Source organism: Parasteatoda tepidariorum, chromosome 7 (assembly GCF_043381705.1).
Source record: "Parasteatoda tepidariorum isolate YZ-2023 chromosome 7, CAS_Ptep_4.0, whole genome shotgun sequence".
In the NCBI taxonomy this organism is placed as follows: domain Eukaryota; kingdom Metazoa; phylum Arthropoda; class Arachnida; order Araneae; family Theridiidae; genus Parasteatoda; species Parasteatoda tepidariorum.
Genome location: NC_092210.1, coordinates 24,929,499 through 25,054,219, shown reverse-complemented (window position 1 = coordinate 25,054,219; position 124,721 = coordinate 24,929,499). Strand labels below are relative to the sequence as shown.

Below are 124,721 nucleotides of genomic sequence, written 5' to 3'. Positions count from 1 at the left end.
ACTTAATTTTTTTAAAACTTGAATAATAATTGCCAAATTTGACTATTTTGAAATTGTATAATTATTTGTAAGATTTATCATATGTTTTTATTATGGATTAAAGTTGCAAGGTAATTTAGTTATATGTCAAAGAAAGTACCACATTTTATAAAATTTCTATGGTTGGCCTAAAAACAAATTTTACATGTTAATTAATAAATTAGGTAATACTAGTAAATAAATTAGGAATAATAAATAATCTGTGTTAATCTTTTTTAAAAATGTTCTTGTTTTTCTAGAAATTTATTAAAATTTGAGTGAGAAGAATAAAAACATTACAATAACTAAAATTGGCATTTTAATTGTAATTAGGCAAACGAAATTTGTGTCAGAAAAATATCTTATTTGTGCCATTTCTAGCTGTTTCCAAATAAACAGGTTCAGAGACTTAAATTAAATTATGTTGATATGAGCAACCTAGTAGGGAAAGGTAAGATGATCAAAATGTTTAAAACATTCTCAAAAATCGTAAAAAACATCTGAAAAATGTTTAAAACATATGCCTAAGGCTCAAGAGGGAGAAATAACCCTTTGCTTTTTCTGGAAAGTGAGTAGAGGAGCCACTTGGACTATTAAACAGAAAAGTTTGACAAACCCTGTTCAGGCTTGGCTTACACCATTTTAAATTGAATAGATTTTCCTTTCTTTCAAATATAATTTACCTTGTAACCATTCTTATGAACACAAAAAACTCTTTACCTAATATTTATTAATAAATTTCCTACTATAATAACCTTTTCCTAATATTATTAATAAAGCTTAATTTTCCTTTATAGCATTAACCTAATATAAGGTCAGTAATATCAATACTGGTTGAAAGCAAGCACCACAAATTTTATCTCTTAGAATTTTTATGTGCAATGCATTTTAATATAACATATTTGTACATTCAAATGATCTTTATAGTTCAATTTTTTTAAATGTTAATTTTTCGATATTAAAAAGTAGCAAGCATCTAAGGAAAATAAACAATCTTGATTTGATAATTGTATAAGAGGCATGCATGCAAACACACATACAAATATTCTGCTTTATTTATATCAAATATGATAATCGAATATAATTTATAAAAGAAAAAAGATTCAAACATAAATATTTAAAAAAAATATATGATTATTTTAAATGATTATCTCAAACTAAAAGATAAATGGAAAAGTTAATTTTCATATTCATATAAATTTGTGTAACAAACCTAGCTGATTTTTAGAGTATTTGGTCTAAAACTGACAATAAAATGGAAGATCAAAATGAAAATATTTGATCTTAAGAAAATTAAAGAATATAAAATGAATAAAGAAATTTTATTTATAAACAATAAATACAAAGTTAACTTTAAGACTTCATGGGCTCACCAGTACCATTTACTTTATGGCCACACTTTTCTAACTCTGACCTAAAACAAATAAAGAGAAATTATTAATTTTCAATTTCATTAACTAAAATAGTTACATGAAGAAATTAAATAATTCTTACGTCTAAAGTAGAAGAATTTAAAAAAAATTGAAAGAAAAAAAAACATTTTATTTTCTGTATACTATAAAGAAACACTTTTTTCATAAACATTAATTCTTTATCTACTTGTAAATACAAATTCTAAGTTTAGAAAGATTCAGTATCCTTATTTATGACAGTATTTGGTGTCTTCGAAGTTTAAGAGACAACCTGGAAAAAAATATAAAGAAAAAAAAGATATTTTAGAGTCTGACGTATTTGAGAGGTAAAACAAGAAGTCAATTCCAACATGCATATATTATATATAATTTAATTTATTGCAAAAATAATATGCAAGAGCATTTAGTGGTTTCAGTTTTCACAAACAAATATGACAAAAATAACCTAAATCAATGTTTTTTAAACAACTTAGTTTTTAAAACCTTAATTCTTATCAAATAGAAAACAGGAAACCTATTTAAATATGTTGTAAGATTCAAATAATCCATCAATTATGTTCTTTAATTATTTTATTAAAACAACAAAATAGTGATTACAAAAATATAGTTTTGAAGAGCTCTGTACTCCAAGTTCTTTTTTTAGTCTTGTTTAATTTAAACTGTTATTTCGATTGATGCTCAACTGTATAGATTAGAATGTTAAACTATTATAGCATAGTAAAATAACATGTAATTAGGAAATTTATTCTAATATCGGTACTAAATATTGATAGTAACTTAATTAAACCCTTGAATTGATTGATTTAAAAAATTATTAACCGATTTAAACAAACATTTAAGTTTTTTGTAAATTATAATTAGTTTACTTATCAGTGAATATATTATATTGATGATTTATTGAAAATATTTATGTACAAAGCAGTAGTGCAGAAAATTTTCTGTCCTTAATATTTGCTCAGAACAAAGTTTTTTCTTATTGAAATTTCTCAAAAGTGTTAACATTTTCCTTTAGTACAATAACTTTTAAAATATATGTGAGAAGTAAAATTTCCAGAACAAAAGAAATTTGTTTGATTTTACACAATTCTTGAATAAATGAGCATATGTTAAAAAATATTAGAAATCAAAATATATTGAAAGAGTAATAATTTATTGAATTAAAGGTCCCACTCATAAACTTAAGGAATTTAAACCAATACATACACAAATTGACATTTAATGTTTTTTAACAAGGTAGAATTTGTAAAATGATTCATTTTTTAACAATAAAAATTCTTGTAGGAATTTTTTACGACTGAAAATCTGCCTTCGCCTTCCTGAATTTCCCTCAAAACGCATGATTAGATATATTCTGCTAATCTGCATATAAGTATTAATAACAAACATTAAAAATGAAAAAAAATTTTTTACAAGGTTGAGATCAAACAATTATTGGTGACCACTTTAGTTTTCCTTAATCTAAAAAATTTGTCTAAATAGTGGCATTAAAATCAATATTTAGATTGATAATAATGAACAACTTATAGTTATTACGATACTTATAGTTATTTCCCACTCTTTTAACAAAGCTAAAATTAAGAACTTAAAAAATAAAGGACTTTCAAAAGAGTATGATTGTTTATCATCGAATATACGTATACCACCAGTAACAGTGCCAATTATTTATCTTTCTTAAAAAAGAAAATCAATTAATGAAAAAAATAATTTAATTATTAAGTAAGTACTGATATATAATTGTATTAATTAATAGGGCTCACCAAGGTAGGATCAGGAAACTTTTGCAAACCCAGGTCAAGTTTTTTTTAAATATTTTCATTAGGGCTAACGGCAACTATGAAACTAATCTGCATTCTATTTTTAATGATTTCATTGAAATTGAACTGTAAAATTACATGCAAAAATAAAGTTTTGCAATTCTTTTCCATATATTTTAAAAAAAAGGAAGAAATAAAGAAATTTGGGAAAAACATCGATTAATTACATGCTTTTATGTTTCGCTACTGGGCGAAAATAGCTCCCCCCCCCTATATATATAATAATAGTATATAATAATAATAATAAAATATATTTTAACTTGCAGACACAAATTTCATTTCCTATAGAAAATAACTAAATTTAAGTTATAAGTTTAAAGAAGTACAAATAAAAAGTAGCTAAATGTTAAAAAAATTGTATTCAAATCAGAATTTTTTCAATACACTGAAGTTATTTGAGACATGAATTTAATCGTAAGTTAAATCTTGATTTAAATCGGCAAACCCTGCTTAGTCTTAACAGAAAGTTTTAACAAATTTTTAATTCAAAGGTCAAGGCACATTAAAATAGCGAAAGCTGACTATGACAATATACTATTGTTTGTCTAGGGATATATTTCCATATCGTGATATGTTGTGCAACTACAATCGTCAAATAGAAACTTGGCTTTTTTAAAAATAAAAACATGCCGAGGTGTACCAGTGAAAAGACTATAAGTTAGCATTTCCAGTTGGCCCCTCTCTGTGATGTCTTTTTTTAGTTTCTTGCAGGAGACTGGCGCGGAAGTTGCTAAGAATTAGCGACTATTCTGCCGCAAAATCACGATACAAATATCTTTCCTAAAGTTTCTTCTTTTAAAGTTATTGCTGGCTCTTGAAAAATAGAAACAGTAATTTAATAACTTAAAATATTAATTAGAGATAATACCAAAGAGGTATGTTTTCCAAAATGAATAAAATATTACTTTAATTGATTGCTGAACTCATCTTCAACATTGTCATCATCCCAGTTATCTTCCCAGACATTAATATCTTGTTCATCTTCTTCTTTTGCTGTCCAATCTATAATTTAAACACCATGGTATCAAACATTTTGAGTAATAAATAAGGTGATACAATTCTTGTAAACAATTACACGTGCGACTAAATAAGCAATCTGAAATACAAACTAAGAAAAATAGTACAGCTTATTTTAATTTGAAAGTTAATACCTTCGGTTGGGAATTCTTCAAATTCGTCATCTTCTTCTAACAAACCAAGATCAATTTTTTTTGGTGCTTCAGTCATTTCACTAGGTGGCTTAACAACCATGACCATAGAAAAAACCAAATTTTAAATTCAGCTTTTTTTGCCGAATTAGTAATAAAACAGAAATGAGAAAATCTTAATGTAATTAAATAACAACTTGAATCAAATTCTTTATGAAATCCACACAGTAAACAAAACAATGAACATGAATATTCACTAAGAGTGAAGAAAGTTACAGTTAAAAAGATTAATACCTTAAAAAAATAAATTAATGAATATTATCTTAAATAACTACTTTAACTTCTACTTATATATACTACATTACAATCACATGGGTTCATGTCTAAGGGAAAAAAATTCTAATTCAGCNTTTTTTTTTTACATTTACATTCGCGATTGCAACGCTCGAATGCGCCCTCTGTCGAGAAGACCGGTTTCATGGCTTCCCTCTCTTCCTCTTTTCAGTTGTATAGGAATGCACTACGATATTTTCCCCTTTCTTGGTATTTTTCGTATTTAATATTCACAAATGTTATTTTAAAATTTCCATGGCGCTTTCTTTCGAAACTTTGTTCAATGTAGTTTTCAGTTTCATATAGTTTCCTAATTTAAAAGTTTTTAAGCAATTTGAAAATCAAGACAAAAAACTTGTGTACTTCCTTCTCCTATGGCTCTTGTCATAGGTGCCCTGCTCTACGCTACCTGCAGTTCATTTCGATCGCTATTTATGAGTCTTTTTCGGGAGAAAGGAAATGTTTAACAATTTTTTCGTTATTCAAATGGTTGTAATAATATTCGAATCTTTACTTAAAAAAGAAAATAACAACTCCGTATATAATTATTTATTATGTTCATTAATTCCTTATCATCTAATGTATGATTTAAATTATCCATAGAACTGCAAGAACTGCCCAAATTCCCAAAACATATCATGCGAATGTCTTAAGGCTGGGTATGCTGCCACTTCAGGTGATCCGTTATAGCTCCGAAGCACTAGAGCTGGCTGCTCCATGGACACGACAGCAAGAATATCTAGTGTGTGTATTTTTTTATATCCAGTATAATAATCAAATTACAGTTCTATGCAAAAAAATAAATAAAATAACGATAACTTTTCTGTTACGATTTTTAAATAGATATTAAATAATGTAAAAAAATTTGTTTCTTTAAACATGAATGAATTAACAGAAAAAATTCTGACTTCAAATTTATGTCTTTTAATTAAAAATAATTCTGTTTACTAATTTTGATAATAGTGAGAAAGTCCTGATCGTTTCTAGATCTGTATTTTTAGTAAAAAATTTATTTTTTCATAAATGTATTTTAATAAAAAAATTGTTTGAGAGTTACATTCGCAGGCACTAATTATAAATTATCTTATTCCATTTTCTATCATTATTTATTTATTTTATTTTTTTTATTTATTTTAATGTATCTAGCCACCAGTTCTTATAAAATATCTTATCAGAACTTTAGAAAAAAATATGAAAAATTAATTTGTTTATCTATTTATAAAATGGATAAGAGCAAGGTTTTTTATAATTCCATTTATTTAATTATTAACTCTTCTTTGCATGATGATGGAAATTACCATCACAACACTTGGTGAACAAAAAATTGTATACAAAACAGGTTTACTGTAAATTGGTTGTTGCTAGCAACTTTTTTCACGATTGTTGCGTAATAAGCAACATAACTGTAAAAAGAAAATATCGACTGTCATAATCATAGCAGTAGGTTTTAACATGGCAGGTTGGAAGAAACATGCGATTTATTAAAAGATTTAAAAAAAAAAAATTTTTTTTAACTCAAATAAATATAACTCGAATACCTCAAATAAACTACCTAAAAACATTTGTGTCAAAAATTTACATCACTATATACAGTTGTTTCACTTCGAATGTATGACGATAACGTTTTTTACTGTACATGTTTATTTTATGTTATCTTTTTAAAGAAATTTAAAAGAGAGGGACTTTGAAGATTACTTGGATCAGTTAGAAGGAATTTGGATATTAGAAGGTGACTTTGTTGATGTCAAAAATTCAGACGACTAGTACCGCGATGCAGATGAAATTATAAGAGTGTGGCAGAAAGAGAATAATAATTGTTTTTTTTTTAATTATCTTCAGGAATAAAAATTATACAAAGATACACTATTTTTTTAACTTTCTTGTACTGTGTGTAGATGTAAATTTGGTAAAGATGTAAGATGTGTACAGATGTAAATCTGGTAAAAAATGGTATGATGGATATTTCCATCATGCCATTTTTTAATTATTTTATATTTTTTTAATCTATTTTCCTTTAATCTAGAGCATGAATTATGTCATCCTGATACATTTTACGAAAAAAAAGGAAAAAATGCATGCAAGGAAGGGTCAAAATTGAATAAAATGAGAAATTTTTCTCACAAATTAATAATTGCTGGTTACTGCGACAAAATTTTTATTTTAATTACTTAATGTTATTAATAAAATCTCTAACAAGAAATTTTTCTAGCATGCATTATAATTTGTCATTTTATTATCGATTGATATTATAATAAATAAATAAAATAAAATAATAACATGAAAATAAAATTTTGGCATGGTGTGACCGTGACTCTTGGTACATTTTCTAACAATGGGAGACAAAAAGAAATTTGCAAATAAATTTTTTATTATTTAATTCGAGTAACTTAGTACGCTAGGTATGTAAACTCCCTGTTTAACGAGAATCCTCGACCTGAAAAATTTGATAAAGATTTTAAAAAATCATTATTCAAATTTGTTTTTGTTTTTTATTTCCCCTTCATGGCCAAATCACTTGATCTTCAAAGGATTTACCATAAATTTATGAACCAATTAGGAGAAAAGAATAACAAATGAGTAATTTTCAAAAGTTAATGTTATTGAAAAAAAATGGAGAAATAAAACAAAACTAAATTTTAAGTAAAATAAGTGGAAGCACATACAGGAATTTCGTCTGGGTACATTTATATCAATTAATTAACGAATGGGACGTCAATGAAAACTATGCTCCTCTTTTTTAGGTAAAAAGAACTTAAAAATGTAAATATTGTAATTCTTAGTTCCTCTCTAACATTTACCACAAGACCACAAGAGTAAGATTTTGTTTCCATTGAAATTGCACTTTGTATACGCTGCTCATGCAAAATATTAAGCAAATATTATTTTTGGATTTGTAATATATATATATATTGCGGATTTTCTGATGCGTTTTAAGTATTAGTTTATATTTTTCATAACTTGTACTATGTTTTTTTTTTATTATTATTATCATGTTTCTGTGTCTCTGTATGCATAATATGTATTTGCAAGTTTAATTCTGAAAATGTGGAACTAAAAGTGTGATTGTGTCTCGAATTTTCAATATTATTATTTAATTATTAAATTGAGGAATTTCTTAACGTGATAACGAACAGTTAAGAAATTAGAAATTATTTTTTTTATTCAGAAGACGTAACCTATTATAATTTGTAGAATTCAAAAATATTTTCAACTTTTTATATAAAAATGTGATGACAACTTTAATCAGTTCAGGAATGGTTTAAAAATTAATTTTACAAATTTATTCGCAGAATCTATTGTTTTTCCTTTGACATAAATATTTCTCATAAAAATTATTCTTTAAATTGTTTGATAAAGTTATACATTCGAATGCCTTTTTTTTTCTTTTTTTTTTAAGAAATAGTTTTTTGATAAAAAATATAGCTTAATTTGGAAGATCACAAAGGATGAAGTTAAATAAATTTACACCAAGAAGCTTACACTTTCTTTTCAATGAAATGTTTTAGACTATAGAGTCTTGTTTACAAGTTTGTTATACACTTCGAATTCCAGGCTAAGTTAATTAATCTGAAAATTCGCTTAAGATCCTATAACATAATCATTATGGAACAAGTATACAGAATAAGTTCATTTTTTTACCGGTACCAAATAGTTTTTAAGTCAGTGCATAACTTTCACATGCGACATAAGGATGGTTAACTGAATGTAAATAATAACCGGAAGAAATTAAGAAAACTTCCGGTGTATCTATCAGTTTATGTTATGCTTACGAGGCGATATGCAAACAGACTTAATATTCAAGGAAGTTTTATTATTGTGGTTTGTATTAAAATTTGCACGTAAATTTACCATTCTTAAGAATTTTCTGCAATTTATAAATAACAAGTGGTGAGCTGAAAACAAATTTTACGAAATTAATATTACACCATAAATAAAGCGTAAGGTTAGCTAAGTTTTGAGCCTTATCCCGTATTTGTCTCTATTTTGTGTAAAATAGCAGCGTTTGTTACTTTCTTGGGAAGCATTATAGCAAGCTTGCGGACTCTTCCGAGTTTATTTGTTGTTTGCTTCGTTGAAAATTAGATTAAAGAACGCATTATATTGAAAATACTACAAGCATGATAATATTTGATTGTGCGCTTTGTCAAGCTTAGGCATAAAAATCAGTCGAAAGTGGTAACCCGGAAGTCTTACGACAAATTCTAACCATTTAGCGTCATCTGCGCTTAACTTTACACAGTAAACCATCCATTACATACAGCTATTATGTGAAAATTTGATGTGCAACGGGATGATGTGAAAATTTGATGTGCAATAGGGTGTCACGTGATCAGTATGTATTTTTTAATTCTTGTCAAAAAATTATTTAAAAAAAAATAGCACAACACATTAGGGGTCACAAATTAATATTGATGTGAGAAATAAATAAAATGGTTATTGGAATTTAGCAACTCACTAGTCAAGAAAGCGAAATTGGAAACAGTTTGATTTCTTGAGGACAATTGGGGAGCTTTCAATAAGAATTTTTCGAGCCCTTGTGTCATTGGGCAATTTAACAGATTTATAAGTTTTCCATCCCTCCTTCCTCGGCTGTGACTTGGGAGACTTCCAAAGCGTTTCCACCTATTTCAAACTTGAACCAGTATATTTTTGGTAAAATTAATTATTTTGTATTCAACTTACACAAATATACAGAGTACAAATTGTCAAATTATTTAATACATCAAATATAGTGTGAAGGACTTGTCGATTCTGCTGTTTTCTGGAGTTTTCAAAAAAGATACCTATTAATAGGGTACTTTCAACTCGGAAAGAAGTGAATGGACTATACCTAACTACGTGATATAAATCAGATTTAATTGAATACTTGTAAGCGACACCACGAGCTTCTAAATCGACAAATGCCACGATTTAATTACACTGACGTACTTGCAATTATCCAATGAACTGTAGTGCACAGACAATTTTTCATATGTTAGTTTTAAAGTTAAATGCTATCGAAAAATATGAAGTACATAGGCATATACTTACCGAACGTATAATTGAATTTATATAAACATTGAAGTTTGTTTTATGTGCGTTTTTTTACCCCAAAACAAAAGAGGTACAAAACAAAGCTACTACCACTACACGGCGAACTAGATTTTTTAATTTTGGAGATAATAAATCAGCGCATTTCATAAATCATAAAAATATGTTTTCTGTGCTTATTTCCATTTGTTGTTATTACTATTTTAATATCACTTTTAACATACTGAGGCACAAAAATGATACCTAACTAAAAACGGCTACATGTGTTTTTATTTATTATGTAATTAATGTAATTACTTAGAAAAACATACTTTTTTGAAAAAATATATAAATAAAAGGACTGTTTTTATGAATATTATACTAAATTACTAAAAGTATTGAAGGTTGTGCTACAAGAGGATTTGATTAGTCGCAGAATTGATTACTTTTTTTGATAATAAAAAGAGATCGGTATAATTGGCATTCCTGGAAGAATTTTTTGAGGAGATTATTAGTTAATTCTAAATTTCTCCAAAATTTATAAAAATTATGAAATAACTGACACTTAAAGAAATTATTTTTTTCTTTAATGTAAAATCTAAATTAATGTATGCATAAAAACATAAAAGTTGAATTAAAAGTTAAAGTCATTTTAAGTAACGCAATAAATGATAAGAAGAATCGATTGAACAGTTTCTGAGCATCATGAACAGTTATGACAAGAAAAAATAAATAAAAGATGTTTTAGAAATCTAAAAGCATTTGTTTCTATACGAACTTTTAATATATGTTTAGATTCGATTGAACAAAAAAATAGTATTAGAAATTTATAAATTTATCTCAGTAATTAAAATGAATGAATAATTCTAATAAATAATAAATGAATAAATTTACACATACGCCTATTTGTGTAGATTAGAGATTTTAAGACTTTTCATTTATTTAAAATAAATAAATAAATATACATATTTTAGAACAAATTCACTTTTCCAAAATGTTATTATATTTCACAATTACTGAATTTTCTATTTTTTTCCTCCTCCATTTTCCTGAAAAAACTATAGATTCACAGGTCTGAATCTGAATTTAGTACTAAGGCTGCTTGATTTGATTCGTTTACTACTCCAAACTCCCTGGAATTAAATATTCCAAAAGTCCCATCACCGCCTGCCACATGGAAAATTTTTGTAATTTTCCTTTCCCTGCAATACAAACTACTGACAATTTTACCATGAATTGACTCAAGAGTTTCTCTTCTTCTGAGTTGGGTTCAAGGTTATGCTGTTACGAAATATACAACACACGCACACAGAGCCGGATTATACCTTTCGTAGGCCCTAGGCATAGCCATTTTTGGGCCCTCCCCTCCTTCCCCCACTCCTTCCCTCTTTTCAAAATATATGCTAAAATTTTCTTGCATATTTTTTTTTACATTTTTATTAATATGGATTTTAATTTACAAATTTGTTTATCGAACTTTATCTACCAAAAATCGCAAAAAAGTAATATATGAGATCATAAGATTCTGCAAAATAATTTATTACCGAAAAATATTATTTTTTATTTGTATCTTCATAATTTTGTGCAAAATACACTTGTTGTTTTTAAAGGTAAATTATTTTTGTCAACAAATTTTTTTTCTCCCAAGTTTTTTTGTAGGCCCCTGAATTTCATAGGCCCTTGGCACGTGCCTAGTGTGCCTATAGGTTAATCCGGCCCTGCACGCACACGATCAGCAGTTCAAGCCAATCAAAAAATTAATTAAAAATTAATTAATTGATTTATAAATATAGATACAAGCTTTTTAAAATCAATCCATTAATTTCATTGTTTTGTTTTTAAAGAAAATAAAAAAAATTTTCAATGAAATATATTTAAGATGATTAGGAAATCATTTCAACCTTAAAAGGATATTGTATCTATGCTAGAGATAAAGCTTGAAATCCGACTAGGCATTTTATATTATACCAAAAACTGGCCGGCAAAGTAGGACACTGTTACTTTTTCTTACAACGCCAAAGGTATTCTATAAAGGTGTATGGCAATGTATTTGGCATTCTATATAAAATGCTAAACGACATACTGGAAAAGTATAAAAGTTCCTTTAATGACCCAGCTCTATTTAAAAAAAAAAAAAAAAATGACGTGAAATTCACAACAAAATAACTTCCTTCCTATCGCAAACTATTAATAAATATTTTGTTTTCTTTAAGAAGAAAGGCATTCATTTAATTTTGTACAACACAATTTGCAATAAAATTTTTTATTAGCGGTTTATTATTATCTTTCTAAAATTAATCTGCAATATTAAGAAGTGAACTTTTTTTAAAAGATAGATTTATCACGACCTTTTTTAACATTTCACCGAAAAAAAAAAGAATTATTTATCTAGACTACCTAGATAAAGATCACAAGATCTTCATTTTTGTTCTAAAAACATCAGACATTCTATAAGATGTCAAAGCTATTCTATAAAATACCGGCATTTCCTACATTAGCACATAATTATTTAAAAACAAATACTATAAGGAGAATGAAAGTGAAACTGCTTTTTAGAAAGTGAAAAATAATTAAAATTTATTTTTTATCATCACAGGTATTTCGCCCCTTTAAAGACCACCACCTTTAAAATTATTCCTTTCTCCTCTCCCGGGCTAGGTTCCGGATAATAGTTGCTAGGCAACTGAATAGTCCTGATTGACCTCTTATGAGAATATCCTAGCAACGGGAGAGACGGGAGTAGATTCCGGATAAACACTCCGGCGGGAAGCCATTAAGAAAAACTGTTTGGTGGCGTGCAAATTGATCTTAGTTGGTAAACCACAGGATATTGGCACTACAACTAATTGATTGGCGGCAACGGGCAGTAAAAGTTTGATTTACGTACTCAGTGTTTATAAATAGCTGTGACTTTAAATGTCAGTTTAAAAATTAAGAATGCTTACTGTTTAATTTGGAGTCCCAGATATCGCATTGATTGATTTTTGTAATGTGATTTAAACGGCGACAGTTCCATTTCGGTCAAAGAGAAGTCTCAACAATTGGAAGAAAAGTTATTTTAAGGTATTTGTGCCGAAACGTTAGCTCGTAGGAAAACACACAAAAGGTTTCTGCAAGGTTTATGATTCCAAAGGAAATTAAACTTTGGTTCTAGAAGTTCTGTTTGTGGAAAAGTTGTAGAATTGCAGTTGACCGGTTTTAGAGCATTTAGATTTTAATTCTAAATCTTTCAGCACTTCATAGCTAAGCAATGTGTCTTCATAGCTAAGCAATGTGTCTTCATAGCTAAGCAATTGTCTATAGTCTTTATTCGGCTGCAAATATAAAGAAAAATCAAAAGGAAATTAATAACTGATGTTGCACGTCAAATGTATTATGTGATGCTATATTGCATGATCAATTGCATCACGCATAAATTTTAATTCAAGCAATGTGAGAAGAGAATGCCAGTTAGGCTGTCAAAATGATTGGAACTAACCAAAAATAATTCAGTGATAGCTGTTTCACAGTTTTATATCATTGAGCAAAATAAAACAGTGATAATTGTTCAATCGTATTTTTATTATTTCAAAGAAATTGAATTATTTAAGAGTGTTGGAAAAATTGCATTTTAAAGAAATCTATCATGGGTTGCATAACGTCCACAACGGTGAAGACACCACCTGATACATATATTCCACCCCAAATTCAAATTAACAGTAAGTATAAATGTTTCTTTTCAACAGACTATTCTTAAAATATTATAATAAAATCACTTTTACTTAGAGATCACTCTCACAAAGAACTTTTAAGAAATTAAATATTATAATAAACAATATTTGCCTAGTAAAGAAATGCACACCTTTTTTCGAAAAAGGGTCGCTAAAATAATAGTTTTTCAGAAGCAACAATGAATTCTGCTTTTATAACTAATAGTAATTTAATTCTTTCTTATTGTAGTTAGAACATTATAGATTTATCTCAATAAATAAAAGACGAAGTACTACCGTCATGTGGGGCTACTTTGTGCAGGATTTGTTATTAATTTTCAAATTTTTTTAACGCTAACATGATATAATTGTTTATTAATATATAAAAAAAAATTTTGCACTTACGACAATTGTTTTATCAACGTCTTTGCATCTCACAGCTAAAGTTTCCACGCACATTTTTCGACGTCCGACGTTCTCGGAAAGTTGTTGACATTGGATAAACAAAACACACTCTGAGATTGTTTTAAAATTCGAAAAAATGTATGTAATAATAGAGGAGACTTCTATCTTCAAATTCCACTCATTTTTAACTTGAAAAAAACATAATACTGGATAGCAGCACTTGAAAAGTGGTAGCCCCCGCTGCACAAAGTAGCCCCACATGACGGTACGTATAATATTTTTTAATTGTTGTTGACGTATGCCTGTTAAGGCAGAGGGGTGCGATTGCTTTTGTTTTTCAGTGACGCCATCTATGGCCAAGAATTCGACTTCTGCCACACCCATACGTCACACCCGTTTATAGGGTGGACCCATTCATTCATCCACAGATCGTAATTTTGACCTGAATCAGAGAAGTATCAATCTCCAATCCAGTACCCCCAGAGCTATTGATTTGTTATGGGAACATGGAGGACTTTGCGACTCGACAAATTTAACGTGTATCTGTCACCATTTACTACACGGGGAGTCTTCGGCCGGCGGGGTTCGAACCCACGAACTCTTGGACATGGGCCCGGCGCTCTACCGACCAGGTTATCCCGGCCTATATTTCTTTTAATTAAAAAGTACTTTTGAAATTTTGCACATTTTGTTTAAAATAAAAGTAAATTGAAGCAAAATTTTGAACAAAAAGAATGAATTTTGATATTATTTACGTTTTTACTTCATAATGTCACTCAAGTTCTACTTAAATAGTAAATAGTTTTTTTATTTTATTCTATAAAACAGCTTTCTTTAAAAACTATTTACTATATCAAAAAAAAAAAAAAAAAAAAAACCCAAGTAAAATGCCTGTTATCAAAGACAAATTCATTTATATACAATCAATCTAACTAAAAATATTTTTTTTATTAACGATTTGTTTTATGTATATTTATATACAGTGGAGCATCGTTTATACGACGATCACTTATACGACGTTTACATTTATACGACGTTTTAGTGTGGTCCCAAATCATTCCTATTCATTTTAATGTAAAANGAACTTTGCGACTCGACAGATTTAACGTGCATCAGTCACCATTTACTACACGGGGAGTCTTCGGCCGGTGGGGTTCGAACCCACGAACTCTTGGATATGGACCCAGCGCCGTACCGACACTAAATTAAAGCAAACTTTTCAACGAAAAAAAATTAATTTTGATATTATTTACGTTTTTACTTCATGATCTCACTCAAGTTCTACTTAAAAAGTAAATAGTTTTTTATCTTATTTTATAAAACAGCTTTCTTTAAAGATCTATTTACTATATCAAAAAAAGTCAAATAGCTGCTATCAAAGACAAATTCATTTATATACAATCAATCTAACTAAAAATTATTTTTTTCCAAACGTTTTGTTTTATGTATATTTATATATTTTATAGGCATTGTAACGTAATAATATAAATGCGTTTTACGCAAAATTATATTTTGCATCTGTGTTAGCGATGTCATAAAAAATAATTTTTGTCTACTTATTTGAAATTTCGACCAAATCTTAACTGAAAAATACCGTAAAATTGTTACTACGTTTATAGGTTTTACTATGATTAAACTTTGAACAAAATTAGAAGATAACTGAATTTCAATCTAAGAAGTGATGGAAAAATAGCATTTAAGAGAAATCTGCAATGAGGGTATAACATACAGTGCGCAAAATTAAAAACGGAATGTTTAAGTAATTTTTTTAATTTAATAATCGGATTTTTACCTACTAATTTACAATCTCAACCCTTTCCGGTGAAATACAAGTACAGATATTTTTACCTACACTTAAGTTACGTTCTTCAACAGATTAGAATTATATTCATATCAATATTATAATTTTAATTAACAATATTATGAAATGAAACAATTTTCCTTTAAATAAACAAGGAATCTCCACCATTTAATCGCTCCGCTCATCAACTTAATTGCTTCTCATTCATAATTTTTTTTTCCGGGAAATTCAATTTTTTTCCAATTAATTTTTTGTTTAACAAAATTTATATTTATTGCAGTTTAACGTAAGTACATTTTGTCAAAATGTAAATTGTTACGATATTAGCGATTACTTAGATTTGAAAAAGAATCTTTTTCCCCTGGAAAATAAACCTAAAGAGTTAATACAAATTTTACGTTACTCAATCCAAAAAAATAAATGAGAAATAATTTCAATCGTTAACGAGACTTAAAACAGTTCCAGTAGTTAATTGGGCATTTTTCTTCTTTTCGTTTTCAGTTTCTTTAATATTTATTTTCATTTATTTATTTTCCATTTGAATATAAATGTTATTATTTATACAGACAATATCTAATCCTATCTCTGCTTTCTTTTTTTGTTACTTCTGACATCTACCTAAGTACGAGCTTATAAAATAAAGATCTCGAGAGAAAAATATATTTTTCCATAACAATGGTAATTAAATGGCTATTTATTGCACAATCTTTTATTATTAAATTTTACAGATAGAGGTTAATGGTTTGAGGAATTGTACTGAATTAGGATAATTAATTGGCGAAGTATCTTAACTTCCGAAATCAAGTATAAAAACATACTTCTTCCGGATAAATATGAATTTTTTCGATGGATTTGGATTCTTTACCTTCAAAATAGGGTGGGAATAGTCATAATATGGAAAACATAATCCCAATAGTTTAGTCAGGAGCAAGGGCGCCGGCAGAATAATATATAAGGGGGTGCAACCCTCTAACAAACTACCCTCCCCTCCCCCCGAAAAAAAATTAAAATATTCTGCTATTACATTTTGTTATTACATATACTTTCATCTGTTCATTTTTTCAAGATACATTTCTTCATTGCTAGCAAGATATTTAAGAAAAAGTACGAATTTCTTGTACTTGCAAATTTTGCCCAGAGGCGATCGCGCTGGCGCTGGCATAGCTACTGACTTTGAAACGCAAATAACTACAAACAGTAGTTTCGTATACTAACGTGTTTGTGCAAGCTTAACATTGGTATTTATTGTGTTGATGAAGTTTTACAGTTGCGAGAAGTCAGTTTGTGTAATACACCTTTGTTAAACTGAATAACTAATAGAAAATAATTTACATTTTATTAAAGGAAATTTAAAAATATAGCTTGGATATCTGCCAAGTTTGTGAATGCTCAGTGTGCATAAGAAAAGAATCAAAGATGACTCAGAATTCATTGAAAAAGTTATAAACAGATTTGGACAGCAAACAGGACGATTACAATTGTTGTTTGATTAAGCAATTTTTTAATTGTTATGTATCAATAAGTACTTAATTATTTGCTTTTCCATAGAAATATGTTTAATAAAAAAATTTCATAACAAAATTTTTCTGTATCTCTTTAATTGTTTAAAAAAAAGCCAGGGGGGTGCAAGTGCACCCCCTTGCACCCCACTGCCGGCGCCCTTGGTCAGGAGTAATCCTAAAATTTCTGAAGCGTAATCCTAACAATAAAAATAATCTGTTGAACTGCATGATTCAAGAGAAACATTCTAAACACTTTTGAAAGCAGACAGTTGAAGATTATTTTTCTAAGATAAAGTTTACGCATCTAAATATTTAAGCAAAATATAAAGTGGTGTGTGAAAATAGAAAAAAGGTTAGTGGCCACAAACAAGTAAAATCAGTGATTTTTGCTAAAAGTCACTGATTAGTTGAATTATTTTAAAGATTGTAGCCTTCAATCTACAGCTTTACATATTTGTTAAGAATAAGCTTTTAGTTCTAGACACTAATCATTTATAAGAGACTTTGCGAATATACATTCTCGTTGCATTTAAAGCCGTTGGAGTAAAAATTGCACCAATTAAAATTCAGCTGTACTTTCGAATTTGATAAGTGTGCTGTTTACATGAGTTTGGTTTATCTCAATATAAAGAAAATTTGAAATAAAAAAATGAGTTTTTGAGAAAAACTGCCTCTTTCAGTATTTTTAAAAAAAGTGATATTGTGGACTTTTTATTAATTTTTGAGCCCCCCCCCCCCACCAGAAAGTGTGGGCCCTAGGCCCGTGTCTAGTGGGCCTAGGCGATAATCTGGCCCTGCCAGGAATATGGATGGTGTTTTCTACACTAGGGAACGCTGCAAGATCGGTGCCGCCTAAATTTCCGGGTTACTGTTTCCGTTGTATTTTAAAGCCATTTGGCATCATTGTGTTTTGAGATTCTTGCAAACAATGTATTTGATTACTTATTACCTGTGTTTACAATGCTAACAATAGTTGTGTTTACAATGCTAAAAGTGTTAACACTGACATAAGATGGTGCACAGCTTGCAACAAGAACAAACAGTAATAAACTTATGGAAAGAAGCCAAATCAAGACTGCCACAAAAGCGAGTTATTCAAAATCTAGCAACCATGTCACCTTTTTTAACAATATATCTCTAAATAACTAAGACAAATTTTCACTTCAAACTCTCCAGAATTACATAATAACATTAATATCTTATAAAATACGGCAGATATGAGCTCAGAAATTGTCTAATTTATTTCTTTTATTGAAAACATAATTATCCGTTTGAAAATATCGCCTCGCAGAATAACATGTAGTAAGCAGCTGCAAACTTTCTAACCGGAACTAGAGCAGGCATACAGCTCGACATTGTTATTGTTTACATTTCTACTGAAATCACCATCCATACATACCATATATATTCTTTGGTATAGCGTTCTCTTGATGTTAATTTCCCTTTTTTCACCATGGCTTTGAAATTTTTAAATGAATTAAAAAAAAAATTTACGCACAATTATAAAATTTGTTCATCTGAAGATAATTTCGCTAAAAAAATTATTTTTATAATAATTTATTGCTTGTTATTTTTTTTATTTACTTCAAAAATAAGCACAAAAAAATGCTGAAAAATTTCTATACCATTTTATTTTACGTCAAATGACAAAATCCTAAATTTGATTGGAATCGGTCCTCTATTCTCCACCTCTAGATAAATAAAAATTTAAAAATATGACTTATGTGAAATGGCGAATTAAGCAAAAAAGGAATAAATTAACATTAAATGTCTCGTACTTTCGACCACCATTTTGAAGCAGAGAACCCAAGTCTGTCACAAAATTCTATATTAATTCAGAGAAAATAAGTTTTTAAGCATTTGTTCAAACTTTTGATACTATAATATTCTCTTCTTCACTCTTTATGGAATAATACTCTGTATGCTATAAACATCACTCTTAATACTATAACATTTTAAATAAATAAGAAATAAAAGATTTTTATAATTCTCAGCCTCCCCCCGCAAAAATATTTTCTTTCCAAGGCCGATTCATTTCGAAATTTCCCTATTTTTAGCCCTTAGCACAATATAGGGATCAACTGCTGGGTTTAAGTACTTATAAAATAATATTTAAAAAAAAAAATAAATAACGTAATAAAATAATAAACGTAAATAAAAATTTTTATGAGAAAAAATGTTCCAAAATTTTTAATCAAAGGAGCGTAAAATACGAGCCGATATTTGTCGATTGTAATTTATGAAAATCATCATTGATTAAAAATTATGGTCCTAAATTCGACTTAAAAAAAAAAAAAAAAACGCCAGTCTTAAATAAATTTTTTCTCTATCTTTTTACTTTAATAAAAAATGCAAATTTATATTAAACTTATATAAAACGTGCTGTTTTAATGACATTCTTGAAATTGACATTATGATTATATGTAAAAATAAAATAGTTATTATAAACTGCACTAAGAATATACACAATGCATTTTTTTTAAAATTCATTTGTATAAATTTTCATGAAGCAAACTTTCATTTTTTATTAAATATTTAATAGTAACATTTCATTCCTGAGAAATTTTTCTGAATTTATCCAAGAATTATGGATTTAATATTTCCATCTATTTACAGGATCTATCACTGCAATTAATGGTCAAAATTTTTCAATTTTATTTCCAGCTACGAAAAGGTCAACAGGAAATTATTATTTATATTTTAAACAGAAATTTCTCATCATTGCATGAATACGTTTATAAATTACACTTTAAAGCAATATTTAATTTAATAATTTTTATGAATGATGCGAGAAGTTAAGCAATATAATTAAAGAAAGATTGCACATGATTGCTCGAAACAATAGCGATGTAATGTCATACAAATTGTTTTCTTCATTTTTACATTTTGGTAAAAGTATTTATGATTCTCAAGTCACTATTTCATATTTTCCAAAAGTTTGTAATAAAAAATATCTTGATTGCTTGACATTTTTACATTATCTTCCTGAAATCGTAGAATGATTAATGACATACAACACGTTGCTCGCTATTTAAAAAGATGGGGGGGGGGGAATATGATTTTGCGTACACAATCCTAAAATGATTTTTAAAAAAATCTATTTACGAAACAGTTTTGTAAATGTTTTTGGTTAGTGTTAAAGTATTTGCTATTATATGTTTTTTCAGTTTGTTTAGCAGTGTCTTTTCTTTTACGATTAAAGGACGATTGAGTCTTTTTCCCTGAATGTGTCACAATTTTAAAATGTCTAGTTTTTTGTGTAAAAAAAAACACACTCAAAAATTTTAAAAAAAAATCTGAATTTTTTTTAGCTGAAAATATGTAACAATAGATTTGATATAAATGTCATCTCTGCGAATTAAATTATGACCATTTACAACAATAAACCTTTTTCAACTATGGGTTTCTTTCTAGGGGTATGGTCTGAAATTAATCATAAGTAAATTTATATATATATATNTAATAAAACATATTTTTTCGAGGTTTAGGTTTTACTAGGTTTTACACATTAGGTTTTTTTATATAACTATTTAAATATTGCTTTGATGTTTTAATAATAAATTCAGCGTAAGAGGAAATGAAACATTATATTAAATTTTAATTTAAACTATGTTAATCTAGGGGAATAAATATACAGTAAATTTTCTTCGTAACATTACATTATATTATAATAAGAAAATAATTTCTATAGCAGTCTAAAATTCTTTTGAGCAAATATATATATATATATATATATATATATGAAAAGCTAAATACTATAGCTGAATTGCAAGTCATAAAAATTGCATAAATTTGAAACATCACGATAATAATATTTTAAAAGTTACTCACACGATACATATCGTGAATACTGTGATATTATCATAATAGTAGTTAAATTTAATTTCGGTAACGAAAATATTGTGACCAACGTAAAAATAATTTAACTTAGACTAGAGAAATATCGCAATATATTGTGAAATATTGATATTTCCCGATGATATATCACGATATTAAAATTTGATATACTCAGAAGCATCTTTTGACGCCCGGTGGCTGAGCGGTAGCGCTGTCGTGCCACAGGTCCCTGGTTCGATCCTCAGGGCCGGGCAAGGTTGACTCAGCCTTTCATCCCTTCAGTGGGTCGATAAATGAGTACCAAGCATGCTTGGGAACTAAACACTGGGGGTTCTGCGTTCGGCTGACCACCTGACTTTTTTCTTTTCTTTTCTCCAAGCTTTGGACATGTACCTAGGTCATTATGGACCCGTCATTATGGACCCTTTACCATATAGCCCAAAGCTTGACTACTGGTCCGGCTCCACTCCAGCCTAGGAACGAGCCCAGTTAGCAAGAATTTATTAAGAATTTAGATCTGTACAAAGTCACAATATTTTTAAAGAATACAAAGATTAAATATGATACAAGTTAATAACACATAATAACAAAATAAAGAAAGAAGTATAAAAGGAAAAAAAAATACTGACCACCTGACTGGAACATCTGCTCCTGCACCCCAGAGCCCATGGTCAAGAAAACTGAGATGGGCACAGTAGGCCTTGGCCCTCTATGGGCTGTCGCGCCGCTGAGTTTAGTTCAGAAGCATCTTTTAATTTGCTGAACGACAGGCAGCTCATTCCTGTTAAATTATTCCTATGCAAAGATTATATACAGTGTTCAACTACAAATTGTCTAACAACAAAAAGATTTGATTATTTATAACAAGAGTTGTTCGCAGTGACTCCCACTCATGTTTTTGCACAATTTAACAAAGTAAAATCGATTCCCGGATGAGCTCAAAGATGCCATTGATGTTTACTGAAGATATGAGATCCTTCGGTATGTATTCAGAGCGTTGCATCAACTATTGATCTAAAAGTCACCGTGAACTAAAAATTGGCGAACGACAGAGGCCATGCAAAGAGACTCGCGCGTTTAATCCATTTTCGTGTTACATCGAAAGATTACACACCAGAAGGGCATCATGTGCTGGGGCACCATTATTCATGAACCAAATGCACTTAAGCAGCAATTCAAGGAGGACCTGTTGGGTTGCAGATAAACAAGATACGTTGCTGAATTCCGCTAAGCGCGATTTTTACCCCCTCAACGTGATTTGCAATCTTATCGTTAATTGAAATTTTATATTTTTCTATCATTTTTTATTGCAATTTTATCTTTTTTTTTATCCCTTCTGAATTTTGGAATACACTGCATATCGCTAATTGTAAAATCTTCCTCTACTCAAAAATCTTGTTCTTGCAGTTCATTTACGTTGCAATAGAGCTGCACAATGGGCAATTGGTGACGGTCTGGGAAACATCCCTGAGGATGATCCGAAGACATGCCATCACAATTTTGATCCCCGCTTCGGTAGCCCGACTACCTGCTCTCGAAGTCGAGCACGTTACGGTAGAACAGTTTAACGTGGACCAATAACGCACACCCTCGGTCCCAACGCAGACTGATCCGAGTGGTCATCTGCTAAGAATCGTGCTTTAACGATCAGTCCACTGCGGGACTCCTCTACTCAAATGTCGCCGGCGTTCTGAAAAGTTTTCAGATTATTTGAAAGGGATAGGTAGGATAGTTCGAAGAGTTTTTAGAACTACCTAACCAGCTTGAATCTTTCAGGCTAATTACAACCACATAACTGCCAACACGGATAGGGAAAAATCCAGTAGATATTACGAAATATAAATTTCTTAATAATTGTTACAAAATATACTAATTATTTTACACTATTTATGTTTACTCTTAATTTTGAATAGCAGTAAGCATTTAATTCATGAAAGATAGTTAACTGATTGTTATAAATGAGTCACGCTTCTTTGTAACATTTATTTAAATATTCAAGCAAGCAATAATCTGCGCAAAAATTCTATTCCAATACGGATTTTTTAAGGAAACTAACTCAATTTTAGGGAATTTTCTAAAATTTACAAAGACCCGGAGAAACTGCCAAAATCCAGTAGATGTGGTTGCTATGCAATCAGCTCTTGTCTGTTGACTATATGAACTAGCCTTTCTCAAACGAATAAAATGGCCACAGGATAAGTTCTTAAATAAGTCTAGTTCCTTGTCCATGAACTCAAAAAAAGTGTTCCAGCAACCTTAGGTTTCATGGAACTAGAGGTTTTACTCTAATAGTTTTAAGTCCGACAGGGTTTAATTAAAGTTGCCGAAAATCATAAACATTGCGTTCTGTAATCAACAAGTGGAAATGCTATAAATTTTGTTTTCTCCTCGCAAAAATTAAATATGCAAGGAAATAAAAACACTCACAAATTCTAATGAATCACTACTGAGGAAGGCATGACATAAAATATCGACCTTGCAACCTTCGGTTTAATAGAATTAGAAGTCTTTCAGTAGCCTTAAGTCTAAAAGGGTTTAATTAAAGTTGCCTAAAACCATAAATAGCACATTCCGTAATAAACAAGTCGAAATGCTTTAGATTTTATTTTTTCCTCGCAAAATATCAAATCTTCAAATTGATTTCGATGTTTCTCGTACGACATTCGTCACTAAATGGACGTGATCCTTTGGTTGAATAAATTTAATAATATAGTGTCACCAAAACCCTTAAACAAAGGAATTGAAAACCACAAGCTTTAATTTGCTTTTGACAATATGGATAATAGGTATTTTAACTATGGGAGGTTTTTCTTGACAATATAATTGATAATCTTGATATACTTGACAATCCCCACATGTAAAAGCATCAGTGTTTTACTCAGAAGATATGTTATGTTATGAAAACAAGTCAGCACTGAGCTTTGAATCTAAAGCTCCCTTGGTTTGTAATTTAAGTTTAAATTTCCAGTTATTTTGACAACAACATAAAGATTCATTGTGTATATTAATTGTTCTTTTATCAAGGACAAATTAATTTCATACACATAAATTAATGGTTTATCAGGAAAAAAATAATTTACAGCAAATTATACCTTGATTTTTGTGGAAAAAATTGGACCAATTATTTTTTTTGGAAAAGTATTTTATCCTAAATTTTTTGTTTCATCCCAATTTTAAAGCAATACTATCATCAAAAAAAGTATCACTAGCAGTAGCATTTGACATGATGGCAATACTAGATTGTGTAAATTATAAAATTATCAAAACTTTAGATCTGCTAAGATAAATTTAGTTGGTTTTGCAAAGTATTAGAATAAGTGGCAAAGAAGAAAAAAATATTTATACGAACAATGGTAGTTATTTTATTCTCCAATTCAAACTTCATAAGAAAAACTTTCCTCTATATTTTGGTTTTGGCCTTACTAAACATAAATTATTATAATGTATATATAGTTGATACATATATTTTTGGAGAATAATTAATTATTTAGAATTTTTGAAATGAGTTCAGATTTTGGGAGCATTCAACATTGTGTAATTGTTTTTAACTTTAGTATAAATTCCGACTTTATGGTACTTGCTTCGGAAACTGGGTTTAGCAGCTGGCTAATATCCTTAAATCTTTCTCAATTCTAAAGGGTTTGTTCAATAATAAGAGTTAAAATAGGACTCTTGCACATGAAATCTTTTCCCCCCTTCATTAATCTTATGAAATGCCTAAATGTCTAAAGAAGGCTAAGGTTATCAATGTAAAATATCTAAGTGGAATATTTATTTATGTATATATATATAAATGGATTCTTACCCAATAAGTCACCGCTTCTGATGAAATATTTTATTTTACAAATGCATACATAAATTGTAACGATTTAAATGAGATATACAAGTCCAAGTATGAAACAACTTTTACACAAAAAATTTTTCAGAAGCATCAAGTTTCATCAACACATTAGTTCAGTCAAAGAATTCTACAAATGATGAAGACATTTNCACCAAGTGAATTTTTGTTCATACAATTTACTTTAATCGTAGTTACAGTATTGATATTAATTGCGTTTTGTTTATTTCTTGATAAAATGAATTGTTGAATATTTGGATCAATTCGAACTTTCAAATTAAGAAAACTATTTTATGTAATAAAAACATTTTTAAGCAAATGTATGGGAGAACTTTAGTTTAATTGTACAACTTAAATGTAATTAGTTTATTTATTTTTTATTTTTTAATGAAATTGTCATAATTTACTACATTATTGATCTAATGTGCATTAATTTACTCATTATTCACACATGTTATGGTTAATGTTCGAAAAATTGTGATGATTAAAAAAAAAACCCATCAATAACGTATAAGTTGCATAGTTGAATTACGTAAAACTTTTTTTCACATTTTTGTATTTGATTGCATTTTAATTTTTATAACAACCTTTATCTGTTAATTGACAAGATAGTTTGATACATTTACATGGAAATACATGGGGAAAAATCATTTTAAATTTAGTTTAATGTTGTCATTTATACACTTTACTTTAATAGTGTTTATAGTATTCATATTAATTGCGTGTTGCTCATTTCCTGATAAAATGAATTGTTGAGCATTGGATCGAATCGAACTTTCGAATTAACAAAGCTATTTTATATAATAAAAAACATTTTTTAAGCGAATGTAAGGCATAATTTTAGTTTAATTTTACAACTTAAATGTAATTGGTTCAATTTTTTTTTATCTTTTAATGAAATTGTCTTAATTTACTAGGTTATTGATCTAATATGCATTAATTTACTCACTGTCTATACGTATTATGGTTAATGTTCGAAAAATTGTGGTGATTTAAAAAATGGTATAAACATAGTAAAATAACGTCACTTTTAAATAATAACTAGCACACGTGTTTGAAAGAACTGCACCTGATGTGAATATTCGACGAACAATTTTTCTGTTACGATACGTTATATGTTTCGATTGATGTTTGAAAAACTGTGATAATTATATTGATCTATGCTATTGAAAAGTAAGTAAGTTTAAAAACCACGAGTAACAAGTGTGTTTTAATCCGGGACCGATCAAGACAAATTCAGGCCCAAGGCCCTCAAAATTTACCGGGCCCCTAACAAAATATTTTGAAATTAAATTTCTGAAGAGTAGTCCTAACGATGAAAAGAATCTATTGAACTGCATGATTCAACGTTCTAAATAATTTTGAAAGCAGACAATTGAAGATTATTTTTCTAAGATAAAGTTTACGCATCTAAATATTAAAGCAAAATATAAGATATTGTGTGAAAAGAAAAATAGTTTAGTAGCCACAAACAAGTGAAATCAGTGATTTTTACTAAAAGTCACTGATTAGCTGAATTATTTTAAAGATTGTAGCCTTCCATCTACAGCTTTACACATTTGTTAAGAATAAGCTTTTAGTTCTTGTTGACACTAATCATTTATAAGAGACTTTGCGAATACATTCTCGTTGCATTTACTTAATACGTTGGAGTAAAAATTGCACCAATAAAAATTCAGCTGTACTTTCGAATTTGATAAGTGTATTGTTTACACGAGTTTGGTTTATCTCAAAATAAAGAAAATTTGAAATAAAAAAATGACTTTTTTGAGAAAAACTGATTCTTTCGGTATTTTTTAAAAAAAGTAATATTGCGGACTTTTTACTAATTTTTGAGGCCCCCCCAGAAAGTGTGGGCCCTAGGCCCGTGTCTATTGGGGCCTAGGCGATAATCGGGCCTTGCCAGGAATATACATACCATATATATTCTTTGGTATAGCGGTCCTCTTGATGTTAATTTCCATTTTTTCACCAGGGCTTTGATATTTTTAAATGAATAAAAAAATTTATTTACGCACAATTATAAAATTCGTTACTCTAAAGATAATTCCTCTAAAAAAATATTTTTGTGATTATTTATTGCTTGTTATTTTTTTTTTTTACTTTAATAATAAACAGGAAAAAAAAAATGCTGCAAAATTTCTACACCATTTTATTCTACGTTATCTCAAACGACAAAATCCTAAATTTGATTGGAATCGGCCCTCTATTCTCCACCTCTGTAGAATTAAAAATATGACTTCTATGAAATGGTGAATTAAGCAAAAAGGGAATAAATTAACATTAAATGTCCCGTACTTTCGACCACCATTTTGAAGCACAGAACCCAAATCTGTCATAAAATTCTATATTAATTCAGAGAAAATATGTTTTTCAAACATTTGTTCAAACTTTTGATACAATAATATTCACTCTTTATGGAAATTTCTCTGTATGCTATAAACATCATTCTTATTACTATAACATTTTAAATAAATAAGAAATAAAAGATTTCTATAATTCTCTCCCCCCCCCCCCCNCTCCCCCCCCCCCCTCAAATATTTTCTTTCCAAGGCCGATTTATTTCGAAATTTTCCTATTTTTAGCCCTTAGCATAATATAGGGATCAACTGCTTGGTTTAGGTATTTATAAAATAATATTAAAAAAAAAAAAAAAACTCGTAAATAAAGATTTTTTATGAATTTTTTTTCTTTCCAAAATTTTTATTCAAAGGAGCATAAAATACGTGTCGATTATATGTTTATATTTGGAGGTTGAAATTTATGAAAATCATCATTGGTTAAAAATTTGTCCTACATTCTACTAAAAAAAAAAAAAAAAAAAAAAAAAAAAAAANAAACGCCAATCTTGTATAAATCTTTTCTCTATCTTTTTATTTTAATAAAAAATGCAAATTTATATTAAACTTATATAAAACGTGCTGGTTTAATGACATTCTTGAAATTGATATTATGATTATATGTAAAAATAAAATAGTTATTATAAACTGCTCTAAGAATATACACAATGTATTTTTATTATTTTTTTAAAATTCATTTGTATACTTTTTCATTAAGCAAATGTTAATTTCTTATTAAATATTTAACAGCAACATTTCATACGCGAGAATTTTTTCTGAATTCATCCAAGAATTATGGATTTAATATTTCCATCTGTTTACAAGATCTATCACTGCAATTAAAGGTCAAAATTTTTAAATGATTTTATTTCCAGCTACTAAAAGGTCAACAGGAAATTATTATTTATATATTTTAAACAGAAATTTCTCACCGCAAAGATAGAAACGCACATCATTGCATGAATATGTTCATAAATTACACTTTAAAGCAATATTTAATTTAATAATTTTTATGAATGATGCGAGAAGTTAAGCAACATTATGATTGTAATTAAAGGAAGATTTCACATGATTGCTCGAAACAATAGCAATGCAATGTCTTACAAATTGTTTTCTTCATTTTTACATTTTGGTAAAAGTATTTATGATTCTCAAGTCACTATTTCATATTTTGCAAAAATTTATAATAAAAAATATCTTGGTTGCTTGACATTTTTACATTCTACGATTTCTTCCTGAAATCGTAGAATGATTAATGACATACAATCAAAAATTCTATTCCAATAAGGATTTTTTAAGGAAACTTACTCAATTTTAGGGAATTTTTTAAGATGTACAAAGACCAGGAGAATTTTTATTAAACCAGTAGACCAGGAGAAACTGGCAAAATCTAACAGTCTACAGGAAAATCCAGTACAGTTAGTTGCTATGCAATCAGCGCATATGTCTTTTGACTATATGAACTAGCCTTTCTCAAACAAATGAAATTGCCCAGAGGATATGTCCTTAGATACTAGCAATCTTCAGTTTCATGAAACTAGAGAGAGGTCTTACTCTATTAGTTTTAAGTCCGACAGGGTTTAATTAAAGTTGCCGAAAATCATAAACATGGCGTTGTTCCGTAATCAACAAGTGGAAATGCTATAAATTTTGTTTTTTTTCCCGCAAAAATTAAATATGCAAGGAAATAAAAACACTCACGAATTCTAATGAATCACTACTGAGGAAGGCAGGACATAAAATATCCAAACACGAAGTGTTCTAGCAACTTTCGAGTTAATAGAATTAGAAGTCTAACAGTGTTTAATTAAAATTGCCTAAAGTCATGAACAGGGCATTCCGTAATTAACAAGTCGAAATGCTTTTGATTTTATTTTTTCGTAGCAAAAAACCAATATGCAAGGAAATAACAAAAATATTTACGAATTCTAATGAATCACTACTGAGGAAGGCATGACAAAAAATATCGAAACCTGTTTGTTTATAGGATGATAAAGAGAGAAGTTGCAAGATTCTAAGAAACCCTTCCAAGTTTCATTTGACAATCAAATTGATTTCGATGTTTCTCGTACGACATTCGTCACTAAATTGACTTGATCCTTTGGTTGAATAAATTTAATAATATAGTGTCACCAAAACACTTAAACAAAGGAATTGAAAAGCACAAGCTTTAATTTGCTTTTGACAATATAGATAATTGGTATTTTAACTATGGGAGGTTTTTCTTGACATGGTAATCCCCACATGTAAAAGCATCAGTGTTTTACTCAGAAGATATGTTATGAAAACAAGTCAGCACTGAGCCTTGAATCTAAAGCTCCCTTGGTTTGCTAATTAAGTTCAAATTTCAAGTTATTTTGACAACAACATAAAGATCATTGTGTATATTAATTGTTCTTTTATCAAGGAAAAATTAATTTCATACACATAAATTAATGGTTTATCAGGAAAAAAATAATTCATAGCAAATTTTACCTTGATTTTTGTGGAAAAAATTGGACCAATTACTTTTTTTGGAAAGGTATTTTATCCTAAAATTTTTGTTTCATCCCAATTTTAAATCAATACTATCGTCAAAAAAATTATCACTAGCAGTAGCATTTGACATGATGGCAACACTAGATTGTGTAAATTATAAAATTATCACAACTTTAGATTTGCTAAGATAAATTTAGTTGGATTTGCAAAGTATTAGAATAAGTGGCAAAAAAGAAAAAAATATTTATACGAACAATGGTAGTTATTTTATTCTCCAATTCAAACTTCATAAGAAAAACTTTCCTCTATATTTTGGTTTTGGCCTTACTAAACATAAGGTATTATAATGTATATACAGTTGATACATATATTTTTGGAGAATAATTAATTATTTAGAATTTTTGAAATTAGTTAAATCAGATTTTGGGAGCATTCAACATCGTGTAATTGTTTTTAACTTTAGTATAAATTCCGACTTTATGGTACTTGCTTCGGAAACTGGGTTTAGCAGCTGGCTAATATCCTTAAATCTTTCTCAATTCTAAAGGGTTTGTTCAATAATAAGAGTTAAAATAGGACTCTTGCACATGAAATCTTTTCCCCCCTTCATTAATCTTATGAAATGCCTAAATGTCTAAAGAAGGCTAAGGTTATCAATGTAAAATATCTAAGTGGAATATTTATTTATGTATATATATATAAATGGATTCTTACCCAATAAGTCACCGCTTCTGATGAAATATTTTATTTTACAAATGCATACATAAATTGTAACGATTTAAATGAGATATACAAGTCCAAGTATGAAACAACTTTTACACAAATTTTTTTTCAGAAGCATCAAGTTTTTACAATCCAATATTTGTAATCAACACATTAGTTCAGTCAAAGAATTCAACATATGATGAAGACATTTTCTTGATATAAATAATGACCCATTTGAATTTCTTTTCCTTTTTGGTATTCACAATAAATCACAAAAATAATCACTAAAAAAAAAAGAAAAAAAGAAACGTTTATATAATAATAACAACCAAGTTTTAATTATTTAAAAACTGTGACACAAAAATAAATTTTTTTCTCACTTGATTCAAATCAATAGGAAGAAGAATTTAAAATGTGTGCAGTTGTATGAAAATAACTGGCCTCAGAATATTATTACCCATCTTATTTTCCAAAATCAATCAATAATTTTTCCAATCTTTCTACTTTTTCAGAAATTGAGTATTTAAATGAATACTCAAAGCAATATATGTATAAAATATGAGGCTGTTTAATAAGTAGTTTTTGGACATCAGATGTTTAATTATCAATTTATAAAAAATATTTCCTACTTTGCATGTTCATTGCTTAATTTTTTTTCTACTATGTTAATTTCCTCTTAATTCATATTGCTGAATATAAATTATATGAAGTACAAAATATTACTTGGTAGCAGAAACCCTCCAGCATAGCAGCGAAAACTGTCAATTATTTTTGATCTCAGATTTTTCTTTCTTTGAAAAAAGGATGAAAAATTATTGAGAGAAGAAGCAGAAAAATAATTTTTTAAACTTACACAATCACTACCTATTACACCTCAATAATAAGTGTAATTCTGAAAAGTTGTATGTTTGTCAATCTGAAAATAGATAATCTAAAGAAATCAACAAATTAATTTTCTTTAATTTTGGGGAATAAAGAAAATAAATATTAATTAAAAAAAAAACTGCTTACTTAGTTATAGGCTTCATAGGGATTTATTCAATTCTTTAAAAATATTATCATGTAAAAAATATAAATTAAAATGAATTTTTAACTGCATATTTTTAGTGCATAATTTTTATCTACATTATCTGTACAAATTTTTGTATACATACAATTTTGACAATAATAGTTTCTCTGATTATGTGTCACAGACAAATTTAAAGTTATGAAGTATTTTAGAATAGATTGACTTTCTAAATTCTGCTACCAGGCTTACTAATGTATAAGCCCATATGTCTAAAAATAATCAGATTTCTTTTTTATCCTAATATCTTATTTAATAAGAAACTTAATACAAAATTTTGAAGATCAATGTTAGTTAAATGATTTCTTTGAACCACATTTTAAAGCTAATGTTTTTTTCCCCATTTAGTCATTGCTGCTAGTAAAACACCATCTTTTGCCAGTTCCATTGGTGGAGAAAAGCAGATAAGCCAAACAACCAGCAATTGTGCTAGTCCTTCTGTAGTAGACGGTTTAACTAGTGTGGCAATGGCACGATCAGTATCATGCACAACAGAATTTGCAGAGAAAGATACTGCAGCTGCTCACAAGCCTTCCCGGAAACAGACAGTGTAGCTCTGCACAAAACAGCATTGTATTTACTTTCATCTTTTCTCAGTAGCACACCATTCTTCTGTACAGAAAATTTAGAGTCAAGCAGTTTGCTCATGCCACATCAATTAAATTGTTCTTACTATTCCATTCTTTAAGAAAAATGATGTAGAATATTTAGAATTATCACAATCAATGTAAAAAAAGAAGAAAAAAAGAGCTGATATATTTCTTTTGCATGCAGATTTGGTAATAAATATGTTATAAAAAATTGTCTATTTTCATAATAGAACACCAAGAAGATAATTTCTGGAAAAAACTTAAAATTTTTAAATGAAAAAAAGTATAAATTTCATACCAACTATTGCATAGCATTTAATTAGACACATTGAATTATATGGATTTTTCTTTTTTTAGTCACTGTAACATCAAAACTATATTACACTAAAAACCACGAATTTAAACTGACTGCAATATATTCTGTCTATAATTTAGACTAAACAGACTTGAATCTTTTTATGTCTATGATAATTTTGAATTTAGAGTAATAGATATTCATTTCATTTTAGACACTTAAGTCACGACATATTTTTAAATTTAAAAACGGAGAGTTCTAAAAATTTTAGAATATTTAAAAAATGTTTTAAGCAGATTACTATAACTAAGGTTAACTTAATTATTTAGCAACAATACAATAAACTGAGCAAAAAACTATTTTGATGGGAAATTGTTCTCAGATAAACTTAGAATTTTAAGGAATTTTCGATTAAACCAGGAGAAAAGGGAAAACTTTAAGAATCTACGGGAAACTCCAGCAGAGTTTGCAGGTATATAAAGTTTACTTTCATCTCACAAAATTGATATCTTTACAATATTTAAATAAAATAATTTAATTCTAAACTAAACAGGATTTGTTACCCAAATTTAAATTTGTCTGATGGAAATAATAATGTACAAAAAAGTAATATTGAAGAAAAAGAAATTGATTTAAAATTTTCTTTGGGGCAGATGAAAATTAAAATACATGAAATAGAAACAATTAAAAACGGACAAAAATTCTGACTCTTTACCATTCCTACTAATCCTTCTATTCTTCAACTTTACTCTTAATACCAACTCTTAAATGAACTTAAAAAAATTACCTTCTCTAACTTGAGTCTTTAGTATCAGAGACTTCGTCACTTTTTGGATTAACTAATGAATTTTCATCTTGCTCCAAATCTTGTTCATTTGAGCTTTCCTCGCTCTCACTATCAGAGCTAGTTTCTTTTTTCTCACTTTGAAGATTTTTAGTACCTTTAAAATATATTCAACATTTTATAGTTAGTTTATACATTTTTCTCAGTTAAACGAATTTAAGAAAAAATATACTAACCTTTTTTCAGCTTTTTCCTTTCTTTTCGTTTCAGCCTAAAAAAATTTAAAAACTCAGAAACTATTAATCAATGAATAAAAAAAAAGCAATAGTATTATGTGAAATAACAGAATTTAGTTACCAAACACCATTATCAAATATAATGTAAATTGATCAAATAGTGTAGCAAAGCAAACTTGGTAATATTTAGAAACAAATGTTATGTTCTGCATGTTATGTGCTAAAGAAACTGAATACCATATAAAAACAGAATATGCCTAAATTATTAGCAACTAGAATAAACATTCACAGATTTTCAATTAGAATGCATGTTCTTATAATACCCAGAGTAAAAAGATTAGGAATTGTTCAGACATAGTCATTTTCAAGGATATTTGTGAAACATTAAAAATGATAAAACATCAAGTAAATATGAAACTCATAAATAAAAAGCTTTTAAAAATAAGACCTAAAATTATGGAGAATAAATAAAATGATTATGGAGTATAAATAACTAAAAAAAAATCAAAACCATTCCTAAATTTTAACATTTCTCTGGAAAGGAACATTATTTATTAATTTCTCTAAATAGCCTTATCAATATTGAACTAAAAAAAAGTAGGAAGCTGAACAATTTTAGTAAGAGATAGAAATGAAAATTTCAATATGGAAATTTTTGAAAAATCTATGGAAATTTGAGCATGCAAAAGTTTTTACATTGATGGTTTTCAGAAATTTTGACACTTAAATACTAGAATTGGCATACACTCCTTGTAATTAAAATTGGCAGCACAAGGTCAAATAATGTTTTTTTTTTTTTTTTAACTTTCATTGCTTTGGTAACAATGTAACAGTGATGTAACAGGCAGCAACACTATTTTTATTCACACAGCAGTTAAAAAGTGTCGATAACTCATAACTGTACATTATAATAATGCAGTAGAAGGGGAAAAAAGCAAGATTTGTAAATATCATGGTAACGGAGAGGGGAAATTGAGTAACCTTTAAGCACTGATTCTATTTACAAAGATAATTCATATGATTGCTTAAATGTTTCTGCTTAAAAGACACAATGTTTCTAAATATACAATATGAAAATTGCCTTTTTCTAACAGATACAATAAATCACTTCCAGCATCTTCTAACATGTTTCTAAAATTCAGCACAGAAGAATTAGACTAGCTGAGAATTTGAAAAGCTATACAAGTTTTAAAAAAAAATTATGTGCTAGGTTAACATTGGTATAAAAATTATTGTTTCAGTCTTTATTGTAACTTTACATTCATTCATGAACCAAGGATAATTTCGATCCACTGAAATTTGTTTTTAACCAATATAACATAATTATCAGTAGTAAACTGGACAAGCAATAGAGGTAAAGGGATGGTATGCTGCTTTGGTATAGTGGATTATTGATTTCCTGTTTTAACTTGCATTTTTGTTACAATGTAATATATTTCATTATAACTAAGACATTACACATTATCTGTATAGTAGTTTTTTTATATAAATTTACTTTATTAACTTTTTTTTAAAAACCTAATGGCAACATGCAAATGGACAAGAAAAAATGCGAACAGACTAGTTATATCTTTTACTTACTGATCCTTTGAAATGGTGACTAAATATAATAATTAATGACAAAGCATTAATTTTCGTTTGCATACTAGCAAAATAAGATAACATTTCTTGTAGCACAAAAAATGGCTATAATACTCACATAAAATTTAAAAACTATGTAATTAATTTTAAAATTTAAGTGAAATTATGAATGCTTAAAGTTATTTATCTATAAAAATAATTAGAGACATAGTACAAAGCAATGGTAACATTGCATTTTGCAGAAGTCAATGAAAAGTATAAACCTTTTGGCACGATTTTTAGATGTCTTTTCTTCCATTTTTCTTTTATTTTCTTCTATTTTTCTTTGAAATTCTTCATCTAATTTTTCCTAAAAATAATGTTAAATAAAAATGAAATTCGAGTATACAGTACTTAATTTAATAATTATAAGACTGCTGTGAAACTCTTAAAACTTAAATAGTTAATGGAAAATTAGAACATTTTGGTTTGAATAGAGAGCATGACAAAAAATATTCGTTAATAAATTATTCTCAATGCCTTATTAAAAGTACAATTGCTTTGGTATCATGATATTTTTTTTAATACACTGAAATTTGCACCACACTTTGTAATGCCAAAATAAGATATTTGCAATTTAAAAAAATAATTAAAAAAACAAAGAAATTGTTGTTAAGTTATGGTTACTTTCTTGTAACAAATGAGTTTTTCATACCACAGTCAAACTAAGACTAAAAATAGTTTAAACTTCAGCATTAAAACTAAGTTCCGCTACACTACAAACTAATTTCAGTTACACGATGGATTTGTCGATGTTTGGGATGACGATAAGTTTACAATTAGTAGTTGTAGATTTGGTGCGCTATTGCTTTTTAGCTATTTTGGAATTTATGGCATGATATTGCAGTTGAGCTGGAAATTTGAAAATTTATGAGCTTAAAGATGGATTTTTATGCTTTTTATGATAGGAAGTTATGCACCTGCCATTTTCAGGTTACAATTTTCAATGTTTTTGTCTACTCTGATTTTTTCCTGAAATGGTAAAAAGTCATTGTGTCCTTAGCAACAGTTGGGCGATTAACATCAACACTGTTATTTTTTCTTCTAACTCTTGCAATTTAATTTTTTTTTCCTTTAAAGTTTTTCTTAAACTATTAGATTTTGATATATCATTTAGTTTCCCTGTTTGAACAGCAAATTCATCAGCGTACTTAGTAAGTTCATCTATGCAACACAATAATCTAAAGAGTTTCTAAGGACTAATTTAGAAATCTAAGTAGTTCCAAGTACTCCTTGGAGACTCTTTTATTTCCAAGGAGTTTCTAAGGAGTATAAGAAGTCTGTACGCACCCTGTATATATATTAGCAAAAAATATAATTATCATACAATTAGATTCTGTTATTTATTCCTCACACTTTTTATTTATCTTTGAAATTGACTTTTGTCATAATATCAAAACAGTGAAAAAATTGTATTTGGAATAAAATACAAAGGCAATAATAAGAAGAAGAAAAAATAAGAAAAACAGATAAAATGATGCGGACAACAATTTATTTATTTATTTTAAAAAAAAAGAAGACAGATTCACTTTTTGCTTTGACATTCTAAAAAAATCACTCATAATTCTTTTTAATTAACAATTAATGAAATAAAATAATCTTGTAAAGTTTTAAAATAAATATTATACAGAATTCAGTACTTGCAACTTCAGAAAAACTGAAGTTGATCATGCTCAACCATGTGATTTAATTCAGATTTAACTGGATAAACTGGTAGGCGACATCATGTCAAACCTGATTGGTTCTGAATCGACAAATGCCACAATTTACCTATGATAATGTCACTTACAGGTATCCAATGCTTACATGTTACTGCTTGCTCTCTATAAAATGAATTTCATGGAACCATAAAAAATTGACCAAAGTAGACAAAATTTAAGGAAAATTACCATTTTAAGGAAATTCTCTTTCACATATGACAGCTTTGGACTACTCATATTTTTATAGCAAATAAATACTCAAATAATCAATAGTTTTAAACCTCAAGGATGAGATTTGCAATGACCAATTAAAAGTAGAAGATAAAATTTGTTTATTTTCTTTTTAACATTTATCATTAGAAATTTCAGTATGAACAAGCGAAGACTGTTATAAAGTATTTTAAGATCAAAACTAGAAAAACTGAATCAACATTATGAAAAATCTGATTTAAACATCAACTTGTTGAAAGCATTTCCATTTACGCATGGTTTGAATCAATTATAACTACAAAAAGGTTTTTATTAATATTTTTTATTTAATTTTTTGTAAGTAGGCAGGGGTCTGTCCAGGTCGAATTTACTACCGTTTAGCGGTACCTTCACAAATTCAACTTTTGGAAAAACGGTAGTTTCACAAATTCAATTTTAGGAAAATCGGTAGTTTCACAAAATAATTTTTCTTGAAACTTTATTTTTGTATCCCTTAAGAAACGATAAATCCATATTTTTACCATATTTTTGTGTTGATTTTTAAATATAATTTTTAATTTTTCACAAATTATGTCTAAATTTTCACAAAATAGGTACCTCTCAGAAAAACCTAGACAGACCCCTGGTAGGTAGTACTTACAAAAAATTAAATAAAAAATATTTAGGAGTTATTTGGTTCAAGTTTTTTGTTAGGCAATTTTTTTCCCCCGTTTATTTTTTGTTTTCATCAGAACTTTGTGCCTAATTTGCTGCAAGTAATAATTCAGAAATCATTCTAAGTTATCGAATCGTTAAACTAAATACTTACAAAATGTTTGTCCCTCACTTTCTTTATCTATTTTCTGAATACGAAAAATGTAAGTAAATACTTTTCTAAAGCATTGATTTTAGGGTTCTCATTAAAAATAATTGCTTGAAAATTAGCAATTTAATCCAGATTGAAAAGCATTAAGAAACAATCTATTTTATTGTTACATGATTTAAAGTTAATTTATTTCGTAATTTACATTAAGTTTTTAAATTTAATAATTTTATATGTAATGGAAAAAAAGTTCCAATATAGGATAATTCATTTATTAAAACATCACATTAACTCTCAAAACGATATATTCAATAATAAAAAGCAAAACAAAATAACTAACTTTTTCAGCCTTTCCTTCAATCATTTTTTGTCTTGTATATTCTTTTCTTCTCAGATGTCTATAAACATGAAATTCACCACTACCAGCTCCAGCACTTGATCCTATATTACAAACATTTCATTAACATCAAATTGGCTTATAGTATTATCACTATCTAAGAAAAATATTTATATGAACTAAAAATAATTAAAAAATTTTGTTAGACAAAAACCTTGAATCACCGAAAAAATGTAACTCAATTGTGTTTCATTAATTTGCAAAATGTGAAGGAAATAAAATAAAGTGCCATAAATATATAAAAACAATTAAAACCTTACTAAAGAGGTAAAACTTTAAGATCAAGAAAATTGAAAATTCTAAGCAAGAAGACTTATGCTAAATCGAATAAAATGCTATAATGAATGTATACTTTATATTATATCATGAGGTATACCTATTGAAGATGGAAATTCTTACCTGGATTTGCATAGTTACAATTTTATTTATTTTTCTTTTCAATATTAATAATTATTTTTTTCTTTTCACGAAGTTATATACTCATAATAAAAAATACATACTGAATGCAAAATCTGAGCTAAGTAACAGCTGGACATGCACTTTCAAACGAGATTTAATATTTAAGTTTCTTATACCTATTAAGTCCATATAACACTTGCTTGTATATAATGACGAAATTAGGCGTGATTAGAGTTGTATGGTATAATTGGCTAATTGAAGATTGTGATGAAAACAGGATAATGAAAATGACAGTTGAAGATGAAAACTGAATCATAATTATAATAAAACTTTTATTTAGTATTTGTAAAGCTCGAGATATTTTATCCATAATAAGACTTTCTAAGTAATATAATAAATTTTGCATAATAATATTAATAAGGATAAGCCATGGGAGATAAATCTCCCATGAACAGCCTAATCAAAAACCAAATTAAAAAGTGATTGAATTGTTTTCAACAGACAGTTGGGAGCATGGGTAGAGATCTATGGTTGGCAATTTATCAAAAGATAACAAAGCCAAAAATAAAGCCAATCCCCCGCCCCCATAATCAATTTAAAAGTTTTATGCCAATCTTAACCTTTTTTCTTTTGAGTCTTTTTTTGAACTATGGTAATATACATACCTCTCTCCTTTATTATTTCTTTGTAAAAAAAAAAAAAAAAACTTCATTATCGATGAAATCAAACTTTTAAAAAGAAAAATTACACCATACAGAATTTATTTAATAATCATAAAATGTAAAAAAATATTTTAGTCTTAATTAAGTGATTGAAATAATGCCGAACCTGATACAGAATGATGGATTTATTTTTGCCTCAAGAAAATTAAGTATTTGTCACAGATAAAAAATAACTGTCATAAAGTTCATTTATGTTGAAAGAATCAGAAATATGAAGTGTATGCACTGGAGCATTTATGAATAATTAATTAATAAAATGCATTTTATGAATAATTGGTAAAAATTAATATCTTTCATACCCATGACATTTCGAACAAATTCTGGAACAGAAAAGCCTTTTCTTTCTCTAGGACCATCAGGTATAATGACTGGCTTATCCTAGATATAGAAAACATAAAACAATTAATTGGTTATAAAAGAGAAAGATGTTTGAAAAATAACAAACAAAACAAAGCACGAAAAGAGCATTATCCAGTAATTATTTCTTATGATTTGAAATTTGAAGGTGTAACACTCATAAATCTAAAACTTAAATTTTTTTTTTTTTTTTAAATATAGAATACTGTTGAAACTAATATTTTCAATCTTAATAATGAGATAAATTTTCCTGTGCAAAATAAAGAACTAAAAATTATGTATTTTGAGTAACAAATTGTAGTCTGATATGACATTACAAATATAAAACAAATGTTTCCTCTTTTATCATGTCTACAGCAAACAATAGCTTAACTTTGTAAATACAATTCTGTCTGGCAATCACATGATAAACCTCCTGTCTTTCTCACTGAGATCGCAAGTCATACTTGCCAAACTAAATGTGTAAGCTGAAATAACTATTTAATTCTAAAATTATTAAAATAAAATGGCATCAGGCAAGAGTTTCAGATCAGTATCTATGCCATAATGTAGGTAAAGTTTTGGCAACTTGGGACGGTAACGCAGAAGTATAACCAACAAAAAAAAAATTCCTGAAGGAATTTAACATGAAATGTATGACACAACATAGACAACTGCCGGTAAACTTCAATATTGCATATTTTTTTAACATTTTGAACAAGTTTAAAATCTATACGGAACCTTGAAGTTTCTGTGAACAGATATCAATATAAAAATATGTGATGGTACCAAATGCAAGTGCCTAATCTTTGTACTTACAACGAAGTTAACAAAAACACAGACTGGTGTGCGTAGATATGGCTAATTTGCCTATTTTATAAAGCTTTTTGAAGCTTCTTGCATTCACTAATGGTTGTTGCTAAAACTAGACAACTAAATTGCTTAGTTGGCAAAGCAAAAATCTTTCCAAAAGTGGCCATCACATTTACTTTTCTAAAACTAATTTACAAAATTACATTTTGTAAAATTTTTTCCAGATCAAGTAATTGTGATGAGGAATTTGAAGAAGAAATAAAATCAAAATTGTAAACAAATTTTGAAATTCAAAATATGACAACCAAAACATTGTAATTACTTTTTCCATAAGTATGTTGAATAATAAGTCATCTAGAAATAAATATATTTTGCATAATAATTTAACTTGAATATTATTCAATACTTAATAAAAAAAAATAAATAAAAACTAGGCCCAAAGAAGTTTTAAATTTGAAACACGGGACAGTTGTATTCTACTTTTTTTAAAATATCAATTCATATTTTCAATAAATAAATAAAATTGCTTTACATATTTTTCACGACTTAACATACAATTGCAGAATAAGTTGTTTAAACTTGTATTATGTGACGAATTATTATTTCCAACATAAGGTACAAATTGAAAATGATTAAGGAAATGAACAATTAATCGTTTGTTTTTTAAAAAAAAGTTTTTCTCGCTTTCAAGGGAAACAACAATTTTCAAAGAGAATTATATCAATATGCAAGAAAACCTACGTGCATAGGTCTATCGAATATTTATTATATACTTACTGGATTTGCCATCAATCTGTCAAGTTTTAACTTTTGAAAGTCAATTGGAGTTTTAGGAACAAAAGGTCGCGAATTTTCACTCATTGTGATACAGTTTTATTCCAAATATATATTTCTAGATAAATGAATAGCAGATCGTAAGAAACAAAAGATGCACTCTTTCAACAATTGTATCTTTAAACTTATTTCATAGTATAGTGTAGAAGATGAATCTTTCCATTTAAAAAGGGAGAAAACTCCATCATAGCCCATAACAATACAAAAATACACAAATGTCTGAAGGTAGTTTATACTTCCTTCTTTCAAACCGGTGATAATTGAATGGAGGAATAAAATACGTTGTATCAATTATTCGAAGCCCTAGCAAATAAAAATAAACATTGCTATCGCTTTGTAATTTTTTCAAAACAATAGTCAATCATTTGCATTAATTGTCATGATTAAAACAAATTTAGAACGTGTTTAACAAATTTATACAACTTTATTTATTTATCTTCATTGAAAACACGTTCCCAAGGTTCCCAGCTTTTCCAGAAAATCTCGATCTCAAAACTCAAAAATGAATTTGCAGTTTTCGGTGGCCCAGATACAACAACCTCGTAGGAATATATGCAAGTTCCAAGCTCACATAAAGTTCTATAAAATCTCCGAGCAATTTTAAATTAATATTTATTAAATATTTCAATATTTTTTAAAGCATGTCTTAAGGTTCAGTAATAAGATATTTTTCACATCACGAATATTGTTAAATTTCTTTTGTATTTTTTAATAATGGCTACATAAACTTACTGCCCTGGTAACATTTGTAAACAAACAATTAGTTGCATCAAGTTTCTATGCTTCAAACTGCAAATTTTTATTTAAACTGCCAAAATTCTGGTAATTTGTCAGAAAAGTTTATTGATTGTTTTATTTTCTGTAAAAGAAATCCTTCATATAATATGCCTGTTTAAATCACAGATAGAGCTATAAAAACATTATCTCAATCCTGGGATGGAGATTTTTCGTCCCTTTTACTTTAAAATTCAGATTTGTATTTCAAAATATTTATTATTACTTTTTATTGTGTTCAAGGTACCATTGAACACAAAATCAAATACTTATAGTGTATAATTTGAGATACATTCGATAGTCAGGTCCTGAATATGCTAAACGTAAATATTTTTATACTCAATCAAATTATCTTCAGTACTAAATATTATAGAAATTAATATGCACTATACAATTATGATCTTCTGGTGATTTTTCTCTGCCTTTTATTGGCGTTTTGTTTGTTGCACAAAAGTTTCGATTTTATTTCTTTGTATAAGGTGTGTAGGTAATTATTAATAACAATATTGACCCAAAAAATTTGTTTGAGGTAATCTTGACCTCTAAGCAGTACCGGTACCATATGTAAATTATTTAGTATTGGTAGAGTTCGCGGTAACACTGTATTAGAATAAGTAGCAGGAAGTTTCCATATTGATCAAATATTTGTCATACAAGTGAGTTTGTGTGTGCTGTCTGGTTTTTTTGCTTGTATAACTGTATTGTAGATCATTATTTTTATACAACAACTAATTTATTTTCTAATGAACTCATTTATATTTCATTATGTATTCTTAATAAGTTTATTATTTTTGAACTCTTTATCCTCTGGTGCCATTTAGTTTAAAATTCTAAAAAGGAAAAAAGTGTTTTGTGCTTTTCTAAAATGGACAAATTGCAAGGATTCTACAAAACTAAAAAGAAAATTGGAAAAATATTTTTATTATTTAATGTCTTTTCATTTCAAGGTATTTATTTGTTTTTATTTTGAATTTTGCTATATTTTGATGTCTATTTTATTTCAGGTTTATGTTCATTCTAGTTTCAAATTGTAAAAAAATATATTATGTTTTTCTAAAATGGACAGTCTTGGAAAGGATTGTATAGAGCTGAAAAAAGAATATGAAAAATGTTTTAATTATTGGTATTCGGAAAGGTTTTTGAAAAACAAGGAAGGAGATTTAAGTATTTGTGAGCCTTTGTTTCAAGAGTACCAGAAATGTTTAAAGGTAAGAGTGTATATCTATATGATTAAAATTTCTTAAAATAAAACTCTCAAAGATTTTAGGAATCTTGATGAAATTTTTTTTATACATTCTTTGTGTAACTAAAGAAATGAAATGATTATTTTAAATGTCAGTTGATAGTGTGTGTCTTTATATTACTCAGTAGAAGTTAGTTTCAATTGTGCAGGAACAATACCTTCAGGTGTTTCCTTTTCAAATTAAAATTTGTTTTGCAAGTGTCAATTTCGAAAAATTAGCTTATTACTATATGCTATTATGAATTTTTTACTTTATAAGTTTTTTTTTTATGGAAATCTATTAATGTATTTTCTTTTTGATCTTAGGTTGCCATAAAGAAAAACAATATACCCCTATGGGAATTAGATAAAGTACAAAATGAAAATATCAAGAAAAGTCATGAATCAGGCACTTCTGCATAACTGATTTTGTAGTAATTTGTTTTTATACAATTATTTATTGTTTGTAACATTTATTTGTCGTTCATCTGCATTGTTATCCTAAAACTAGAATGTTTATGATATGAGAGTCATAATAAATGTCAATTGAATTTTTTTCTATATTTCGTGGTTTACTTCTCTTTTTTTTTATATTACTTTCATTCTATTTTCTTTTCATGCTTTTGCTTATCAACATACTGTCCCACTTGTTTGAAAATAATATTTTAAATAAATTACTGACAAAAATTTATGCATGACAAAAAGTGTAATGTTTCTGTTTTGAGGAGGTTTGATCTCATTGAGATGCAAATTGCAGCCTCTTCCTTGTTCACTAGTATCTAAGTATGTGTATCTTTCTGGCAGAAATAATGCAACATAGCAATTCAGAACGGTTTCTGCAGTAATAAAGCATAAATATTTCAAATATTTTATATTTAAACTAAATAATGTGCACTGTAAGAAATCATTATTTTGGTCAAATAATGGAACAAAAATACTCAATTTTAGCTTTTAACAAGAGTAGTTAACTTCTTTTTATTCATTTTCTCCGGTTAACTTATGTACTAAATTACAGAGTTGAAATAAGAATGTTCGAAAGGGATCATTCCACAAATTAATATTTTTTTATTATGGATCCAACTCATCTCTCTCATCATCATACTCGGGTAAATGTAACAATTAAATTTCAAATTTTCGAATAAAAAATTTGTAAATTTTTCTTTTTAAAGACATTAAAATTGAAGATTTTCATTTGAGCTTTATTTTATTTATTTATTACATTTATTAAATACAGATTAAGTAATATTTTATGCTATTTCTCATTCTCTAAATAGTTTACATCCTAGTTTATCATATTCTGTGGTTCTTGTTTAATTTTGCAGTACTTTAGTTTCGAGTAGCTTTTCTTACGTGAAGTTTTTGTTTCTTATGGTGTTATGTTTCAAACAGAATTTATTAGGAAATACACATTTTGGGCATATTTATATGAATAAGTAAACAATATTGCAATACATTAAACTTTCCCCCCCACATATAATAGTATAGGCATTATATCAATATAAACCTGAAAAACTAGACTTTTTTCTTTTGCAATTTAAAAGCATTATTTAATTTTCAATGTTATAGTTGTCACAAATATGTGATATAGTGTTTTACTTGTATTAAAAAATCTGATCATCATGTTTAAGTTTTTTTTTTTTTTATTGAATTTTTTTTAGCATTAGAACTACAGTTTTTATGTACTTAGTGTTCCCCCATCCACGTAGAAATTGTTTTTTTATGTCAAATAACAAACTCACTCAGAAGGTTAAATTTAGGGACCAATTTATTAATAAAATGCACGCATTTTAAAGTAAATAGAGAGTCACATCAGAGATATCCCTTATGATATTAATTATATCTAAAGACAAAGATATAATTAATATCATAAAGTCTAAAAGTGGTTGGGTCACTTAATAAAAATGTATGAGAATCAAAGTTTAAAAAAGGTCTTTTGGGGGAGAATAACAGGAAATAGAAGTGTTGGTAGACTCAGAAAGCGAGACCTAAAATCTTGAAAGTTAACAGCTATAAAAAGAAAGCTGAAGATTGAAAAGTTAAAAGATGTGTGGTGAGGGAAGCTAAGATTCTTCATGGGCTGTAGTGCCAAAGAATGAAAGAGTTTGATAATTAAGTTCAAGGCTGTGGTTAGATTGTTAATTTTTATACAATTAAAAATATTAAAATTTAGTGTTTTCTGGAAAAGTGTAATCTAAAATAATATTGATAAAATGGTTTTTTTTTTAAAAATATTTTATTATTACTCCCTGATCTACAACAAAGAAAAAAACAATAATTGCTCTATGCCTGAAAAGATATGTTGCTATTGTTTGGCATCAGTGTGCCTATTCATTTTATGTGATAAACTAGGAAACTCTGCTCCCTGTTTGCTTCTGTTGCCAATCCCCATGATTCCTTAGCAATCTGCTTTGTTTCTTGATGGAAAACATATACATTTCTTTTAATAATTTTTGTTTGCTCACCAAGCCCAGTTTCTATCTAGTCAATCTAAATTGAATAGCCAATCTAAATTGAATGTCAATCTAAATTACAAGTTTTGAAATCAATTCCTTGCTGTTCATAGTACAATTTCAATGAATTCAAATACAATTTTGTAAATGTAATTTTGTTTACTAAATAAGCTGATCACAAGGTTGCAGTTTCTATTATATAGCAACTTCATGAGCACATGAATTCATACTTATTTTTCATTTACTGTAAAAATGCGTTTTCATTTTTTTAAGGTATTGTTTGATAATTGAGTGAAAAGTAAATTATCAATATTGGTCTCCAAATTTAAATATTTTTTTTTTGTAAATTTGTTATTTGTATTCCATAATAAGTTGATTGTCCAATCACATTTTTATGCAAAATTTATTAAAACGTTATTAATGTAATAAAATAAGATAAATATTATAATTTGTGAAATTATATTTTAATGTTAACTTATGTAAAGATGTTAATTTACTTGTAAGTTTACATCTTTGGTTTAAGTTTATAAAATGGTGCCAACTTGATTTTTAAATAAACAATAAATGTGTAATGTAAGTAAGGAACAAAACCACAAGGTTGATAAAAATGAAAAACTTGTAGCTAAATATTGTTGCTTATTTTTATGTATATTTTTTTAAAGTTCTTTAAAATAATAAACTTGATATTCAAAAGTTTTTGCCCGTTTAATTAAAATTTGGTTGAATTTTCGTTTAACACAATAACTGCAGAACATAGTGATAAAACTTATTAAGTGTGATTTTGGTAAGTAATAAGAAAAAATTCAGTTATTCAGTTTAATTTAAGTATCTTTCTTTAAACAATTTCCTGATGTGTAGAAACATCTGGAAATAGTTTTTATAATCATATTACTTTAAATTTTATATGTTCGTCCAACCATAATATTTTTGTAAATCCGGAAATATGACAGTTTTGAAATTTTACTTGATATGGTCTTCTTTTAAATTTTTTATCGCATTAGAGATTAACTCATCATCTATAGCATATCTTAAGAGGAATTGATAGTATTGATGTAACGTATCTATGGAATGGAATTCCTGTTGAATGAATTTTCACTGTGGCTCTTCTTATTTCCTTTCATCTCCTCAAAAAACTGAGATTTCTTGTGGAAGAATTCTTATTTTATTTTATTTTAGCAAAGTTTTAAGTAGGGTATTTTTATAAATACTGGAACTAATGTAGTTAAATTTGTAATTTGTTTCATTGAAAATCAATGAACAATTGAATTTTGATTTATAATTATCTTTTGATGAAAAACTAAATGATTGCTGTTTAATAAATTTTAATGCTTAATAGACTTATTCTGAAAGAGTTAAGAAAAAATATTATTATTTTTTATACATATATGGTTTCCTTATTTTCAGTGTGGGGAAAAAAATCACTGCAAATATTTTTTTAGTTATTCACATACTTAGATAGATGCAAGTTTTTTACTCAAAGGATTCATCTTGGTTGTTCAAATTAGATGGTGCTAAATATGGTGTTATCAAAATATAAAGTAAATTAACAAGAATAGTTTAATTAAGGGAAGGTAAAAACTTTTGAGTCCCTTTATCATGTTGACCAAGTGTGACATATATGTCACATAAATTTCGAGAATTCTTCTTATCTGAAGCAGGACTGTTTTCACATCAAGCTAATGTGTTTTATTCTTTTCAAAAGTCAAGTAGTAGCAAACGAAAGAAAATATTCATTTAGTTGAAAGAATTCCCTTTTTTTATTAGCTTTTTATTTATTTATTTAAAAAAAATTTTTGAATCACAGGCTATAAAACAGTCAGGTGTTAATGGGTTAATGATGATTTTATTCTTTGCATTTTTCATCAATTGTTCAAAATCAAAATTTTTGCTTGCAAATAAAACTCCTTAGTCCAAAGGTGACAACACAAAGATTAATTTTTAAAAATTAGTTTCTTATCTTTATTAATAAGGATGAATAAATTTTACATTGTAGAGTTATAGTTTATAAATTATTCGCAAAACTTTTTTGCTAGACAAAATTAAAGACTTTTACTGAATCACATGAATCTTGATAAATCTGAATGTAACTAATATGTATTATTTCTAATATAAAGTCGTTATTTTTTTAATTTTTCTTTGTTTGAGAATTGTTCTAGCCACCTTAAACATAATACTAAATTTTTTTGTAGCTTGCAATTGAAAATGTATTTTATCATTATTAAACTATTATAAAACTTTAGAATATTTTATAAGAATGAATGCTAAAACTTTAATTGTTCTCATTTTAACCATATTTGAATACGTGTTAAGATTCATAAAAAATATTCAAAGATTGTTTCCACAATTACACTGCGATTCATACTATCACATTACCAGTTATTTGCCAACACTGCAAATCAATGATTAGTTCTTTCATACTTGGTGTTAGTGTTACTTCTAAGAAACATATTTTTAAGGATTCTCCAAATTTTTTTGTTTTAGTGTTTTAGTGAGATGGGAAATTTCCTGTCTTTAGTTAAATTGGCAAGTCTTCCTAGCTGCAAACAATGGAAAAATCATTATTGTCAAATATGGAATTTGTTCCGTAATGTGAAAAAATGAAAACAAATGGAAATTCAAAAGGAAAACAAAACTTGTTTTAATTGATCCAAACAAAATAGAAAAAGGTAGAAAAGTATCTTTCATATCAACGAAAATTTAGTTCCAAATAAAATTTAGAAAAATAGAGCAGATTGTGAGTGGCATTCCAAGCTTATATATTTGGGTAGGGGAAATTCCCATTTTACCTTATGAAATTTCTAATTTGACCGAATAATCGCCTGTTATTAACCTTACATATAATAAGGAGCAAAATGATAAGATTTATACTTTTATATTTTATTTTATTTTTAGAACTTACTAGAAAAATTTCATAAATTTATTTTTCAAAAAAAAAGAACTTTGTCATATTTAATTCAGCAAATGTGGCCGAATATTGAATAGATTTAATGACATCTTTTAAAATACATTTATTTGTTAAATTTGAAAACATCAAGTAAAAAATATGATTTAAGTGGAAAAATGTATATAAGGATATAGTTTATTTATTCCAATAAAACAATTGAAAATTTTTGTTGCTAATATTTTTGCAACCTGTTAATTTTTTCCACCAATATATTGCTGATTTAATGATTTTATTCTTAATTATTCTAGTCAATAAATGAAATAATTAATGAACCATTTTATAAATAAATATAAAAAAAGAAAGAAATTAATTAGCAGTTAAGATTAAAAAAATATTTTTCACTATCCCACGCGATAAATAATATTTACAGTCACTGCTATAAAAATTATTGCACCAAGTAAAAGTTATCAGAATGAAATGAAATTTCCCGTACGCAAGTACTAAACACGGAGGCTGCCCAACTTACCGTTCTAAGTGGTCCCAGATGTGCTCCTTTGGCGACAAATCTGGGGATTGAGCAGGCCGGAGAAGAGTGATCATGTGATGGAGGCATTCCTGTCAGTGTTGCCAGATTGGGCTACAAGTAGCGAATTGGGCTACTTTTAAAAGTACCCGCTACTGAAAATCGAATTTGGGCCACCCGCTACTTTTTGGGCTACTCATTATTTTTAAAACGCTGCAAATCGTAAAAATGCGCTACTTTTTTTTTCTTACAAAAAAATTTTTTTTTAATTTTTTCCCTTCCCATTATAAAATGATCCGAAAAGTGTGCAGTTTCTTTACCTTTTTTAAAAATAAAACTTTTTATTGGTGAAAACGCATATGCTTCAGTTGTGGATTCATGATTTGTTTTGCTGCTGGGAGTCTATTATCTTTCCATATCTATGTTTCAAATCGTAAGCTCGTGAAAGCGAAAGGATATATGGGTGATTCTTTGGAAACATGAAAATTCGGAGAAAAATTTTTTTTTCAAATTTAAAGTCTTCAAAATAATTTTTTTTTGTATATTTATTTAGTTACATTTATTAATATCTTACAGACAGCAGTGTGGTTTATTGACATTTTCTCAAGAAAAAAAAGAAATAGAAGCTCACCAAATTTTGAATGCCAGGAAAATGACTAAAAGGTCAGTAAAATGACATTAGCTTAGAAGTTAAGAAAGCAGTCATTTTAAGCTAATAGTAAGTAACACAACTTAAAAAACTCAAAAAAGACAAATTTAAGAAGTTAATTTTAGCTTTTTTATGTAAATAAAATCCAAAAATAATTATTGTGAAAAATTTTAATAAATGCTTTAAATACAATGAAAGCGAGAGAGTAACACACACAATGAGTTAGTTTTTAATTTTTCTACACTTTAATTTGCAAAGAAACAGTTAAAACAAAGAAAATTAAAAAAAACTTTGTAAAATTTCATTAATCTTGAAGCTTTCAGAGGAGGCAAAATGCCTGGAAGATATTGGGTAAGAAGCAGACATTTTTGAATTTGTGATATTCTAAGAAATTTTGACACAGACTTTTTTCCCGGGCCACTTAAAGAAATAAGCGGTCTGTTTGCCAGCACGATTAATAAAGCTAACTTTAATATATTTATGAACGACTTCAAAACTCTATAGCATTCCATACTATTGAAGTATGGAATGCCAGAGTATACTATCTTCGTATCCATACTATACACCAGCTGTAGAAGTTATGCGCTGTTGTACAATGTAGACAGAATTGAGACGTTCACAACTCGGCCTCCGCACTCGTATACAATGGTTATCACTGCCCAAATTAAATTTGGATTCATCACTGAAGACGACCTGGTTCCATTTGGTAGCAGCCCAATCCAATTCGAAAGTCGAATTCTAACGGAGGCAACGCTGGATGGGTGTCAGTCCTGCATACGTTATGCAAGCACACAACTTCTACAGTTTATATGATAGTATGGGTTGCACTCGCATACAACAGCGGATCACCCTTCATATTGATCCATGGGGCCATAAAAGCCTGGCGGTCCGTTCCCCTGACAGCCCTTAGTCACATGTGTTCGACTTGTGGCAGGACTCCAAGGAGCCATTTTTCAACAATATTCAGTCATGTACAACAAGAGTATCTCAGGAATGCCTCTGTCTCATTACCACCCTTTCCTGTCCTGCTCGATCCCCAGAATTGTCATTGAACGAGCATATCTGAAACAACTTGGGATGCCAAGTTGGACAGCCTCCACGTTTAGTTGATTTAACTGTGTGTTTTTACAACAATTGTAGAACGAGATGCTGTTGTACGTCATAAGAGATTAGTGTGCCTCAAATCCAGATCGTATGCCATCCTGCATTCACACTAGTGAAGGCCCAAGAGGGCATTAAAATCTCTATTCATTTGCATTTTTTCTGCAATAAATGATTATTTTGCTTTGATTTTTTTTAATCACTTACTTATATCAACATTTCACTTGTATATGTAAATTCGTTTCATTCTTATTCCTTTTTCTAATTGCGCTAGTTTTTGTTTCAATGAGGGTTATTTAGTGATTGTTGAACCTAATACAAATGAAATATTCTGGGAATCAAGTTCCTAATATAATTAAACAATTTTTTTGTTGAAGGAAAAGGAAAATATATGGCGTCGTTGTCTCCAAACGTTGTGAAAAATACGTATTTTTTTGTTAACCTTATAAGATTTAATGAAAAACATCAAAATTTTAAATATATAATTACTAATTTAGAACTTAATATATAAATTTCAACTGCTTAAACTAGTCTTTTTTTTTGTAAAAGTCAACTGCTTTTTATTATTATTTTGTTTTAAATCTTTAGTTAAAACAGTGCCAAGTTTATAATTTTGTTGTGATTTATTTTTCTATAAGTTCGCAAAACCGTACATATAAATTATTTCTTTCTTTCAAAACTAATTCGAATTTTAAACAAAGTGGGACTAGTTACCCATTTACAGACATTAGAGTACTTGGCCTTAAAAAGAAAAATACAATTTCCTTGCTAATAGGTTACACTAAACTGACTAATGCTGCGCAAAAAAGAAGCCTTTAAATAAGACGTAAAATAATAGCATCAATAACATTTTGATACAAGAATGTTCATTTAAGTTTTGATAACACAGGCCTGCGATGAAAAAAATACAAGGGGTCTGATAAGTGAACTTAATGTATTTTTTGGTGCTGAAATGGAAAATAAAAATGAAAAATGTCCATCACGTCACGATTTTTAGAAAAATTCTATTTTACTGAAATTTTTATGAACATTTACCATAAGAAAATTTTCATTTTTGAATTTCTTCCCTTTTTGATGGACCAGCATTCTACTTTGGTCAAATCTATAAAAGTACCCCTCCATCACTACTTCCTGTCACCGTCCCTCTCTCTGTAGCAATTTTTTTCTACCAATAGCGTCACGAGAATCCTTATCTAGGTCCGCTGACCTCTCAGAAACACTAGCAAGCGTTATAGGGAGTCATTTAAAAGTTTGCTTTTTTTCTGTGCGTTTCGTGAAACATGGCTTTGAGTTCAAGACATTGTGTAAATTTCCCAGATGACTTTTGTTACACATGCGGCGAATATAGTGCAGTTAAAAATCGCACGAGGAGCATTACAGACTATGTAAAACAACTTTATCTCGCATATTTTGACATGAAACTCGGAGATCAGGACAAATCTTGGTCACCTCATAAAGTTTGTGTGCAGTGTCTCAANTTAAAATTTTTTTTCCCCAAGTTAAACATTTAACTTTGCATCGTTGACACTGTCTTTTAGTTGGCAAAATTTTATGCATTTAAAAATTAAGATAAATTTCTGCAGTAGTAATTTTTTTACAACTTCATGCAACATTCGCCTATATTTTTGAACTAACTATCTTTGCACGCCCACCGTTACATTTTTTTGAATTTTTCATTTCCGTAAAAGAAAGCGAAGGAGTTTATTGAAGTCAAGCTAATCGGCGTCTTATTTTTCAATTTCTGAGGAAACAGGCTTTTTTGTATTGGGAAATAGAAAATTGCAAGGGAGGGATTAGTTGAGAAAGATTTAAAAATGATGAAATGATACTTCTGCATATTTTTTTCATCGGTATTTAAAATAAAATTAAATAAAGGTGTAATATTGACTAATTTTACTTGTGTTCTAAAAAAAAAGAGAGCAAATGAAATTTCATAAATTTACCGAATAGCTAGACAAAATTTGCCGAATACTGAGAATTTTTGGGAAGTGAGACAACGATTTCCGGTGACCCCTGCAGATTGTCGTTGTTTGATTAAGTATAGGTTAAATATTATCCAATGTATTATTTTTTATTTCTACTAATTATTTCAAAGCTTTGTTCAAGAACACAGTTATCAATGACTTTGGATTATTTTTGTGCTGAGTATGAAAGTAGAAATTAAAGAAATATGTTAGGAAAAAAAATTCAACCGGAATAGTTTTTGCCTTAATATTCGGATGTTTATTAAATAAGTGTCAATCTCAAGGGTCCAAAGAGTCATCCTCGAGTATGCTAATTATATACTGTTATATAGTTAATTATGAGTTACAGAATCAGAAAAAAGTACTTTTTCTGGATAAACATTTCCTTTATTTCGACTAATTTGAATTTTATGTAAATTTTTGCACATTTCGCCATATTTCAGGAATTTTTTACGCGAATCGAAAAGTTTTTGCATATAATCATAAAATTTATTTATCCAAGAATAATCGCATCTGTATAATTTAAAAAATTCCTATTTTCCTCTCTTATCCGAACCTGCCTATTATCAGCAGATGGCAGCGCAAAAAGAGGCTTTTATAACTCATCATCATCATAGTTGGCCAGACAGCACAATGTGAGCCAATGCCTTCCTCTGAAAATTTCTCCATGATGACTTTTGATTCACCTTTGATCTCCAATTCTTTTCATTAATTGCGAAAAGATCAGACTCCACTGAGTCAGCCCATCTCAACCACGCCCTTGCCCGCTTTCTTGTTCCAATGGGTCTAAAAAGCAGTATCTTTTTTATTGTATTGTCATCACTCATTCGAATCACGAGGGCCATCCAATTTATTCTATTTATTTTCATGTATTTAATAATATCAGGTTGTTTAAAAATCTTGTACAGTTCAAAGTTAAATCTCCTTCTCCAGTTATTGTTTTCATTTACACCACCAAGTATACTCCACAAAATCTTTCTCTCAAATGTTGCGATACAATTTTCTACCCGTGTGGTGACCGGGTATGAAAGAATAGTCCCAATGCAGCGCATGCATGTCGTAAAACGTGACTAAATGGGTACCCAGTGTCTGGGGGTATAACCGGGCACCCTGCCTCTGGGGATTATATCAGGGGACTGGTCCTCCAGGCTGGGGTTGGGCATAGGGTTGACACCTCTATCCAAGGGCGCCGGCAGCGGGGTGCAAGGGGGTGCACTTGCACCCCCCTGGCTTATTTTTTTAAAAAACAATTAAAGCTATACAGAAAAATAATTTTGTTACAAAAAATTTTTATTAAAAATTTTTTATTCAAAAACAAATAATTAAATAATTGATACATAACAATTAAAAAATTGCTTAATCGAACAAGAATTGTAATCGTCTTGTTTGCTGTCCAAATCTGTTTATAACTTTTTCAATGAATTCTGAGTCATCTTTGATTCTTTTCTTATGCACACTGAGCATGCACTAACTTAGCATATATCTAAGCTATATTTCTAAATTTCATTTAAAAAAATATAAATTCTCAACTCAGACTCAGTGGCACGACAGCCCAAAGAGAGCCAACGCCTACTGTGCCCATCTCAGTTTTCTAGACCTTGGGCTCCAGGGTGCAGGAGCAGATGTTCCGTTTAGGTGGTCAGCCGAACGCGAAACTCCCAGTGTTTAGTTCCTAANTTGGAAAACGAAATTTGGATATGAGAATTGGAAACTGGAATGTTCTGTTTCTCTATAGAGCCAAAACTTTGCATTTGCTGTTGGAGCAGATAGAACAATACAATATTGATATGATTGCCATTCAGGAGGTTAGATGGATTGGCAATGGAACATTGAATAAAAGGCGTTTATAACTGGATGATACGAAAGTATTGATCTACACAAATCTGACACGTGAAGTTTAATTTATAAATTTTTATTTAAATTTTGTAAGAAATTTATTTTTGTAAATGATTTAAGTTATGCATAATTTGTTATGAAGTAAAAAAAAGTGATAAAAATATGAATAAAGATGAGAGTGATGTTAACATAATCCCCTTGGTAGTTGAGTTAGAAAATAAAAGTATTTCTAAATAAACATCAGTAAAATATTTATACCTCTGGAGGGTTCCTCCTCCGCATAGTTGGTATTTCAGAAAACGACCTGGAAGTGCCTTGCTTTTTGAGGGACCTAGAAGCCAGCAGACTTGTTTATCTCGCTTTGCAAGTGGTCACTTGAGGTGTCTTCTCGTATGTTCAGGGGCAAAAGACTTTTGGACTTTGCACTAAATGTAGGACTGCTCAGGCTTCGCCCGAGCATATTCTAAACTGTATCGATTTTAAGATCGACGAGGTTTTTTCAAAACCTCATCTGTTTTTAGACTTCCTGGACATTTTTGGACTTATGGAATTGGTCTAATTGGGATGGACCTCTTGGGGATTAGAAACAACAACAACAAAATATTTATTTTTATGTTGCGTTGAAATATTAATTTATGAGTTATTACTATAAATACCTAATGAGGAAACTCTGATCCTTTTGTTTAATAATACAATTCAGTTTAAGAGCGAAATTCTACATATTTTTTACTTTTCCAGTGAGAAAATGATGCAAATTTTATCCCGTAACAAAGCTAATCATTCAAAATTTATTCCTATAATTGTTCATAAATAATTTTATTCAAATAATTGTGGCAATTAAATAAAAGATATTACAAAAAACTCTCCTAATAGCTTATCTAATGTAGGTCACAGTTTCGCGCCGAAACGACATATTTTCTTTTTTTTTCTTTTCTTACATTGTTCACTTTTTAGGAATACAAATAAAGTGAATAACTGTTTAAAAATATTCAATACTACTACGATTCTGTCGTTTCAACTATATTGCAAACTATATCTTAGGGAAACTGACGCCCAGAGACTGAGTGGTAGCGCTTCGCTCTCCCGTGGCACAGGTCCTGGGTTCAATCCTCGGTCAGGCAAGGTTCACTAAGCCTTTCATCCATTCAGTGGGTCGATAAATGAGTACCAAGCATACTTGGGAATTAGACACTGGGGGTTCCGCGTTCGGCTGACCACTTAAACCGGAACTTCTGCTCCTGCACCTCAGAGCCATAGGTCAAGAAAACTGATATGGGCACAGTAGGCCTTGGCCCTCTATGGTCTTTTGTGCCACTGAGTTTTCTTCTTTTAGGGAAACTAACTCGCGAAACTCAGATATTTGCGAAATTAAACGGGAACTTGATTGGCGAAATTTATCAGAAAGAACTATCTTCCACCAACAGCTTTAGTCAAATTCGCATTTGTGAATTGCATGCGTGCAGTGATAACAAAAAGGAAAGTACATGCTTTCTGTGACGTCATACCGAAAGCATCAGTTGAAGTTTAAATTTGAATCTCAAAGATATGTTTTTGTTAGTTGGCAATGCAGAGCCATACCAAAACAAAACAAGAAAAAGAAAAAATTGCGTTGAAAATTTTATTCTCGAATATAACTGAAATTTTACATATTCATTACATTTTAATATTTTTTGGGGAATATCTCTATATTTTCTTTTCATTGTATAGCAAATGATTTTGATTTAAATGTTTAGCGTTTTTTGAGGCTTACATATATGCTGCGTAAAAGGTTAGTACTGACAATTTTCATATTTCAAGTGAAAATTAATTGAGAAGTTTACATATATGTTGTTCCGTTGTAAAAAAATTTCTCATAAATAACTGTATCTCTGTTTGCCTATTTACATTTGATTGTTTAAGATTATTTTTTGTTCTTTTTCGTTCCTAAGATATCTGAACATTGTACTCCATCATACGTTTGTTTTTCTTGGTTGGTGATAAGTGTGATGAGAGAGTTTAGGAATCTTTTTATTTTTTTCCCCATCAATTTTGTTTTAAAATTTTTTATGAATAATCATTTCATAGGATTTAAGAAATTGTAATTTTAGCTTGATGCTTTGGTTCAGTTAGTAAGTAAGAAATTACTTTTAAGGTATGAAAATTTAATTTATAACGATGACACTCTTAATAATAGTGGGGAGATTTCCGTAGCGTGATCTATGGTAGAATAATGGCCAAGTCTTGGAAACTTCCGGGCATTCGCCCGCGAGAAACTAAAAAAAACATCACAGAAAGGGACTTGAAATGTATAACTTGTAGTCACCCCTGGGCAAACATCTGCATGTTTTTTATTTTAAAAAATTTGCAAGTTTTAAATTTATTTGGCACCTTGGCGATTGTAGTTGACTCGACAGATCAAGATAAGGAAATATAATATATCTCACATTTATAAATTATCTACTTTACTTTTTATTTATCTTTAGTTTAATAAAATATTGAGTCTTTCACAGATTTAGTTCATTTAAGACACATTTAATGTGTGGTTGATTGAAGGTAATTGTTGTTTCATAAATGTTTTATTCTTTGATATTTTTCTGAACTAATTTTTTGCAGTGTATTCCTTTTATTTTAGATCCTTTTAGACTTTTTTTTTTAAACATATGAGTATTTTATAACTAACTGTTAGGTTTTAGTTTTTTAACTCAGAAAGATTCCTTTAATTGGTACCTACATGTTAGAACCATTTTTAATCACATTGTTGTGTTCTGATGTTCTTCCTGCATAATTGAAAATTTTATTATTATGGCTCTATATTCATTTTCTGAATCAGATTATCTATTTATTCAATCAGTCTGCAAACTTAATATTGTAGAGCTTTCCTATATTGTGTCACTGATTGAGATTTTTCAGATTGTGGAATCCTTTAATTATATGGATAAAAGCTCTAGCCATCATCCATTAAAGGAGTAAAAAGAGAGCTTTGCTTAAATGTTATTAATATAAATAGATTATTTTTTTCATCCAAGGCCAATTTATGATCTAAGTAATAAATCTGCTACTGAACTTAGAGTAAATGAAAAAATAAAATGACAACTAGTTATTCGTAGTAAGTTAAAGGAAATTAGATTTACTAAATCTTGATAAACACATTTCACTTACACATTTTTACTGTAAATTTATGAGTAATATGTATCTTCCTAAAGTACTCATCTACTATTCTTATAAGGTGTTATAATATTTATAATACTTAATAATATTTATAATTTTTACTTATTGTAAGTTTTCTGGTTAAAATAATATATTTTAATGATATATCTTGATTATTTTATATATAGATTTATCATTTATTCTTGTAAATAAACTTGTTTTATTTTTAAAGTTTTATCATTTTATTAATAATTTATTTAGTTTTAAAGTATAGTCTTTTTCTTAAACCATTCTTATTTATTAAATGAAATAAATATTAATCAAAATAATAATTTCTAACATTGATGCTTAGTAAAATTATAATCCAAATAGTAAATTGCTAAATTTTCTCTTAAAGCTTGTTTCTAAAATCATTAAAATATCACTTCTAATTAAAACAATTCATATTTTTCCATTAAATTCTTCAATTAAAAAAAATTATTCCACTGATGAAAAATTTACTTTTAATGTTATTAGTTAGAAATAAATATGTAATTTAAAAATTCTTTTTTTATCTCTATTTATAACTAAATCATAGGTAACAGTTTATGCAAATGAAAAAACCTTTAGATTATATGTGTCCTCCTTGATTTATTCTTATCAATCATAGGAAATGTATGGTTCTATTATTTAAAATATTTTTATTTTGCAATTTATATTTCTTTAATAAAATTTTTTTTGTATGTTGAATATTTTTAGCTATTTATTTAGAATAGCTTTAATTTTTTGAATTATATTACAGGTATTTGCATCTCTACTTACAATAATGAATACTTGAATAAAGTGTAAGCTTTTTTATTTTCCAAAATGAGTGCTAAGTCGCTTGAAAGGTTGTCTGTTCGGGAGCGTGAGAAGTTAGAAAAGTATATTAAGTCTTTCATAGCAAAAGTCCCACAAGCCATTGTTCAATCCAGATTTGGGAAAATGAGGGATCGTTCTTCGAATTGCAGTTCTTTAGACAATGATGTGGTAAGTGTATTCCATATCTAATAAAATAACATTTAAACTGTGAGATTTACAAAGAAGTTAGTGATAGCCATTTTCAATTTTTTTCATAGTCTTTTATGTCAAAAAGTGTCAAGTTACTTCAGACTTATATAAAATAAAGTTTTAAGTAATTGGAATAAAACTTTTTGTATTGACAACATGAGGGAAAACTTGTGATACCTGAATTGATTTTCTACACTAGTGCTATGGGAATGTTTGATGCGTGTGCTATAGCATAACTAGTAATGTACCCTAGTACTATGGAATAGGAAGGTTTGAATATCGTTAAAATTTATTAAATGAATTAAGTGTTATTTTTTTATGTATATGTATTCTCATAAATGCACAGTGCACAAAAAAAGAGAAAATCTTGAATAACTTTTGATCTAGTGATCAGATCTTCATGTACCAGGATTCAATCTAAATGTCCTAATAATGGACCTCAAATATGCTAATTAATTACAGCAGATGATATTTTAAGTTATGAAAACAGACACAAACGCTTTTTTTCTCCAAATAAAAGTACCTTTTGGCAGATTTGGATTTCTGACTCAAAATGTTGGAGATAGCAGCAATCTGAGAAATATGGAGTTAGGTCAGAGCAGGTGAGGGGATGAAAGTTTGGACTCCTTAATGTTAGTTTTACTTATTGCATATTTTTCCAGATCTTGAGAAATTTTTAAGTGAATTGAAAATGTTTTGAACACAATTATAAAATTATCTTATTTAACGAGAATTCTGTGCAAAAATAGTTTTTAATAGTTTTTTTTTATTTGGTTTAGATATTTTTGTATTATTTTATTTAATAAAAGTCAAAAAAATTTTGAATTATAATTTATACAAATGTTTATATTTATTTGAAGAATGGAAGTTTTTTTGGCAAAATTCAAAATATACAAAATGAACACAATTGGCTAAATAGTTAATAAAATATCAGATTTTAAAATAATCGTTTTTTTAGAATTTGATTTTTCAGGAACTATTTGATTGTCAGGAACTATTCAAAATGTTAGGACCATATTTTCTAGGTTGTGGCTTGTTCCCATATTTTAAAGGTCATGATTCTGGATCTGTGGAAAAAAAAGTCTTTTCTGAGAAAATATGTTTTTGTGTTTGATTTCATAACTTAAAATATTGTATGCATTAATTAATTATTTGAGGTCACCCTTTTAGATCAAAGGTTGAATGCTGCTATATGAAGCTCCAATCGCTTGATCATAAGTTATTCTGGTATTTTTTTTTTTTTTTTNCACACTATACATAAAAGTATAATTTATATGTTTTTTTTTAACCCTAACGTTCTGCTTTGTTATTTTACATTAATACTTTTTTATTTATTATAAACTTTTAGTCAGATATATAAAATATAAAAGCCTCATCAAAAGCTTTATGGCAGTAGCATTTTGAAATATGTCTCAGAAATTTGCATTTTTAAAGATTGCATTAGAACAATAACAGTTGGAACTATAATAAAACTTTTTTTTCTTATAATAAGTAATAATTATTCAGAGAAATTTTTTTTTTAACATAATATTTCTTGCTTTTGAATAATATGTATATTATTTTGAATTCCTTAAAAATTATATTTTGTTCATTTCAGTATGAAATTGCCATTGAAGATGATTTAGAAGTTCAAGAAAAAGTGAAAGAAGCTTGTAGAAATGTTAATCCACTGCATGAATTCTCTGTGAACGTTGAAATTCTTTTGCATACTATAGATCAAGAGACATTAGCATTAGAAGAATGGAACATACGTCAAGTATATTCCCAAACATTTTGGGATCCTAGGTATAAAGTTTCTGCCGAAATCGAAGTGATTTTTCGTAAATTGTATATGCTGTTGAAGTCAGTTATTCCTGTAACACGTGCTAATCCAGCATTCAAAATGTCACTGCAGCACAAGAAATACAATTATGTTATGATGTATAGAATCTATTCTGGTGAACCAAGGGTAATTTATTTTCTTTAATTAGTTGAAGAATTTTTTTTTACACAGATCTATTTATTTACAGGAGCTTTCAAAAATGGTTTAAAACCATCAAAGGTGGAATGTTGAATTTGGTTTTAAATTATCTTTATTTAATTTTCATACATGAACTAATGACATGTGCTTTACTTGAATCATTTAAAGCATAAAATATGTGATTAATATTAGAGATAAATTATTTTAATAGTCCTCATTAAAGTTTGTACTGTTTGTTTGACTTGCTTGAAGTTCTTAGTATATTTTAAATTTGACTAGTATGAAATAATAAACTTTAAAAAATTCACATGAAATGAAGTTTAATCACTAATTCATTATAATTAAAAAATCTATTTCATGATAATTCTTTCATTATAATTGATATTTTTAAGGCTGATTGATTAGGTGAGTTAAATATTTTAAAAAAGTTAGAAGTATTTTAAAAAAGTAATGATTAGCAGAAGTTCTTGGAAGTTGTAAAATTTGGCCAATGAATTTTTGTGACTAACTATGAATTTTTGAAAATTCACTTGACACAAAGTTTATTCTAATCACTTTTTTTTAAACTACTTATTAGAAATCTGTCTGGTGTATTTGATTTTAAGGCTGATTTACATGGAGGATTAATAATTCTACATAGCAAGTAATTATTCTACATATTTAATTCATATGGGGACATAACAAGAACAATATAGTTTACTATTAGAAAGAAGATAAACTATTTTTAAGACGGAACGAGTACATAGTGCATGTGAAAATGACCTGCTAATTAAAATAATTTCCAAATATTTCTTGTGGTCTTATGCTAAAGCAATGTCTGGAAGTAAAATTAAGTATGTTGTCATTTAAGTGAAAAGGAGAAGAATTTAACTCACAAAAGTTTAATCAAAAGATCAAAATTTTATACTTCAAAAACTTTTACTTTCATAATTTTTGTAGAGTTAGAGATATCAACAGTTAAAACATATGCATTGTTTGATAACAAATGAATTCTTATAATGTTTGTTATACAGTGATAATCTAGTTGACATGTATATATTAAATGTTGATAAATTAGTGAGAAAGAGGCTATTTCTGAATACAAAGTTTGCCCTCACTTTAATTATTAACAATATTTCAGATTGCATAAAATTTTTTTTTGTTCAATTAAAAAATTAATAATTTTCATTCCATGTGAAGTTCAGAATACCAGCCATACATAGTGTGATAAAATAAATGGTTATATTCACTTAATGGTAATATTTGTTAATTTTTATTTTAGATTTCACAATTGGGTATTAATCCTGTGAAATACAAGCTTGGAGAAGTTCATACACCAGTTGGAACAATGAGCGTTTCAGTTGCTTATAGATCTGATCAGGAGATGACTATAGAACCTAAAAATTCAGAGAAGGAAAACTCTTTTATGTTGAACAGTGATTACTTTAATCTTGATCTCAGTCCTAAAAGATTAAGCTCTGCTCCAAGAACTATTAAAAAGTAAATAAAAATTATGATTTTTTTTTATACCTATTGATGCTACTTTTTTACTACTAGATATATTTTTATCCTATTTAAATTTTTTTTTTCCCTTCTGCTTTTAACTTTAGCATTTTAGAGTGAACAAAAATATCAAATTTTCATTTATGTCTTAATTAAGTCTTTCATTAATTGTCTATTAGTCTTTCATGAATTGGTTCTTTCAGTAATTAATTCATTGACAAAATATGCATCTTTCATTGGTTGCCTTAAATATTGATTGATAATGTTATCATGTGATTGTCATCTCTTTTTAATTTGATAAATGAAAGATAAGATCCCTGAAAAACAAGGTTAAGTGCTTGGCCATGATTTGGGGGTGTGTCAAACAACGTATATTTGCAAAAATTTGGCCTTTTGCATAGAACAATGGTTCACAAATTGCGCAAAAGTGATTGAGGTATTCTAATATCTTTAGTATGATTTTTTATCTCAGAATTTTTAGGACTTTTAGGAAAAAATCAACTCAATGTATCAAAACTCAAGGGAAAAAATAATTATTAATAAAATTGTATAAGGCTTATCAGCTTATTTTATATTTTGGTGAAAATGCTGTTATAAATTCCGTATGGTCATTGTCTTGAAAGTTTTGAAAATATCTTTGCACAATTTATTTTAAAAGATTTTTATCCAACTAACTAGTGATCTCAGAATTTTTACAAGTTGAACTGAGGGATAGTTATTAGTTTTTTTAAAATTATGCTTGTCTACACTTAACATTATTAAAAAAAAAAAAAACTATTTTCCTTGAAAATATTAAACTTAATTATTTTTCATAACAACAAATAGAAGAATCATTCACTAATTTTTATTTGTTGTTTTATTTAGAGTTTCTTCCCTTAGCATAAAATATCTTATCCAGTACATTCTGCGATAAATTGTTTTTTTAATTAATATTTCAGCTACTGTTGTTATATCTGATTTATATCTAAGAGAACACTCTACAAAGTTTGTAGGAATTTCTTCTCAGATAAAATCTCAACAGGAAAATTAAAGACTTTAATCAAATTCAACTCAGGTATTTAACAACGAAGAGGAATTTGAAAAGAACTGCTCTTGAAGAGTAGACTATTTCACAAAATTGTTCCTAAACAGTAGATTATTTAACAAAATTTCTCTTGCTCCTTTTAAAAATATAGTTTGGCAATCAGGAGTGGAGATCTCAGTAAGGTTGCTTTCAGTTAGGTCGGGCTCTTCTCATAATTTTTGTTGAAAAATCATTATATTGCTTACGTTATATTAAATCCTTATATTGCTGATGCTTTAAAAATATTAAAATGAACATAGCATATTCCTTTTTGAACATCATTTCTAATTTTTTGCAATTTTATTTATAGTTTACTATTTCTACACTTAGAAAACGAATCTAAAGAATCCTTTCAGATTATCGAGTAATTTAAATTCTTCAAAACATCCTTGGTTTCCATTAATTTATATTTGTCAATTTTAAGATTAACGAAAAGCTATTAAAATATTTATTCTAAAAAGTTCGTATAATAAACTTCATTGCCATTTAACATTAAATTGTATAAATAGTCTATAAAATAAGAGATCTGAAAACTAATTAAAATCGTAATTAAGACCATTATAAAATTCTGATAATTTAATTCTGATTATGCCAATAAATGGAAATTTTCAAAATTTGTAAACATATTCGAAGCANATATACTTTCTTCTCTCTATATAGGCAAAGCATTTAGGTATTATATTTGAAATTAATTATTGCCACAACAAGCATTGTTGCTTCTAGTAAAATAGAAGAGAATAATTTTTAAAATTCGTCTTAGATTAAGGTCCTTGAAAATTTTGTTTAGGTCCTTGAAAAGTCCTGGAAAGTCCTTGAATTTCAATCTCATCATAGAGTGGGAACCCTGTAAAAGTAAAGTAAACTGCATCATCCGTAAACTGTATGGTGTGAACTAAAATAATCCAAAATCTTAAAAATTGATATGTTCTCATGGCATTCTACTAAGTGAATGTTTTTTTTTAACTGTTCATAATTAAAATTTTATATATTAAGTTTTCTTCACTGCAAATCAGGAGCTAAGTCTTCTAATTGTATCATTGAGAAATTTTTTTATTAATTTGCTCTAATTTTCATTAAATTTTAACAATTTATCTATCATTTAAATATTTTTCGGAAACAATTGTTAATCAATTATCTAATTTTATTATCTGCATTGTTTGATTATTGACATTGTTATATACAAGTTTTTAATGTATTTGTTTTATTTTAGTCATGTTTTAAGAAATAACTCTAATTCCCAAAATGTTGGAGCTTTTGCTCAATGCAACTTAGTGCCAGATCCTGGTTTTCCTGAATTAGCATTCCTACAAAAATCAATATTGCACCCATCACGCAGTTGCTTGCGGCAAGAGAATGAAGAAGCCAATGATAATGTGAAAGGTGATCTCAATTCAAATGTCTCTCCTGACGTTAAGCTGGATAGAAAAGATATTATTAAAGATGCTGATAGACTTTCTTGCAGCGATGTATCAGATGGTAGTGATTTTGTTCTAGTTGATCTTGTAAGTTATTATTTCACTATTTGGCTGTATTTTTGCAATTTTATTTTACAGATTTATGTTTACTTTTTGTGTTGTTGAAAATGACCATTAAAAACTACTCTAAAGGTTTTGTTTAAGTATTGTGTAGCTATGAGTTTTTTGAAGACGTGACTTAAACCCAGTGGCAGAATCTCGACGACATTGTCGCAGAATGTTACAGAGTTCTTGCAGAAAGATTTCTCCTTAGAAAGTAAAAAAATTTAGTTTTCTTTTCTGCAAAAATGTTCGAAATTTTTTTTCTCTCTAAAATTATATTTAAAAAATGTCTTTTTCGCGCATCGGACGGGAAAGAAATGTTATTAATTTTTCGATTCTTATTTCAGAAGAATGAAAAATAAAGAATATTGAAGTAAAAAATTTCTTTTCTGCAGAAATGTTAGAAAGATTTTTTTCCTCCACAATTATACTCAAGAGATACCTTTTTCATGCATCAGAAGGGAAGAAATGCTTGGGATTTTTTTAAAATTTCCTTTTGGGAAAAGTAAAAAATTTTTAGTTTTCCTTTCTTTCACTGATTTTACGATTTTTAATTATTATTTTTCTATGTGATGATGATTTACGAATTGTGAAAAAAGAAATAATTAGTGTGTTTTCCTCTTACAAAATGTGAGAATATCGCCCATGATATTAGAATAAAAAAATATTACATATTCATTATTTAAAAAAAAATACATAAAATTTTATTATATCCAAATAGACTTTTCTTTGTAAATACAACGTTTCTGTTACTTTAAAATTAATTAATAACATGTATATTAGTTATTATTAAAAGTATCTTGCAGAAAAATATTAGCGCTAGAGAAGATTGTCGCAGAAAGCCCAAAGAAATTCTGCCACAGGGGACTTAAACTTATCAAGAGTATAAAAAACAAAGTATATTAGATAAAAAATATGGTTCATATTACCAAAATTGGTTTCAAGATTCAATCAAAATTGATTCTTTGTTATTTCTGAACTAAAGCACTTATTTTGTCAAAATTAGTTTAGTTTGATTTAGTTATTAGTAACTATTTTGTGCACTTATTATTTAGAAACCATCTGTACATTTTGTTTGGTTGAAAAAGTCTTTATATCAAGAGTTTACCGTATTTTGTGAATATCTTTGTAGTAATGAACTTTGTTTAATTCTGAAATAAAATGCGATTCTTAATTTAAACATTTAATATTGTGATTTTTTCTTTTCTTTCAGAAGCCGCCATTTGCTACTTGTGATCCCGATCACGGTTTAGGTGCTTTTTACCAAGAATGCCAGCTTGCCCCACCCCTGTCATCCTTCAGTGATCAACCATCTTTAGAGGAACAGGTGCTTGACGTAGCTACACAGCTTGAGAAATTTGAAATTAGTATGATGGACTTTGACAAATTTGTGGATTCTGTTTGCCAAATTAACTCTAAAAATTGATATTATCATTATTCTTTTTCTTTGTACATATCTATGTTGCACATTTTAAATTAAATTTATTGATTGAAAACATTTTTGTAAGCATTATTTAAAATTATGTTGACTTAAATTTATTAATGTTGTTTCATAGCTAGAAAATGTTACTATATTAAAATGAATTAAGTTAGGAACATTATAAATTTCTTGACTAATTTTCATTAAGGTTCCAGACTATTTCCTTGATAAGTATACACACAGACGTGCTTTTGACGTGCTTTTTCTCATAGTAAACATTTGATTACTAACAACTAAATTCAGGGTATCTGTGCACCTGAAAAGTCATGATAAATCATGGATTTTGTTATTGAACAAAATTTGTCCAGACTTTAACTATTTTTTTAAAAAAAATCATGGAAAGTGATGGGTTTAGGTCGTCGAAAAATCTAATTTTAAAATGGAATTTACCCCCTCCCAATTTCGCAGTGTTCCAAATATCTATATTTGTAGCAAAATTGCCACTCATAGTCATATTCTATTAAAATATAAAATGTTTTTATCATATACTTTCAAAATAATGGCATTCTTTCAAAAAAGGGAAGAAAGAACATCATTTCCAGAGGAAATTATCTTTTAAACTTTTGTGATTTCAGAATTTTTATTTATTTATTTATTATTTATTTTTTTATTTTATCAATTTAAAATTCTAGTTCAGGCTTTTTGTATCTTACTTACTTTAAAGAATAAATGAAACAGATTTAAATAACTACATATATCTGACAGTATTTAGTTATTTGCTTTTGTATTTTTTTTCAGCTACTTTATTGCTTCAACTCTTTCTTTACACTGTTTTTTAAGTTTAAAATATATAAATATGAAGATGTAGAGTATAGCAGTTTTGGTTATATCTATCACTTTAATTAATGTTATTATACTGCTTTTTTAAATTGATTGTTGTGTTTTTGTAGAGAAAATAGTAACTTTGGTAAGGCATGAAAAATTCTTGGAATTATTCATGAAAAGTCATGAATTTGAAAATCTAAAATGTAGCAGATGCCCTGTAAATTGGTTAGTAAACAATTAATTGATTACTAAACAAATTATTGATTACTAAAGCAAAATTAGATAAGTGAATTCTTGAAGTTTTTATTTATTGTTTTGCCCATTTGTGGCATCAAGGTTATACATTTCTGTCCCATATTTGTTTGCTTTTACGAGGTGTTCAAATAAAAATATAACAAATTTTCACACACACAATTTATGCTTTCAAATAATTTTATTAACTGTTTATGACACTGACAGAATGAGAAAAAAAAACAATCATACTGAATTCAGCTATTTACAAAACATATCAGAATCATAATTAAGATCAGAAACAATATTTTATATGGAAAGAAATATTTGTTAACACACATATCTATATATTTATATCTACAATCTTTTAGGAACATTGTATATGCTATAAAATTTTAACTTTAAAAGTAACTTGTCATATCAAAATACAAATTTTTTTGAGAATTCTATTCATTTTATTGTATATACTCTCCCCCCCCCATGCCACAGCCATTCATTCTATTTTCTTTTACATTCAGATTCATTTCATTTATTAACATTCACATTCAATCATGAAAAACAATGTATTAAGTACATTACAAAAATAATGCAAGTTTAATTAACATTTCAGATGATGATACTGGGTGTAATGAATACAAGTGACTTTGTTTTGGTTATTAATCTTAGTACTGCGAATAATACAAAACTGGAAGCACTTCTGTTAAATCACTCTTAATTTGACAAACACAATTATGTATTTAGAGAATAAGAATATATTTCAATGACACCTGAATTTAGTTATTCTGATTTAAAATTGTACAAAAACCGATTTATTTATAATTTTATTATTACATTACACGAGACAACCTTTAGCATTTTGTGTTTGTTGAGGAATTAATTTCTTTATTTCATTAAATTTGATGTTATCTTTCATATTCTTTTAAGGTATCTTAGTTTTCATTTATTTAGCTTAGTTTTCTTAGTTTATATTTCTTTCTTATTCTTGCTGGGCTTAAGCTTTATTGTAATCTTCATGCTTTAAAATATATTTTAATTTTTTATTTTGTTTTGAAAGAATATAACTTATAGGATATCTATATGTTATATTCTTTCTTCATCATATTGTCTATTTGATAGAAGGAAAGATTTTTTTTGAAAATTATTATTTTTAAAAAAGTTATGTTTAAAAAAAAATTGTGACTGGCAGAATAGCTCCATGATTAACGATCCAGCAGTTAGTAGGAAATATTATTCATTAAGAAATTAGGTCAACAGCAAATACTTTTCTCATGCAAGAAAGCGCAGTTTTTCCTGTTATCATAATCTAACTGAAATGATTTAAATTGAGCTAATATCGAGAAGCATTGTGGGGCATTCTATGTGTTTGTATAGCTTTTCTGGCTATTGAAACAATTTAGTCAAAAATTTATTTTTAGATTGAATTGAACATAAGTATGTATTTAAGTATTAAAATACTATTCTCTTGCGCGTATTGAATGCTGCAAACAAACAAAACATGATGAACTTATTGCTTGTTACTCACCTTTATACTCACACAATATTCTCATATCATCATCACAACTGAAAGTAAATAAACCAAAAGAAAAATCTTGTTCGAATGCCATTATTCCACAATCCCATTCCCTTTCCTCACCTTCACTCCACCGATCTTTCTCTTCAACTCTGTAAACAAAACAAAAATTTTTTTTAAAAAAAATATAAATTTGAGTTTCAAAGACATGTATCGAACATTAGAATCACAATGATTTTTTTTAGCCTTGAAGTGATTTGAACATTTTTTTGAATTATTTTTAAATTAATGTCCAAAATTAAATGTACTATAAATGAGTTAGAGCTTTTTTGTTGCCAAATTTTAAAAGTGTATGTTTGTGGGTTAATGAACTATTTTAGCACTCTTCAATTCCGGGAAAAATCTAATTAAACTAAGACCCATCCCTTTCAGGGGCGGTAGGATAAAACTGCCCCGCTTATTTTTGAAAATAATAAGAGGGATTGTTTTTACTGGTTGACTAAAACTTGAAATAGTTTTTATCTCGTAAACTATATAGTTTGTAAACAGCCTACTTTCAAGTTTTTATTTTGAACAAAATGTACAGATAAAGCAGATTGATTCATACATGCAGTGATCACATTTTTTAAGACGTTTTTTTGACCGTCATTTTGGTACAAATTTTTCTGTCTCACAAAGGGTAAATAATTTAAAATGATCCACCTACCACCTAAAGGCTTGTGTATAGAAAAATACACATATTTATATTTGGAATTTTTTACCCAGCCCCTTACTGTATAGATCCAGAAAGCAATTTCTTTTCTTATTTATTTCTTCTTTTGAAGCCAGATCTTCTCAAAAATCTACAATAGAATTTCTTTTTCTTATTTTAGTTTTAAAAGTGTAGATGCTGCTAGTACAATGAGATAAGTTTGCAAAAATTTTGATGCTTCGGTTCTATTTTAGCACTTTGGTATCTCCCTTTTTTTATTCTTATTTTCAGTTTAGTTTTTGTCTGTTCTTAAACCTTTTATTATGTCTTCAAACTTCTTTGAATATCGAGTTTTTTTTAACCTTTTATAAATTTTTTAAAAATTAAATGCAAGTACTAAAAAAATTTTTTTTTTTTAAAAATAGTTTTAGTTTATTATTTTCTTTGTTAGAGACACTGCAAAACTGCAAGATAATATATGTACCATTGGCTTTTTCTTTCTTTTGTGTTAACCAATAAATGAAATAAAAACATCTCATTCAGGTCAATTAAAAGTACTTTTTAATTTACTTAAAAATATTTAAATTAATTGATTGGTTTGAAGGTATTATATACACGCATAAAAAATCGTGGCCACACATGGCAAGCATCTAGCCCCATTTTTTAGGATCTTTTAATGGTAATGCTCTGATTTGCTTTTGAATTGTTACCCTTCTCTTCAAACTTCCACACCAAAACCTTAGAATATAGAAAAGAGAAGAAGTCCAGCCCTTCGAATACTTAAATAATGTGGGGAACTGTATGTCATACTAGAAAAACAACTTACAGGGTAAAATACTCAGATTTAGCAGAGTGTCATTTGAACTAAGATCCAGCGCACGCACGTAAGAAGCTAAGTGACAACCAAGAGGTACGCCATCTGTGAACTGTTTATCGGACAACTTTACGTGTATGATTGGGGTACGCTGAACCACCATTTTGTCCTTTCTTTCGAAATGTGTATGCAGATTTAATTAGCATGAATGACATAAATGCATTTTTAAAGAAATATCTTAATTAATAGTATAGGACTGTTTATCAATAGTGTAAAAACGTAGAACAAACCAACGATAAAATAAAGACAGCTTTTCTTCTTCACACCAACGCTTCCCAGAACCCCAGTATTGGTTAGGAGGAGAGGAGGGTTCCGTTTCAAGAATCTCTGCTGTTGTGCCTTGTTTTTTCCTTTATGCACATGGACCCTATCTAACCTTGGAGTACTGGTTTACATTATCTCAATGGAAGCTAGACTTCTTTCCCTATGTATATTCTTTGCCTCAACCATCATTAGAACTTTTAGCCTCTCAAAATTGCCATATTTAACTTGCCTCTTGTTGCATCTATTGCAGGTTGGAACTCACTATGCCTAGCTGTCTATTAAAGCGTGAGAGTAATTGTGCATTGCAAAAATGAATATTGAAATATATCATTTACCCATTATCGTATTGCCATGATCCATCATCCATTTTCTTTAATCCTAAGAACACTCCTCCATCTAGAGGCGAGCTGAGAATTGCTGAAGCCACGCTTTTCGTGGAACTGGCATCTTTGTAAGGGAACAGATGGCCATCTATGCAAAAATTTGGTGCAGTTCTGTAGGACTCTTTTCGAGGAAACAAAAAGAGGCATTTATCGTGGTAGTTGACGTAGCTCAGTTGTTCATGATGACAAGCTGCAAAAAGTAAGGAAATTTATTGTTAGTGAAATAAATAAATATAAAGGATGTTCAATAATCATTAACTCTTTTAGTAGCATATTTTTTAAAAATTAGTATTAAAACGAACGAAAGGCACTACCAAAATCTGACACCCCCATCGGGGTCAGAGGCAATCGGACAATGAAGGCGTGTTTAAATTGTTTTATACCAGTTTTATTGTCAAGTACAGTTTTTCATAATCGCTTCTCTATGAATTTATAATCTTTTTTTAATCGGAATTTTATTTCCTTAATTTTTACCTTTAAGCACCGAAATTAAGGACTGTATTTAAGGTACCCTTTGTCTATTATTAGAGAAAAACAAACATAACTGCTATAAAATTTCGTATTCTTTTAAACATATACGTACGGATTTGGAAAAATTTTGTGAAATGACGTAAAAAGTGTTTCTAACTTACATAATATTTTCCTGTAATTTATCTTTAAAAAAAATTAACTCTTTTTTTTTTTTTGTAAACTGAATATTTTTATAACTTAATTTCAATTTAGTGATTATAATTCTACTTTCCTTTTAAGTTTTTATAAATCTGCATGTGTATATATTTTGTAGAAAATTAACTTTTTTTAAAGCTTTGACTCTACAAAAATGAAAATTTTTCTCAGAGTTAGGGACCCCACTTTTTAGGATTCAGCATGCTATGAAATGTAAAGTAGCATATCAGCTATTTATTTTCATATTAAATTGTACTAAAATATCAGACGCAAATTACGTTTTGTTAGACAACGTAGCGACCTGATAAAGAAGAATAGGCATAACGTGTATGATAACACGAAACGGGACATTGTTCAGCTTTGTTGTTTTAAAATCGTGTTGAACGTCTTAGATTTTGAAGAATTTATAGATAAAGACGAAGTTGGTTGATAACTCATAAACGTAAGGGATTATTTTATTCATTAAAGTACACTTATTGGCCGATAAATTAACAACTTGGGATATTTTATCTTGCCCTGTTCGCAGTGCACCCACCTGTGTCTGTTGGGAGTATCTTGATATAAGACATGCTCTACTGACACGGAAGGGGGACCCTGGTATTTTTCAAGGGTAAACACGTCATGCAAATGGCAAATCAAATTCCTCCTAGAATTAATCGAAGGTTTCTAATCCATTGCCCAGTGTGTGTGTGTGTATGCACCCATATTGACTTCACACTTTTTCTGTTTAAGCGGCAGATTGTACAGATTGGTGGTACAACATTCTGGCAGACGAGAGTCAAAAAAGTTGGTATTCAAAGTTGGGCCTACATCCTTGTGAATGTTCGTCTATAGAGACATCAGCAGCAGGTTGCAACTTAGAAAACCTGCTCTAATACTTTCTTTTAAACAAAAATGTCGTGTTAATCCGTCTTTGTGCTGTGTTGTTTCTGTTACCTGTCTTGCATGTTTTAGTCTCCGAGATTGTGGGCATTGAATGATACTTGTTATCATGATCCGGACCTATTTTTGAACAATATCTCAAAATCATTTTGTGTAAAACACATTTATATTTTCAAATTTTATATATTTTGCTTAAATTATTTATTAGGATAAAAAAAAGGAAAAAAGAATTCTTACGCATTTTGTCTAATTCACACAAAAATACTACTTCTTGATTGCAAGCAAAAGGCTCCACTTTGAAATCGTTTCCAGCTGCTACCACTGCACAATTCAGGCTTTCGGGATCTCTTATCCACAATGGATAGTCGTCTTGTTGAACAGTTCCTTCGTTGTTCTCATATATCCACTTCTTTGATCCAAATCCATCCTCTTTTTTCATTCCTATTCATCAAAAGACAATTGCCAATAAAAAAAAACAGTGAGAAACATCGTAAAATTTAACTGTTATTAGTGTTATTTTCTTACTTATATTAAAATGTACAGCGCGCGCGCAGAAAAAAAAAAAAAACTTAACCACCCTGAATAATTTTTAATTTGATGATCGGATAACGTCCGAGGACTCAATCTCAATGGACACAGAGGTGACCTCAAATAAGCCTTAAATATGAAATAAACATGTTTTTTTCCCTAACAGATTCGGATTTCTAAACCCCTAAATATAGGGGGTAGCCTACAATCTAGGAAATATGGTTCCAATAGTTTGGACCCTTTATTGTTGATTTAACTTTTTACGTGTTTCGCCATACTGAGAACTTTTTAAGCAAATTGAAAAATTTTTGCACACATTAAATTCGTTCATCCAAAGATCTCAGGCAAAAAAAAAACTTTTAGTACGCATTATTTTATTTAGTAATAAAATAATATATGGATATCTTAGCCGATATGGATATATTAGTCGAAAAAAGTTTGAATTGTAAAGTAATAATTTTTTAAATCATATTTAAAATGTAATTTTTCATGGAAAAATTCGAACGGAATCAGTTGTTCAGTTCTCGTTATTCGAGCGAAAGTAGTTCATGATAAAAGGCATTTTAAATGCATGACTTATTTAAAATTTGATATCTAAGGAACTATTTGATAGATTTTGCTCAAAATTTGAATTTTGCCATGTAAAATTACGATGTTTAAAGTGTAAAAAATTGTAAACATTCAATTTTTCTTGATTTTTAAATAAAATAATAATAAATAAATGTTTACTAAAAGTTATTTCAATTAAATAAATGTTGTTACAACGCAGAGATCACTGCTTCTTATAAAAAAAGATAAGCGAAACATTATTGTATTAGTCGTCTAGTTATATAAGATTTCTAGACAGCCAAAACACATTATAAATTTAAAATAGATTTATTCCTAAAGAATAAAACTAAAATGCATGATTTGATAAAAAGGGGAAAGTTAATATCTACTTTATTTCGCCATTTTTAATAGGATTTTGTTACCGCCAAAAACGATTAAAGAGAATGTGACATTAAAGGTTTACTACTTCGATTGTTAATGTAAAAAGGAAAAACCCAGCATCCATATTTTCTATTTAAAACAAATGTTAAAATTTGTTTCCTAATTTTAGAGATGATTACGGTAGAATAATTTGTTACCCAAAAAATGTCTTGATCTAATTTTTTTTTCATTTAAAAAAAATAAGTAAATTAAATAAAACTTAAAATTAGCAAACGAGTTTGAAAATCCACCATTTATAGAACAGTTTGCTTCAAATTTTGTATATTAAGGCTTATTGAATTTCATTAACAATTTGTAACTCATTAATAATTTGTTACCTAAAAAATGTCTTGATCTAATTTTTTTTTCATTAAAAAAAAATTAATTAAATACAACTTAAAATTATCACGCGAATTTGAAAATCCACCATTTATAGAACAGTTTGCTTAACATTTTTCTTCCTAACTTGAGATAATTTCTTCTTTATATAATTATTATCTAAATTACTATGTCATTTTAATTTTTAAATCATTAAGGATTAGTAAATTTATAAACAACTGTATATTAAGGCTTATTGAATTTCATTAACAATTTGTAAGCTCCATAATATCTGAAAACCAGTTTTGACATTTTTTTAAAAATAGAATATGTACTTAAAGAATTTTCATATCCTATACTTTAATACTGATGGTATGGCAACAGCCTTAGTTAAAGATTATTGTATAAAATTAAATCAATTTGTATGCATGCAAAATAATGAATTAATTCTCTCGAAAACTATCTAAATATTTTTTGTTTTTAAATTTAGAGCATTCCTGAAAGAGAGCTGTGATATCATATTCATTGCTTTTATTGGATTCTTTTGACGTTTTCATAATGGAAGATTAGTGACTGATATTAAATTATGGAGTTAAGAATCTTCATTAGCTTTATTTTAATCTTCATTAAGCTCCAGCTTGGAAACGTTTATAAAAAACAAATTTTATGAATGTTATGAACAAATACAAATTTTATGAACACATTTTATAAAAGCAAACAATTTCGAACTTAGTTTGTATAATAGAAAAAAATCCCAAGAGATGACAGTTGTAATGAATCAAGATAATTGTAAGTATTGAGTTTTTATCAAGTCTCAGTTTAACTATACTGTTTAGTAAAAGCTTTTAATTTTCTTAAAAAAAAGTGCAAATGCAATTGAAACCGCACTAAATAATTCAGTGAATAGCGCAATGTTTGCATTTCGGATTTAATTTTAATTTTGCTTCTGAAACATAACTTATTAAAATTCGCAAACGATAAAATAGATTTTGTATATTTTCGAATTTTTAATATGAAGTATTATTTTTTTAACATTAGGACCAAATGTAGAGTACTCTAAAATATTTTTTATTGAATTTTGTTTTTGGCAGGTACAACGATTGTTGTCATAAATTTTGTACTTTGAAAAGAATTCAACAAATAATTTAATTGTAGCATTATTATGATAATTTATTTTTGTATAATAATAGCGTTACTTTAAAATATGGTGTTAATATTTATTCGATTCTTTTTTCATGTTTCATAAATTAATTTGTCTATCCTTTTTAAAATCTTGAAAGTTGGCGTGCTATTTTCTATTTTTTTTTGGAATGAGGGGGAATCACAGGCTGTCAACTTTTACACGTTTTGAATTATTTTAAATTAAATTTTTAATAACAATTTTCTGGTAGATTCTGCTCCTCTCGTAAAATTTGTGTTTTAACCCTTTGACGTAGATGGGGTACCTGTGTCCCTTTTAAATATTTTTTTCTGAAACTCTAATTACAAGTAAAACTAATTTTTTTGGCATTTTTTAATTATAAAAAAAATAGTATAATAGTTACTGAAATAGTCTGTTAGATTATCGGAATCGTATTTGTGCTGAAGTATAAAATTCAAAAATAGGTAGTTCGAATTTTTTTTCATTTATATTCAAAAATTTATCAATAATTGGTTTTGTAAATTTAAAAAAAATTCAGTGATGAAAAACTGTTTCTCTTAGATCTAAATAACTGTGAATAAGTACAAAGTAGAATAAGTACAGTTTCCGTTTCTGAAAGCGCTAGCTGAAATGTTGAGCCACCTCAGCTAGATTTGGCATGTGACATTTTCAGCGGCAATCATTGGTCGATTTTCTAGCGTTGCCATTCGGGGAGTTGTAATTATGCTTTCTTGTCGCCGTTTTAGAGTAATGTATATATAGATATTCTTCATTATTTTGTCTTAATTTAGGNAAAAAAAAAAAAAAAAAAAAAAAAAAAAAAAAAAAAAAAAAAAAAAAAAAAAAACGAAGAAAATTAAGAATGTTTCCATGTTTTCTCTACATTTGATATATATACAATATATATAAACACACACACTGTATATTTATGATTATAAATATATTAATAATTCAAAAATAGATATAGTACCGTTGAATGCTGCAAGGTTATTTAGTTCTGTTTTTAACTATTTAGTTTTAGTTTACTAAGCAAGATTTGTTTTTAAGTACTTTTATCTACATTTAAATGTATTCAAATAAAGTATTTGTACCAATGTATACTTGCTGAGGGATTAGATTTTTGATGTTATCTCTTATCTTCTTGGCCAATTCCTTGTAAGCATCATCATTCAGTCGTTTCATAAATGGGCGGCCGCCTCCTGCCTCATTCGTACAGTACGATTCCTTGTCGCTTAGCTTAATTTTTCTGCTTGAAACATGGATGCATGTTTTTCCAGCTTCCAACCAGTAGTACATTTGAGGACAGTCTATTTAGATAAATAAAAATGGCACTGAATACAAAAAAATATATGACTTTATTTTATTGAATAATTTTGTTGAAATTATGTAATTATGTGAATTGTTGAAACTTGAAAAAAAAAATTATGTTTACCCAGAAAATTTATTCTAACTAATGTGACTCCTCACTTTTTTTTTAAAGTGTTATTTATTTTTAATATTAGCTCAATTGTTTCAAAATCTATTTTTGTTGAATACTTTTTCCAATATCGTAAAAAATATCAAACTATAAAATACTATAAATGTAAAATACTGCAAGTGCCTATATGTTGGTTTTTGGGGCATTTTTATTAACCGGAAAATCTCAAGTTTTATCTTGTTTTCATTAGCTTAAGATGTGATNATTGTTGAAACTTGGAAAAAAAAAATTATGTTTACCCAGAAAATTTATTTTAGCTAGTGTGACTCCTCACTTTTTTTTAAAGTGTTATTTATTTTTAATATTAGCTCAATTGTTTCAAAATCTATTTTTATTGAATACTTCCCCCAATATCGTAAAAAAATATCAAACTATAAAATACTATAAATGTAAAATACTGCAAGTGCCAATATGATGGGTTTTGGGGCATTTTTATTAACCGGGAAATCTCAAGTTTTATCTTGTTTTCACTAGCTTAGGATGTGATATTACGTAAAGTGGTGGTAACACTTCTGAAGAACTTTCTTAAGTTTTTAAGCTCGTTTTTTCCCGAAAATAGCTGCCTTAAAGAAGATGACGTTGAATGGAAAAACGGATCAATCTGAAGAGTTTTTATCATAAAATAACATTTATTTAAAGCATCAACCACGCATCAACAAAGCAAAAGTTAATTACGATTCCTGTAACGCGTTAGAATACAGCTTAAAATAAAACAATTTCTATAAATGGTTGTGTTAGCTGCATATTTTCAAGAGTCTATAAGGGATCTTAAAATGGTTACTTGGCCAGAAAATAAATAAAAAAAGCAAACGGAACATAATTTTAAAATTTATGTTCTCAATTTTAATGCAAAAAGTCGATCGCTGAATAAAAATCTAACAAACGCTATGTTTTTGCGTTCAAACAAACATAATTCCATGATTTTAACTTATTACGTTACGTATTATGTCTTAAGATAAACTCATTTGAACCGGTGTCTAAAATTATTAACCGTTTTACAGTTATTATTTTTTAGCGTAAATTACATTAATATGTTATTATAAATTACCGTTAAGGTGATTCGTTTCAAATATATGTAACTTAACGATCTGTTTCATGCACAATACGTTGCTTTACATGCACAAGTTTTATTTAATATATTAGTCAATTAATTTAATTAAGTTAGGATTAGTACTTACATATCAGTTAGAATAAATATGTTCGAGGCAATTCTTATTGATGTATTATTGATTATTAATGTATCTTATAAAACGTTAAAAAAAAAGCACTGTTTACGAACAAATATCCTATATAAATATCTTTTTTTCACGTAATTTTTCTTTTTCAAATGAGAGTTTGGTAAATACGTTTAAAGAGACGGTATTTGATTTCCTTTGCAAAATAGAAGCCAAATTTATACTAAGATAACATTTGTTAAAATGTTTGATGATTATCTTTCAGTAATTTGTAATTTTATTTACTTTTAATTAAAAGAAATTGAATTCTTGGTTGAATATTTTTTTTGTTTTACTTATATCATTTTAACATATTCTGCAATTTATTTCATGCCATGTATTTTAGAATTAAAGAAAAAACTCACTTTCCGAATTCACTACGAAGAATGTAAATAAGAGTAACAACAGTATTTCGCTGATCATGTTAAGTTTGGCGATTCAAGCTTATATGATGATATACTACTTTGAAACAAGTATTCATTTTAAATTAGTGTCTATACGTATGTGGGGCTTTATATATCTTGACAACCAACATTATAATTCATAATTATAAAAAAAAATATTATCAATTCCCAATTATACGAGTAAAAACATGAAAATAGCTTTAAATCTGATGAATATTATTTCCTCAACAGAAACAAATTACATCCATTAGTAACTATGTGCGTTTCGCTTTGAATTGAATTTGTTTTCTTAACTACGCAAATATCTATATTTGTTAGTATATTTTGTTTTAATAAGAAAACTTAGATTTCATCGTACATTATCGTTGCTAAGCTCCTTTAAAATGAAGTTGTGTCTAATGCTTGTAATACATTATGATTGATGAAATACTTAACTTTAAGAAAGTTGCAAAAAGTTTCACTGAAAAATGCCAAAATATCTGTGTATATTTTAGGTGCAGTGGGTATTTGTTATCATTTGATGTGTGTAAAGAATTAAGGAGTTTTTTTATATCGATTTTAATTTATGTTAATTTTTCAGTGGAAATATTTAAAAAATACCGTTTTTTGAGAATTACATAAAGTGTATTATAACTTATGTAAATGGTAGTTCTGAAAATATAGTAATGCATTAATCTTTTATAATAGAAAGAAGAGTTCTTGTGTCTCTCTTATAAGTCCAGTAGCGTTTAAGTTCCTAAAATTGGTCCTAATAGCTTAAGTTTAGTAGTAAAGTGAAAATTAATCTGGGAAATTGCTTGATTTTGTCAGATTTGTACTATCAAGAGATGGTTGCGAACAATAACATAATTTTCGATTTCGAAAGATCTTGATTATAGTCAAACAATACTTTGATAAGTTGTATTTCTAAAAGCGTGTTTTGCTTAATCTAATTACGCAAATTCACTGGAAAGTGCAATGAACAATATTTTTCATTTATTTTAACTTTTCTAATCGTACCGGAATGCTTTTAAGTTTTGTGTATGATTGCGTAGTGCTAAGTAATACCGATTGATTGATTACTTGCTTCTGTTTTTATCCTGTACAAAGAAAGGGTATTCATTTGGACTTTAATAACAAAAAAAAGGTTCAGTTAAATTATTAGCGAAATTGCAAACATTAAATTAAATAAACAAAAAAAAAAACATCTCTTAAATTAGAAAAACAGTTAAACTGTATAAAAATACCCTATATAATTATTCATTAATAATGGTTGTTGTTGTTGTTCATTTACGTCGCACTAGAGCTTAGTACACAATGGGCTATTGGCGACGGTCCGGGAAACATCCCTGAGGATGATCCGAGGACTCGCCATCGATCACAATTTTGATCCTCTGCAGAGGGGATGGCACCCCCGCTTCGGTAGCCCGACGACCTGCACGCGAAGTCGAGCACTTTACTGTAGAATAGTTTAACGAGGACCAATACCGCACACCCTCGGTCCCTACGCAGACTGATCCAAGTGGTCACCCACCCGCACACTCACCGCAGCTAGTGATGCTTGAATCTTAATGCTGTCTTTTTGAATGGTATCTCTAAGGGAAATGAAGAGTTGTAAATGGCATCGCAGGAGAGGGTTTCAAACCACTAGCAAAACTAATAATCCATAAGGTGTTTCGTAGTTGCTGTTCTTAATATATACTACCGAATCGGAAAGAGCAAACCATCCAAGCCTGACACTACTTATTAACAGTTATAATATATTTTTACTAGCCATAGTCATATTATTGCTTAAGGCTTTTACCTTTTCATCTTGATTTGTGAAGTTGTGAAGTGATTTTCATCACGAGTTTTGAAAACAGAAAGAAAAAATAATTTTGAACTATTTGCTGCAATTGCAACACCATTGACTGAATTGCAACACCAATAAGAAATCAGAGTTCTGAACAGTTAGAGATAAGACTGCTGCGACAATCGCTTGCAGTGTTATAATTAAAATTTATAAATTGAATTATAAGTATTAATAAAATATTAAAAATAGTGAAGAATGAATTGAATTTATCTGACAAAATAGCAACGCTAGTGAAAAAGTGGGCTAGGGGTCTGATTTTGGAATCTGCAATTAGCATTTCTGCTTTAAAAATATTGCTGTAGTTTGCGGCTGAGCATTTTTGTGCTTTTTTATAAAATTGTCTGTTAAGTGTCATTAAAGTTTCGGTGAGGATCTTTAATTTAAAATCTTTGTTTCGAATAAAATATGGGACTCTACATATTTTTCTTAGTAATTTACTTATGGGTTTCGTATATGTATTTTTTGTTTTTAAGTGAAATTTTGAAGTTACGCCTTGTAGATATTTTAATTTATGGTATGTTCCAGTGGCTTTAGCTATTATTTTCTTAGCATGATTATTCCAGTTAAGACTTTTATTTATTGTAAGGCCCAGATTAGTGGCCTTATCAACAATAGGAATATCATTTCCAAAGAAAGTTAATCTATTGTTAATAGTAAGTCGTCTAGGTTTTTTAATAATGAGCAGGTTTGGTTTTAGGGCATTAGTTTTGACCTTTCAGTTAGAATACCAGGTTTCAAAATCATGTATTTTTGTCTGTAGTTTATTAATGGTATTTGTAACAGATCTAGATTTGAGTATAACTCAGGTATCATTTGCAAAATAAGCAGTAAGGCTGTTATAGTTATCTCTATCGATAGGAAAATCATAGGTATAAATTATATACGAGAATTGTAAATTAAATATTGGCAACTTAACATTGAAACTCACAGAAGGGCGGGCATGCGCAAATGGGATATGGGAGCGGTGAGGTGGCGCTGTTGTCGATATATAGAGTGCAAAAAACAGTCGATCTGCTTAGAAGGGTAGCTGTTGTGTGGCGTTAAAGTGAGGAGTTTTGTTTCCATCGCTCTAAAGCATGTTTTCAAAAGGTGATCAGCGATCGTGGCTTAAAATTCAGGCAGTCGGTGGCAAAAATGCAACAGAATGCTATCGAGGATTAGTGGAAGCCTGTGGAGCAAATGCTTTACCGTATAGGACAGTAGCACGATGGGTTCATGCATCTGGTCTTTTTTCGTCATCAAGCCTTTTGAAAACATGCTTTAGAGCGATGGAAACGAAACTCCTCACTTTGACGCCACACAACAACTACCCTTCTAAGCAGATCGACTGTTTTTTGCACTCTACACATCGACAACAGCGCCACCTCACCTCTCCCATATCCCATTTGCGAATGTCCGCCCTTCTGTGAGTTTTAAGGTTAAGTTGCCAATATTTAATTTACAACCCTCGTATAATATTGGACAGAGAATACTGCCCTGTTTTACCCCGGCTCTCATTATTCTATTGGATGAGAGAATGTCGTTTATTTTAATTTTAAAGGATCTGTTATTTAGGTAGTTGATTATGAGAAAAATTAAGTCAGTTGGAATATTTAAGATTATTAATTTATTTATGAGACCCTCATACCAGACTCGGTCATAGACTTTAGTAACATCTAACATTAGGAAAACCGAAATTTGTTTGTTGCTTAGCCCCTGCCCAATGAACTCGAGAATTCGCGTAATTTGTTTCGTTGTGTTGAGCCCCTTTTTGAAGCCACATTTGTTCATCGGGGAGCATGTGTAGATGGGATTTAAGATTTAAGTCTGTTATATATGACGCGGACAATTATGTTTCCAAGTGTAGGTAATAAGCTAATAGGCCTGCGATTATGGGGCATAACTGGATCTTCAAAATGTTTCGGAAAGTGTATAATGGTAGCTTCTTTCCATTGTTTTGGGAAATAGTAATTTTTAAGACATTATTATTATAAAGTGATTAATTTAATTGTCAGGAAGAGCTCTGATTGTTGGTAATTTTATCTCCGCCCGGTGGTTTCTCAGGTTTAAGTTTTTTGATAATATTGTTGAGTTCATCTGAATCAACATGTATTAATTTTTGTATTGGGGTAGCATTTCTGAAAAAGTGTAGATTGTCTGTAATACCATGTTCTTCAAAATCATCATTTATAAAATTATCATTTTCAGAAAATTGCTCTTCCATTGTGTCTGCAAAAGCTTCAGCTTTGTCTTTTGCAATAACCAGGCTTCTTTTTTTATGTATTGGTTTATTGATCTTTGATGTTTGACTGACAAATATTTCCTCTAGCAGACACATTGATTGGAATTATGAGCAAGAAGTAGTCGTCAATAAAAGTTGCTTTTTTCTGAAAAAAGGTAAAATTGTATGTTGTTAATACCTGCATTTTATATTTTCCGGATAAGTAGCAGTCTTTTTATAATGTATAGCTAAATATTTTTACATTTTTTAAGCTTTTACAAGTAAATATATATGTATTTACTGTTAATAAGTAGCATTAGTCACGAATAGTTTTTTTTTTTAAACAAATGCAGAAAAGATATATTTTTACAATCAGTTATTTATATTTTCTGAGAATCATCGAAAAATGGACAGCCTTGATTAACTTAACTGCATTCAATAGTATTGCTCAGTGAATCCATTTTTCGGGCGGTGTGAAATATCCGTAATTGCCACGACTTATTAACTGCTATAACATGCATATACAAGACTTCTTTTCTTTTTGTGTGCCCGTGATTAAGTAATAGACGAAGAATGTCTCATCGCTGATGAATAGTAGGGTTAGATCCTGAACTAAGTAACGAACGAGTAGTAGTCCTGATATTCTTGATTTTCCTGATAGAAAATATTTTGCTTTCTTTTGTCCTGATTTTTTAGCTTTTTGTCCTGATATTCAATTCCTATATCCTGATATTCTATTCCTGACTCACATTTTTGTTTGTTTTCAGAACATCCTAATTTTTTACAATACTAGTGCGAGTTTCAAAATAATAGATTTAGGAATTGCATAGATTTTAAGAATCGGAAGATTTGAATTTTCAATTAACTTTTTTTTTATTTAAACTAATAATGCAAGTCAAAAACTCAAAATTCAATGTTTTAAGTTTTTAATCCTGTTTCAGACTTTTGGTCATGTTACGGAAAAGAAACTTAGCATTTTTACTGCTGAAATAGTTTCCTAATACGATTGCTAATTGGGAAGTGTTGTTAACGATAAACTAATTAACATTTTTGGTTAGAATTCTTTTTTTCTTGTCAAACAAGTTGCAGTGAAAAGATTGCTTTTCATTTCATTTATTGCAAAATCGACAGTTCTTATAAATATCCATTTACTTTAAGTAAATGTTTAGTTGAAGTAAGTTCAAAGTTTTTTGTTGTTGATAGTTCAGTTTTTTTGTTTCCAGATGACGAGGCATCACGTTTTCTGATCATTTGTTTTTGATGACATTTATTCTTTAGCATGTAGATTATGAGCGATTTAGATATGAAATAATATATTGTTTCATTAAAATATCAATAATTATTAATTTTCACTTAAACTTATTTCGATATTGAGAAATCTATTTCTGATATGTGTTAAGAAAATGCAGATTTCAAAATTTCTTACTGTATATACGCATGAGCAAAATCGCACCGTTTATCAAATTTTCATTTTAAAATAATCTAGTATGTGGTTACTATGCCAAAAGATATTCTGATTTGTTTTTGAAAATTGCTGTCTGATTTTTATTTTGAAACACTACGAAGCCTGGAATAGTTAATTAAGAGAGTAATTGCAATATTATTTAAATTGTCACTTCACTATTTAAAAAATTACGATGTTTAAAGATTTTACATGTAAATATATAGCTTATAACAGGGATGGGCAAACTTTTTTGGTCAAGGGGCCAAAAATCAAGAAAAAAAATTTTGGTGGGCCAAGTAAAAACTTCAAAATTTAAGAAAAAAAGGTGATATACAAGTTTTAATTTAAATATTTAGTGAGATGAAGGAAATTGCGATTTCATTTTTCAAAGTTCATTACATTAAGGTTGGAAGTGAGATGTGCTTATTTTAAGGAACAAGGCTAAATGTTTTGCTGCTAGTCTACTTCTGAAATGATTTTTTTTAAGGTTCATAGTTGAAAACACTTGTTCACATATCTAAGATTAAGCAAACATGCACTGACTTTCTGAGCATGAAATATTAAATTTCGGAAACTAGCTTTTGGTAATGATTTGTAAAACTTTGGAATATTTAGAAACGACTGCTTCAGATGATTGTTAGATTGTCCGCTCTTTGGAGCGTAAAATGCGCAGTCTGCCAAATGTGAAGTGCAATTTACCTATATTAGATTCCATAAGTCAGCTCCTCGAGAGAGACAAGCGCTAGTTGGAGCCAATCTACGGCTATTCTATAAAGAACTTCTGCTTTCAACATTTTACCAATTGAAGCTGTCTGAGCTAACTATTTCCATCAATTTATGTTTTGTAGAACAAAAATAGAGAAAGCAAAAACTTCATCAGTGCTTTGTTGAAAATAGAAAAACAGAAATAATTTTAAACATAGTCGACAAGAAAATGGATGTATATTGTTTATATTTGCCACTGATCGGCAAATAAAAATTCTATCCGCGGGCCGGATAAAATCTTCCAGAGGGCCACAGTTGGCCCGCGGGCCGTAGTTTCCCCATCACTGGCTTATAACAATAAATAAGTCCTGGTATAGTTTGTCTAAAATAAGAACTCCACTAGCCATTCGTTTGAACCCGTGACGGTGACTATGGTAACGAGGTATAACTATTTCAAGTAGGGGTGTGGGGCAAGTTTTGGCTTGGATCGGCGATAGAAAGGTAATCTTTTTCTCCGGTCTATTGTGTTAGCCCTATTAACCCTAGAGTGAAGAGAAGCTACCCTCTCTGAAATGCACTATTCTTGTTTCCATAACATCAGATAGCCTCAGACTTTGTGGCAGGGGGAGTTTTTACAGTAGACAAACTTTAGTCGCAAATATTTCTTTTTCCAGTTAAGTTGCTGTCTTGATTGCAATCAAAACAGTGTCTAGTATTCGCCTACTTGTGTGATAGACAGTCTATCTAAAGCTATTTTGAGCTATTCAAGAAAGATTTTTTCTTTGTGGTAATTAAAATAAGAATAAATGAGTAGTTGAAAGCAGGATTTTATGAAATTTCGTTAGTATTTAAAACCTTCATTGAGTGATATTCACAACTATTATTTATGGTTGAAAATATTTTTATTAATTTGTGGTGACAGCAATTTTACTCAAGCTTTCACAAATCACGAGTCATCTACCAAATATTTAATTTTAATACCACTTTAAATATGAAATCAAAATCAAATGAGGAAAAGTTGGCAGTACCTACAGGCGGTATCAGATTTTTTTACGGATTAAATTACATAGTTTTTAATTATCTAAATAACGCTTTTAAATTGAAAATAATGCCCTGAAAATAATAACGTGGATGTTTGATATCGAAATTTAGATTTTCTAAATTATCTTAATACTTTTACTTCGTTTTTTTTTACTGCAATTGTGAAAAGTCGTTAGCAAAAATTGTAAAAGTTGAAAGCTATGATTTAATTGAGTGGATTTCAATATGTTATTTCTTGGACTGGACATGTGAAGAAAATGCACTAGACAAGAAACGTAGAAAACACAATATATCTTTAAAAAAGTTTTTTTTTATTATTTATATTTGTACATAAATAACAAATAACATATTATTTGAATGCACGAATTGTTTATATAATTTTACATAGTTGAATTATTACAAAACAAGCTTTTAGAAACATAATTGAAACACATTGCAATAAAACATTTATTCAATCTGAGAGTAATATGTTACCTATAATTGAAAAAATCTATTTCTTATATAATCTGTTGAGAATTGTTGACATTATATTACAATAATGAATTACTATTAAACACACTACGAAACAAATTGGAATTTTTTGTGATTATGTTTTTGAATGCAATCATACTTTCACGACTGTAGTCTTAAAACGTATAGATACCTTTCGCATTCTTTTGCATTATCAATCACACATATTTTTATTAATATTCAACACTATTTCACTATATTTCTTTCAAATTAAAAGACATTCATAAAAAAAGGAAGGAAAAAAAAACACATACACACCGTAAACATCTTACTAACTACTATCACTTCTCTCACAATCAAGCGTATCTTCAAAAAATCAATTTAACAAATTATGTCAATACCAGAGAAACATTTTCTAAATTACGAAAGTAATCCCTTTGTCATAAAATTAAACCTCATTAAGAACAATGTTTAAATAGCACAAATAGTAAAAATTTTATTACAACCTCTATGAGTTTCGGTGCCATTTTTGTTCACCTTCATCAGTAGGATATATGTCAGGGATAACTGTATTTCATGCCTTGACCTAGATTTATTGGAATGCTTCCACGCCATCAAATATATTAACTCTCTTGTTAATGATCTTGCCGCTCTATAATACCTTTTAAATATTTGGAAATCATTAATTTTTTAAATTTCCAACTCTTACCGTCAATTTAATATTGTTACTTTTAAGTGTATATTTATTGCTTTAGAATTGCGGCACCTCTGTCGAATTACATTACCTTGGTTCTACCATCCCTGTCATTTATCTTACTGATGAAGGTATACCATAAACGTGCATAGGTTTTAATAAAAGATTTCTACTTACTATTTTTAAATGTTATTTCTATTGAAATTTAACCAAATTAAAGGTTTTTATAATGATGAAACAAGTTATGCATTATTTTTTTTTCTAAGTGGAGAAAAAGGGACTAAAATATTCTTGACTATTAGATTAAAATCGTTAGTTAATCTTCAGAATCGACGTTAAATTTTTCTAGAAACATTTTAGCTGAAATAAATAGGTCGTTTGAAAGTGAGAAAAATGTCTTTTTTATGACCTAAAAAGGCATGCCATAAACAATTTTCACGAAATTTTAAAACGAAACTTCCAATAGTGGACTAATCCACTTTAGTGTAAATGTTAGTTCGGTTTCAAAAATTCGAGAAATCGTTTGAAATTTTGCTTGAAAATTGAAAAAAAGTAGGTTGATTGAAACAAAAGAAAATTCTGTTTTAAAATAATTTTTACGTGAAAGATAACTTTTAAACAAGTAGAATGCTCTGCCTCTCTGCTCGCTTTGCTCACTGACCCCATGACTGTTTCTCATTCAATATCATCGTTTTTTTTTCTTTTTTCCATTTTTGTTAAGAAAGTAAATATAATTTTACTAAGGTAAATTTTGTTCTTATGTTAATAGTAACGAAACAAATGATTACTCAGATTAGAAAAATTATAGTGGAATAAAAAACTTCGGAAAACAGTATGTGACACAATAAGAAGAATTAAAAAGTTATTTTACTTGTGAACTATATCTAACGATAATCTTTTATCATTATATCAATTCAAATAGGAAACGATTTTTACCTCTCGCGAATTAAGTTTTTTATATTTTTAAAAATGACGACCGATGTCCAACTTTTAGCGTGCCTGACTGCGAAGCTAATGGCTGCGGGTTCGAATCCCGCTCACGGCGTGGATGCTTCTCTCTGTGTGTTGTTCTCTATTGTGTGAATGTGGCCCACCCTATAAACGGGTATTTGTGGCAGTGTGGTTTGGGTAATGTTACTCGCCTAAGTGACTTAGGTTTACAGGTGCCCACTGGGTAACGTTAAATGAGTAATACTTGCGGCATCCGTAAAAGTTCAGCTCCTGCCATTTAAAAAGAAAATATTTTTAAAAACTTCAAAATCTATTTTTTTTTATTGCTTTCGACTCTAACTCAAGCGGAAGTATATAAAGCAAAGACCTCGAGAGATCTAAATAAAATTTTCTAGAGCAATGGATTAATAATCATTATTTAAAGAGCAAAAAAAAAGAGAAAAAAAACCCGGGAATAAAAGCATTTAAAATTGAAAAAAATTTGAGCAAATTAGAATTTAGAAGAAATATTCATGTTGAGTCCGTAAATAAAATTGCTTTAATATTGCGTCGAATTACAACTCTTTAATAGCAAGGTATTTTTTATTACAAGTTTGTTTAATAGTAAATAATTCTCGAATTAATTATTGAATGTTATTTTTTTAATTTCATCATATTTTCTGTGTATGTACATTTTTCAACGCACCTTCTTATTTCAAGTTTTCAAATCTTGTAGTTTTTGCACAGCAGAAGAAAATTTGTTGTCAAGCCAAAACAACGGCGGTTGTATTATTACTTGCGATTTTTTAATACAGAGAAATGGTGGAGTAATCTACTTGGAGAAAATATTAATTTTGTTTGAAAAGTTTTTGAGAATTGTGTTATACATTTTAGACTCACCACTTAGATTTTATTGCTTTAATTATCTGTTCATTTCACCTCAATAATTTTCAGAAACATTAAATGTCTGATTGGTACTTTGTATTACATAGAATAATTTATATAAGCCTTATAAAATAATTTATATAATATGGATATGAAATATTTAGTTAAAATTTACCAATGCAAAATACTATTTTCGTACAAATTTAAGAAATATAATATATTTAGAAACGAGGGATTATTTTTAATTTTTGATATTTATTTTTTTAAATACTTGAATGATAATAATTATAAACGTGGGCTCTCGATTTTCTACTTTCAGTCATTCTTCATTTTTTAAAAAGTCATGGGCGAGAAATTTGTTAATCTAAGCTATACATTTTTAAAATATGTGCATTTATTTTTTTCTAGAAGCATATTAAAACGATATTTTGCCACAACTTCGTGACTTGAGCCGCGATGGCGCAGGGGATAGAGCTTTCGCATTCCAATGAGGTGAACCGGGTTCGAATCCAGCGATGGCTGGTCGATACGAATCCGCATCCCGCTTGCACCGACCACAGAGCTGACGTGAAAATCCTTAGTGGTAGACGGATCATGGGTTAGAGTCCCGTCAGGCTAACTGTGGGAGGTTCTATTGGTCTTCCTCTCCATGTAACGCTAATGCGGGTTAGTTCCATTAAAAAGCCCTCTACGTAGGCAAATTCCTCCCAATAGTTCCCTTATCTTTTGGATTGGGTTCAAAATTACAAGTCTACGGAGTTGAACATTAGTAGTCGTAAACGCAAAAATTGGGTCAGTTGTCCAACGACGGTTATAAAATAAAAATATAAAAACTTCTTAGCTTTTCTAATAACTGTAAAAATCTCGTTTTTAGATTTCGAAATAGGTATCAGACAAGTAGGCTATAAAGAACCGATTGTTTGAAACTTACCCTTATACTCACACATAATTCGAGTTTCATCATTACAGCTGAATGTAAATAAGCCGAAAGAATGATCCTCTTCAAAAGCTATCATTCCGCAGTCCCATTCTTTCTCATTTCCACTCCATCTTTCTTTTTCTTCGATCCTAGCATAAGAATAAAACATAAAATTTTTCTTTTTAGTCTTATGTACATGTACGATGTAGATACGTGTAGAGAGCACTTTATATAAAAAGAGCTAGAAATGCTTTTTATGAAGCTGTAACTGTTAACACTCTTCACACTAAAGCCTGGCGTTTCAAGCGTTAAAACATCTTTGTCAGAGGATAAAGTGAAATGATGAAATTTCAGCGAAATTAGTTTTTTGTTCTTAAAGACAATTAAAATAAAAAATAAAAACATTATTTTTATGCTGGTTTTGTTTATAATTCAAAACTACGTAGATTAAAAGGAAGTAAAGCTTTGTATTTTTCGCAAATTCAATTTTTTTTATTCGTATTTAATTGTAGAGTGGAAAATAGTAACTGAAAACTACTTTTTGTATGAAATTATCTTGGGAAAAGTTTTGTGAATAGATAGGGAAGAGAGGATTTCTGCGGACAATTTTATAAATTTTTCAAGAAAGCTTTCTAATCACTATTTTGAACATATATTGTACTTTTTTTATACTCTTTTTCTTCTTTTTTTTAAAAATAAATTTGCTTTTATCTACACTAGTCCCATGTCTTGGAGCTAGTGTGGGCACGCCTAAACCACCTATAACTGAATGCCTCCGCCCGGTTTTTAAACTTAGTCCGATTGAACTACTATGATGGTAAACCTATTTACCAAAGAGCCATTTAGTAGAAAATCTATTAAAAATTAGAAAGTGGTAGCAAATATATCGCTGGTTCAAAACTAAACCGACACTTCTGCACTCACTTCTCACGTTATTTCAATGAGAAGTGAGTGCAGAAGTGTCGTTTTAGTTTTGAACCAGCGATATGTCTAAAAATTTGTTTAACCCTTTCGCGCCGACTGTCACAAATACGTGCAAGCATAAAACCGTATCAACCAGGGTAAAAAGATAAAACTGGTAATCAAAGTAATTCTTTAGCAGTTTATTTGTGGACGGAGTTACAATTGTTTGATTTATTTAATTCACCATTACTTTGCTCAAAATAAAACTAGTTATACTTTGAATTAACTTTGAATCAACATTGATTATATATATGGTTAAACTAACAATAATTAAAGTAAAAGCAAAGTAAGTCTGTAAAATTAGCAACGACTTCATTTAAGTTACCGTTTTTTATTTAATTACATCCTGATTTTGTACGAATGCTTTTCTGAATCACCCTTCCCAAAGGGGTTAATTTGTGAATATGATTGGTTTATCTTACTTACTTGTCAACCACGACAGATTCAATTCTCAAATATACATGATAAATTTCTCTCAAGTACTTTTAAAATAGAATTTGGGTTCAGGCCCACAACTGGCTCGCTTTCTAAATAATCTGCGCAGACTACTTATAAAATACAGTGGGGAGGCTTTCCGGTGTAGGGAGGTGATGCCTAAGACCTTTAGTCTGGCAACACTAATTCAACAAATATTACATGCCACTAGAAAAGTAAAACAAATTGCATTTAAACTCTTAGCAACAACTATTCCTTAACACTTTCAACGTGGCATTGACGCGCTTTTCTTCTAACCTTTGTACTTAGAGTTCCCTTTCAGTCTTAAAATTGAAACAAAACGCAAATTCCTTTAAAACTTGATTATTTTATTTTAAAAAATAATAATTAATTGTAATCAATAACCATATTTAACAATAGTGTTCCTGGAAGACGAGTTATCTCGTCCGTAGCGATGAAAGAGTTAAAATATGTCGGTTCACTTAGAATGAACTGCCTAAGGTCGCACTAGCTGATGACTAAAGGAAAGGGTTAAAATTTAGGATTTAATCTATTGTTGCTCATTAAAAAAGCAAGTTAAATCAAAATGGAACTAAATTGAATCTAAAAATACGGTCTTGAGTAAATAATCCTAAGCATCAAAATAATTAATGTTAATGCCTGATAAACGCATCAACTCCAGTTTTTCTCATTTTATCGAGAGATTTATCTTGAATATTTGAAAGGGTGACAAATGTTACTCTTTGCTATTTCATTTTCAGTATAAAAAAATTAACAACGATTTGGCAACGATTTATAAATAATTACTCCTTTAGCACTCCGATGTCGCCTATGAGGCCACTCTGAAATTAAAACTTTTTATACCTTAATAATTAGAAACATCTATATTTTAAGAATTTTAGAAATTACATAAAAGTACTGTATTATGTATTTTAAATGATTTAGTGCATATATTAGTTCAAACAGAGCTTTAAAGTACTTGGAGTGCGAAAAGATAAAACAAATGTATAAGACCTGGTAATAAGTACGGTGAAGTTTTGAAGTGAGGGCAAAATTGAAGACATTTTGCTAATCTTAATTGTGTTTACACTTCTTCTTCTTCAGCACGACAGCCCCTTACAGGCCTTGGCTGCCTCAACCACGCGTAGCCTCCAACGTCTCCTATCCATGGTGACTTTTTCAAGTTGTTATCTTACTTTGAGTAATAAGGCTACTTTGAGTAATTACTTCAAAGTAATAGTTGTTATTACACTAGCACTTTAAATATAAAAGGAAACTACAACTCTAGCCTCGTTAAATATGTAAATATTGTATCAGGATTCATAGAAATTTTAATGGTGTTAACGAAAATTAGACGAAGATCCGTTATGTGTCCACCACTATCTGTTATTTTGCTAAGAATTTATATCTGCATGAGGCAACAGTGCTTTACTAGACCTCTAAACATTAAAGTTGTGTAGTTGTATCATAAAAAAGAACATTCCTGCTAACATTAACGTAAATTTACAACCACTAATACCACTAACCACTAATACCTCTGGGGGCACTGGATTGAAGATCATTCGTTCTCTGATGATTCAGGTCAAAATTACGATCTGTGGATGTATGAATGGGTCCGCCCTATAAACGGGTGCGATGTATGGTGTGGCAGAAGTCGAATTCTTGGCCATAGATGGCGCCACTGGAGAACAAGAACAATCGCACCCCCTCTGCATAAACAGGGATAAGTCAACAGTAAAAACAACACAACCACTAAAAGACTTTTTGACATTGAAGTGTCCACCCACAGTAGCCCCACACCTATGTGCCCACATCAGCATCGTTGAGTCATTATTTCGTTTAATCTTTTAATGGGCCATTCATTTCTAGTAAAGGTAAATTAAAGTATTTTTGGAATTAAAATTGTTTTAAGAATGGTAATTGACATAAGAAAAAAAACTCATTTGGTTTTATAAAAATGCTATTTTTTTGGTGGTAAATATATTTAACACGACCTATTAGGAATTTATTGACTTTATTTTTTCCTTATTTATAAAATAAATTTTATAAATGCTACTAACTTCAAAAAGGAATTATATATTTTATAACTTTTATACGTTTTTCTAAACTAACAAATGGTTACCAATTTTATTCAAACGCACTTCAAGAAAGCTGAAGTTACTAACAAATGGAAACATAAATTAAAAGTGGTAAAAAAGTGGTGGTAGTAAGTATACTTCCCACGGCCTTCGAAAGGGTTAAACTCATTATTGGTTAGGTAAAAATAAAAGGAAAATTGAATGTGACTATTAAAATGTACAATAAATGTATTCATTCATATATAATATCCTCTATTCTTAAGGAGACGAATGAAAATAATTATAGGTTGCAATTAAAGTAAAAACTAAAAAAAATTACTTCCCACCATAAAAATCTTGTTTTTTAATTTGATGCTTAATACAGTATTTGTTTTTTTATTACTACGTATGAAAATGTCACACAGTGTTGTCATTTTGCCAGAATTAACAGAGAATTTTTGAGTGATAAGTGACATAACAAATAGAGTAGACAAATTCCATTTGTATAGCCTAACTTTATGTCCCTCTCATAAACAATTTTTTTCCCACTCAATTTCCGGAGCATGGCAGTTTGAACAAATAGCGAGAATATTATTTAGAGTCCTAACTTGTGAACAGTTTTTTGACCACACTATTAAGGCCACGTCTTCTGGATTGCGGAAACCCCATATTTTGAATGTCAAAAATTCGTCTAACAAAATGGTATGTTTGTTTGGAAAAAAGTATGTTTTGGGTTTGATTTCGTTACTAACTTTATTCTCTGGTTTTCTTAAATATCATCATGTACAGGGTGTTGATCACTCCCGAAAAAATTCGCAAACTTTTAATTATAACTTTTTTTGAGGGTTTAGGGGAAAAACATATTTTAAATATAAAATTTCTCATATGAATCAGAGATTATTGAATAGAGACAATATTCTTTTTTATTTAATAAGTGGTAATTAACAGAATCACGGGGAGAAATTATTTTTCGAGATTTTATCCATCGGTNAGGGAATGACATATTCGTATATTTTAATTACCTAAAATAAATAAAAAATAAAAATTTAAAATTTTATTTTTATTCCTTTGTTAGCTTGCATTCTGAAGGACACTTACCCTGAATTTTTTCTTTTCGTAAGCTGTAAAACAAACATAAAATATGCTGGGGACATGAAAATGACTGTTTTTGTGAGAATGACCCATATAATATCATCTATTCTTAAGGAGACGAATGAAAATAATTATAAGTTGCAATTAAAGTAAAAACTAAAAAAAATTACTTCCCACCATAAAAATCTTGTTTTTTAATTTGATGCTTAATACAGTATTTGTTTTTTTATTACTACGTATGAAAATGTCACACAGTTTTGTCATTTTGCCAGAATTAACAGAGAATTTTTGAGTGATAAGTAACATAACAAATAGAGTAGACAAATTCCATTTGTATAGCCTAACTTTATGTCCTTCTCATAAACAATTTTTTCCCACTCAATTTCCGGAGCATGGCAGTTTGAACAAATAGCGAGAATATTATTTAGAGTCCTAACTTGCGAACAGTTTTTTGACCACACTATTAAGGCCACGTCTTCTGGATTGCAGAAACCCCATATTTTGAATGTCAAAAATTCGGATTCGTCTAACAAAATGGTATGTTTATTTGGAAAAAGTATGTTTTGGGTCTGATTTCGTTACTAACTTTATTCTCTGGTTTTCTTAAATAGCATCATGTACTTGATCACTCCCGAAAAAATTCGCGAACTTTTAATTCTAACTTTTTTGAGGGCTTAGGGGAAAAACATATTTTAAATATAAAATTTCTTATATGAATCAGAGATTATTGAATAGAGACAATATTTTTTTTTATTTAAAGAGTGGTAATTAACAGAATCACGGGGAGAAATTATTCTTCGAGATTTTATCCATCGGTAAACATTCTCATTTCGGCGTTGCTCTCAAACCGCAAAGTTGTCATCTTTATGTGTGAAAATCCAATAATTTGATTAAGTATCTCTCTGCAGACTGCTACGTAGCGTAACAAATCGAAAGAAACTGGTAGTAAGATTTCATTACTGCTTCTTTTTTGACCAAAGTAATTTGTCTGTGACTACCATATTTTTTAGTTACACAGTACATATATTTGCTTTTTTAAGTTTTTACGAGCAAGTATATATTTTACAGTTGCTATTAAGTAGTGGTAGTTAAGGATAGAGGTTAATTTACTTTATCCGAAAAAATGTAGTCTTGTGATGTTCTTGCTACCAGTTTTATTCTGGATAAGTAAGAGGCCTATTGGTAAATTTTTTTCTCCGCATGCGGCTCCAGGTTCCCTGTTAAAAGATCAGGAACATTTTTTTCTTCTGAACCTGCACAAGTACGCATCCATTTTATTTTATTTTATAACCATCGTTGAACAGCCGTACCAATGTAGAGTTTACGCCTACCTATGTTGAATTCCTTCGCCTTGTAATGTTGAACCCAATCCAGAAGACTCCTGGATCAAGTATTGGGAGAAATTTGACTTCGTGGAAGACTTTTTGAAGGAACTAACCCGCAATCGCTTTACATGGAGAGGAAAATCACGCAACCACCTACGGTTAGACTGACGGCAAGGGGATTCTAACCATGATCCGTCTACCACATAGGATATTTTACGTTAGCACTGCAGTCGGTGCGAGCCGGGAGCGAAACTCTAATCGACCAGCCATCGTTGGGATTCGAACTCGGTTTACATCATTGGAACATCACTATTTGTATGAATTATTTTCAGATGTTGGGTAGTTTGGGAAGATTTCTGTATTGGCACCTGCATCAATATAATTTATAACCGTCGTTGACCAACCGACCCAATTTTGGGTCAACGACTACTAATGTTCAACTCCATAGACTAGTAATTCTGAATCCAATCCAGAAGATGAGAGTACTCCTGGATTAAGCATTGGGAAAAATTAGAGGACTTTTTTTATGGAACTAACTCGCATTTGCGTTACGTGGAGAGGTAAACCACGAAAATCTACCACAGTTAGCCCATCGTCAAGGGACTCATGATCCGTCTACCACTGAGGATATTTTACGTCAGCACTGTGGTCGGTGCAAGCCGGATGAGGAATTCGTACCGGGTTCACCTAATTGGAACGCGAAAGCTCTATTCTCTGAGTACGTACCCATCATAGTATTTCCACGAACCATCATCTTCTTTCTTTAATCCTATAAATACTCCTCCATCAATTGTTGTTGAAGACAAAATTGCCGACGCCACGCTCTTTCTCGAGTCTACATCTTTGTAAGGAAAGACATGGCCATCTAAGCACACATGCAGAGCACCGTTATAGCTCTCTTGTTGAGGATACAAATATAGGCATTTCCCGTGATAGTCTATGTAGCGGTAATTGTCATGGCGACAAGCTGAAACGAAAGAGGTATTTAGTTTTTTGGGAGAGTACATAATTCAATATTCTTAATTACTTTTCATTAACTGTAATTTAAGAAATTTACATAAGAACATGTTAAATGGCAATTTAGCAAAATTAAAAAATAATAGACTGTAGAGTCTATAGAATCAGTCACAAAAGACATTTTTCCATACAAAAAAACCTGTCTCATTTGAAGACTTGGAAGAATAAAGTACTGTTCTAATATCATAGACTGATGGCAAAATTAGGAGAACAGGACTCAATGGGGACATACGTACTTTCCTCTCACTGAAAGATCATTGAAGTATTTCATGGATTAAAACGACAGTGTTTCCTTTCTGCGGTCTCTTAAAAATTGTTATAGTGGTATTCAACTTATTATCAAAGCAGTGGAAATTCACCTGGTTTAGCAACTACTTAAATGCAATAAACTTTCACCCCATCCCTAACACAACTCTTGATATGTGTTACAGTTATCGAATTATTGGGGTGATCAAGAATGTTTCATACTAACTTTTTAAAACAGTGAAACACTTTTTATGACAAAAATTTATGTACCATTATTATAGTTTTAAGAGACCCCTGGACGCTCAGACATTATTAGTTTACATCGAAATCAAGTTTAAAAAAAATTCAGAAAATATAAAGTACTAGTGGTAAAAACATTTAGTTTCTGCCTTTATTTTAAAACAAGCCATGACAAAAAATTTTTGATGTAAACCTACGCATCTTGTCTTTATCTTTTTCACAAAGAACTACTGCATTCTGTCCGCATGAATATGGTGTCACATTGAATTCTTCTATTTCGGCCACTCCGCAATCATAATTAGAAGGATCCGAAGCCCATAAGGGATAATCTCCTTGCTCAACACTTCCTTCGTCATTGGAAAAGATCCATTTTTTAGATCCAAATCCGCTGTCTTTCTTTATTCCTATAGAATAATGCACAGTAAATCATCAAGGATAGGAAGGGTTCAAGGAAAAAATATCTAAATTAAATTTAAAAAAAAAAAAAAACATTAGTTTCTCTCAATATTTACAAAATCGTAAAAGCTGCCGTCGATTTTTTTGGGTGCTTAACTTAATGTTACATTGTTGAGCAAAACTATAAGACTTAGAAACTTGAACTCAAGGCTAATTGAAATAAAGTGAGAAGAAATATGTACGAGGTGTATATTAGAATTAAAAAATTTAACATTTGATAATTTGATAATTTTTTCGAGAATTATTAAATTTGTAGTTAAAAGTATCATGCCGGCCTTTTTGCAGGCAGCGGGATTTTGTGAAATTTGACGTGATGAAAAGACCAGTTTTGCTTATGAACCTAATACGAGCTTTTTTTTTTAAAGTTCAAGTTTGCTATTGCAATATTTAATAATCACTTATTTTAACCAAATAATTAATGATCAAGTTATTGCAATATCAAGTTATTGAAATATATCTCACTTTTTACACTTCACGTTACATCTTGTTTTTCTGCACAAAGATTTAAAGACTTGAAATTTAGATGGTGTGTTGAAAAATGTAGAAATATAATTGAATAAAATAAATTAAGATATGATTATTAGTTCGAGAGTTATGTTGGGGAAGAAAATATCACGTGATTCTTTGTACTATTCACTGAAATGCAACTACAGAGTAGAAGTTTGATTTGCTGAAATAGCCATTTTCATTTACAAGGTTGCCACAGAAAAAAATGAACAAAATAGTTGCTTTTAGTAGCCTAAAGTGTGAAAATAGTTGCCGACAACTATGAAAATAGTTGCCTAAATAAGAACAAAATTTTTTCAATAATATTACTAAAATTTTATTAAATGATTTAATTGTTCATATACCATGATTCGTTATTGTTCATATTCCATGATTCGAAAATGAATATTAAAAAAATACAGTGAAACATTAACTAAGCTATACCACTAGAATGAATTTTTGCAAAAAATGTAGAAAGCTTCCAGCCCTTGCCAGTAGTTTATCTTTTCAGAAAATTAGCTGCACAATGACTGTTTATTGGTACAACATGCATTCGAAAGCTTGTGTGTTCAGTTAAGGTTTATAAGCCTTTGTCAAGTAGAAGGACAGCACGAAGGGGCATCCAGAGTAGCAGCGGGATTCGAACTCGCTACCTCCAAGCTTCACACAGCGCTTGACGGATACCTCTTGGTCAGAAAGGTCCCTACAATGATTAGATTTGCAAATTTTTTAATTATATATTTTTTTAAGTAAAAGTGATTGAAACAAAAACTATCTATTGCAAATTTAATCTTAAATTTACAATCCATACTTTTTTTAAAATTTTTTTCTGGAGGGCGGAGGAAGGTTTGCCATTGTTCCAAAGTATACGTATATTTATTTGTGTTGAAGAAAAAGAAGAAAGATTAATTGTTTGCTCACAAAGTTTTTCTGGAATAAATATGATGATACATATGTTTTCACGTGGTGTAAAATTAGTCATAGTTTGAATAGTCAAACAAAATACAGGGATTGGACAGTCCTTGTATTTTGAATTATAAAAACACTTCCGTACTGATTCTATACAAACGATCTTTCAGCAGCAAATGTTTTTGAAGATTTTACATTTAGAAACTGTTTGCGCAATTTGAAAGATCATATTTGAAGCTTTTAGGAAATTATGGTCTTTTCACCAATGCGAAGTTTGCATGGACCAAAATGATCGAAGGAGGTTAAAAACTTTTTTCATTTTTCAATACCACAGTAATTATAGAAGCATACTAATATAAACATTGCAATTCAATAGAATAATTGCAAAACTGCTGGTATTAAAGCTAAAAAGAAGTTATTAACTTCTTCTCATTTTGGTAAATCTGAATTTTGCTTGACTAAAAACGACTTCATTTCTAAAAGCTTCAAACATGTGAACTTTCAAACTGTGCCAAAAGTTTTGATATGTAAAATCTTTCAAAACATTAGCTGCTAAAAGAAAAATTGTTTACATAGAGTTAGAAAGAAATGTTTACATAATTTTGTTCAACTCTAGTATGTGTTATCGCCATAAGTTTCAATCTCATCAGTATATATCAATATGCCATCGAAGAAAGAAAAAATAAATAAATAAACCATTTTTTGTATATTTTACTATACTTAGTATTCAACTTCGATATGGCTTTGACTCAAACTTACCAATGTATGTATTTGCTGGTACCACATGTTGCAAATCTTTCCACAATATTTCAGCCATGTCTTTAAAGCCATCATCACTCAGCCTTCTTAAGAACGGTTTTCCTCCTCTTCCTTCATTTGTACAGTACGTCTTCATATCATTTAGCCTAACTTTCCTATTCGATACATGAAGGCATACATTTTCGGCTCCCAGCCAAAAATATGTTTCCGGACAGCCTAAATAAGATGGGAAATAAATACACTGGTGTGCAAAACTTAAGCAACAAGTGCGTTTTTTGTCATAACTCTACAAGAAATCATCCGATTGACATGAAATTTGAATATGATGTTCATTATTTTGTACTTAAACGATACGATGGTAAAAGAAGAATGGCGCAGAAATGAATATGAAGCTTAAAGTAGGGTATGAAACAAAAAAAGGCTTTATTTGACATATAGTGGCGTTACACATGATTGCCTGAAGAAGCGTAAGTACAACTGGCAGATGTTCCCTAGTACGGGATATGACCTCCCCTTACTGTAATTGTTGCTTGGCGTCGTCTCTGCATGCTAAGCACCAGATTATCCAGGAGTTCTTGGGGTAAACGTATCCATTCCTTCTTTAACGCATCTTTCAGCTGATGGGTGTTACCAGGAGGATACTGTCGTGTCGCAAGACGTCTCCCTAATGCATCCCACACATGCTCTATGGGATTTAGATCTGGAGAGTAAGCTGGCTAATCCATTCGTGTGATAACTTCACTTTCCAGTAGCTCTTGAACATTAGCAGTACGGTGTGGCCGGGCATTGCCATCCATAAAAATGAAGTCTGGTCCAATGGCCCCTCAGAACAGACGCACATGGGGGGGATTACCTCATTGCAGTTGCGGTCTCCATTTACAGAACCTCGGTAGAAGATCTGAAGCTCAGTCCGCCCGTTCAACATAATGCCACCCCAGACGACAACTCCAGGACCACCGTAAAGATCTCTTTCTGCGATGTTATTGGGAGGAAATCGAGCTCCAACCTCTCTCCAGATCAACTGACGTTGAGAATAGCTTGTAGCACTAAAACGACTCTCATCTGTGAAGAGGACGCGACTTCATTGATGAGGTGTCCAGGTTTCGTGTTCTCTGCACCACTCTAAACGGTGCCGCCGATGGCTAACTTTTAAAGGTATGCAGCGTTCAGGACGTCTAGCAAATAAGCCACCTTTGTGGAGGCGTCTGGCCACTGTAAATCTTGATACTTGTCGTCCTGTGGCTGTGCACAGTTGCTGAGATATGGCGCTCGCTGACTGAAAACGGTTTCTTTTCGCCTGGAGGACAATGTAACGGTCATCTCTTGGTGTTGTTTTCCTTGGACGGCCACCACCAACCTTCCGAACAGCTGTACCAGTAGTTTTAAAGACATTCCAAGCACGAGAAACAATACTTTTGTTGATCCCGAACTCTTCGGCGACACTGGTCACACTACGCCCCTCCTCAAGCTTCCCAATCATTCTTCCGCGAGTAAAGTCGTCTAAATGATTTCTTGAAGACATGTTTCACAAAACAAATCCCTTGCACTTGCAGCGAATGTCTCTAACTACAGTGCTCTTCATCCTTTTATCACAGCTTTGACCTGCGCGCGCTGACCCACAAGGTTTACGTACACTTACATCACCTACGACGTTTTATTTTTAAAATTTGCATACAAATAGTCTTTCTACTGAATTACGTGCATATTATACTGCAATTTCCTGGCTATCTTATACTTTGTTGGGGAGTTGTGGCCGAAAAACCAATTGTTGCTTAAGTTTTTCGCACCACAGTAGAATATAATTGAAGTTCTCAATTCATTAACATCGGATTTTTTATAGCAATGATGTGGAAAAAGCTATTATAAAGAGAGTGAGTAGTTCGTTAATGTTTAAACTGAGGGGGTATTTATATGGAATTTTACTTCAACTTATTTTTTTTTCACTGTTCTAGTACTAAATGAAAGACGAAATGTCTATACACATTTTTATACAGATTTAATATTTATGTATATAATAGATAAATGGATGTCATAATTAAAATTTAAATAAGCAACTTTTTAAAATTGTATAACTCAATAAACTTTCGACCAATTTCGTTCAAATTTCGTATTTTGTCATTTAAAATCTCATGCCTTAAAATGATATAAAAATTTGCATCGATTACAGAGTTTGATACTTTTTCAAACATTATTAAATAAAATAATGTCCTTACTGTGGGAGCAACGTTGGTCCATCTAATATTGTGCTCCTGAAAGAGTAGCCAACAGATCTCCCCATCAGATGCCTGAATGACGAAAGGTCATTCTCCAGGTGAGCATTGGGAAGAAAAATTAAGGAATGCAAACTTTCAACTGCTTTCTTCACTAACAATATTTTCGGGATAGCTACCGCTCTCCATGTTCTGAAAATCAAAAACCCAAAACCGTCGAAAAACAGGTATGTTCCTTCAGAAAGAAGTACTTTTTTTGTTCGATTTCGTAACTTAAAAAATCGTCTGCTGTAATTAATTAGCATATTCTAGTTTAACCAGCATATTCATATTCAAGCCAAGTCAAAGTATTATTAGCATATCCATATTTAATGAGCATAAATTCATTAAAATTTAATCTTCATACATGAAATTTCGATTATTGGATAGTAAGTTATTCAGGTTGTTCACTTTTATACTGCATACTGCATATTCTAAACAAAGAACTATGCTTAGGATTCCTGTTGCTTAAAGAATAGTTGCCCCTTTAAAAGAATGGATCAGTTAGAAGCAAATAGTTTCACATATTTAGCGGTTTGTACTATATTTTAAATAAATGATCCCAGATTGGGTACACAGAGTTGGAAAGGGGTAAAGCTTTCATATTAGTGTGAAATAAAAATTCCAAAAAAATAATAAAAGTAAAATCATAATGACAAAAAACAGAATTTCTCCAAAAAAGTTATAAAGAAATGCGATTAAAAGGATATTAAAGAAAAAAAAACTTTTTCAGTTTTTGATAAACATCACTCAAGGTATCATTCAATATGTTGTAATTCTCAAAATATTATATTTTCATTAAGAACAAATTAATAATGTTGCAATCTTCTTATCACTTCTCAATTTTTATTAGAACCTTATATGACTGAACCTAACTAAAAATGACTCGAACTTAAATAGCAACCCAACTTAATCATTCTAAATATAAGTTTTCCTGCTTGCGTCATTTTCAAGACAGAATTTTCCTGAAATAAAGTGGAAGTTAAATAACAATTCAAATGAGCAGATACTCAAAACTTGAAAATAATTTTGAGTTGACAATGTGCGGATACCTTTTGATACAAATAAGATATGAATATTTGAACACTTTTTTTTTTATTAAAATTTAAATGCAGAATCTGCTTTTAGTTTAGCCCAGAAGTGATTGTGAGCCCAACTCAAAAATCCTGAAAATTTGAGTAAAATCATTAATGACCCCTTTCAAAAAATTAAAGTCTTCATAAATTTAAATCATTGATATTTTCAAAACATGACATTCTAAATAAATAACAATTTAAATGAATAATTATGTATTTACTTTTATGTCTAATCACATTCATTTTTCTCCCCAAAAAATATTTACAAATGATAGAGAGGCCAAGTATAAATTCTGGTTCTAATATTTTTAAATGAAGTATAAACAAGTAATAATAAAATATATTACAAGAATTTTTATACATAAATGTGATCAATGATTTCTTGAATCTTCTGGACCATGGATTTTCGGTAACTTCCGGATCGCGATTAGGTTCCGGATTGCGGTTATTTCCGGAGCACAATCATCTCTGGTTTGGCATAATGAAACCGGATTAAATTTCACAATTAAAGTAGCCAAACAATTTTACAATTAAAATTAACATGCTCTTTTGGAGTATAATTAATATTTTGATTTATACTTACGCTCGGAGTTAGTCTTTGAGATTGCAAACAATAACAAAATTAATTCGCATATCACGATCATAAAAATTATACGCATCGCGTATTACACGAAGTTTAGTGCTATATTTTAATTTCAAACGGTTGCCACAATTAGAAATGAATACATTAGATGAAAATAAATCATATTTATGAGAGCACTTATTTTTGTATCTTGACAACAAGACACGTATCTAAATAAACTTTTAAAGTGATATAAATAGTGGGTTTGTTTGAATCGTTAATGGAATGAATTGTCATGCAAAGTAAAAAATAACTACAGATTAATGATGATAAAGAACTGGTGAATCATAGATAAATTATACCCTTCGGTAATTAAGAATCAACCTTATGCTGATTACTGCGTGTTTCATTCCCTCAGCTATTTGTCTCCTTTTAATAAAGCAAATAGTTTTGTTAGGGAAATTTGCTGCAGTGGAAAAAAAATATGTTGGAAACTGTTTATTTTAGCTATTTGCTTTCTTAATCAACGCAAATGCTGTTTTGTTTGTATATTTCCGCTATGGAAAAAATGTATTTTGATAAATGATTATGTCTCTCTGTTTAATTGTAGAAATAAAGTTTTTATGCGTTTTTGAACTAAATTATTAAATGATGGGGAAGCAAGACTTTCATGATTTCTAAGATTTTAATAAAACAAATTATTGGATACTAATAAGATAATTTTTGCTTTAACCCCTTAACAATCGGTTAATTTTCAAGAAAAGAGTCATAAAAGTACTTATTTTGCCAAATACACGCATTTGACTAGCGCTGACATCTAGTTTAAAATAAACTAACTATCTACAACTACCTTAAAAATATTCTGGTACTGTCACCTGGTGTGTAAAATGAGAAATAAAAAGTTTTTCGGGCAAAACAAATTAATTAGTTTTATTCTTCTTGGCGCGTTACTACTGAACACTCCAGCCCGGAAATATCACGGGATAGAGAAATAGAGGGCGAAATCTCACCCCGTCAATTTCACGGGAGCGAGAAGGAAGGGGTTAATTGTTATTTTTGTTCTTGACTAGTCACCAGTGGCGACCGTTTAGTCTACCTTCACTACGAGTTCGCCACTCAGCAGATCAATGAAAATCTCAGACTTTACGAACTCAACGTTTTGTGACTGCAGGGTGACCTTGCTGCGTACTTAATTTGAAATCAGTGAAAAGTCGCCGTTTTGCGGCTCCATATTGATTACTCTCATACAGCAGTGACTTGACTTTTCTGTCGATAAAACCTGTCTGTAATACTAAATGTATTAGGAACAGTTATAATATATTTTCCTGCCTGAAATGTTAAGATTCACAGATATATCTGTGATGATATCTAGATGGTTAGTGTAGTTAATGAATATATTCATTAACAATACTAATCATTTAGCCTACATCTAACCTAATCTGGTACCTAACGGGCATACCTTTTAATTGCTTAAGATTTTCCGCAGATTCAGGAAATATATTTACTAGTGGTAGCAAAGATAATGGGTCCGTTCGGAGCTTTCGGAGCCCGCTCCGAATTTCTTGAACTTTTGAGAAGTTTATCATTAGACGGTTAACGGTTGCTAATCGATTAATAGTTGATTTTGTTCGATTAATTCAATAAAATTCATAATTTTCACCTGTATCAATATTTTAAATACTTCTTTCAAAAAATTAAACTGCAATAAAAAAGGTAACATTTTAATGAATAATAAAAAACGATTCATGATTTTTTACAAACTAAGAGAGCACATTCCTACTGAATGTGGCTTGATCGGTCTACATAAAATGCACCAATCAAATTCTCAATTTCTGAATGTAAATTTNCTCAAATTTTAGTTGCTAACGTTTTAACTTTTTCTTGATTACATTAAAATATGAATTTTTAAAAAGGTACTTAGGTTTTGATTATTCCGTTTTAAATATCACTTCTTTTTGGAAAAAAAGGTGCAATTTTTTTTTTAATTAATAAAAATGGCAGGATAAAATTGCCTCCTTATTTGCATTACAATTTAAATTAAAATCAAATATAACTTAGCGTTTGGTTGTTCACAAGCAGCAATGAATGGTTTTTGAGCAAAAAGAGAAAGGGGCGATGTGTGTCAACCAACCTCAAGAAGGGGGCGATGGTTCACAAAAGGTTGGGAACCGCTGATCTAACCTAATCTGGTACCTAACGGGCATACCTTTTAATTACTTAAGATTTTCCGCAGATTCAGGAAATATATTTACTAGTGGTAGCAAAGATAATGGGTCCGTTCGGAGCCCGCTCCGAATTTCTTGAACTTTTGAGAAGTTTATCATTAGACGGTTAGCGGTTGTTAATCTATTAATAGATGATTTTGTTCGATTGATTCAATTCAATTCATAATTTTCACCTGAATCAATAATTTAAATACTTCTTTCAAAAAACTAAACTGCAATAAAAAAGTTAAAATTTTAATGAATAATAAAAAACAATTCATGATTTTTTACAAACTAAGAGAGCACATTCCTACTGAATGTGGTTTGATCGGTCTACCTGAAATGCACCAATCAAATTCTCAATTTCTAAATGAAAATTTTATATGATGCATTTTTAGTTTGATGAAAAAGTGGCAAAAAATACTGTCGATTAAATTTTCAGTTTGTTTTAGAACGGCATCGCCAGAACAGGTTGGAACGGGCTCCAAAAGTTCGTGTCGAAGAACTGACCCAATATGTTAATATTTTACTAAATTAGAATTAAAAGAACTTTGCCCACCATAACATATGGATAATTTAAACAGATGCAGAAAGACTAATGGTCATATTTTTAATTCCTGAAAAAAATTTATCGAAATTTTATTTTATTTATTATAGCTTACTATCACTATATTCACACTTACTATCACTACAATATATTTCGCAAAAACGATGTAACAATATCATATTGCAATACCTATATCTTGAAATTAATAAATATTGTAAATAAGTTTATTTCCTTATTAATAATTATTGTTCGAAAAAATAATTATTATTGTTCGCTTATTTTATCTTGAAGAACATTATAAAAGATATATCTTCGAAATCGTAATTGTTGAAGTTCGGGAATTCTTTTATTATTTCATTTATTTATTTATTATATATACCTTTATTTATTTATTTTTTTGCATGAGATTTGTTTTAAACTGATTTTAGATATCTTTGTATTACTGATTCCAAATATGCAACCGGTTTTTTTTCCTAAAAGTTATAGTTTTTTAATAAAATTTTTAGTTTATTTTATGTCGAAATGTGTAAGTTTAAAAACATTATATATATAACAGAGCATTCGCTTAAATAAACTTGTAGCAGAGTTAGGCCACATCATCAAGATTAAAATTGTATTGGGACCCATACCCTGAAAGGACGGCATACGCCGTCATTTCTATTTCTTCCTGTGCTTCCGAACAGGTCATAATAGGGGAGTGCCGGTAGCCAAGCGTACGTTCCAATGCAGTTTTAATCCTGATGATTTAATCCCTTAACTCCTCTAAAAGTTTGCGGCAACATTTATGTGACCCTGTTTTATATAATGTTTTTAAACTTGTATATTTTGACGAAAATAGACTAAAAATGTCATTTTAAAAAATCTGTAGCATTAGGAGTAAAACTAATTTCAGGTTCAAAATCCGAATCAGGCAAGATCAAGTATTTGTATAAAGGCAACAAAAAATTTGTTCCCCAGTGTTATCATCTTTCAAAACTTGTTTTGACGCTTTTTAATTACAAATTTTTTGAAGTTATACTTCTTACGCGACTTCCAACAAGGTTGCGTTAAACGTTTAACGCTACATTTTTATTGACCGGGTAATCACGTGGTAGGATCCAGTTTTCCCTCATTCATTTCCATATTGTTTTGGTTCTCACTAGCATAAAAATAATAAAAGTATTGCTTTTCTATAAATATTTTTTTAGTTTGTTTTGATACACATATAATTTAATAGGGTAGTATTTTTTATTTTCAAATTTAGTGGATAACAATTGTAAAAAATGAGTGTAAACAATCCCACGGACAATGCGACGGATTTAAGGTTATGTCAAGGTACGTTTCTTGTGAATATCAATTGATTGTTAGGTTTTCTCTTCTGAAATTACATTATGACGCATTCACATACATTATTAATACAAATACATTTTTCAGGGCGAGACGATGAGGTAACCACAAGCATTTCCACTGGTTCAAGAGGCCCACGAGGGAAAAATGCACAATATTACCGTGGTTACAGAGCACGGAAGCAAGCGGAACAGGAAAAAGAGTCGTTGAATAGAACTAGTGATTCTTCTACGACTGCTGATTCTTCTACAATTAACGTCGCAGGTTGCGAAGTTTAACTTCTTCCGCGCGGAGGGACTCCACGCACTATTTTTTGTTTGTTTGCTTTTATTGTTTTTTTTTAATTTTATTTTATTTTCCTGTTTTTTTTTAACTTTTAAATATTTTACGTATTACAACTCTGGTACAAAATATTGATCACAGCAAAATAAATCCTATTGATTAGCTAAGCTTACTTTAAACTTGAAATCATTATCTCATTACGCTTTTCAACTCAAAAGCTTCGCTATCTTAATCTAGCGTTTGAAACTATCGATTTTCTAATAACTGTCAATATTTTTCAAGAAGAGTTCAATTAAAATTGCCTTAAATGGAAACAATGAGATCGCATTGTATATTTTGGTAATTCAGACAGAAATTGAGCTCCATTCACGAAAAGGAAAACATTTATTAACAAATCTATTAGCTACCATTAACGATTGCCAATCATTTTATGTATCAAACTTTGTTTTTGGAAGTAGCCTATTTTGCGTGATCTTTGACTCATGGTAAAAAAAGAAAAAGAAAAATACGTTCACCTTTTAATATCCATTATGGATGCAATATATTGATTTGCGGCGTAAAAGCATCCAATCAATTGTTAATATGTCAGAAGGTGTTGTTTTGATACGAAAGACCCTTTCCCGGGTCAAAGAGACAATCTTCCATTGTAAATAAATAAGTTCTGCTTATTAACGTTCGTTTAAAGCGAATTTGTTTTGCTTTCAACGTGATAATGGTCCACGTGGATGTCTCAACTAGCGAATAAAATCGTAAACCGTTTGTGAAAAGTTAATCGTTCGTTTTTTTTCTCAGTAAAGGGTTTTAATTAAGTTAAAGTAAATTGTTGGAAATATTAAATGAAAAGTTAATTACCTGCCATGGCTAGAAATGATGGACGAGTATTGAACCATCAAATTTTAATTTGCAACGAGATATTAAAAAATTTTTTTTTATGTAATTTTTTATTCTTTTTCTTCCGTCCATTATCGATGGTTTACTATTAAAAGTTTACTAGTTATAATATGAATTTAAGTTCAAACATAATACTCGATTAAAACTGTTGCATTATCTCGGCTCTTTATTTTCATAAAGGTAAGATTTATTTCACTTTTAATTAAAGCAATACTACTGATTCAGGTGTTAATTATTATTAAAAAGATACTTTTATTACATAATGAACTTAAAACTAATGATTACAAATGCTTTTCTATTTGATTATTTTATTATTATTGCTCTTTAATTATTCAAAAATGTTATGCAGAAGAAATGCAGTTATATGAATACACCGGATTATGTTCCTTTATTCTTTCCTTTTTATAATAATGCAAAAAGTCGTTTGAAGTTTTTGTAAGCGATTTTGATAGCTAGAATTTAAGAACTATGCATATTTGAATTAAATAACTTCTATCAAAAATTTCTCCTCTGAGGTGCGTCTCTTGAAGATACAGAGGGGATGCTGAAATATTGCTATCCGAAACTTAAATATCGCTATCCAGACAAGTGAGGTATTGCTTTCGATGTATATCTTTACACTAAATTCAATGAAACTAAACCCAAGATGATGGAACTAATAGTTTAGAATTTATTAGGGTTTTATGTATAAACAGCATTAAAATTTTAAAACTTAACACTTGAAATTTAATAAGGAACTGTTTTTCCTTTTTTTTGCTGAATCAAATAAGGTTAATTCCTTAAAAGTCATAAGTATTTTATGCATAGAAAACGCACTTCTGACTCACATTTATTTACTTGTATAGCTTTTCTATTTAAACAATTTGTTTCCTAAAAAGTAGTCAGTATTGCTTCCTAAATAAATATCCAAATTTCCTCAGTAGTGTTTCCTAAATAAATGTCCAAATTTCCTCAGTATTGCTTCCTAAACAAATATCCAAATTTCCACAGTATTGTCTCCTAAATAAATATCCAAATTTCCTCAGTATTGCTTCCTAAATAAATATCCAAATTTCCTCAGTATTGCTTCTTGAATAAATATCCAAATTTCCTCAGTATTGTTTCCTAAATAAATATCCAAATTTCCTCAGTATTGTTTCCTAAATAAATATCCGAATTTTCACAGTATTNTGTTCCTTTACTGGGCATAGATTTCCCAGTGAATGAACAGTATGTGTTAATATGTTGACACTTTAATTTTCAATTCATGATTACAAAAAAAAAGTTAACATTTTCCAAGTATTTATATGTTATAATTTCAAGATCAGGCTTGTTTTTAAATATTTGTATGGCTTACAAATTCATAAAGAGCATTAAAAAATAACCAAAATTAAGTGTTTCTTTACTGGGTGTTCATTCACTGGTAAGAGCTGTTCCTTCACTTGGTCTACTTACTACTTGTTATTTGAACCTCCAAAAACTTTAAAACAATATTATGTAAGCTCTTTACAATTTTTTTTACATAATTTGCAATTAGTAACAAATATGTTGACACTGTCATTTAACTAAAATAACGAAGTTAGAAATTAATATGATTTTTTAAAAGGCAAGCGAAGCTTACGTGTTCCTTCACTGGTTAGTTTACCCTATAAACAGCATTAAAATTTTAAAACTTAACATTTGAAATTTAATAAGGAACTGTTTCCTTTTTTTGTTGAATCAAATAAGGTTAATTCCTTAAAAGTCATAAGTATTTTTATGCATAGGAAAACGTATTTTTCTCTCACACTTATTTACTTCTCTAGCTTTTCTATTTAAACAATTTGTTTCCTAAAAAGTAGTCAGTATTGTTTCCTAAATAAATATCCAAATTTTCTCAGTATTGTTTCCTAAATAAATATCCAAATTTCCTCAGTATTGTTTCCTAAATAAATATCCAAGTTTCCTCAGTATTGTTTCCTAAGTAAATATCTAAATTTTCTCAGTATTGTTTCCTAAATAATTTTTACGATAAGTGTGAGATCAAATCTAAGTTGACAGAACTAATATCCTTAAAATTACAAAAGCATTATGTATAAAATGTATAATTTTTAACTTGCGCATTTGTTCGCACGGCAATGAATAAAAAAGAATCCAATTACTTAATAAATAATTTATGTATCCAATACTTAATAAACACTTTATTTATTCAATTACTTAGAATTATCCAATTACTTAGTAAATAATTTATCAATCCAATTACTTAGAATTTTCCAATTACTTAATAGACAATTTATGTATCTAATTACTTAGAATTATCTATTTACTTAATAATATATGTATCCAGTTACCTAAGAACTGACCTGTGATTTTCTTATGAAAATAACTTATCTATGACGAAAAATTTCTAACGACCATTTTTACAATTTAATTTCATTTTACTTGAATAATTTTTTAAAGCCATCTCATTGTTTCTGGATGATATTTTCCTCAAGTTTAAAAGAATAGAATTATAAAATATGCAGGACAAGCGTTTATGATTTTTAACATATTTTAAAAAATGGTATAAATTTTTTAAATTTGGTTTTGAAATTATTGTAAATTAATTTTCGATAGCACATTGTTAAGGCACTACGTTGTCGTTTTATTTTATTTTGTAATCGGTGTTGAACAACCGATCCTATTCCTTGTAATTAACTCAATGCAGAAGACCAGGGAACTTCTGGATCAATAATCGGTACAAACTAGCCTCTTTGGAGACTAACTAACCGCTTTTTTGATGGAACTAATCCAGAATTGCGTTGCAGGGATAGGAAAACCACGAAAACATCCCATGGCTATCCCGACCGTAGGGGCTTATAACCAATGATGCGTCTACCACTAAGAATATTTTATGTCAGCCCTATGATCAATTCGAGCAGGGAGTAGAAATTTATCTAGCAGCCGACGCTAACATTCGAACCCGTGTCACTTCATTGAGAGGCGAGCGCTCTATTTCCTGAGCCTCTACGGTTCACTGTGTTGTCGTTGTGAATAACCGGAGTTTTATGTTCGTTGGCAGTTTGAATCTTACATAGCATTAGGAAACATCAATGTTACACTTTTTTTACTCTAATCTAAAAAAAAAAAAAAAAAATCAAAATCAAGTCCATGGTATTAAAAGTATAAACATTTTAAGGATTTTATGCAAGGTCGGGTGCAAGTAAAATAATATAATTTTTATACATAAAACCCTCCATTCATTTAAGCCAGTGTTTCCCAAAGTGTGGTACGCGTACCCCCAGGGGTACGGGAACAGTTTAGCGGGGTACGCGTTCTTATGCGAAATATCTAGCAACAAACGAAAATGTCAAAAATTTTATTTAAAAACAAAGCTAGTCATGAAAATTTACAATTACGTATTTTTCTATTGGCTATTTTTTGCAGAGATAACAGTTAACAATTAGTTGTGTCAACAGCTATTTGTCATTTTTAACTTTTGTGCAATTTTTTTATAGTAAAAAATACATTCATTTTTGATTAGTGGTACACAGCGTTGCGAAAAATTTAAAAAGGGTACACAAAAGTCATAAGTTTGGGAAACACTGATTTAAGCTATTAAATCTATCAACTAAATTTACATTCTATTGGATTTAGCGTAAGAAAGTACAGGAGAAGTAATGCTTTTTTTGTCTTGAAAGCAGTTTCAGACGCGCAGACAGTTAGGAATAATCACCATTCATCAATGAATCAAATACAATAAAATATAAAAAAAGTTTTATTTAGTATGCTTTGCCTTTAATAATTTCAATAAAATAAAAATGTTAAATTCCTTTATTTAACAAATATTTAAAAGTTTATTTAACAAGTTAAATTAACTTTGTATTCATCGATATGAACCTTTTTAGTACGTACCACAGATTTAGACAACTTTGACATTCGAGAGACTAAATTCTGTTGTTTTGTTGCCAACATTTTCCGGGCCTCTTTTAAAAATTGAGACATTCAAATCTTTGAAAATTTGTTTGATTCATTATACCGACCAGTCAATTAAATCGGTTTTACAGTTTCTTGTTTGGGGTGAGATCTGTTGATTGTGGAGGCCATTACATCATTTGTAATTTTCTTTTGATTTCAAATAACTGATACATAAATTAAATGCGTGTTTATTACCGTTTTTAAAATTTGTTAAATTCTTAGGGAATATTCCTTTCTAATGTTTCTTTTTTTATCTTAGAGGAAGCAAAACAATTAATTAAGATATTATGATACATCTTTTTGCTCAGTATTGAGTCTATTTTCACAAAATCTCCAGTCCCTCCTCCTTCAAACTTTTATATTACCTCTTCCTTATTTCATATGGAGATTTTAATAACTTTTCAGTATTGAATTTCCTTAAATATATATTCGCCATTTCTGTTGGAACAGCAAACTTAAACTAATTAATGCAAAGAAAAAAAGTTTATTGATTTGATATGAAATTTTGTTATTCCTCAGCCTAGTCAAGACATTTCACCTTGTTTACACAAATCAGGAATGGTTTTAGACAAGATATTCGACCAATTAAACATCGACTATTCGTCTTCGCATAAGAATAATATGTTAATTTTAAATTTTTGTTGTACGTTTGAACCATCAAAAGCGTGTGTATTGTCTTTGTTACTTTTAAATCAGTTACTGCAGCCTATATGTGGCACTTAGTGGTAGATTGATCATGGCTAGAGTCCCCTTGCCGCCAGACTAACCAGGGAAGGTTTTCGTAATTTTCACCTCCGTGTAACGCAAATGCGGGTAAGCTCCATCAAAAAGTCCTCCACGAAGGCACAATTTCTCCCAATATTATCCAGCAATCCCCATGTCTTCTGGATTGGGTTTAAAATTACAAGTCTACGGAGTTGAAAACATTGATAGTCGTTAACTCAAACTTGGGTCGGATTTTCAATGACGGTTATAAAATAAAATAAAATAAAATGGTTTGCCGAACACAAGAAAATTAACGTTCGATTATTAGTTCGAGAACTATTAACTGTTAAAACTTGTAGTTAAAAGTCTCATGCGGGCCTTTCTGCATGCCACAGGATTGTAAATGTAGGAGTGAAATTTGACGTGATGAAGTGGACAGTTTTATTTGTATACTAAACTAATTTTTTTGCAAGTTATTATGCTTTTAAGTGTTCTTTTGCATTTTGTTTTGTAGCGCAAAATCTGTAACACTTAAAAACTTTAAATCATAAAGGTGTGTAGACAAATGTACAAGGAGTTTAATGGAATAAAAAAAGAGATTCGATTATTTATGTAAGAATTATTAACTATTAAACGTGTAATAAAAACCTATTGGAAGCTTGTGTAAATGGGGAGTCTGAGTTGGAATATAAAGCGCAATATCTTAAAAGTATAATCATAAAAGTTTTATACTTTTATCACATAAGATACAATTGTTTTATAATTTTGTACCATGTCACTCCCTTAACTGAAATATCTGGCAGTAAAATGTTTGAAAATTCGCCAAAATGTTTTTGAAAAAAGCGAATTTTATTGACTTATATATTTGTTTTCCTTAACCACTTTGGTTTATTTTGATGTTTTCATTTCTGAAAACTTGTGGAGCCGTTGGTAACGAATTTACAAATATAACAAGATTAATAAAAACTGAAGTAGATGTAGTAATTGTTATTTTCTTAAAGCAGGAAGTTATTTCTTAAAATTAAACCAATTCACCTCCATTTACAAGCAAAACTATATAACTACTTAATCTTATATATGTTTCCGGCAAAGTAGGATATCCGGCATAGTATGTAATTTCTAAGCATTGTATGCAACACCCAAAATCAATCAGCAAAGTAGGAAATTATTAAAATTTTCTCACATTGCCTAGGTGTTGTATGCAATGGCAAATAACTGATCAGCAAAGTATAAAACACGATTATTTCATGCAGCTAATAAATATGATTGATATTTATTAGTACTAGTTGAAAGTAATTTTTAGGTGCAACAACTAAGCTAAAATCTTATTTAATTTTCTTTAACAAGAAAGGCATAAATGATAAGTAATCATGCAGTATACTATTAATAACTAATGAATCAACCGGGATAATAACCTGGAACAGATGTATTAGCCATTTCCCGGTATTATTGACCTACTACCTTGTTATTAACAAGAAGTAGCCTAATAAGCTGGTAAAAGTTAATAGGTTAATAAACCTCATGGAAGATTGATATATTGAAAATGGAAGATATTACGTTTCCTTGAACGTCAACTCAGTAATATTAGGGAAAAAATGCATTGTTCTTCCTCCGTGTTTCTCATATTTTGACTAAACAGCATTTGTCATCGTATTTATTGCCTATGTAAAGCATAAAGTAATTATCATATTTCATACTTTGCCTTTAAATACGAGATATTTCATACAATTCCTAGACATTTCTGATATTGCCACTTATATGTACTTATATTGATAAATTGTCGTTGCAAGTAATTTTTTTAAATTGAACTTTAAAATCCAATATTTACATATTAAAACATTATATTTACATTTTTTTTTTCATAGTCCTTTACTAAAAATTTTTTTCCTCCACGACCGATCTACCTGGCAACTGTGTGTTTTTAATTTTTAGTTTCTTTTTATTTGATTTGTAGGACTCCATAAACATTTTCTCTAAGTTCATGGATCTCCAGGGTTGCACAGAGCATTGGCTAAGATAAGAGGAAAAAGAATACATCTTATAAATATGGGTATTGATCAGAGATCATCAATAACTGCCACAATCAAAAAGAAGTCTTCCCGAAAAACAACGTCTCAATCATCCAGACTAATGCGTTCCACTGCTAATAAAGTATGTTGGTGTCAAAAATGAAACTGAAATAGCACTTATTGTTCTCCCTAATGGCATCTCTTCCTATTTTTCGTGAAAAGTAAATGTATGTTTTGTGGGTACACTTTTTTCACTAAATGTTTTCTATAAAAAAAAGAATAGCAACGCTTTTACTGAATTGTTAAACAAAAACGCAATCGAATTATTATGTGGGTATTGTAGTTAATAAATGTCTTCTTTTAATGTCTGTTTTGCAAAAATATGTAAATAGAAACATTTATAATTTAGTCCACGTTCTCGGGCATTGTTTTGTTACTGCTTTTTTTCTATTTTTTTTATAAAGAGTATATAGGGGCTTAAGTTTATTAATGAATCTTTAGATCTTTTATAAATGATTCTTTTGATCTTTTATTAATGATTCTTTTGATCTGAGGGAAGAAATAATAAATAGATAAATATTATAATACTTGGTTCAGCTGCAACTACCCATTTTCGGAAAAAAAAATAATGAATGTCTTAAATATTAAGTATCTCATATATCAGCCGCATGCACTGACTCACATCAACCGGGATAAATTTAACACTAACCCGTGTTCAATATTTTTATAAATTAGACTACTCTAAATATATTCTGAATTTAAATGGTTTAAAATATTCTTCTGCCTTTACTAATTGAAAAGCTATTATAATTTTATCATGTTCTGCAATTTTTCGTGAATAGCATATATTTTTAAAATCTTTTTCGAAAATGGTGTAAAAAATTTGCATTAGGAGCCGCCAGTCTAGCAGGGAAGAAACAAATACTACCAAAATCTAATGAATCGTCAGTGAAGACGGCTGAAGGGAAAGAAGAAAAAAACCGATTTAGTTGCTGGGCAAAACTTGGAGGACATGGAATCACCTTTTTATTCCTTTCTCTATTTTCTCAAGCAATCAAATGGATCGCCCCCGTCTCCCTCAGTAGTGATTCCTTAGATTTTGATAGAGTTCTTGTTCTTTTTTTATTTAAATATTCATTCGCATCCCCTAATGTGTTGAATTTCTGTGCTTCATTTTTGACATGGATTTCAAAATTATACATATAAGATAGGGCAGTATTTATACGGATCACCTAGCATAGCTGTAGCGCGATAAAAATTTTGAATTTAATAAAATATTTTATTGTAAGAAAGCAATATAGATTAATAAGCAAAATAAATAAAGCAATATAAATAAAGTAGTATAAATTAAAAAGTAGTATAAAAAAGTAGTATGAATTTTGCTTAGAATTTTCCTCTTTGTACTGTTTGTAACGGGCATTATAGCATAATATATTAATATATTTCTTGTGAAATTTTCGTTTCACATTATCTCTTTTATTTTGAAAGTGTTATATTAGCTAAGAATATTATAATAATAAAATTATAACAGTAATAATAATAATGCAATGCTTTTTTAAACAAACGAAAATGATGAGTAGTTCTTACATCNATAATAATAATAATTATTATTATTATTATTATTATTATTATTATTATAGTAATAATGATTTATATTTATATAAGTAATTTTTAACTTTCAGAAGAAAAGATCAGCCAAACAAGGAAAAATAATAAAAGCCTTAGCAAAGGAATTTTTGGCGGAAAAAGTATCTGCCGCAGGAATTTCCTACATTGTGAAGTCTCGTTCTAGGTTGAAAAAGTGGATGTGGTTTATCGCTGTCACTGCTTCCATTTCTTTCATGGGTTACATGACATCCAATGTCATTTCAGAATATTTAGGATATCCTAAGATGCTTATAAGAGAAGTAAATGCTTTTTTTCCCAATTTTTTTTGCAATAATGTAATATGATGAATGATTCTATGAATGAACGAATAAATGACTTAATTTATGAATAAATAAATAGTTTGATTTATAAACAAGGGAATAATTTAAGCATTTTTACTTTACTTTTTCAGAATTTTATGTATATAGCTTAATTTTATTTTTTAAAAATAAAATTTGTCATTTTAAAGAAAAATACTTAAACTGGCATTCTCTTTTATATTTTAGGGGAGAATATATTCAAGACTGAGTTTTCCAGCTGTTACAGTTTGTTCTCTCAATCCAATAATGAATCAGTTCATAGAAGAATCTTCAATTGCTTCATTAATGAAACTGAAACGCATGCTTAGAAATGCAACTGACGTACCGTAATAAACATTTTTATTCAATACTTTTTTAAGTACAATAGACTTCTGTGCAACTGCATTATGTGTTACTAATGGCATATCAGCTCTATGATGTTTAAAACGCGAAGGGAAAAAACATTGCCATGATAATTTAAGTAAAAAAAAATTCTGTCAGTAAAATAAAAGAGCAGAAAAAATATTGTAAGCTCAATATATCGTGCAGAGAAATATATAAGGAGTTACTCGACTGTTAGAGCATATAAAGCGTCATCTTTTTTTTTCAATGCTTGGCAAAATATGCCCAAACGGTTTCAACGCCACGCAACGGTAAAAAGCTTAATTGCCGATTAGACTGACGAGTTAATCGTTTTCTTTTATTATTTTTAATTAAATCTATGAAGTTCTTTGTAATCGTTTGGTTAGTTGCTTTATTTCAGTTCGATGAAATGTTTTGAAGTGGGTCGGTTGGTTCTAATGCCACTTGCCACACGGGCAAGCCTGCTTGGTGAAGCTGAGCAAATTTAAAGCAGAGTGTGCGATTCTTGTTTTTCAGTGGCGCCATCTATGGCCAAGAATTCGACTTCAGCCACACCATACGTCACACCTGAATATAAGGCGGACGCATTCATACATCCATTCATCCACAGACCGTAATTTTTGACCTGAATCAGAGAATTCAGTACCTCCGGAGGTATTGATTTGTTATGGGATCATGGAGGACTTTGCGACTAGACAGAATCTTAACGTGCATCAGTCACCAACTACACGGGGAGTCTTCGGCCGGCGGGGTTCGAACCCACGAACTCTCGGACATGGGCCCAGCGCCGTACCGAGCAGGCTATCCCAGCCATGTTTTGAAGTTATTTGCTTATGGATGACGTGTGTTAATGAAAACAAAAGTACATTTTGTAGAGTAAATTAGGATTTGTTTTAAATATTTTAATTTATAATTTTTTTCTCGCTCTTAAATTGATTTTAATGTTGAATAAAGTGCACATGTGCACGCTGGCATGTGCACTATTGATTCTTTTCAATTAACAGCAGTATAAATACAAAAAAGCGCTATTAGTGTAGATTTTTTCTCTGTTTATAGTAGAATTCATCATATGAATTCATCATTCATCTACCAACTGGCAATAAAATAGTAGTTAACAGAAGAAAATATCTATGTAGTTTAAACGTAAATATATTACCGCTTTTTCATAAAGGTACTTTTCGTAACATTTCAATATAAAAAGGCGGGATAAAATGGTCTAACTTACAAATATACATTTATCACCCGCCAAATGCTGTGCAAAGCGTGGAGGTAGTGGGTTCGAATCCCACTGTTACATAGGATGTATCTTCGTGCTGTCCTTCTCTGTATAGTGCTATACGTCCTTCTATTTGATAAAAGTTTATAAGCTTCAATTGAGCACACAACCCTGATGTAAATTCAATAAACCAAGTCTTTTGCAATGCGGCCTTTAAAATGTTCGCAAAATTACCAAAAATTCTTAAAGCCTTAGTTTTTAATTGTCTACTTCTCAATAAAAAAAGTTTTCATTGGCAGCTCTGATTATTTTTAAGTCCTTGTATTTTATTTTAATTGATTTTGATGTTTTTTCGCTCCAAAATATCCGAATAATTAAGTGTAAGTTTGTTATAAATAATTTCAATTTTGAACTTATTCATGAAAAGGAGCATAATTGAATAGTTCTTACCATCATTTTTTTAAAATAGCTTTCGAGAAAGGGAGTCTACATCTATCAGAATATTATAAACGTGTTGTTTAATTTATGTTAATACTTGTAGAAATTTTCTTTCATTGGGCACCGCGGTAAGAGTCCCTTTCAAACATAAAAAGATTTTTATTTCGCATGTTAACTTATGGAGAATCATATGCATGGAATGTTCGTATTTATTCTATAATTGATTAATATTTTTTAATAATTTTCGTTTTATTTTATTAATTGAAATATATTCTATTGGTCTCAGTTACCAAACTTTAAATGTTAAGGTCGTGAATATTTCTGAAAATTCTAAAAATTCAATTTCACAAAAATACTTGCAACTTCAAAGGCCTACAATTCGGTAACTAATTTCAGTATAATATATTCAATGCATGAAATACATAAAACTAAAAGTATTCAAAAGTATTAATCAGTATAAATAATTACTTAGGACTATTCGGTAATTGCTTTTGTTTTTGTTTTACATACTTCCGATTTCAAACAGGGCTCAATGTCTCTTTAACTGCTTTAAATTTTAAATTTTTTTTAAGAATTTAAATACATTCTTTATTTTTTAGAACTGATAGTGAGTATCAAGACAAGTGCTATCGAGATCCCCTATGTCAATGGTCGTGGTTTAGTGAAACCTGCACCTGTGCAGAAAGCCCTTGCACCACTGAGTTTTGCATTGCCTTCAATACTACCCATTGTTCGTGTTCATCTGTCTTCTGTAAACCAAGGTTTCGTGTTACATGCTCTGTAGGACCCTCAGCACTCGAAGGTAATTCCACCAATGCACGCCTCACGCGGAATTGTTATTGCTCCACCAATTCAGTTTACAAATCATGGACTAAGATTCCATTGCAAAATGAGGAAGGTAATCATTTTTCTTTGACATAAAAATTTCACAAACTGTATTTTGTTATTAACCATTCATCAGGCTTGCAGATCACCATTTTTAATATGTATGCCCTTATTTTCATTAAAACTAAAATAAATTTATATAATGCTCAAATTAAACCTGTATTACTTCATGGTAGCGAATGTCGGCCTTGAAGCAAAACTGATGAAAATAAACTACTAACCTTTTTAAAGAAAAATACTCAGAGCCATCTTCGGAGCTGTTAAAGAAACGATGATACCCGAACGATGATATCCCAATGAGGTGGTGCACCATCTTGTTGCAAAAAGACATGTGGCTGAAGCTCTTCTAGTTGTGGAAATACGAAGGTATCATCGAATACGAAGGTATATGTGGGTATCATCGTTCGTAGTTCTTTGAATGACCATTTTCCAGGAAGATGGATTGGGCGAGGAGGTCCAATTCCTTGGCCACCCAGATCACCCGATATAACGCCGCTGAATTTTTTTCTTTGGGATTTATAAAGGACAATGTTTACAGGAGGATCGTGTCAAACATTGATGACCTCAAAGTCAGAATTACAACCGCAATAGCTTCAGTGGATGCCGACATGGTTGCCGCTCCCTGGCGTGAAATTGACTATCGACTTGATATTCTCCGTGGGACGAAGGGGGCACACGTGGAAGTTCATTGACAAGGGTCATGAAACTTTTTGAGTCTATCTAACCATTTATGTTATTAATTTTAATCTATCTTTATTATTTATTAAGCATCAAAATGGGTCCGGGACTTTATAAACACCCTGTATATTATTACGATTCATAAAAATCTTTTCACTTAACAAAGATATAAATTAATAATGAAATCATATGACTAATAATACTTCTGCTTATTATAGTTATTATTATTTTTTTTAAATGACCTGTTCTCTAATTATGACGACTGGCACTAAAGGTATATTTTTTCAGAATTATTCAACTCTATATCTGACCCTGATGTGCAGAATGCCATACGATTAATCCGGAGCTCTAAAACTCAAGATTTAGCCGATATTGAAGATGCTATGCTACCCGCAACTCATGATCTTTTTGATTTTGGAATGAATTTCGATACTCTTGTTATAGCTTGCAGTTTCGAAGGATCTCCTTGTTATAGGCGGTAAACAGAATTTTAATCTTCTTACTAACCCGTTGATGCCTGGCCCTAAAAAAGTGGTCTATTTATGAAAAGCGTCAAAAGGAAAAAAGGGGTAGTTTATATTTGTTTACACCAAAGGGCTGTTTTGTTCTGCTATACTTTAGCATTTAAAAAGCATTATGCTTTGATTTTCGATCTAAGTATAAATATTTATGTCATTGAAAGAGTGAGATAGATAGAAGTACCTAGTTTTTGCAAAATAAATAGTAATAATAAAACACGTGTGGTACCACTTTTTTTTCTTTAAAGAAAGAGCTATCTAGTTAAAAGAACGTTTAGCACAAATAGGTTAACTCTTTCCTGTGCAGTGTAGCAAGTCTGGCAACACTAATAAGTCAACAAATGTTGTAAACCACTAGAAATGTAAAACTAATTGCTTTTAAGCGTTTAGAAACCACTATTCTTTAAACAGCAAAGAGTTAAAGTATGTGGCTTTACTTAAAGCTGTAGCTTACTTGCTTGCTTGTGCTCTGTAATTTATTTGCTAACAATGCGCACTTGCTAATGTACTGCATGACCAAAATTTTCAATCCAAATTTGATGCTCCGAAAAGGGTTTAAGGTTTTGAACTATTCAAATCTCTCGAGTAAAATTTAAAAGAACTAGATACCTGTAAGCGACATCATCGTAGGTAAATCGTGGCATTCGTAGATTCAGAAGCCAATCAGGTTCAATACGCACGCGTGATGTCTTTTACAGGTATTCGATTAAATCGGATTTAAATTGCAAGGTTATGCATAATAACTTCTATTTCTCGAGTTGCAAATATCCAATTAAACATCAAGCTGGTTCAAAAATAGCTAATTGTCAAAAAAGCATACCTGCCAATTCTTGCGGAAAATATTATAATCTTCTGAAAACTATTATTTTTGTATATAATGTGGTTGAAAAATTTATACATCGTAACTTTTGTTTTTATAATTTTGTATTTACTGAAATTTCGCTAGATATCTTGTGGTATTTTAATATGCTGGCTAAATATAAATGCAACTTATTCTTAAGCTGTCTGTTCAATCGACATTTTAAAAATGTTAAAATTTTTTAAAATGCCAATTTAATTTTTACTTGATTAATATTGTGTAAAAGTAATCAAGTATGACTATAACTTTCTAAGAAATAAGCGCTTAGCTAAAATTAACTGCATACTTCTATAAGAACTTCTATATACATTTCTGTAAGCAGTGGACTGATAGTTAAGACCCGCAGTGGACTGATAGTTAAGACACGGTTCCCAGCAGATCACTGAAGTTAAGCATCACTGGCTGCGGTCAGTGTGCGGGTGGGTGACCACTTGGATCAGTCTGCGTAGGGACCGAGGGTGGGCGATAATAGTCCTCGTTCAACTGCTCTACCGTAAAGTGCTCGACTTCGCGTGCAGGTCATCTGGCTACCGAAGAGGGGGTGCCACCCCCTCTGCAGGGGATCAAAATTGTGATGGCATGTCTTCGGACCATCTTCAGGGATGTTTCCCAGACCTATCATGCTTCTAGTTCCCAGCAGATCACTGAAGTTAAGCATCACTGGCTGCGGTTAGTGTGCGGGTGGGTGACCACTTGGATCAGTCTGCGTAGGGACCGAGGGTGTGCGGTATTNATTCGATTTTTGATTAATAATTGATTTATGTGGATAGTGGCATAGAATTTAGCATTGCGTCATGGTAAATGTTATTCCTACTAAGTGGAAGTAGTTGTGTTTTTTTAATATTATACCCAATTGTCAAAAAAGCAAACCTGCCAATTCTTAAGGAAAATGTTATAATCTTCTGAAAAATATAATTTTTGTATATAATGTGGTTGAAAAATTTATGCATCGTGACTTTTGTTTTTATAACTTTGTATTTACTAAAATTTTGCTAGATATGTTGTGGTATTTTTATAGGCTGACTAAATATAAATGTAACATATTCTTAAGCTGTCTGTTCAATTAACATTTTAAAAATTTCAAAATTTTTAAAATGCTACTTTAATTTTTACCTGATTAATATTACGTAAAAGTAATCAAGTATGAATAAAACTTTCTAAGAAATAAACGCTTATCTAAAATTAACTGTATACTTCTATAATAAGTTCTATATATACTTCTGTTATAACTTCTTCCTTTTTTCGAATCAATATTATTTTTTCTTTAGTTTTAAATCTCTAGAACAAAGTAGCAAAGGTTTAAAATGAAAACTTTATTCTATTTCTGTTTGGTTACCATTTGCGTGAGTAAGTTCCTTTGTTTATCATTTTAACTAAAGTCTTTTTTTTAAGACTATTCACTCAGAATTGCCTAAAACTGGAAATAATTTGTTTAAATATTCCGTTTAGTAAAAACAAAGTGTGAAGTATTTTTTTAAATAATGAAATCAAATTCCAATTATTTACCTAATCACGTCATTTATTGACTTACTGACGCGTGATACTCCTCGCACGTTTATTTCGAACGAATAAAAAGTGACTGCCACAATACTTTACTGCCAGTCTATTTTAGAAAGAGGTGATTCATTGACAAGTACCACATCTTATAATTGACAAAGCATTTAGTGAAGGTATCAGGTTGGATTTATTAATAAATCAGCTAAGAAGTCTCCTATCATGCTTAATAAAAAATCTACTACCATTTTTTATTTGGCTGTTTTATCTTATAATTCGTAATTTTGAATAAATCGTTCTCCAATGTGTTAAATACCCTCCTGCCTTAGAAAATCAAGTTGTTCTTTTTAACACTAGGTTTACGGACGTTTTTTATATACATATCTCTACGAACACACGTCAATTTGACGCATGAACGAATACATCACTAGGTCTACGGACGTTTCTTATATATACCTATCTCTACGAAAACGCGTCAATTTGACGCAAGTAGTGGAAAATTGGGGCTCAAGTCGCAGTCATTGACCCCGAGTCGATGTGACAGTATACTCATGGGGCTCATGTCGCAGTCANCAACAGAGGGGTCAATTTAAACTTTGCGTTGCTTATTTGAAACTTTTCCCAAAATTAGAGTTATAGCAAAGTTTTAATGAATTTTGACTCAACTTTTGATTTTCTTTCAAAATTTTGAATTTGGGGGTCATTTCATAATTGAGAGTTGAGAGCGAAACTGGATCAAGATAAGACTGGATCAATATACCTTTGATGAATCCGGATGTTTCATATGTTGCCTTTCTGAACTACCTGGCTTCCTGCTCGCATCGAACTTTATTTCCTGCTGCAACTTAGGGATCATTTCAACTAAAGAGTGGTTGATTGTGAGAGGCCATTTTTCAGTGTTGCGAAAGGTGGTAAATACTGTATCGGAGACAAGTTGCTGCAGTTATTGGTTGGCTCCCTCAAT

At 29.4% G+C, this 124,721-nt stretch overlaps 6 protein-coding genes across 7 annotated transcripts in view; 2 read left to right on the top strand and 4 right to left on the bottom strand.

Moving 5' to 3' along the window:
- Window positions 1–1,321: 1,321 nt before the first annotated feature.
- Window positions 1,322–4,801, bottom strand: LOC107450560 (Suppressor of exocyst mutations 1). Its single transcript, XM_016066388.3, has 3 exons — window positions 4,396–4,801; window positions 4,150–4,246; window positions 1,322–1,432 (listed from the first exon to the last, which is right to left on the bottom strand). The coding sequence occupies exons 1-3, from the start codon at window positions 4,499–4,501 to the stop codon at window positions 1,372–1,374; spliced, it is 264 nt and encodes an 87-aa protein (XP_015921874.1). The 5' UTR covers window positions 4,502–4,801; the 3' UTR covers window positions 1,322–1,371.
- A 25,552-nt stretch (window positions 4,802–30,353) lies between these two features.
- Window positions 30,354–41,624, bottom strand: LOC107450550 (PRKR-interacting protein 1 homolog). 2 transcript variants are annotated; one of them, XM_016066370.4, is made up of 7 exons: window positions 41,077–41,624; window positions 39,450–39,528; window positions 37,973–38,073; window positions 35,145–35,230; window positions 33,301–33,335; window positions 33,068–33,221; window positions 30,354–30,613 (listed from the first exon to the last, which is right to left on the bottom strand). In XM_016066370.4, exons 1-6 carry the CDS (start codon window positions 41,158–41,160, stop codon window positions 33,073–33,075), a joined length of 534 nt encoding a protein of 177 aa, XP_015921856.2. In that variant the 5' UTR covers window positions 41,161–41,624; the 3' UTR covers window positions 30,354–30,613; window positions 33,068–33,072. The 2 variants fall into 2 exon arrangements, with proteins under 2 accessions (XP_015921856.2, XP_015921857.2); XM_016066371.3 differs by having other exon boundaries at window positions 30,354–32,077; window positions 41,077–41,618.
- A 14,465-nt stretch (window positions 41,625–56,089) lies between these two features.
- LOC107450556 (Autophagy-related 13) lies at window positions 56,090–66,211 on the top strand. Its single transcript, XM_043046437.2, has 6 exons — window positions 56,090–56,304; window positions 58,444–58,670; window positions 60,289–60,639; window positions 61,913–62,130; window positions 64,407–64,698; window positions 65,927–66,211. Exons 2-6 carry the CDS (start codon window positions 58,509–58,511, stop codon window positions 66,137–66,139), a joined length of 1,236 nt encoding a protein of 411 aa, XP_042902371.1. The 5' UTR covers window positions 56,090–56,304; window positions 58,444–58,508; the 3' UTR covers window positions 66,140–66,211.
- A 2,011-nt stretch (window positions 66,212–68,222) lies between these two features.
- Window positions 68,223–78,586, bottom strand: LOC107450557 (uncharacterized). The gene is made up of 5 exons (XM_043046441.2): window positions 78,472–78,586; window positions 76,507–76,722; window positions 72,697–72,900; window positions 70,864–71,101; window positions 68,223–68,851 (listed from the first exon to the last, which is right to left on the bottom strand). Exons 1-5 carry the CDS (start codon window positions 78,527–78,529, stop codon window positions 68,704–68,706), a joined length of 864 nt encoding a protein of 287 aa, XP_042902375.2. The 5' UTR covers window positions 78,530–78,586; the 3' UTR covers window positions 68,223–68,703.
- Window positions 78,587–88,764: 10,178 nt separating this feature from the next.
- On the bottom strand, window positions 88,765–103,623 carry LOC107450539 (uncharacterized). The gene is made up of 5 exons (XM_071183195.1): window positions 103,503–103,623; window positions 99,595–99,810; window positions 97,182–97,388; window positions 96,208–96,448; window positions 88,765–89,758 (listed from the first exon to the last, which is right to left on the bottom strand). Exons 1-5 carry the CDS (start codon window positions 103,576–103,578, stop codon window positions 89,593–89,595), a joined length of 906 nt encoding a protein of 301 aa, XP_071039296.1. The 5' UTR covers window positions 103,579–103,623; the 3' UTR covers window positions 88,765–89,592.
- A 13,907-nt stretch (window positions 103,624–117,530) lies between these two features.
- Window positions 117,531–124,721, top strand: part of LOC107450540 (acid-sensing ion channel 2-like) — a 65,780-nt gene continuing 58,589 nt past the window's right edge. Inside the window, exons 1-3 of the mRNA XM_071183194.1 lie at window positions 117,531–117,653; window positions 119,923–120,221; window positions 121,175–121,364. Coding sequence (XP_071039295.1) covers window positions 117,574–117,653; window positions 119,923–120,221; window positions 121,175–121,364 — 569 coding nt within the window. The 5' untranslated portion in view covers window positions 117,531–117,573. The remainder of the gene's footprint in view (window positions 117,654–119,922; window positions 120,222–121,174; window positions 121,365–124,721) is intronic.

Bases quoted from the DNA above. Each gene is read 5' to 3' on its own strand.
- LOC107450556 (XM_043046437.2), top strand. From the start codon at position 58,509: ATGAGTGCTAAGTCGCTTGAAAGGTTGTCTGTTCGGGAGCGTGAGAAG. The intron at 60,640-61,912 runs GTAATTTATTTT...TTTTTATTTTAG, and splicing joins TCTATTCTGGTGAACCAAGG to ATTTCACAATTGGGTATTAA. The intron at 62,131-64,406 runs GTAAATAAAAAT...GTTTTATTTTAG, and splicing joins GCTCCAAGAACTATTAAAAA to TCATGTTTTAAGAAATAACT.
- LOC107450557 (XM_043046441.2), bottom strand. From the start codon at position 78,529: ATGATCAGCGAAATACTGTTGTTACTCTTATTTACATTCTTCGTAGTG. The intron at 71,102-72,696 runs GTAAGAATTCTT...TACTTTTTGCAG, and splicing joins GTGTGAATTAGACAAAATGC to CTTGTCATCATGAACAACTG. The intron at 68,852-70,863 runs GTAAATGATATA...TTTTGTTTACAG, and splicing joins TCATGGCAATACGATAATGG to AGTTGAAGAGAAAGATCGGT.
- LOC107450560 (XM_016066388.3), bottom strand. From the start codon at position 4,501: ATGGTCATGGTTGTTAAGCCACCTAGTGAAATGACTGAAGCACCAAAA. The intron at 4,247-4,395 runs GTATTAACTTTC...TTTAAATTATAG, and splicing joins TGAAGAATTCCCAACCGAAG to ATTGGACAGCAAAAGAAGAA. The intron at 1,433-4,149 runs GTAATATTTTAT...TATTTGTTTTAG, and splicing joins GAGTTCAGCAATCAATTAAA to GTCAGAGTTAGAAAAGTGTG.
- LOC107450550 (XM_016066370.4), bottom strand. From the start codon at position 41,160: ATGAGTGAAAATTCGCGACCTTTTGTTCCTAAAACTCCAATTGACTTT. The intron at 39,529-41,076 runs GTAAGTATATAA...TTCTATATCTAG, and splicing joins ACAGATTGATGGCAAATCCA to GATAAGCCAGTCATTATACC. The intron at 35,231-37,972 runs GTTAGTTATTTT...CATTATTTTTAG, and splicing joins TTGAAGGAAAGGCTGAAAAA to GAAAAATTAGATGAAGAATT.
- LOC107450539 (XM_071183195.1), bottom strand. From the start codon at position 103,578: ATGCGTATAATTTTTATGATCGTGATATGCGAATTAATTTTGTTATTG. The intron at 99,811-103,502 runs GTAAGTATAAAT...CATCTTATTTAG, and splicing joins CTCAAAGACTAACTCCGAGC to GCTGTCCGGAAACATATTTT. The intron at 97,389-99,594 runs GTAAGTTTGAGT...ATTATTCTATAG, and splicing joins ACCAGCAAATACATACATTG to GAATAAAGAAAGACAGCGGA.